We start from the raw sequence: 129,529 nt of genomic DNA on the forward strand, positions 1-129,529 counted from the left end.
GATGCCAAACATTACTTTAAATAAGTAATCTGACCTAAGTTACACATATTACAACATATGGCTAACAAGAAAATAAATTTCTAAAGCAGAAGTCTTAAACCATGTTGTATTCAGAATAAACAAGTAAAAATGACAATTTACGTAAGAGATGCAATAATCCATCCGAGGAGCACACTTCTTAAATAGGATTCCCGTTTGTTTACTTTCTATTATCTTGGTGCTTCCTTACGCAAACTTGTATCTCCAGCAATTTGACTGAATGTAGCAATTTCCAAAATTCAAAGGAATCTCCTTCTGTTAACTTCCTACTATATATTATATAGCGTCCCAATGCATAAGGCTCCCGCTACTGCAGGGTGTACGAGGGGTAAATGTACGCAGCCAACTTAACCGTTGCTCCAAGGCTCGTCCACTTTAACTTCCTACTATATAAATAAAATAAAAAAAACTACTATCAAAACGATTCCCAAAGAAAACTTAATATTTCAGCACATTTCCTCCTGTTCTGTTTTTATAGTTCCTTCTGCACTTATGAGGCTACCCTCTAACATTTGTTTGTTTAAAATATTATCCCAAAAATTAGTGTAAGGCCTAAACCTAGATAATAAATTATCAGTATTATATAGGGATTAAATTGAGGCCAAAATCTTCCATTACACTAATTTTACACAAAAATGGCATTTGGTTTATGTTGCTCATGACAATTTCAGGGAAAGATAGCTTGTATGAGAAAGGGTTGTTACCCATAGCAAGCCCCGTCACAGATACAATTGTGTTCCTACAAAAAAATATCTAACAAACAAATTAAGGCACACCATTTCTGGGCGAGATGACAAGGTGCATTAAAGTTTTTAATGTTTCACTGCATATATATATGTATGCATGGGAGAAGATTGGGCACGCCACTAGCTTTCCTGGAGGTAGAGGCTGGGATGGGTAAGGCAGGGGATCATTTTCCATAGGAAGTGGGAGAAAGAGATTCAAGCAGGGCACAGCACTGAAACTTGGCATTTAAATATATTTTTTTTTTTTGTGAATACAAGTTCATTATCAAAGAGAGAATACAAGAAGGCCCCAGAATTCAAGGGGAGAAAAGAAAAGAAGGGAACAACCTACAATACATAGAGCTAACTGGCCCCCTAGGGGGAATGGGAGAGGAGAAGAAGGAAGACCCCAGGAAGCAATAATGAGCTTGTTCCTTGGGAGTTCACATAAGGGGGACGGATTTAGAGCTGACATCCAAAGAAAAGGAATCCCAAATTTGTCTGAAAAACCTAGAGTTGGTAGTTCATCTCCTAATGTTGCGCTCCATCCAAATATGCGCAATGGTAGCCACAAAAGCCAACAAGCCAATTCTATCACAATTCAAGTTACCCCTAAAATATTGGATGATCCACTTCCACTCTCTCTGAAAAGGCAAAATCTTTCTTCCAAGCCAGCATTTGATGAGGATTCCAGACCAAATACTAGCCGAAAAGGAGTATTCGAAGAACAAATGATCAATAGTTACTAAGCCATTCCAACCGAGGCAGCAACCTGGAGAGACACTTAGATGCCAGTGAATGAGGAAAGAATGAGTTGGGAGACAATTTGTAAGAGTACACCAAACACAAAAGCCATGTCTTGGAATGTGTCCTTTGAACCAAACAACCTTGAACCAACTAGTACAAGGACCTCTGAATCTTATGAGATTCCAAGCTGATTTGGAGCTGAAAATACCTGAAGTCGATGGAGTCCAAGAAATCAAGTCTCCAGATCTCGATGCCCTTCTGATTAGAGGGAGAGAATTCCAAATAAATGCAAGTTGAGGGGAGGGAGGAGGGGCCCAAGATCCGGATGAGATGATGTCTGCAACTGAGGAAAGTCTATGGAGACCAGCCCTATAAATATCTCTTGAGCTCACTAGGGGAAGGAGGATGCCCACGGGATGCCAATGATTAATCCAAAGTCTGGTGCAGATTGCATCAACAATTTTGGTAGTAACAACCCCTATGGCTAAGTTTCTACATTTGAGGATGTTTTGCCAAACCCAAGAAGCATCCGGAGAGCTGAAAACGGTCCAAATTGGATCTCTTTGAAGGAGCCTTGAATAAATCCAATCGAGCCCGATATTGTTGTGCTTGGTAGTAATTTTACAGATGAGTTTAATAATCCCAACCATGTTGACTTCTTTGATTCTTTTTAACCTAAGCACCCCTTCTTTCTTAGGCAGGCAAACTAAAGACGAGCTGATAGAGCGAAGGAATCTAGATGATTCAATACATATCCAAAGATAGCCACATGAGAGCTTCAATAGCCTTGATGATGGAATGGGGAAGACTGAAAGTGCCAGACCAATAGATGTAAGAGCATTGCATGACTGAACGGATCAGCTCAAGGCGGTCGGGATAGGAGAGAAGTTTTCCTTTCCAAAGCTGGAGCTTTTTGCGAAGAAACTCGAGAATTGGGGAGTAGTAAGCCAAGAGCTTGGCAAGGATAAGGGGAAGACCCAAGTATTTCACAGGGAACTGCCCTAGAGGGAACTCACATTTCTCTTGTAAAAGGAGCTTATTTTGCTCAGCAATACCAACCACAAACATAAGGGGTTTTTTGTGGGTTAATCTTGACACCCAACATACTTTCAAAAAGAGATAGAGAGCCCATAGTAGTCTCAATTGAGCTCAAGTCAGCTTTGGAGAATATCATGAGATCATTGATAAAGGCAAGGTGAGTGATCTTGAGATGCTTACATTTGGATATCGGGGTACTAAGCCGCTGATCAGTTTTGCATTGCATCTCTCTTGAAATTACTTCCAAAGCAAGGGTAAAAATGAAAGAGGACAAGGGGCAGCCTTGCGTGATTCCAATTGTGGAAGAGAAGAACCCAATCGGGCTACTATTGACCGACACTGAGAAATAAGGAGTAGAGATACAATGCTAAACCCAATTAACAAATATTGAAGGGAACCCCATCATATTCATGACTTTGAGAATAAAATCCCATTTAAGAGAGTCGAAAGCTTTATGCAAGTCAATCTTCACAAGGGCAGCAAAGGGTGATTCTTTCGATCAAATCCACAAACAAACTCATTATAGAGAAGAATGTTGTCTGAGATGTTTCTACCGATAATAAAAGTTGATTGGTTGGAGCTGACAAGAGAATCAATGGTGAATGATTCTATTAGCAAGCACCTTGGCAAGAAACTTGTGGAGCAAGACGCATAATGTAATGGATCTAAAATCAAACATGGTGGAGGCCCCTTCTTTTTCAAGGATTAGATAGAGGAAAGTCTGATTGATTCTTTTCACTTGAGAAAGGTTGAAAAAGAAGCTTTGAACAGCTTTGACAAGATCATCTTTGATAATGTTCCAGCAAGTTTGATAATGTTCCAGCAAGAGGAGAGGAATCCCATATTAAACCCATCTGGACTCTGAACTTTATTTTCCTTGGGAGAACAGACAGCATCCACAATCTCTTCCTCTAATGGAATCTTTTGAAGAGCATCTACATAGGAGTCAATAAATTTGTTAAAAAGCCCATTAGGGATGGAAAGCAACAGGAGTTAGGGACTGGGGCCGAAATTACTGCTTGAAGAACCTGACTACCTTGAATTTAATGCCTTCAATTGAGGTAACGAAACTACCATCGAGGGAGCTGAGCTGCATAATAGCATTGGCATTGTGCCAAGGTTTTAAGGATTTGTGGAAGTATGCCGTGTTGGAATCTCCACGGTTCAACCATTTCTCACGGGCTTTTTGACTAAGGAAACTTTCTTCTTGGGCAATGAGGGAGGCGAGGAGAAAAGCTAAAACTTGGCAATAAGAGTCTTAGACAACATGAAATGAAAACCAAACAAGCCTGCTGGTCCTGATATCTGTATTCCTAAACCACCTTCAGTATAATCACAGCACAAAAAAGTGTTCCCGGAAAAAAAGTGATCTAACCAACCAATTCATTTCATTTCAATGTGAAAGCCACCTTTTGCATAGAGGAATAATACCAAAATGGGAAAAGGCATAACAGTAATCGGACGAGTATAAATTCCCATTGAAAAATTAGATGTAAACTAAAACAACTAAATACCAAAGGACCAGTTGTCCGACTCTGACGCAAGAGAACCTCGGGGGTGATTAGAATAATGGAGTTCTACTTATTATTTGTTATTCTTTTCAAAAGGCCTGGGTCATGTTGACAGTGCTCAACAGATTGGGCCCGTTTGTGGGCCTATATAGCCGTGAAACCTGGAAGGTTTTGAGATCCAATCATTTGGATGGAGATTTCATTAACTAGTAGAATAGTTTTCCACCTAGTCCATTCCTTGGACTGTTGCAACGAGTTCAGGGCTGGCAGTGCAGTGACAAGGAGGTCTAACAGTGTAAATTCTATATGCTAAGCTATTAACATGATGTAGAGCAACATTTTATCAGCACTAGCATTGGTTAAAATTTCATTCGTCCATAAGGCCAGATGGTTAAAGCCGACTACATTTTCCAGGATTTTGGACCAATCTTCACCTAGGAATTTCTTAACCACAAGAAAAAAGCCCAAGGATAAAATGCCATCTTATGTCCACCAGTGACTACAGACCCCACTAGATATATACGCGATAAAAATCACATGAAGTCAGGGCCAAAAAATATAATATTACCTCCATCTATCAGGCCAATGCTTCAAAAGATTACCATTCCTGTACCAATAACTAAAGAGGGTATAATGTTACTAAAAGGCCCATCCTCCCCGATAAACCAAAACGATAGAGATCGAAGCTTTATCTTAAATGACCTGAGTCGTGATATTTGATGTCGATAGCGTTCCCGAAATCCTTCCTCGTGGTTGAACCTCCATCTTACTTCGACGCTCCTGCGAGAACATTAGGAAAAATGCTCAACAAAAGGCAGGCAAGAAGTCTTTATGCAGTCTCTGGTCCATGCGAAAGAGATACATACACAAATGCCATTACTGTCAACCCCTCTGATATCAAAGATATCTGCCATACATTGAGAAGCTGGCATGATGACTATCGGGAGCAAATATTTCTTGTGGCAAGAGATCCATCAAGTCTCGCATTGGTATCAGAGACAACGCTCGGCGGGGGTGTGATATGTGGCAAAGCTGGGGAAGCTTTAGTCCCACATCGCCTGTCGAGGATAGCACTCTGTGCTTATATGTGGTTGCCACCCTTCCCCTGGTAGACGCGTTTTCCAGGTGCGCTGGTGAGATGTTCAGGCTTCATACCAGAGTGACTGGCTTTGGTAGGATTTGCATCCTCATTCTTTTTTAAAGGGAGATGGATGAAGAACTTCTGGTTCTGCCAGAGGGGATGATCACACTTGGTGAGGAAGTCTGCATGATTCTTAGCACCACAGCGGAGGAACAATTGTGCTTTAACATCTGCAATAGGAGTGATTAGTAGCAAATTAGGAACAGTTGTCCAAGGGATGAAATGCTTCTTGTGGCTGAGACCATGTATACTCCATCGGAGGTGGGGTAACTGACAAAGGATGTCAAAACCAATAAGGGCATCACGACCGGGAAGAGAGGATCCGAGGACTGTATGACATAAGGTAAGAGAGGGAAATATTTGGAAACGGATAGGGTGTTTGGAGATGAGGTTGACCGAAAAGGTTTGACCATCGGCTGCAGTGAAGAACTGCTTGTGAGGTTTCCAACAATCAGGAGGAAGGATATGGGGAGCTAATATGGTTGTGGAACAACCTGTATCAAAGTAGCCAATAACTTTGATAGGACGGTCCCATGTGGTAGGAGATATGGAGAGGCTAGCTTGAGGAAGTGGGGTCTTGGTGATGGCAAAAGCTGGTGACTTAGGAGGGTTAGGAGAAGACAAAGGAGGCAAAGGAGAGGCTATCGGGTAGATGGGGTCAAATCCATCGGACTCGGAGTCGGGTGAGGAAGAGGTATCCAAGTCTTCTTCTTCCCAATTTTCAAGGACAAACAGTAAGTCCGGGGAGAAGTCATCATCTACAGAGTAGAGGGATTCAACATCTGCATCTGGATCATCAGTGATGGAAAAGGGGGCAAGCATATGCATCAATTTGGCTTGCTTAGCTTTGTCAGGGCAATTACGAGCAAAGTGGCCGATTTTCCCACACGCATAGCATTTGGTAGAGGTCTTCTGCCAAAATTTCTTTCGTTTGAAGAACTAATAGGGCTTCTGCTGAGACCTATGCTGATGCTTACGTTTGAACCGATGAGATCTGTGATTTCCATCTTTCCTGGGGATCTTTTCTGGACGGGAACTGATCTTGGAGAAGTGGGACTTTTTCTTGGATGGACAAGAACAGTCTTTGTCTTTGCACTTGAGCTTAAGATGAGATGTGTCACAAGCATCGGTGAGCCTTTGAGTGGTCTTTTCCCATTGCTTGAAGAACACTTGCTGATCACACAACTTCTGCAGAGCACTAAGGATCTCTTGATAGAGACGACCGATAGGAGCTTGATCAATTTGGAGGCCAAAATGGTGCAAGGATTTTATGGCCTCTTTTCCCAAAGGTTCGGGGAAAGAATTGAGGAATACTTGCTTCATATTTGGGTCATCCAATCCTCCAAGGATGCAAAATCGGTCCAACATCCGTGTATAGTGCTTAGCAAGATCATTCTTCTGGAAAGAGCAACACTTCATCTGGAAGTACTCTTCTCGGGCCTTGAGTCTGTTGTTCTCAATGGGTCCAATCATCTCATTGTACAATTGTGCGATGAAGACATCAATAGGAATCTGAGTCCACTGGAGTTGCCGATAACCACCAAGGGCCATGAACCATTCTCTGAGGGTTCCATGGGTACGGGCTAAGAACTTGGTAATAACAGTACCGTCTGTGGCTCCAGCAACTAACATTTCTGCAGTAAGCCAAGCATGAAACTCCGAAATTCGCTCAGGCCATTTATGAAAAGGAAGACCATCAAAGGTGAAAAGCTGCTTAGGGTCCTGATTGGCAAAAGGACTAGGATTAGGTGCCTGAGGGGGGATATGAGGAGCTGCAGGAGCGGCTCTGGGATGGTGCTGCTGTGATGCAGTATCAACTTCACTGTCGCTGCTATAGACAATGGGTTCAGTTGGAGCCTGAGAGGCATCTGGCGCCGGGGGATGGGTTTGGTAGGTAGGTAGAGGACTCTAAGAAGTAGAAGAGTCGGTGTCCGAGAAGGAGGTAACAGAGGTAACTTTGGCTATGGACAATACAGGTATGGTCTTAGGTGGAGTCAGGGTTAACTGAGTGAGGAAAGTACTGAGGGTGTTAGTATTTTCTGGGAGAGGAATAACAGGACAAGCTGAATCAGGGATTTCCGATTTTGATCTGGGAGGAACCCAAGGAACAAAACTAGGGGGTCCTGTATGGTGGTCAGGTAAAGGTTGGAAAGTAGGTTGAACCATGGGTTTTTGCAGGGAAATAGGAGTGGGTTGAAAAACAGGTTGGGAAGAGACAGGGTAAGATGTATGGGATCGCTTCGGTTTTGGGGATCTGGCTTTGAGAGAAGCTAGATGTCTCTGTTGGTCCTGTAACTCCTTGAACATAGCAGTGGGAAAGCTATGTGGAGCTGAATACTCATGGTAAATCGGGGTTGTGAATGATTCAGGGAAGAGAGTAGGGCTGGATGGAAATGGTTGAGTCTGGGCCATCCTGAGTTGTTCTTCCAACAGTTTCTTTTCCTTTTCTCGGCCAGAGATGAGAAAGGAGGCATATGAGGAATCTTTCACCGTCATAGCTATAGTCATTAGCTCTTGGTGGAGAGATTCAATCCGTGTTTTGAGGTAACGGATGTCGGATTCATTCTGCCGGAGTGCAAGAGTATGGTGCTCTTGGTAGGAAAGAAGCTTGTTCAGATACTGGTTCTGGACCAAAGCATTTTCTGCCTGCCAGTTAAGCTGTGCTTCAACTGTGGAATTGGCAGCCATCTGTCCCATGTTGTCAAGGACATTTGGGGGAGTGACTTTCCATTTGTGGCGGCAACGATCAGCATCTTCATAGTCAGCAGTGGGAGGGAAATTCCTGCTGATCCCTTCTGAACTAGAAGCCATAAAACAAGGAATGGGCTGCTGGATCTGAGTCTGCCACAACATCAATGGGGGATCCGTTGGAGGGGAAGGCGGAGCCGGAGGTAACTCTGGTTTGCAGTAGGGCGTGACCGGTGGAGGAGATTGAGCTGGTGGCGGAGAACAGCAACCCAAAGAACAGGGTTTGTGATTGCCATAGTCCACTATAAACTGGTGTCTGCCACGATCTTCTCCAAGTGGTCCACCATTCACTATGTTAACTGTTCCCATCTCATGACAGATAATAGGTCCGGTGCATGACAGATTTCCAGTCACTCGCTGTGATGATTGTTAAACCATCTGTCTGGAATAGAAATTTTGTTAGAAAGACAATAATAATATAACAACAAGTTGACAGAGCTGGAAATATAAACTAAAATAAAATAATGAGCTAACTGAATTAAAAAATAAAAATAAAAACTAAACAGTTACGAATTATCAAGTAAAGCTGCATACTAAATTCAAGAGTTTGTTCAAACACAATTAGAGATCATCACCAGGAAACACAACCTTTTTAGTTTAAATCCCAACAAGAACAAAAGGATGAAACAAAACCGAGGGAAGAGTAACATAAATTACATCAAGCCTGATAATAAATCACCACATGAGAACCTAAACCAAATCTTACGTGGCACAAATAAAAATAGTTTTCAGCCACTGAATGCTGAAATACCAAAGACCATGGAAAAATGTGCATACAAACTATAACTGCTGGAAGAGAAGGTATCTTTCAACCTGATATGTGATGTAAAATATTAATAAGATTGTCGAGAGCACTGGTAAAACATCTAAAACAGCACAAAATTATACAGGTGAAGATTTCTTTTTAAGTATTTCATGTTCTTACAGAAGAAGCCCTTTGAGTGATGGCACCCCGTCTGTTGATAAGCTCAAGAGGCCTTTCCAGCAGTCGTAAGTGCTGCTACAAAGAAATTAATGAATAAATAAACAAACAAGTAACAACACCATTAACTCAAACAAGCAATAAGAAAACCCAAATAAGTGCACAATACAAATAGATGTCCCCCTTCACACAGTAGTTATAACCACCATTGTTCCAGTAGAAAGCTACAAGTAATGATTAGGATAACCATGATGGTGCCCACTTTAACTAATGAAAGTTGCTTGCCATGTTAAACGAGTTCAAGTACAGGTGCTTCTCGAGTAGTCAAATCCATATGCACCCCACACTGTAGAATATTGGAATGTGTGTCCAATAATGGTATGGGCACAGGGACTACGCTAAAAGAGTGGATGTTAATGTGAGAAAAAATGGTTTATTCTTCTAGTTCTCAGCCATGTCCAAGTGTCTGACTTTTAGGTTCTTATCAGAACACATATCCCATATACATACCCATGTTTTGTTGTGTTAAGGTACTCCTGGCATCAAGGTTTAAAGTATTGGTAGCAGATATCGTATCGAAAGGATGACTTAAAGAAGTATCGTATCCTATCCGAGATATGTATCGTATGCTACATATACGCATGGAAATGGTCAAGATACACATGAAAATACACTTTTAGAACAAAAAAAAAAAACAATATAAATAAGCAATACATAACATGTAACATGCATAAATACTAAAATTGAGAACAAAGTATAACAAGAGAAGTGCATTAAATTGAACTTGTTATAAAAAATGAGGTCTCTTACATGTTCTAATAGTCTATTGCCATGAAGAGCGTCATTTTTCTGTGAAAATTCGTAGAATTGAGTACAAATCCTTGCAAATGACCAAGTTTGATGCATCAACTAACTTAGTTTTACATAAATCTATTGCTCACAAAAGAAGATTAAAACCATGATTTAAACACAAAGATCAAGTTTTTGTGAAACCTACATTTTTTTGTGAAATCTCCTTCAATCTCTGATCTTAGCTTGTTGAATGGTGCAAGTAGTCAATTGGGTCTTTAATGGCCATATCTTTTTTTTTGGTAAAGTTTAATGGCCATATCAACATGTATCGGTTGGTATCGACCATATCGGTCTGTATCGAGCCTTATACGTCGATACATGCGTCAGGATCGATACTATCATAGAAACTTGTAACTTACGTATTGTACGTATTGTATTGGCCCATATCGGTCGATACAATTCGATACCAATCAAGACTTAGTATTTTTTTTATAAAAAAAAGATGTATCGGTATGTATTGTATCAGTGACCGATACAGTGCAGGCTGATACTTTAAACCATGCCGGACATACACTAAGTGCCCAAGTACGCGTGATTGTTGTTTGCATGCAATCAATTGTGCTAGCTCAACTACAATACTTCACCAGTATCAAGTATCCCATCAAGGTCATTAACTTACTGTCACAGGATAAAATAGCAAGGACTGCAGGTAAGATAGTTTCAAGAACCAGCTCACGGGTTCACAATCTTAGGAAACCGACCAATTCCATAAGTCCCAACAGTTAAGCAAAATTTTAAAATGAAAGGCGATCGGATCTACCATGCTTGTTTTAAGATTCAAACACTATATGTGAAATACTCAAACTCTGGCCCTCCAAATAACAATAAAAAAATTAGCATTTATGTCACAAACATGAAGCTGATTAGACAGTCTAACTTGGAAGGAAATTAGAGTATGATATTACAAAAATTGAGGGTATAGATCATACAGTAAATCCTAAGGTTTTATCTTGGCCCATGACACTACCAGATTTAATATGCTCAGCACAGATCAAGTCTAAAATAAAATAACAGATCACATAACTCAATCATATGACGAAGCAAAAAAAGGCGTACCCAGTGCAAAAGGCTCCCGCCACTACGCGGTCTGGGGAAGGTCTTAATGTACGTAGCCTTACCCCTGCTTTTGCAAAGAGGCTGTTTCCAGACTCGAACCCGTGACCACTTGGTCACAATGGAGCAACCTTTATGTTGCACCAAGGCCCGCCCTCTAATCATATGACAAAGCAAGAAGATTAAAATGTCATCTCACATGATCTACTATGACAAAAAAGATCAATTTCATAATGTAATAACAGATCATAAAACCTAATTGTAAAACACAAGAGAAAAATAATCACTGATCTCTTATGAGTGAAATTTGCAATAGCAACCGAAATAAATGAAAAGAACACATGACCTAACTCCATTGAACTAAACAATGAATCACTAAGGGTAAGAGACAAGCAAGACCGTGATACAGAAGCAATCCTCAAAAACTGCCTTTGCTCCATAAAAAGAAGCATACATAAAGATGCTTCTTGGAAGCATGGTTGGAGAAGTCGCAACTTTCGGTCAAAACCGACCGAAATATTTTGGTTGCGACCTATACTAGCATGAAATGTAGTGCAAACCTGCATGTATACATAATTTTGATCGAAACATTCAAGTTTCGGTCAAAATTTTGGGTGATCTCGGTTGTACTGTTTCGTTTTGTCAAAACAGTACAACCATGCATTAAAAAGTTCTAAAGTGGATTGAATCCTACAATGCTTCGATCGACTTTAGACCTCATTTCGGAAGTTTTGTGTGAAACCTAATCTGAAGGCTAAAAAAATTCAAATCTGAGTGGATTATGGCCATTCCTCTTCCACTTCTTTGTGGAACAAGCTGTTCTAACCCTGTGCAAGACATCAACAACAAAGATTTGGTGGGGATTAGAAGCACATTGGTTGAAGATTCAAACTTTGAGGTTAATGTAGTCCTAGATGGGTAGGAGACCAACAAGAAGCCAATAACCAGGATCTACTATGAACTGGTAAACTAGGGTAGGCTAAATTGGGAATTTTGGCCAAATTAGGGTTAGGGTTTGATTGAGTCTAGGGTTTGAAGTTAGGGTTGAGGTATTAAATTTACCAATTCATTGCCAAAAAGTGATTCAGTTTTATGGTAAAACCAGAAGAATAATGGGAAATAAAACATATGGGGAAACCAAGAGAACCATGGGAAGTAAAACATATGGGAAATCAAGAGAACAATGGGAACCCAAATATATTAGGGTAGGGATGGGGTAATAAATCAAAAGTACTCCTCAAATTTCTCATCTTTAAAAAGAGCATTTCCTTCTATATTGCTGCAGTTCCAATCCTTTCCTCAATAATCATGTCACTACGAGCTTTCCTTGGTTAATTAAGAAGGCCTTGGGGATGTAGAGGATTAGGAGAAGAAAATTGGGGATGGCAATAATTTTAAACTTAATTGTAATTGCAAACAGTTATTGGCAGCAGCTTGTTTATGGAGGAACTTGAATCAAAATTGAATCTTTGACTGAAACTAGAAAGTAGAACTTGAAGAGAACCATCCGGGCTTCACACCGCAAGGTGTAGATTGGATCAAACACCAATCCCACCAGCCTTGATCAAACACAAGACAAATCTTCAATGGAAAACAGCAGCAAAAAACTTTTTCATTATCAAAATTCATGTTCCATACTTGCCCCCACTTACAACCATAAAAGACTAAAAACTCCTACACTAAAATAAAAGGCCTAACCCAATCCTTAACCTATTTGGTAACCTAAACTGGCTAGGAAAGTGAAATAACAAAGGAAATAGACTCAAAACATGGGTGGACTTATAGAGTCCTAATCCAGCCCAACTTAAAAACCTAAAAGAAAACTACTAAAATCACTTAAATTGAACCATTGATTGAACCGGTTCAATTTATGAACAAAAACACCAACATTAAACCAAGTATGGAACTAAAACAAATAATCCCACATGCAACCTAATTACCCATATTTTAGGCTCATAAAAGTGGCCTATTACATAGAAAACCCATGGGATCAAAGGTCCAATATGTATGTAACCTAACCCTAGACTTATTACCATCAAAATAATCCTCTTTTGGTGATGTATCTACATCAGAGGTAATACCCGTTTCCCTTAAACTTATTTTTTGCAAAAAAACAAGGTAAATTTTTTAAGCCCGCCCGGACCTCTTTCTGGTATTGGCATAGAGTAGGAGACAAGGAGGGGCAGGGAACGTTTGTCCATTTGCATCATTGGGCTTTCATGTGAATTGTGAACTTTTTATTTGTGAAGTTAGTATTAGTGACTATACACTTGCATCTTTGATGTAATATTCTGAAATTTAATAATATAAGTAATTTTTCTCCACCTGTCACTTTCAATTGAACATTTTAATTGTTATATTTATATTTGGTATGTTAAAAGTACTAAATCATGCGATTGCACCTACGATCAACACAATAAAGATGAACAAATTGAATAACAGAAGCTGACCACTGAACCGTTCTTCTCTGCCTGACCCCTTCTTTCAATGTTCGACCACCTTGGGATAGTGCCGCCTCCACTCAGGGTCATAGTTGTTAAGGCGCCTAGGCGAACCAAGGCGGTTGGGGGTGTTAAAAAATAAGGCGACACCAACCAGGCGACAAGGCATCGTCTAGACGACAAAGGTGACACCATAATTCAACGTAAGGGTAACGCGTCTGGACGCCTAGGCGACGCCTTGACAACTAGGTTCAGGGTACCCTCTCCACCATCCCCTGATCCTAGACCTTGGTCTCCACTTTTCTCTACCCCCCAATCCCTCCTCCCGCGATGGTTTCTCCCTCCACTTTGTCCCTCCCACCATTATCAGTGGCTCAAAAACAGCCCACTACGAAGCAGATCTCCTTCTTCATGAAGTAAAGAAATGGGACAACTGCCTAGTGGGGCACTTTATGGAAACCCGTCCTCCCTTCCCTCTTGTAAAAGCTTCTCTTTCGTAGCATTGGAAAACAAAGGGTAGTTTTGAAACTTACCAGCTCGACAATGGATTCTTTATCTTTAAGTTTGCTGAAGACGAAGACAAAAACCGTATTTTGTAAGGTGGTCCATGGAATGTTGGAAGAAAACCCCTCTTTCTCCGGCAATGGAATCGCTATCTTCAACTGCATTGTCTCGATTTCAGTACTCTTCCTTTATGGATTTCACTTCCTGGTCTCCCCTTGCATTTCTGGTGTGAGGAGGGTCTTAGTGTGGTTGGCTCGATTCTGGGAAAGTCTCTCTACTCTAATGGTAGAACAAAGCTGTAGGATCGTCTCGCCTTGGCCAGAATCTGCGTGGAAGTTCAAACAGATACTCCCCTGCCTGCATCCATTCTCGTGGTTGATGACGAGGGTTCTCATTCAACCAAATTGTTCACTATTACTGGAACCCCCCCCTCAGTGTTTATCTCGTGGGGTATTTGGACACTCGACTGAAAAATGCCCGATTTCACATATCCCTTCCATCGTTGCTTCCCTAACCCTTTCCTTCCATGCGACAAACCCTCTAACCCCTACAAACATCTCCTTGGCCCCCTCCTCTTCTCATCCTCAGCCTCAAACTGTTGAACCCCAAACCAACATCATTTCCTTGTATCCTCCCCTTGACCCCTCTTCCCCTTCGCGTGGTCGCCGTCACAATTGTTTGCGCAAAAAATCCCATTGTCTTGCATCCGCCTCCTCCTCCCCTTTCGGCCATAAGAAATCCTATGTTTGCCCGTTCGTCCTCCGATCAGGAACCAACCGTCAAAATAATTTCTTGGCTTTGGGAACAACCTCTGACCAGTCTGACCTGACCCCTCCTACTGCTGGCAATTCTCCTCTCCTTCAAGAAACTCTTCTTCCCCCTCTATCCCTGTCGCTTCCACCTTTGTTCTTCGTCCAGTTTCTATTCCCAGCTTTCCTGTCGCCTCTCCCTTTTCTGTTGTGCGAAACCCAGTTCCTTCTCCAAGCAATCTCCCTCGTGTTTCGTGTCTCCCTGCTCCCCCTTCCTTCTTTTTCCTCTTCTCTTGGTGGCCCAGCAGTGTGGACCCATCCTTCCATTTAAAAAATCGCAACCATCATGGCCCTATCGCAAGACCATCAAACCCTAGTTGGAGCAGTTCTTCCTATGGGGCCATACCCATTGGACCTCTCCCCATCCGACCTGAATAACCTTTCTTCTCCACCCGCCTCGAATTCCCCTGTTTTGACAGAAACTCAATGCCCTCCACTCCTTCGATTGCCAGCTCTCGTCACCCCCTAGCCCCCGCCCGGCGAGCTTTGCCCCCTCCCCCCTCAAGACTTACCTTCGCCTTAGATCAAAATCTATCCTTCATAGGCTTAGCCATGTGAGTGTTGCAAACCCCTCATCTTCATCTCGAATTGTGGCCTTATTTGGAACGTGACAGGGTTACACTCCCCCTCAAAACAGTTGGAAGTTCGCACCCTGCTCAGGTCTCTCCATACCTCTCTTTGCTGCCTTTTGGAGACTAGAATCAAAGAGCGCCTAATGCCTCTCGAATTGTATATGCCATTTCTCCCTCTTGGTCTTCTATTTTTAACTACTCGCACCATCCAAATGGTCATCTTTGGTGCCTTCGGGACCCAACCTCCATTAAACTCCAGCACCTTGTCTCCTCCCCTCAACTTCTCCACTTCAAAATCTCGGATCCAAATGGTAACCACCCTTTCCTTTTTACAGCCAACTATGCCTTTAATATTGCAAATGATAGGCTCTTTCTTTGGAAGGATCTTAGAAGAATTGCTATCCAAGTGGGTTCTCACCCTTGGGCTATGAGTGGTGATTTCAATGTTATTAGATATGGTCATGAAAATAAAGGAGGGGACCAGCCTCTGGATTCTTCAATGGAGATTTTCAATGATTGCTTGGATGATATTGGTATGAATGATTTGAGATGGACGGGTCAAGTTAATGAATCCTGGCTCAGTACATTTCCTTCTTCTAATGCCTCTTTTGGCAACCAAGGTATCTTTGACCCAGACCCGGTCATGATGTGCACACACTTAACAAACAAACAGAAGCGATATCTCAAGCAAATGGGGAGTTTACTCTACCCAAAGAAGCAAATCATCAAGCAAATACACCCCCAGCAAGCAAAATGAACATCAGTTCCCTAAAGATAGCTAAGTCAAACACACCTTCTACACCTTAGCTTCATTCCATAATGTTGAGATGTGTTACCCGATATTATAAGGGTATTTTGGGTTTTTTATTTATGCTTTATTTATGTACTTTTGAACAAAGGTAGGATTGTAATTTGGACTGTGACACTGTTCACGTGAACAGTATCGTGAATAGTATCATGAACAGTGTTTCCCTTGTAATTTCTTTTATTATTATTATTATAAATAGAGAGCTTGACTGATCTCATTGATCATTCAAGCCATTCACGAAATTCCTGTTTTGTTAACACAACTAATAATACTCATATAATGTAACACTTCAACCAACAACAACTATTCACCAAACCATAAGTCATTTTAGATGAAACAAAGAAGCAAACCAGAATCTGACGGTACTTGTGAGGCTGTAAGAGAATGAGTTGTACTCCCAAACCATGCCATCTCACCAATTGAGTACCTAAGTGTTTGAAAGAGAACCCCTAGGCGATTCTAACAAACAAGGTCTCATTCCAAAAGATGGTGTGATCAGGGAGAATCGAATGCAAGAGTGTAGGTGCTGGCGGTAACTCTGTTGGATCTTCTAGGGCATCATTCGACCTCTACAGCTCCCAAACTCTCTTCATTAGGTCTTGTTTTGGAGAATAGAACTCCATTGAATCTTCTATGTATAGTATCTTACATAGCATAGCCTCTAGTGGAACCCTCTACCTTTCTAGGTTTCCAAAGAGAGGTGTAGAAAAAAATGAGCTTGGTTGACTCTCAAACCAGCTCTGATACCAAGATAGAAACTAGGTATGGATCGATTCTAGTAGGGAAAAAGGAGTATTAGCTAAGAAGAGAGGAAGGAGATGAGAAGAAGAAGAAGAAGAAGAGAGAAAGAAGGAAAGAGATGGAAGAAATCGTAGTGTGTAGCTGATGTGCTACTCTCACCTATTTAATTCATTAATAATATCCTTGGAATTACATAGGCCACGGAGGTAAAAGGTAAAAATGACAAAAGATAAAATTACAACTCAATATGACTTGCAATAAACTAGTAACTAAAGTACCCCTAAGACATAAACTATAATACAGGAACCCTTTTCCTCACTACTGCTGAATGAAAAAATTACCTCAATGCTAGTCTGCCCAGCCTGCAAAAAAATTAATATCTTTGTGCAACAAAACCTCTTAACTAAATAGACTGCTCATTAAGTGACTCAAAACAAAAGAAAAACATTGAGTTCTATAATAAGAACTTAAGTAGACCCCAATTCTTGGGCTTTGGGAAAGATAATCAACTGAATTCAAATCATGCAGCTAGGTTTGATGACCATCTTGGGGACTCAAATGTTTACTGGAATGCTGCGTACAAACAAAGTCCTGCAGAAGTGATTTACCTTCTCACATTTAAGCATATCAAGTATGCCCTCCAAACCTTCCGGTTCAGCAGACGACAAGATATTCTTGCCACTAGCAGTGATATAACTTCTCCACTTTGTCAACCATGAAGATGGCAATAAGTAATACTCACAGCCAGGAGAAAGTGCAATACTCTTCCTGAGAGCTAACTTCTCATGATTCTGACGCTGTTTAAGTTTGGATGCCCTGCAGCATCGACATTAAAGTCAAGGCATTGAACAGTCATATTAGCTCCACATTTCCGAAGATCTTTGAAACTACCTGAGGCTATCCTTGAAGTATGCCACCTCTGTTAGCTCCACTCTACATTGAGCACAAGTTTCTGAATCCACTGGAAAAGTTGAACAACCCACTACATCATCAGGTTTTAAAGCATTAGAACTTTCGTAGAAGAAGAGCCAGACACTCTCAGGAACCAATAGACGCTTAGCTCCAGCAGCTTGTTCCGGCAACAGTGATCCATGAGGGCATCTAATTGAAGCTGTAGGCCCCACATCTGCTTCACATGGGGAATTTACATTTTTTTTGCGTAACCACTGTAACAACCTATATAAATGAACCAAATCATACAAAAAGACGAAGAGTAGGCCAAAATTTTTCACTGGTAAAAATAAGCAAATACGAAAATGCTACCATGTTCTGGAAACATAATACAGAGTTCCATCTAGACCCTTTCCAGCAAGTGCAGCCTCTGCAAGCTCCTTCATAGATGCTCTTCGATCCCTGTAGTCCTCAGCACGAACTGTAGTGTGCGCTCCATCCATGAGGCAATCAATACAGAAGTCACAATTGGATAGTGCCGGGCCCCCACTAGACTAGGTTTTGCAAGCAGACTAGCACATTAATAGCCTCAAACAGAAGGGAAACGAGACAGAAGAATAGCACAGAACAAAATGACTGACATACAAATAGAGAAATTGGGATGGTTACACAAACGCAAACAGTAACGACGTGAAACAAATAATTGACAACTACTGATGCAGTGTAAGAACAATACAAACAGGGCCCTTAATTGTCCACATGGGTTTGGTTTTAACCAGCCCAAACCAATGCCTATTCTGGTCATCAGTTTAAGCTATGTTGATGCAGAACCCGGGTCAAAATACCCTATTGAGTTTACTTATGGGCCCACATTTATGGTAAACAAATCAAATAACAATGACAGTGGTAATTTTCCAACTATAGAGACAAATCATGCCTCAAAAGAAGATAACAACACTTTGGCTAGTATCAGGAATTATTCTAAAGAAAAGGTCAGTTCAGGAACAATTATTGAAGGAGATGATGAATGAGATAAATAAAATTTAAAGGGCATACTTGTAAATATATCAATGGGCTTTGTTACAACTTCAAGAGCTCATCTTCTTAACCCAGTGGCGAGCCTTGGGGCAACGGTTAAGTTGCGCTATTGCAACCTATTGGTTGCAGGTTCGAAACTTGGAAACAACCTCTCCTGCGAAGCAGGGGGGGTAAGGTTACAAACATTTGCCCGTCCCAGACCCTGTGGTAGTGGGAGCCTCATACACTGGTTCGCTCTATTTTATTTTCCTAACCCACTATGAACAGAAAATCAGCGTAGCAAGAATCCATTTCGATTCAGTGATCTCCTCCTTGTGAGATCTAATCGACTACTTCAAGCACCAAATCACTTCACCAAGCTCTATTGAATCCAGCCAGATTTAGTTCCAATCATCAACTTGAAAGGTGAACCCTGAAACCATGGACTGGCAGTAAACATTACCAGTGGAGATACCAGTGATGGTTTTGGGAATTGTGACTTGTGTCTAATGGGCAACAGCCCAACTTTATTTATAATGTAAAAGAGAATATTCTACAATGGTTACAGGACAGAATTACCCCGATTGACAATTCTACCCTTATACTCATATTACAATACTCCCCCCTCAACTAGGTGCATGGATATCACAAATGCCCAACTTGCACACAAAAGAGCGAAACACTTTGCTTATTAAACCCTAAATAAGAACATCAGCTAACTGCCTAACTGGTCCCCTGATTTCACAAATGGAATGCAAATCAGTCCCTATTCAAGCTTTTGTTTGATGAAATGGCAGTCAATCTCCACATGTTTTGTGCGATCATGCTGGACTGGATTGTGAGCAATACAAATAGAAGATTTGTAGTCCCAGTAAAGCATCATAGGAAGAGAAATAGACATAGCCAAGTCTTTCAACAGTCCCTAGAGAAACATTAACTCACAAAAGCCATGGCCCATAGGACAGGGTGCGGAATTCAGCTTCAGAGCTTGATCTGGCAACAACAGCCTGTTTCCTGCTTCGCCATGCAACTAAGTTACCTCCAACAAAACAAGAAGTAGACCGTCTATCATCAAGGGAGCTAGCTCAGTCAGAATCAGTAAAGGTTTCCACTCGTAGGTTGTCATGAGGTGAAAAGAGAATTCCCTTTCTAGGCGCAGATTTCAAATACCGTAATATGCGAGTAACAACCTCCCAGAGTGAAGTATAAGTCATGCATGTATTGACTGCCCATGTTGATAGCAAAGGCAATGTCTAGTCGATTAAGGGATAGGTAGACTAATTTCCCAACCAACCGTTGATACAGACCTTTATCCACAAGTTCACAAATCTGACTAGAGAGACGAACATTGCTTCAAGAGGAGTGTCTGAAGGTTTACACCGCAACATGCCAGTTTCAGATAACAAGTTCAAAGTGTATTTTCGTTTAGAGAGAAACACTCCATTGATAGAACTTGCAACCTCGATGCCAAGAAAGTACCTCATCTGACCAAGGTCCTTGATCTCAAATTCCTTATCAAGATATGACTTGAGACGGGAAATCTCCTCAGCGTCGCTGTCAGGGACAACAATGTCATCCACAAACGATAAAAATAACAATCTTAGACCCAAATCCCTTGATGAATAGGGTGACGTATGCATTACTTTGTGTGTAACCAAGGACACCATCGAACCATGAAACCTCCCAAACTAAGCTCTTGATGACTGCTTTAATCCGTACAAGGCACATTTCAGCTTGCATACTTTCCGATGAGTCTTCTGAGTAGCAAAACCCAGAGGAATATCTAGATATACCTCAACTTTCAGTTCACCATGGAGGCAGGCATTTTTCACGTCTAATTGTTACAACTCCCATCCAAGGTTAATGGCACATGACAAAATTACACGGTTAGGGTTCATCTATGCAATCGAGGCAAATGCTTATTTGCCTCCTGGTAGTCAAGTCCGTAGGTCTGCACGAACCCCTTAGCAACCAACCCGGCCTTGTACCGATCCACAGTACCATCCACATTTTGTTTGACAGCAAATACCCATTGGCAACTCACTATCTTCTTTTGAGGAGGAAGGTGAACCAAGTCCCAAGTACTATTCTTCTCCAAAGCCTGCATTTCTTCAATCATAGTTGGGGTCTTGAAGAGCCTCCAGTCAGTTCTTAGGAAGAGAGATAGAGGACAAAGAAGATACAAAAGCATGGTACGATGGGGAAAGAGACTCATACAAAACCACCTAAGAAATAGGGTGTTCCGTACAAGTTCTAACCCATTTGTGGACAGCGATGGGAAAATTTAAAGAAGGATCTGAAATAATAGGAGATTTAGGAGAGAAATTACCAGGAGATGGCAGATCCGATGTAGGAGGTTCTGGTTGACTGGGTAGGGTAGGTGCAGCTGTGGTGGTGTCTATTTTCTGCCCACGAGCACGACGGGTATAAACAAAAGGAGCTGAAACCAATGCAATAGATTGGGGTTCCCCCTGGACAGGAGAATGATCCTCACCAACAAGAGGATGCATATCAGGCACCAAACCATGGAGAATCTCCCCTTGACGAGATGCCAGAGAAAAATAGGGTGCAGCTTCACTAAAAATTACATCCGTAGTGATACATGCAGCGGGACGGAGGATGGTATCATCTGTAGCCCTTCTGCGTAGCAGAATAACCCACAAACACACATTTCAATCCATGAGATTCCAATTTACTAGGATGTTGGTGGTTCCTTGCATAGCTTGCGTGGATCCTCGAAGAACCTAGAGAGGAGATCAAAAGTACAAAACATGAGAAGGCATTTGATTGATAACATAAGCAACAGCCAAGACCACCTCACTCCAATATTGTGGTGGAACATGCATCTCAAACATGAGAGATTGGGCCACCTACAGTAAATGGCGGTTCTCGCGCTCAAACCCCATTCTGAGCAGGTTTGTCAATACAACTTGTATGGGACATAATTCCCTGAGCTGCAAGATATGCCTGGGATGCACAATCTTTATACTCCTTCCCATTATCACTACAGAGAATCTGAATTTTTGCATTGAACTGGGTACAAACAAGATTGTGAAATAACTGAAAACAAGCAAAACCTTGACTCTTATGGTGCATCGTGTAAAGCCAAGTAACTCGGGTATGACAATCAATGAAAGACGCAAACTATTTATACCTAGAAACAGAAGTACAACAAGCAAGGGCCCACACATCAGAATGGATTAACATAAACAGAGAAATACTTCTAATATTTATACTAGAACAAGAGGCTTGTGAGAGGTTCAGAACAAGCATTTTCTATACATAAATATGCCAAAATTATAAACCTTTTCCATGTTCTCTAAGGGAGCAGTTCTTTGGTTTTGATTCTAGGTAGAAAGAGTTTGCTTGGCTAAAATGCAAGCATCAGAAAAAAGTTCCTTGGGATTACATCTGGAATATAAATTTGGAAAAGTTCTAACTAAAGTGCCCACTGGAGGGTGTCCTAAACGCCTATGCCAAAGAAGCAAGTCAGGAGAAGCAGCAAGAGCTTTCCAAAACCAGCTTTCCTATAGTGTCGCAAATGGAAGATCCTAAAAAGGACTCAACTACCCAGAGCCATTCACGGTCAAAGTGGAGGGGACGCCTGTTGCGGTGCCAAATGGAAGAAAGAGCTTTTTTCCAGATGGTGGAGGTGAAGGGGCAGTTGAAGAAAAGGTGGGGGATGTCTTCAAGACCATTCCAACAAAGGGAGCAGGCAGGGGAAGCAGGGATATGGCGATGGATGAGGAAGGCTTAGGTGGGTAGGCAATAGTGAAGGGTTATCCAGGTAGTGAAGCTGTGGCGGGGGTTGTGGCCCTTGAACCAGACAAGGTTGTGCCAGGGGATAGTTGTAGAGGTGGGTCTAACAAAGTTCCAGGCTGATTTGAAACTGAAGAGGCTCTTAAGGGAGGGTAACCAAATGGTTTTATCGGCATGGGGATGGGGGAGGGGAGGGGAGGGGAGGGGGGGAGAGCAGGCCAGATCTGCGAGGTAATATAGGGGGAGAGACAAGGAGGGGGGGACCAGGAGCCAGAGGAGATGAGGCAGGACAGGGGGCATTCTTGGGAAGGCCAGAAGAGTAGATTGCCCTAGGGCCAAGAACACAGTAGAGGACTCCAAGGGGATGCCACGGGTCAAGCCAGAGAGAGGTGGGGGTTCCTCAAAAAATGGAGGTAGAGATGGCACGAAGGGCAAGAGGGCGGAGGGCGAGGATCTTTCTCCAAACCCAGGAGGCATCAGAGGGGGTGGAAACAGTCTACATAGAGTCGGACTTGAGGAGGTGGGACTTGGGAGTAGACCCAACTAACCCAGATGGAATCCTGATGGGAGGAAATTCTCCAGATTAGTTTGAGAATGCCAGCCGTGTTGGAGTCTTTGATTCTCCGTATCCCCAGGCCTCCCTCAGCTTTAGGGAGGCAGATGGACTTCCAACTAATGGGGTGGAGGAACTTGGAGACATCAGATCCTTTCCAGAGGAAGGAGTAGAGCAGGCGCTCCATTGCCTGGATGGTAGCTTTGGGAATTCCGAAGATTCCACTCCAGTAGATGTAGGTGGCTTGGAGGACGAAGCGGATGCAGACAAGGCGGCCTACATAGGAAAAGAGCTTGCTTTTCCAGAGTTGGAGTCTCTTGCGGATTTTATCCAACATGGGAGCACAATGGTGGTTGGAAAGCCTGGCCGGAATGAGAGGGAGGCCAAGGTACTTGATAGGGAGAGAGCCAATGCAAAAGCCAGTGAGGTGAAGAAGAGAGGCTTTGTCCATCTCAGAAATGCCAGAGAGGAAGATTTTGAATTTGAGGAGGTTTATGCGGAGGCCGGAAAGGGTTTCAAAGAGATGGAGGGAGTCCATAATGGCAGCGATGAAGGAATGGGAGGCTTTGGAGAAGATCATTAGATCGTCCGCAAAAGCCATGTGGGTGAGATTGATGTGTTTGCATTTGGGAATGGGAGAGATGAGGTGAAGATCGGTCTTGGATTAGATGCTGCGAGAAAGGACTTCCAGGGCAATGGAGAAAAGGTAGGGGGAGAGGGGACAGCCTTGGCGAATGCCCACCTTGGAGCGAAAAAACCCGGCCGGAGAGCCGTTGACAAGAATCGAGAAAGAGGGGGAGGAGATGCAAGCATGAATCCAATGGATGAAGGCGGGGGGAAAACCCATTTGAGATAGAACACCACAGATGAAGTCCCATCGAAGAGAGTCGAAATCTTTGTGGAGGTCTATTTTCATGAGGGTAGCAGGGGAGTGAGATTTGCGGTCGAATCCCCGCACAATCTCAGAGCAGAGAATGATGTTGTCTGCGATGCTTCTCCCCTTAATGAAAGCAGATTGATTGGGGCTGGTTAGAGAGGGGATGACCGCCTTGATTCTGTTCGCAAGAATTTTGGCAATAACTTTGTAGATGAGATTGCAGAGGGAGATGGGTCTGAAGTCAGAGAGGGAAGAGGCTCCCTCTTTTTTAGGGATGAGGCAGATGAAGGTATGGTTGATCTGGATAAGTTGGCTGGGTTTGTAGAAGAAGCTCCGGATGGCTTTAAAGAGGTCCCCTTTGATCGAATCCTAGCAAGTAAGGAAAAACCCCAAGCTGAAACCATCGGGACCGGGAGCTTTGTTGGATTTATGGGAGTGAATAGCCCTGGAAATCTCATCGTCAAAAGGAATGTTGATGAGAGATTCCCCTAGATGGGGGGGAAGGAATTTGTTGATGAGAAGGAGGAGGAGACAACAGCTTTGATGTCATGGACCGAGGTAAGAGGGGAGCCATTAGGAGAAAGGAAGAGGGTGATGGAATTTGAATTCAGCCTGGCTTTGAAGGAACAGTGAAAATAGGCTGAGTTGGAATCTCCCAGTTCAAGCCACTAGATGCGAGATTTTTGGCGCAAGAAACTTTCCTCAAGAGAGGAGAGAGAGGACAGCTCATCAGAGAGGAGTTTTTCCTCTGAAGCTAGGGAAGGGTTAAGGGGGTCAGCTTGGAGTCTGACTTGAACAGAGGAGAGATTGGATTTACAGGAGGAAAGCCTGGAGTTTATGTTGCCGAAGGTGGAGAGATTCCATCTTTTAAGGGCAGCTTTGGTATTGCAAAGCTTCCTGGAGAGAGCTATGAGGGGGGAGGGAGGAGGAATGGACTGGAATACGCCAGGCCTTAAGGACAATTGGAAGGAAGAGATGGTGGGAAGTCCACATGTCGAAGAATTTGAAAGGCTTAAGGCCGAAAGAGGAGTAGGGTTGGATGAGGATGTGACAGGGACAATGATCAGAGAAGCCCTGGGGAAGGAAATTAGCAAGAGAATGGGGGGAGGTGGATAGCCAAGCCTCATTGGAGAGGAAGCGGTCTAGCTTGCAGGCAATGCGGTCAGGGCCGACACGCCGATTGTTCCAGGTGAGGTGGGAGCCAGTCCAGCGGATGTCGTCAATGCTAAGGTCTTCGAGACACTCATTGAAGGCAAGGGCAGAGGAAGAATCTATGCGTCTACCTCCGAGCTTCTCAACTTGGGCACGCACCACATTGAAATCTCCTCCTAAACCCCAAGGGATGGAGTTTATGGAGGAGTTAAGGTGAGACAGCTCAAGCCAAAGGGAGGACCGGTTAGTAGCAGTGTTGCAGGCATAGACAATCGTAAGAAAGAAGGAGGGGAGGGAATTGGGAGAGGAGCACTTGAGGTGGAGGAGCTGGGAGTAGTGGGTGAGGGAGATGTTGAGCTTGGAGGGATCCCAGAGGAACCAGATCCTACCAAGGGGGGAGTGGGCATAATTGGTGAGGAGGGACCAAGAGGGAGCTATGGAGGCGGCTATTCGGGCTGCATTATCTTGTTGGACTCTGGTTTCAAGAAGAGCACAGAAGGAGGAATGTGAGGATTTGATGAGGGACCCGATCTCGAGGTGCTTAGCCAGGGAATTAAAGACCCTGACGTTCCAAAAAAAGCCTTCAACCATGAGCACTATAAAGGAAAAGGCAGGGTGCGCACCGGGGGGTTGCTGCGGTAGCAAAGACAAGAGAAAACAATAGCCGGATCGCAGACAAAGGGCCTGCGGGGGGGAGAGGGGGAGGGGGAGGGTGAGGGCACCCGGGAGGGATGAAATAGGGGAGGGGGGGCTAGGGGGGAATCCAAAACAGAGGGGGAGGACACAAATCCTGAAAAAGGAAATGAGACGGGAAAAAAGTAACTTTACAGTTAAGGTAAGAAGTGAGATGTAATGTAGTCCTAGATAGGTAGGAGACCTACTAGGAGCCAGGGTAATGGGGTCACACACAAAGGCTGGCCGATTGGATTAGGGTTTAGTAATTTAGGGCAAAACTAGGGTTAGTGTTGGATATTGGGAAAGGGGTTTATAGGGAATTCATGGGCAGGTCTAGAGGGCTATTATGCTATAAAAAAGTTGGGGTTTGGATGAGTATTGAAATTCTACAATTTTGGGCAGAATTGAATTTTAGGTCAAATTAGGGTTAAACTTAGGTTTAGGTCAGGGTTGTCTTATATAGTAATGATGAGCAGGTGTAGGAAAGTCTAATGGTATAGGTTTTATGATGTTTAAGTGAACGGAAGTAGGTTAGATGAGTTGGACAGCAAGATAAGATTATTTGAGACAATTCCTAATAGAGGTAGGAGAAGGAGATTCTAGGGTTTAGGGTGGTGGAGGTCTGATGAAACTTGGATCGAGTGTCAATAATGATGTAAGGGATGTATGCTGAAAGTATGGTTTGAAATTGATGGACAGATTTGAAGTTATAGAGGAATCCTAGTTAGGGTAGGAGTGAGAAGAAGAAGGTTTAAACAAAGTTCAGATTCAAACTTACTGGATTTGAAGAGATCATCAATGGCAACAGCTTTGAAGATGAACAATGGGGTCTCCCGATCTTCACGATGCAAGGAGTCGATTGGAGATCCACCAATCCCTTCCACCTTGATAAACCCACAAGGATACAACACTCTCAAGGAGCAACAGCAGCAACAAAGGCAGCAAGCATAAAGCTGAGTTTTTATTAATCAAATTCATATCCAATGCTGGCCTCCCATACAAACTTATATAGAATAGAAGACTTAAAAATAGACTTAGACACTAAAAAGGAAAGGCCTAATCCTATCCCTAACCTATTAGCTAACTTAAACTGACTAGGAAACTGAAATAGACTCAAAATAGAGTACTAATCCAGTCTAACTAAACAACTAAAAGAAAAACTAATAAAATCACTTAAATTGAACCATTGGTTGAACCGGTTCAATTTAAAACACCAAATAAAAAGCTAAGTACGGGAGCTAATACCGTATGCAACCTATTTACCCATATTTTAGGCCCATAAAAGTGGCCTATTAAATTAGAAACCCAAGGGATTAAAGGCCCAACATGAATGTAACTCAACCCTAGACTTATTCCCAATGAAACAAGCCATATTTGGTGATGAATCTGCATCAAGATGACTGATAGAAATAAGATTGGTAGCAAAATTAGGAACATGTAAAACTGAATTCAATTGCAAAGTAGGAGAAAATGTGATTGGCCCCTTCCCAGACACAAGAAAGAGAGCCATCAACAATGCAAACTTTATCTTTACCAGGACAAGGAGAATATGTGAAAAACAGGTTGGTAGTACCGTCATGTGGTCAAAGTCACCGGAGTCAATAATCCATGGACGGGAAACAACGGATGCACAATGACCAGCAAAATAAATACCTGGCGATGCAGAACCCGAAAGGACCAAACTAGAAGATGAACGGGAAGCTGGATTGGTAGAGGCAGATGAGTCCAATTTGGTTACCAAATGTCGGAGAAGCTTAGTAAGCTCATCCTGAGAAGTGGTAGGGGCAGCACCATGTGGATAGTCAACTGCAGCAATCTCAGTATAGTTGGCGGATGGTTTCCCACGACCACTGCCTTTGTTAGAATAGGCAATGGGACGACCATGAAGCTTCCAACAAAATTTCCTTAGTATGCCTCTCTTTTACACAATAATCACACCGGAAGGAGAGACTGTCAGAACGACCATTGGGACGAAGGACCCACCATTGGACTATAAGGGAGGACCAGAAAAAAGGGCTGATCGGTCCTGTGAAGGAGATAGCAACATAGCAGCCCAACGACTGTCCTCGAATTGAATGAGAGAGTAGACCTGCCGCAAAGTAGGAAAGGGATCACGGTTAAGCACCTGAGATAAAATCTGGTCATATTCCATATTAATTCCAACATGAAAATCATACACCCTGAATTTATCTTCACGTTTCTGGAATTTAATAACCTCTGTAGGAGTAGAGGCCTGGAATGTATCATAAAATCCAATTCCTACCGCAAACTTCGCAACTCAGAATAATACTGGGACAGGCTGAGTTCCTTCTGCTTGGTCTCATGAAGTTTCTTACGCAATTCATAGACTTGCATCGTTCCCAACCTATGAATAGGTTTCCTGAGCAGCTTTCCAGATCTTGTCAACAGTATCCAACAAGAGATAGCCCATAGCAAGTTGGGGTTGCATACTACTGAGAAGATAAGACATAAACATAACCAGGGAGTTAGCAAGAGTCCATTGCTCCTATTCAAGACCTTCAGTGCTAGGCTTCTTCTTCGTGCCAGTAAGATAACCCAAATACTAGCGAGAATCAATAGCAAGATAATAGGATCGAGACCACGTCAAATAATTGCTCCCATCCAAACGAACGGAGACTACAAGGAATGTAGGGAATTCGTCATGAGAATCATGAACTTGCGCTTAAGTTCCAGATGCAGCTGTAGAAAGATCTGACAACGTCGTCATTGTTACCAACAAAAAATAATCCCTTAGGATGCTATAGAAGAACCAGAACAAGCCACAAAACTGAAGAATAGATGCTAGAATATCAAACAATCTCCAAAACATCCACAAAAAGTGGAAGCAGCCCTTCAAATCATGAAAGAGGACTGGGAGGGCAAAAAGAGGAGGGAAAAAGCCCTCGGTGGTGGAGAAAAAACACCACCGAGAGTGGTGGAGGTGATACAGGCGGCACCTCTGCTCTCTATTGTGCTAGAAAGGGGAGAGAGAGAGAGAGAGGCCGAGAGGGAGGGAGGCGGTAGAACATGGCGGCAATGACTAGGTGATAGCGGCAGTGGTGGCTAGGTGTGGCAACGCTGGGGAGAAATTGAGAAAGAGAGAGAAGAGAGTAGAGAAGAAGCTCGAATAGGGTTTGGAATCCCTAGGTCGATTATACTCTGATACCATGAAGGTTTGGGGAATTGTGAGTTGTGACTAATGAGACACAACCCATCCTTATTTATAATGTAAAAGAGAATATTCTAGAATGATTACAGGACAAATACCCCTATTGACAATTTTACCCTTGTACCAATATTACAACAACCAGGCTTGGTTATCACAACAAGAAGCGTTTTAGGACATTTATCACTAGCATTGGAATCGCCTTTGATAAGTAAACATGCACCCAAGATATGGAGAGGAACAGAGAAGGGGTGAGGAAGGATCAACCAACTCATGGAGTCCGACAGTACCATGAAACAGGGTAAGCGTAAATACGTTTCAGAAGTTCAAAGGAAAAGATTGCGAGAGAATGGAAAGAAGAGGTCGTACCTTAGCAAGGAAGAAGAATAAGAGAAACAATAGAAGTGGTGGTCGATCATACTCTGATACCATGAAGGTTTGGGAAATTGTGACTTGTGTCTAATGAGAGTCATGAGACACAACCCATCCTTATTTATAATGTAAAAGAGAATATTCTAGAATGATTACAGGACAAATACCCCTATTTACAATTTTACCCTCGCACCAATATTACAACAACCAGGCTTGGTTATCACAACAAGAAGCGTTTTAGGACATTTATCACTAGCATTGGAATCGCCTTTGATGAGTAAACATGCACCCAAGATATGAAGAGGAACAGAGAAGGGGTGAGGAAGGATCAACCAACTCATGGAGTCCGACAGTACCATGAAACAGGGTAAGCGTAAATACGTTTCAGAAGTTCAAAGGAAAAGATTGCGATAGGATGGAAAGAAGAGGTCGTACCTTAGCAAGGAAGAATAAGGGAAATAATAGAAGAAGATATGCGAGAGGGGGAAGAACGATCGCACAAGGCATGCCACGTAGGCACTCCAAAAACCCAACTATTCAATTCATTGTCAATTCTAAATCCCAATAGTAGTGTGCATGCCAATAAATAAAGAAGAAACCCAACATGAAAAGAAACCTATTCTAGTTTGGAAACTCAAAACAATTAGGAAACTAAATCCTAGTTGGTATCCTACTTAACCTACACCAAATAAAGATCACATGTTAATCCCAAAGTACAAATAAATAAAATCCTAAATTACTCAACTAGACCAAAGACCTGAATTTGGACCTGGTCCAAGGTAGTGCTCCTGCATCATATGTGTTGATGTTATTTCAGCCCACTAGGCCAACTCTGTTTCTGCCCAATAATGGCCATTGATCAGCAATATTTGGAGGAGATTTTGACAGTTATGGTGGGCCCAGGGTGTTAGAGTTACTAGTAGTTATGTTCTAAGGGTAGTTTGGGAACTAGCCTGTTAACTAGTTGCCCTGTTTTGTAATTTCTATCTTTTTCCCTTTTTTACTGTTTACCTCCTTAGGGAGGTGTATGTAATTCCTTTACTTCTACTAATGAATCAATATAGCTGTGGAGAGATATCTCTCACACACACAAGTTACAACCGAAATATTATTCCTCCATTCTCTTGTTCTCTTCTTCTTCTTCATCTTCTTCTCCTTCACTTACCTATATTCCCAACCTAGAAACCAACTTGGTATCAGAGCCAAAAGGTTTGAGAGTCGTATCACCACTCTTTTCCACATTTTTTCCCTCTCTTTGAAATCCTTTGAGTTCTAGGATTTCAAAGAAGAGGTTCATATGTAAATCCTTTGCTGAAGTAATATGACATAGGTTTTCTACAACCTATTTGGTGATTGAAGATGGTCCTCGAGATAGTGTGGAGCTCCTTTGAAGTTATTTTCAAGTAAACCAATCAGCAGCCTAGGGTTCCGCCTGATCAAGGTTGCAGACCGTCTCGATCCTTCTTTCGATATCTTTTTGGAGCTTGGAATAGCTCAATAGAATCGCACAAGGGTCCCTTCTATGCTCCAAGTGTGCCTCCTTGATGAATGAAGGTATTGTTCAAGCATAGCTCGTTTCGTTGGAAGCTGTTCTCTCGCCTGATTTCCGCTGATCAAGGTTGAATCAATGGCTCACTTCATTTCAGCATGGGTTCATCGTTGGACCAGCCCATTAGGATCGTACTGGGGTCCTATTTATTGTGCTTGTGGTCCTCTTTGATGGATGAGAGCATCTTTTGAGTCCACCTCAATTTCGTGGTGATGATTTTACGCCAGGTAAGCCTGATAATCTTTGTATTGTCCTTGTTCTTGCATTTAGGGTATGTTGGGCTTCTTATGCGGTTGAGAAGTGATTATGAATATCTGTATGTGAGTATTGGAGCTTGTTTAAGCTGCTTTTTCTTAGTGGGGAGTGTGGGAGTGAAGCTTTTTCTTCTTTGGAATCTCTGTTTTGTGTGTTGGGATAATTTACGTTTTGAGTGTGCGCTCCCCCTTACTTTGGTCATTATCCGTTTATGGTGAGTGCTATTTCCCATACACTATGGTTGATACACCTACATCTGAACTTGGTTCGGCTACCTCTGACCTCTCCCCACGGCTCCTCCGTTGTACATGAGAATGTGCCTACACAGATTTCCTTTGTGAAACTTGATGGCGCTAACTATTTGGATTGGTCACACTCCGTAAGGCTTTCACTAAGAAGCAAACGGAAACTTGGCTATATTACCGGTACCATTACCGCTCCCGAGCCTACCTCACCTACTTATGAACAATGGGAAGCCGACAATTCTAGTCTGACACGGCTGATTTTCTCTATGACCCCGAGATTGGACGGAGGTTTATAAGAAAGGAGCGCAAGGCCATCTGGGACAGCGTTTCACAAACTTATGATCGGGTGGGTGACTCGCAAGGTCTACCGCTTCACCAAAAGATCAACTCCATGCGACAAGGTGATAGGACCATTTAAGTACTATAATGCCTTTCTGGCCTCTTAGAGGAATATGATCATTATAGAGATCTTCACTCAAGGACCCGAGGATGAGGCTAAGGTCTATCGGACTCTTGAAAAAGAGCGTGTCTTTACCTTATTTGGTGGTCTGAATCCTGACTATGAGCCTATCAGACTTCAGATCTTAGGCCGGTCTCCCTTCCCATCTCTTAGTGAGGTCTGTAGTTACTTACAGAGTGAGGAGACTAGACGTGTTGCAATGGAGCCAGCTTCTGTATCTTCTCTTGAGAGGTCAGCCCTCAACTCCAGTTCTTCCCGCGATACCCGTGGAGGTGGTCGTGGCCCGGGGCCTGGCAGAGAGGTAGCTAACACAGTAGAGACAGTGGGTGCCAATAGTGTTGGTAGGGACCGTTTTAAATGTGACCATTGTGGGAGAACTGGACACACCAAGGATCGGTGTTGGTCTCTTCATGGTCGTCCTCCTAGCACACGTAGTCGTGGTGGCCGTAGAGGGGGAGCCCGAGCTCACTCTGTGATGACTGAGGCAGATACTATACCGGATGACCCCACCTTTATGGAGACAGTGGTTCGACGGGTCATGTCACAGCTTAGCACATCTTCTACACCTTCTGTAGCCAGCTCCTCATCATCCTCGGCCTTACAGGTCTCTACTTCACCTCTCGCAGCCCGGTCTTGGGTGGTGACTCAGTGCTCATCGACCGTATAGACTAGTACGTCCCATAATTATGATTCCTATACCATTTGCTCCTGGTAAGGATAAGGTTAGAATAGCGATGGCTCCCTATCCTCCATCTCGGTAAGGGTAGTATTCCTGTAACCTCGTCTATTTCTCTTTCTTCTGTTCTTCATGTTCCTAACCTTACAGTTAATCTCTTATCTGTGAGTCACTTAACAAAATCTTTGAATTGCTCCGTCACATTTTTCCCTTCTCACTGTCTTTTTCAGGATTTGGTAACGAAGAGGATTATTGGTAGTGGACCTGAAGAGCAAGGCCTTTATTTTTGACCCTTTTACGCCTGGCTCGGTCTTATGTGTGTGGTCATGCGAGAGTAGTTCTGTGGAGTCCGTTATGTTATGGCATAGGCGTCTTGGCCATCCATCTTTTGTTGTAATGAGGAAACAATTGCCTCACTTATTTTCTTCTGTTTTTTCTTCTCATGTTTTTCAATGTGAACCATGCATGTTTGCCAAACATTGTCGTTCCTCTTATCCATATCATGGTAATAGAACTGTTGCTCCTTTTCATCTTGTGCACACTGATGTTTGGGGACCTTCTCCTACTACCTCTTTATTTGGTTATCGTTATTTTGTGTCCTTTATTGATGATTTCTCTCGTGCTACTTGGACTATTTTGATGAAACATAAAAGTGATGTTTGTGATGCGTTTAAAACCTTCTATCGAGATGATTCTTACTCGTTTGACACCGAATCAAAGTTGTTCGATCCGATAAAGGGGGAATACATGTTTAGTGGTCTCCAAAACTTCTTTCTGATAATGGCATTCTCCATCGGCTAGCGTGTGTTGAACTCCCCAACAAAATGGGGTTGCTGAGAGGAAGAATCGCCATTTATTGGAGGTCACCCGTAGTCTCCTGTTTGGTATGCATGTCCCCAAAACCTTTTGGTCCGCTGCTCTTCTCACTGCTTCTTTCCTCATCAATAGCATGCCTACCAAACTTCTTGACTAAAAATCTCCCTTGGACATTTTATCTCCCAAAGTTTCAGCTTTCTCTCTTCCCCCTAAGGTCTTTGGTTGTGTTTGTTATGTGCATGTAAACAAATCTGCCTGCACTAAAATTGATCCCAAAGCTCTCAAGTGTCTCTTCCTTGGGTACTCTTCTACTACCAAGGGCTACAAGTGCTATCACCCTTCTTCTCGCCGGTGTCTTATCTCAAAGGATGTTACCTTTCTTGAATCCCTTCCTTTCTTTGCCCCTTCTCAGCATCCTCTTCAGGGGGAGAAGTGTGGAAGTGAACAGACTGCTGATTTTCTTCATTCTCCTCTTCCTATCTCTCCTTTTATGTTTGACATTGGTACACACAGGACTGTGGATGTGGTTAATACTAGTGATCAATCTCAATCAGATGTGAACACAGAATTGGTGGTTGAAAGTGGTCCTAGTAAGGAGAAGGATTACCACATTACATACAGAAAGGGTGAAGGCGTACATAATCAAAGAAAGCAAACCTACCAAGAGTCCTCTTTGGATCCAGATCCACATTTTGAGCTTCATCACTCTCAGTCAGGTGACATCCCTTCTCCTCCTTGTGATTTAGACCTTCCTATTGCTGTTAGAAAAGGGAAAAGAGCTTGTACTAATCCTATAGCCCAGTTTATTTCCTATGATGCTCTTTCTCCCACAAGTATGGCCTTTATTACTGCTCTTTCTACGACTTCTATTCCCAGGAATGTCATCGATGCTATGTCGACCCAAAGTGGAGACAAGCTATATGCGAGGAAATGATGGCCCTTGAGAAGAATGATACTTGGCAATTGGTGGACCTTCTTAAGGGGCGTGTCCCGATTGGTGCAGATGGGTCTATACAATCAAATATAAATCTGATGGCAGTGTCGAAAGATACAAAGCAAGGTTGGTTGCCAAGGGATACAGTCAAGTCTATGGGATCGACTATCAGGAGACGTTTGCTCCTGTGGCCAAGCACAATTCTATAAGAGTCCTCTTATCCTTGGCTGCCAATAATGATTGGCCTTTATACCAGTTAGATGTGAAGAATGCTTTCCTTCACGGTGACTTGGAAGAAGAGGTGTACATGCAAACCCCTCCTGGCTTCAAAATGCCTTCAGCTGAAGGGAAAGTGTGCCTTCTCAAGAAAGCACTATATGGTCTCAAACAATCTCCCAAGGCATGGTTTGAGAGTTTCCGACAGGCTATTCTGAGAAATGGGTATTCCCAGAGTCAAGCTGATCACACTCTCTTTACCAAGCGGGGCAATGGAACTATCACAACCCTCATTGTTTATGTTGACGATATTGTGGTCACAGGGGATGATATAACTGAAATAAGTAAACTGAAAGACTACCTGGCACAGCAGTTTGAAATCAAAGATCTGGGTCCCTTGCGGTACTTCTTAGGGATTGAAGTATCGAGAACCAAGAAAGGAATCAACATATGTCAACGAAGTTTGTCCTTAATTTGTTGTGACAGAGACAGGGATGTCAGTCTGTAAACCAAAGCAAATTCTCCCATTGAGCGTAATCATAAACTGGGAGAAGATTGTGGTTCTCCTTTGGTTGATGCGGGAAAGTACCAACGGCTAGTGGGGAAGCTTATCTATCTTGCTATGACTCGCCCAGATATCTCCTATGCAGTGGGAGTGGTGAGCCAATTCATGCATGCTCCCAAGAGTGGCCACTTAGATGCTGTGTACCGCATTATTAGGTATTTGAAGTCTTCTCCAGGGAAAGGACTATTATATGCCAAACACAATCACTCGAGAGTGGAAGGCTTCACTGATGCTGATTGGGCTGGCTCCATTACAGACAGAAGATCTACCTCTGGCTATTGTACCTTTGTGGGAGGTAATTTGGTTACTTGGAGAAGCAAAAAACAGCATGTTGTAGCCAGATCTAGTGCAGAAGCAGAATTTCGAGCCATGGCTCATGGTGTTTGTGAACTCATATGGTTGAAAAGGCTTGTTCAGGAACTGGGATTTGCTACTGAAGGCCCTATGAGACTCTACTGTGACAACAAGGCTGCCATCAGTATTGCCCATAATCCGGTTCAACATGACCGAACCAAGCACATTGAGGTTGATAGGCACTTCATCAAGGAGAAGATTGATTCTGGCCACATTTGTACTCCGTTTGTGCAGACTGGTGATCAGCTGGCAGACATCTTCACTAAAGCTCTTGGTTTTCCTCAGTTTAGTACACTCTTAAGCAAGCTGGGAATGCATGATATATATTCTCCAGCTTGAGGGGGAGTGTTAGAGTTACTAGTAGTTATGTTCTAAGGGTAGTTTGGGAACTAGCCTGTTAACTAGTTGCCCTGTTTTGTAATTTCTATCTTTTTCCCTTTTTTACTGTTTACCTCCTTAGGGAGGTGTATGTAATTCCTTTACTTCTACTAATGAATCAATATAGCTGTGGAGAGATATCTCTCACACACACAAGTTACAACCGAAGTATTATTCCTCCATTCTCTTGTTCTCTTCTTCTTCTTCATCTTCTTCTCCTTCACTTACCTATATTCCCAACCTAGAAACCAACTCAGGGACAGCTTGCATGGATGAAGAAACTATGGAAGATTTATCAAATCTGATGGGGCCCATACTGACCATTGCATGGGAGATAATTAAAGGGATAGTGCAGCCTTACATATAGATATGTTAGATCTTTGTGGTTATTGCATGGGCCCCATCTGCACAGCTGGCATGGAAGAATGATTGCTGAGATCTTTCAACATATTAAGTTCCATTATGGTCCAGATTAATAAGTAGTAGCTTCTATTTTTCAGTTTTCAGTTTTAGAAAGTAGAGTTCTATTATTGCAAGAGAATATTAGGAAGTTTCTATTGCTGATTAATACTCTCACATGCATGGGCAGTCCTAACTTTGTATTTGAAGTATTTTATAAATAGAAAAAAGGGAGGACATCCCATCGGCTTTGACAAAAGAAAGTTTGATTCTGCTTTGGTCTACAGTGGTGGTCTACGGTGGTGAAGCCTGGTCAATCCCTTCCCCTTCTTTTCTGTTTGTTCTTCAACCAACAAGGTGCTGCAACCATCTTTACCGTCGTGGGTCTCATATCCAGGTATTAATAGTGCTGATTTTAATGTTTATTTAAGTGTCCACTACTGTGTTCACGATCCTGCTCTATTACATACCTGTGAAAATCTGTTTTGACAGCATCATGTAACAGATTTCAGTCTTTGATTTCTGGCCATCCAACCATTGGATTGGCCTCTTGTTTTGACGGTTTAATTCCCAAACTTCGACCCAACTTTGGATCCCATCTTATTTCTGAATATGAAGTTATATGCATTCGCCTATCACCTTCTTTCTGTCTCTTACATTATAAGTTCTGTTCCTACCTGTTTCTCTCGATCCAACCAGTACATGAACTTAAAATTTTACATATATAATAAACCTAGTAGACCATCCTTCAGTTATAATGTAAGCCCCATCTACAGGTTTGATCTTGAGTTATTTTACCTCCTATATTCTGCCCACAGATTCTTGTAATGGTTCACTGTTGATTCCAACCAGTGTGGTATTGTAGTCCATTAATCTGTCCTACAGGTTATTGGTTTACATCAACTAGTCAATTGTTTTGAAAGCCCCCTCCCCCCCCCCCCCCCGGCAAAAAAAAAATTGTACTCACCACATCTTTTCCCAGCCTTACCACTCAATGTATTGTTGGGAACTTGTACAGAAAACGAATAACTGATGACATTTTATCTAGTGTGCATGATGAAAAAGCCTTTGGCATAAATACACTGTACAATCTTCTTTTTCTTAAAAAATGGGAAACATAGGGAAGTCCAGATTTTCAGCAAAATGTCAACTCATTTGAACTCATTTCGTCGAAATTTTGAGCTTTTGCCATCGTTTGCCTGAGAGCTCTAAAACTCATAGCTTAAAATCTCGCGATATCACAGTATCTCGGGCTGGTCGAGATGGCCGAAATATCTGAAATATTGCCGAAATAGGGTATTTTTTCTGCCATATTTCGGCACTCCATCTCGGTGGGGTTTTGGCCATATTAAGGCCTAATACTTCATGTACACCCTTATTTAAGCTAAATAAACACATTTAAACCTTCATATTGCAAAAAAATAAACTCAAAATGGTGTTTTGGGTTTGCATCCTTGATTGACAGTATACGGTCGCCGACCCTGATGTATAAATAGTTAAATACACATTGATTAGGTACTATAAGACATATAAGAAATTTAAACAAAGTAATGAAACAAAAATAAGTCATAACTCATAACTCATAAACTCCATAATAGTCAATAGTTCAATAGTTCAATACTCAATAGTCAATACTCATTACTCAATAGTCAATATACAAAGTCACAAGTTCACAACTCACAAGAGTGCAAGACTCACAAGAAATATCACGAAATATCGAAGAAATATCCCGAAATATCCCAAAATATCCCGAAATATCACCAAAATATGAACTTTTTCCATTTAGCCTTGCCATTTCATCTCGGTACTGTCGAGATTTCTGAAATATCCCGATATATCGGCGATATTTCGCGAAATCTTGAACCATGCTAAAACTACAAGAAAACCTCAATATTTTGGCAAAATCTTTCATTTTGCTGCTGAATTAAGCTTGATGGTCAACTGTGAAGCATCCATTTCACCATTGGATGGATTTGAAGCAAGATTCGGCCAAATTTTCCCCAATTTCAAATTTCCAATATATAGCGCTGTTGTGATGCAATTTGAGAGTCTTCAGGTAGACGATGACATGGCTGTCATATGACATAAGGTGAAAAGCTGAACTGCCACTTGGATTCCCAATCCCCCCCTCACAATGTAATGATTCAAACATTTTTAAACATGCATAAATAGGAAATCCCTGAAGTATCAAGGCAAAATTCAGTTGGGATAAAAATCCCTCCGAAATTCGAAATTAGAACCTTGGCATCAACTATACATGTGAGTTAATTAGCAGACACTAGAGTTGAACAAAACAAAAGCATAAATGTTCCTGGATGATAAATAAGTGTGCTATTGTACAAGTGAGACATCACTGATGCGCATAAATTATAAGTAGATACCTAAGAGAGCAACTTGGTCCAAGCATTAGCTGACAATCGCTTCATGATGCTAACCTTTGAGACTGGAACTCTACCATGCAAGCACTGAATGGAGGTGTTGTCAAGGACACTGCAGGGGATCAGAAAGTAGTAAGCAATAATGCTCATTTCTCACCATGCCAGCAATTATGCAAGCAATAATAGAGGTGTATAATGAAAGGCTTCTGTTGATTATAGAATACATTATATGATAAATGTTATGCAAATGCTAATTGGTTTGCCATTCGAAATGAGAAAAATATATTTGAAAGAAGAACAAAATATGATAAACATTTAATGCATATAAACATTCACCACTGGAATCATGTTAAGAAGCAGCAGGCAAAATCCAAAATTCAAGCAAATAGTAATAGAACAGAGCTCAAACTCATGCTATCATCCTGGCAGTATCCTACTGCAGAGTTGCTAAAAAAGAATCCTCAGATTAGACAGCAATTTGAGGAACAGCTAGAAATCAAAGACCTTCAATAACCTAGCACCCAAATGCAACTTGAAATAATTCAGAATAGTTTCTGCATAGAAATATTGTTTTCACATGAAAGAATTCTATATAAGAAAAAACTAAGAATTGTATCTAATAAAAAATGACCACCATGACACCTTTTCTTCACTAGAAATCATTGTATCCATTAATGCTGATGAAATATTAGAATGGAGAGAATGACTTGTGTCAACGTGTAATGTAGTCCTAGGTAGGACAAGTCCCACTAGGAGCCAGTGTACGAAGATCACTTAACAAGGCTACTGGTTTGGGACAGCTTAGGCTAAATAGGTAGAAATTAGGGTTAGGACTAGGAGTTTGAGTTAGGGTTTTATGTAGTAATGATATGCAGGTTTTAGGAAGCTAATGGTATAGGTTTAATTAGGTTTAAACAAGAAATTAAAATTCCAGAAATTTAGGTTTAGGGTTTCAGGTTTTAGGTTTTAGAATCTAGGCTGAAACTAGGGTTTAGGATGGAATTTCAAGGCTGGACTTCAGGTCGAGTTTTACTGGCAGTGAGGGGGTGGTTCGACTGAAATTTGGTTGGGTTTTGATGGCTGGTTAGGTCTAGACAGGTTTTAGGGTTTTGGGGTTTTAATGGTGATGGAGGGATTTAGGGTTTTATGGATAGTTGAGGCTGCAACTGAGATCGAGCGGAAGGGTTACTGTGATGGATCTGTGGTTAAAATCTGAGTGTAAACTGATGAGGGAATAGGGCTGTAATGGCTATAGATGAAGCTAGGGTTTATGGGAATCGATTGGGGAATGGAGGTCTAGGGTAGAGGATAAGAAGAAGAAAGGTTATTTGCAGAATTCTGTAATAACTTACTTGTAATGAAAGAACTTCAATGGCAGCAACCTTGAAGAGACTTGATTGAAGAAGAAGATGGACCTCCCGATCTACAAGATGCAAGGAGTCGCCGGAGTCCACCAGCCCTCACCTTGATATTACTCACAAGGCAGCCTCGATATTACACACAAGGCAGTTCTCTGAGAAGAACAGCATCAGCAGCCAAAAACTAACAGCAGGAACGAAATTTTTAAATCATAAAACTTGTGGGTGGAGCCTCTCCCACGATTCTATTACATATAGAAGCCAAAGGCCTATTCCTAACTCTATTACAAATCAACTCTCTCGCTTAAATCGTGGAGAGGTGACCAATTTTAAAACAATTTAAAAACTTAAAAGAAAAGACTCTTCTACCCCTAATGACTTAAAAACAACTTAAACTACTTAAAATAAAGAAGATTCCCTAGTGGCCAATAGGATATAAGACCCTCTTAGCCAATAGGATCACTTCACTTAAATTAAACCAATTGAACCAATTGGATGCAACCAATTTAACCCAGTTCAATTAAAAACACAAAGTAAAAACTAAGTATGGAAATAAACTAAACTAAACTAAGGCTCCTACTAAAACCCTAGGTTTAGGGTGGCTTCTTCATTTCAAGGAGGCTAGGATCTGCATCAATGTGACAAGGCCAGCTTTATTTATAATAGAATAGAGGAACATTCCAGAATAGAGTACAAGACCAAAATACCCTTATGACAGTTCTTTCCTTGTACCCATATTACAACACTCCCCCTCAAGTTGGTGCATATATATCTGTCATACCCAACTTGCTAACAACAGAAACAAATAGCTTAGGACTCAATCCTTTGGTAAGAAGATCAGCAAGCTGGTCATCTGAAGGAACGAAAGTAATGCGCATCTTACCACTATCAAGTTTCTCCTTGATAAAGTGACGATCTATCACCACATGCTTTGTTCGACCATGATAAATAGGATTATGAGCAATGTTGATTGCGGAATTGCTATCAGAGTAAAACCACATAGGCATCTCAACCTCAATTCCAAGATCTTGCAATAAACCTTAGAGCCAAAGGGCCTCACATATACCCTGGGTCATAGCCCGAAACTCGGCCTCTGCCCTAGAACGAGCCACAACAGGTTGCTTCTTGCTCCTTCAAGTAACAAGATTCCCCCCAACATAAGTACAGTAGCCAGAAGTAGAAGGCCCGTCATCAGGTGATCCAACCCAATCTACATCAAAACTGTAGACAGCATCCAACTGTGTGAATAGGAATCATGCATGTACTGGCTTACCAGACTTACTGCAAAGGCAATGTCTAGACGAGTGTGGAACAAGTAAATCAAACGTCCTACCAATCGCTGATACTGCTCCCTATTCACAGGTTCTCCTTCCTTTAACCGAAGGTGACAATTAGGTTCAGCAGGGGTGTCTACTGACTTGCATCCCAACATACTTGTCTCAGACAATAGATCCAATGTGTACTTCCTTTGAGATAATGAGATTCCTTTGTTAGAGTAGGCAACCTCAATACCTAAAAGTACCCAAGCATCCCCAGGTCTTTGATCTCAAACTCAGTACCCAGAAATGTTTTTAAAGAATCAATCTCCTCCTGACTGCTCCCAGTGACGACTATATCATCAACATATACCATCAACATAGTCACATGTTTGGTAGTCCTCCTAATAAATAGTGTATGATCTGCATCGCTCTGCTTGAACCCAATGGAGACCATTGCTTTATGGAACCTACCAAACCATGCCCGGGGAATCAAATCCTGGTGGAATATCCATGTCGACCTCCTCAGTCAACTCACCGTGTAAGAAAGCATTTTTTACATCAAGTTGAAATAAGTTCCATCCCTGATTTACTACATAAGACAGGAGGACCCTCACAGTGTTCATCTTAGCCACTGGAGCAAACGTCCCTGATAGTCAATTCCATACATCTGGGTGAAACCTCTAGCAACCAGCCTGGCTTTATATCGTTCAATGCTCCCATCAACCTTGTGTTTAACCGCAAACACCCATTTACACCCTACAACTCTCTTTCCCGGTGGAAGCTAAACCAAATCCCACGTGTTATTTTTATTAAGGGCTCTCATCTCTTCCTTCATAGCTTCTTTCCAATCTGAGTGTGCTACTGCCTCCTGCCAAGGGTTAGGAAGAGACACACAAGACAGGGAAGCAAGAAAGGTCTGAAAAGTAGGAGTTAATGAGTCATAAGAAACAACATTTGAAATTGGGTGTTGAGTACAACTACGTATACCTTTCCTAGTAGCAATAAGAAGGTCAAGAGTAGGATCACAATCTGAAGGAGGAACAGATGGAAACTTACCAGAGGGTTCAGAGGTAGCAGAACTTGGAACCTCTATAGTCAATTTTAAAGGAATGATGGTAGTAGGCCTGTTCTAGTCGAGATTTTCCTTCCTGCCATATGTCAGTAGTACTTATCTCCCTGAACCTTTTTTCCATTACCTGCTGATTACTTGGCTGAATAATGGGTTCAGTGGGCACAGTAGAGGACACAAGAGTCTCCCCCTCAACAGAAACCTCACCTTGCTGTTCCTAACTAGTAACCCCATCCTCAAGAACATCCTCTTCTTCCCAAGACAGATCTATGGGAATTTGAAGGACCTCCCCTTGGTGAACAGACTCCCCCCAGAAGAGGGACAGGGTAAAAGGGAACATTTTCCTGAAAAATAACATCCATGGAAACAAAAATTTTCCGAGAAGAAGAATGGTAACATTTATAGCATTTTTGGGTAGCTGAGTATCCCAAAAAAATACACCGAAGACCCTTGGGGTTTAATTTCCCATGCACATGATGATTCCGAACAAAAGCAACATAGCTAAAAACCTTGGATGGAATAGGGAAAATGACACTACCTAGAAGAGTTTCAATGGAGCTCTTATTATTTAGGACACGAGATAGCATCCTATTAATAAGAAAGGTTGTCGTGGTGATGGCATCTCCCCAAAATCGAACAGGGACATTCATAGCAAACATTAAAGACCGAGCAACTTCAAGGAGATGTCGGTTCTTCCTCTCTGCCACTCCATTTTGAGGTGGAGTATCAACACAGGAAGTCTGGTGAACTATCCCCCGGGCAGAAAAATAAGACTGAAATGCCCTAACCGAATGTTCAGTGCCATTATCAGACCTTAAAATTCTGATTTTTGCATCAAACTGTGTTGAAACCATGTTGTGAAAATGCTGAAAAAAAGAAAAAACATCACTTTTCTGGTGCATTAAATAAACCCAAGTAGTTCGACTAAAACAATCAATAAAAGTCACAAACCATCGAAAACCAGAAGAAGAAACCACACGGGCAGGGCCCCACACATCAGAATGAATTTAAATTAGAAGGAATTAAACTTCGATTATCCGACACAGGGTAGGGGGATCTAGTTTTGCTTTGCAAAAATGCAAGAATCACAATGAAACTTGTTCAAATTACAATCTTTAGAAAAACTAGGAAATAAACTAGTAAGAGTTCGTAGCGGTGGATGTCCTAATCGACGATGCCACGTATGTAAATCAGCAAGTGCCTTAGATCCAATTCCTGGGAGAGAAGCCACGGTAGATAGTGCAGTAGGAGGCTGCTCTAACAGGTACAGGCCACCTTCCATCTTACCACTTCCAATTGTACTGCCCGTTTCCAAGTCCTGAAATATACAATGAGAAGGAAAGAAAGTCACTTTACAATTGAGCTCATGTGTAATGGTACTAATGGATAACAAGTTAGTAGAAAAGGTGGGACATGAAGAAAAGAAGATAAAGAAAGGGAAGGTGAACAATTTATAACTCTCTTGGCAGATATAGGAGAAAAGGATCCATTAGCAACTCGAACTTTATTATTATTTATTACCAGCTAAAGGATAATACTGGGAAAAATGTTTTGGAAAACTTATAATGTGGTCGGTAGTGCTAGAATCAATAAACCAAGAAGTGGATTTGACAGAGGAGCTCTGACCATAAAACAAAATACCTATAGAAGGACTGGCAGAGGGAGGAGCAGTAGTGGCAAAGGCAACACTAGAATTGGCCGAAGGTGCTGAAGTAGTAGATTCCAGCCTTGACATCAAACTCCGCAGGTTGGTCATCTCATCGGTAGAGAGAGGTGTATTGGTTGTACTGGAAGAATCAACCTCAGAGATGGACTAATGGGCAGTACTTCCGCCAGATTTCGGCTGACCACGCCCACGGGACTCAGGGACCATGAAGCTTTCAACAACGATCCTTGGTGTGACGCTCTTTCCCACAGTAATCACACTTAATAGGAGGACGCCCAGATGGGGCAGCAGAACCACGAGGCTGGACAGTAGGTTTAGTTGCAGAGGTAGTCAAAGCCCCTTTAGAGGGAGCCATATAAAGGGCAGCACGCTCCACAATAGGAGGGTGTACCATAGCCTCACATCGGCTTTCTTCACTAGCAACAATAGCATATGCATGGGAAAGGGTTGGAAAGGGATCCCTATTCAATACATGTGCACGAATGGGATCATACTCCATGTTCAGCCCGGCCAAAAAATCATACACCCGAAGCTTTTCTTCCCATTGGCGGTAGGCAATAGTGTCAGCCTGACACATAGCAGTAAACTTCCCATAAAAATCCAAGGTTTGCCACATACCTCTCATGCCATTGTAGTACTGGTTAAGAGTAAGATCCTTCTGTTCCATCTTATGTATCTTCCGACGGAGTTCATAGCATTGGGCAGCATTACCAACCTTAGAATAGGTTTCTTTGGCAACACTCCAGACTTCGGTAGCAGTCTCCAACAATAGATAACTCTAAGAAATAGCGGGATCAATAGAACTAAGGAGAAAAGACATCACCAGGCACTAATCAAGATCCCACTTATCCTGGGCCTTCCTTGCAGCAGTTGGATGAGCAGTGGTACCCATCAGATGGCCTTTCAAACCACGGGAACCAATGGCAAGCGAAACAAACCCCGACCACATGAGGTAATTATTGCCATCCAATTTAACAGAATTAGTCTGGAAACTAGGGAAATCCTTCTCACGATGCATAAAGTTTCCCCTTTGTCCAAAAGAGATGGCAGAATTTTCGTCGTCAGACATGGCCGTAAAGAGAAAAAAATTTCACAAAGCTTCACTCACAGAACCACATAAAATAATCTCCAAGTGTAATGGGAGATTTTACCATATAGTAGGAGATGAAAAGGGCCCTTGGTGGGATACACTCACCACCAAGGGAGGCGAAAGAAGGGAGGCAAGGAAAAAAGAACCCTATGGTGGTGGCTGTGGAGACGGAAAAACAAAGGAGGTAGAGAAAAGGAAAAAAGGAGAAAAAAAGTGGGAGAGAGGTGGCGGTAGGTTTGCGAGAAGAGAGAGAGAGAGAGAGAGGCGGAAAGAGGTGGTGCAGGCAGAAGTGGTGGTGGTGCTGCTGCGATTTTTGGAGAGATGGATGCCAGTGGTCTCTTACACATGACACGAAACCCTAGGTCGATTCATAGCTCTGATATCATAATAAAATATTAGAATGGAGAGAATGACTTGTGTAAATGTGACATAGGCCAGCTTTATTTATAATAGAATAGATGAACATTCCAGAATAGAGTACAAGATCAAAATACCCTTATGGCAGTTCTACCCTTGTACCCATATTACAACAGTGCTCATATATATATATATATGTATATATATATATATATATATATTGCTTATAATGCTAAAAAATTTGGCGGAAAGAGGTGGTGGAGGCGGAAGTGGTGGTGCTACAGTGATGGTGGTGCTGCAATTATTGGAGAGATGGATGCCAGTGGTCTCTTACACATGACACGAAACCCTAGGTCGATTCTTAGTTCTGATACCATGATGAAATATTACAATGGAGAGAATGACTTGTGTCAATGTGACACATGCCAGCTTTATTTATAATAGAATAGAGGAACATTCCAGAATAAAGAACAAGATCAAAATAACCTTATGACAGCTCTACCCTTGCACCCATATTACAACAGTGCTCATAAATAAATAAATAAATATATAATATATTGTTAGCTATATGGCCAGAATACCGTGGGGGGTATTCTGACCCTTATACCCTCTTTATTTTGTTATTTTTCTTATTTCGGTATATGTGGTTTAGTCCCACATTGCTAATGTACTAAGTGTTAATTATTCATTATGATTATAAATATAGAAGTGCTTAGGATGCATTAATCATCCAAGCATAGAGTTCTAATTCAGATCCACTTAACATGGTATCAGAGCTGGTTATGAATTAGAACCATCCACGATTCCCTGCCCTTCTCTAATTCTTGATCTCTCTCTTGTTCTCTTCTCTCCTCTTCTTTCCTTTGTTTTGCATTGTTCTTCTTTGTCCCATAGGGCAGCACTGATGAGGTGATCTATTGATCCAGCTGCTGCCCTCCTTTGTTACCTCACTCCATGATATGAAGATTTGATCGATATGAAGATTTGATCGATAAGGTGCTGCCCTCCTTTGCTGCGAATATTGAAGACTTCAGCCTTCATTGGACAGATTCACACTATATTACAAGGACTTTGTTCACTATATTGGAGCTTCAGACCTGCGGCAGATCAGTATTCCAGCACCTACATCAAGCTACATCAAGTTCCAGCCCTCAAGATCGATATCTCTTCACACTTTCAGGGTTTTTTTCAAAACCCTGACAATTGTCGATCTTGGGGTTCCACTTATCAGTTAATTCCGATTTTTTGAGGAGTGCTTCACATCTGTTCAAGTGTCCTTCGACTGCAATTTCAGCCTCATACAGTCACTTTTCAGGCCTCACATCATCTTATCGATTTCAGCAATTTCAGGGTTTTTTTCAAAACCCTGAAAATATCGATCTCAAGGTTTTCTCTGGCTGCTGTTGCTGATTCTTGGAGACACTTATTCCTTCATTATTAGAGGGCTTTCATCCTTGTTTCAACCCTTAACTTGGAGGTGTTCTTGGTTTTCTCTTCACAACAGCCCCCTTCTACGATTTGGGATTCTTTACTGTCTCCATGGGTGACTCTGTGGATTCGACTGCTACTTATGTTGGTGATGGAAACAGCAAACCAGAGTATCATACTTTCTCTCCAAATCCAATCAAGTTGGATGGCACCAATTACCTACTTTGGTCTAGGTCTGCCTCCTTTGCCATTGCTGGCCGTGGCCTTACTGGTCATATTAGGAGATCCACTGCTATGCCTACTGAGGTTGGGGCTGCTCAAGGCAAGTGGCTTGCCAACAATGGAGTTCTTATGTCCTACTTGATTGGTTCTATGGTTACAGATCTACAGCACAATTTTCTTCTCCTTGATACAGCCTCGGAAATTTGGGCTGCTTGCAAGTAGACTTATGGACAGCTTGGCAATGATGCCCAGGTATATGAAATCAGGAAGAAGGTCCTTCACACTACTCAGGGAGAATTGACAGTCTCCAAATACTATGCTACCTTGCGCAGCCTTTGGCAGCAATTGGACCATTTTTCTGATTTTCACCCAAGGACAGCTGCAGATATTACTTCTTATAAGCAACACATGAACAAGATCAGGGTTTATGATTTCTTGGCAGGATTAAATGTGGAGTATGATCAGATTCGGGTTCAAGTGTTGGGTCACAAGCCTTTTCCCACACTTGAACAGTCATATGCCCTGGTCTCCTCTGAAGAAAACCGTAGGGCTGCCATGTTGCACCCTCCTATTACTGACAGATCAGCTCTCCAGGCTGTTGCCCCTGCCACTCCTGCACCTAGTGGCATTGCTTCTCTTGGTGATTTTACTACAGGGTCTGTTGTTTGTGAGTACTGTCACAAACCTTACCACACCAAGGAGAAGTGCTGGAAACTTCATGGGAAACCAGCTGATTTTGAAGCTAAAAGGGCTGCCAAGACAAAGATAAAGACAAAGACCAAGGCCCATCAGACTGAGACTGTTACTACAGCTCCTGCTACTGACACTGGTCTATCCCAGGATGATCTACAGGCACTCCTACGTATGCTAAGGTCTTACGCTGCTGCGGCTTCTACTACATCAGCCACTGCCAATTCTTCAGCTCCTTCAGGTTCGCACTTTGCCCGGTCAGGTATTTCATTTGGAGGTCATTGTGCTTCTGTGGCTTCCCATCCTTGGATCATAGATTAGGAGCTACGAGATCATATGACCGGTTCCTCTATACATTTCACAAATATTCTCCCACTGGGAAAGATAAGGTCAAAGTGGTGATGGTTCCCTTTCTTCCATATCTGGAAAAGGAATCATCAACTGCACTTCCTCTCTTCCCTTGTCTTACGTTTTTGCACATTCCTAATTTTACTACTAACCTTCTTTCAATTAGTAGTATTACTCGTGATCTAAACTGCAAAGTCATTTTTTTCCCTTCTCATTGTGTGTTTCAAGATCTGGACTCTGGGAAGACGATTGGATTTGGTAAAGTGCACGGTGGACTGTACCTGCTTGATGACGGACGCTTCTCTCCACCACCACCTTCTTCGCTGCATCAGAACTCCTTGGTCTCTTCTGAACTCTCCCAGTGGCACTCTCGGTTAGGTCACCCCCCTTTAGGAATTTTAGCTCATTTATTTCCTCGTTTGGTCACCCTTCGTACTAAGGATGATTTTTTTTGTGAGGCTTGTGTTCTGACCAAACAGACGCGTTCAACTTATCCAATTTCAAATAAAAGGAGTTCTTTTTGTTTTCAATTAGTGCATTCTGACGTTTGGGGTCCTAGTCGTAAACCATCTATTTCTGGTCATTATTGGTTTGTCTCTTTCATTGATTGTCATTCTCGGAACACCTGGGTGTATCCTTTGCACACAAAAAACCAAGTTTTTTCATGTTTTCATCACTTTCATAAAATGGTCCAAACTCAATTCCAGGCTACTCTTAAAGTATTGAGAAGTGATAATGGAACAGAGTATACAGAATCCCAATTTCAAAAATATTTGACTGATCATGGAATCATTCATTAAACTAGTTGTGTTGATACCCTTGCCCAGAATGGTGTGGCCCAAAGAAAAAATCGCCACTTGTTAGAAATGGCTAGGGCTTTGATGTTTGAGAGGAATGTCCCGTCTCAGTATTGGGGGGATGCGGTCCTCATTGCGGCCTATCTCATCAATAGGTTACCCTCTAGGGTTCTTACCTCCCGTAGCCCCTCTGATATTTTACTAGGTAATTCCTCCTTTATTGTGCCGCCCAAGGTGTTTGGTTGTGTGTGTTATGCTAGGGATACAAGATCTCCAGGGAAACTTGAGCCTCGGGGGCTCCGTTGTGTTTTCTTGGGTTATTCACCAACCCAAAAAGGTTATAAATGCTACCATCCCCCTTCCCGCCATACCATGGTTAGTATGGATGTTATTTTCCATGAGTCCCTTTCTTATTATTCTTCGCCACCTCTTCAGAGAGAGAGTTCTAGTGAAGACGTGTCCTTTGAGATTCCTCTACCTGAGGTTCCTCTGGCGGCTGCCCAGCCTTCTTTACCACCCACGGCTGCTACCCAGCCTTTTGTGGATGCTTCCCATCCTACTTTGGCGACGCTGACAGCCTACGGCTGTTCCTCCTTCACCTAATGGGAATCCTTTACAGGGGAGACCATAGAAAATAGTGGTGTTAATGTTCCTATCCAGGGAGGCGACTCAGTCCGAGAGAACTATTGGTGAATTTCGGAAGAGAATTGACAACTCCAACATGATCACCTATACAAGGGCAGATCCACCAAAAGCGTGCATCCCATCTGTAGCACCAGTACCCATCCAATTGCCGGCTCCAGACACGGATCCTACATCTCCTGGTAATCCATCTACTTCCGACCTACCTATTGCGCCCTTGAAAGGTACTAGGACTTGCGACTTTACATCCCATATCTCATTTTGTTTCTTATAACTCTCTTTCTCCCTCTTTTCGTGCCTTTGTACCTTCTCTTTCCCTCTATCTCGATTCCTAGAAATTGGCGGGAAGCATCTACAGATGGAAAGTGGAAGGCAGCAATGTTGGAAGAAATGAGAGCACTACACAAAAATAATACGTGGGATCTTGTGGCTCTTCCTCCAGGGAAAAAACCAGTGGGATGTAGATGGGTCTTCGAGGTTAAACAGAAGGCTGATGGTTCGGTGGACAGGTATAAGGCACGTCTGGTTGCAAAGGGGTTCACTCAGACTTATGGAGTTGATTATCAGGAAACCTTTGCACCAGTGGCAAAGCTCAACACCGTCAGGGTGTTATTATCTTATGCTGCAAATCTTGGGTGGGATCTTCAGCAGTTAGATGTCAAAAATGCCTTCCTCCATGGGGAGCTTGAGGAAGAGGTATGTATGGACATTCCACCAGGTTTTTCTAATGACAGGACTAAGGGCAGGGTTTGTAAATTGAAGCGTGCCCTTTATGGTTTGAAGCAGTTACCTAGGGCCTGGTTTGGCAGATTTCATAAGGCTATGATTTCAGCAGCTTACAAGCAGAGCAATGCTGATCACACTTTGTTCATCAAACGGCTTGGTAACAAGGTTACTCTTCTCATAGTCTATGTGGATGATATTGTGGTCACTGGTAATGATGATGCTGCAATCAGGGATTCGAAAATTCTTGGCCATGAGTTTGAGGTCAAAGATCTTGGTCCTCTTAAATATTTTCTAGGGATAGAAGTTGCTCGATCTTCAAAGGGCATCATTCTTTCTCAAAGAAAATATGTCCTTGATCTATTAAGCGAGAGACAGGGCTGCTAGGTGTCATCCTTCCGATACTCCTATGGAAGCTACTACAAAACATAGGGAGAAAGAGGGTGAGCCTTTGTGACAAGGGTGCTTATCAGCGATTAGTGGGCAAACTAATCTATCTTTCTCACACACGCCCTGACATTGCAGTTGCTGTAAGTTTGGTGAGTCAGTTAAATGCATGATCCCTATTCCTCTCATATGGATGCGATCAAGTCGTATTTTGAGGTATTTAAAGTCTGCTCCAGAAAGGGAATCCTTACATCTCCCGATGGTCAAGCTTGAAGATTGAAGCCTATACGATGCCGATTGGGCTAGTTCTCCTGACAGGAAATCTATCTCGCTCTTGTTCCTTTGTGGGTGGGAACCTTGTCACGTGGCGTAGCAAAAAGAGAATGTTGTGGCGAGGTCTAGTGCGAAGCCGAGTTCTGTTCGGTTTTAGAGAGGAAGGAGAAGAAGGAAAAGAGAGGGAAAGAGAAGAGCACTGTACGGTTGTGTTTAATCTCTTATCTCGAACTAGAGACAAACTTCCTTATATTGAAAAAGAATAACTAATTACACGGGGCCCTGCCTTATACAAATAACAGAAGAAATATAAAATACATGTGGTTATATACAAGAATACCCTTAAACTCCTATTCTTAACACTCCCCCTCAAGTGGGTGGTATATGTCATACATACCCAGCTTGTTGATAACGATCAAAGTGATGAGTGCTAAGTCCTTTGGTGAAGATGTCGGCCGCTTGTTCATTCGTCTTCGCAAAAGGAAGTGCGGATGGTCTTTGACTCAATCTTTCCTTGATAAAATGTCATCAACCTCAACATGCTTGGTCTATCGTATGTTTGTTTGGGTTGTGAGGCAATACTTATGGCTGCCTTGTTGTCGCGATATAAACTTCATGGGTTTGGTGATCTCAAATCCCGATTCTGAACAAGTCTCTTCGGCACAAGACTTCACACGCTCAAGTGAGGCATAGCTCAATGCACGCCTCGGCCTGACGGCCTGCACGCACGGGGTTGCTTCTTACTTCTCAGTAACCAAATTCCCACCAACAAAATACTGAGTATCCGAAGTGGATCTTCGATGAGAAATAGATCCGGCCAGTCGGCATCGAGTGTATGCTTCGATCCTCGTTGACCATTTCAGAGAAGAGAAGACCTTTTCCAGGGCATGACTTTAAGTATCGAGGATCCTATCTACACTGCATCAAGATGTCCCATTTTGGGTGCATGCATAAAGCCGACTTACCACGCATGACGATAGGCTATGTCCGGTCGGGTAAGGGAAAGATAGATTAGCTTGCCTACTAATCTCGATATTTTTCAGCATCTGAGGGCTCACCACAATCTTCTCCTAGTTTGTGATTCGATCAATAGGAGAGAAGGTTGGTTTACACCCTAAGTACCACTGTCTCTGTAAGTAGATCGAAGGACAAACTTCCTCGACAAACACGATCCCTTGCTTGGATCTTGAAACTTCAATCCCAGAAAATACTTGATGGACCAGATCTTTGATCTCACTGCCGAGCAGTAAAGTTTAAGCTTTGTGATTTCAGTTTATTTGTTCCCATGACCTGATGTCATCAACATATACAATAAGAGCTGTAATAGTGTTGCCCTTCCTTTGTATAAACAAAGTGTGATCAGCTTGACTTTGGATGTATCCATTACGTAGAATAGCTTGCCTAAACCTCTCAAACCAAGCCTTAGGAGATTGTTTAAGGCCATAAAGCGCTTTCTGAGGCACAGCACTTTTCCATTGCAGCTAGGATGCTTGAACCCGGGGGAGAGTGCATGTAGACTTCTTCTTCTAAGTCGCCGTGAAAGCATTCTTTACATCGGCGGTATAATGGCCAATCGAGGTTTGCGGCCGTTGAGAGGAGTACCGAATGGAGTTATGCTTGGCCGCTGGAGCGAAAGGTTTCCTGATAATCAATCCATACCCTGGGTATAGCCCTTAGCGGCTTGATCTTGCCTTATATCTCTCGGTACCATCGAGACTTGAACTTATTTGTGAATACCCATCGCATCCAACAGGGGAACTCTCCCCTTTGGGAGTTCACAAGATCCCAAGTGTGGTTCTTCTCGAGGGCCACCATCTCGGTATTCATTGCTTCTCTCCATTTTGGATCAGCCGTGGCCTCTACTACATTCTTAGGAATAGAGATGGAGGAGATAGCCAGCTGTGAAAGCAATACTGTGGGGAGACGAGAATCATAGGAGACAAACTTGGCAATGGGATTAGTCTGAAGCTCGAGTTCCTTTGCGGTGAAGCGATAGGAAGATCTAAGTACGAGGGTGTAGGAGTAGAGGAAGGTATACTGTCTCGGGATGAGGAGACGAAGGAGGATTTTGGCGGTCTTACGTATAGGGAGCCGTGAAGGAGGATTTCTCTTGTCCTTTGTGTACCAAAGTAGCTCCCCACAACTCTCTGTTCGCCTCTGCGCTCGGAGACTCCCCTCGACAACTGTATCCTCGGTCCTTTTCTTTCCCTTGTCAATTTGAAATGGGGAAATAGGGACGAGAGAGGAAGGAAATGATAAACTCGGGAGCCTCTTGACCTCACTACCACGCTGCTCCCCCTGAAGAGGTGACGAAAATACGGGAGATGTTGAAAGAAAGAAACATCTTTGGAGAGAAGCCACTGAAGCCGGGTAGGAGGGTGATAACATGTGTAGCCTTTAGAGGTAGAGGAATACCCGAAAGATGCGCCGAGGACTTAGGATCAATTTAGTGTGGGCAGATTTGCTAAGATGGACATAGCGGATCGCTGACAGACCCGTGGGGAAGTGAAAAAGAAGAAGAAAGTAAGGGTAAGACCGCGAGAAGGTACTTTGAAGTTGAAGAGCTTTGGAGGGCATATGATTGATAAGAAAGACTGCATGATGGTAAGGCATCGGACAAAAGGTTTTGGAACATGCATTGTAAACAAAGAGACGGGCTACTTCCAGCGAGGTGGCGGTTTTTCTTTAGAACCCCATTTTGTTGAGGGGTATCAACACAAGCCACCTGGTGGATAATGCCACGGTCGAGAAAAAAGGACTCCCGAACCACCATACATATACTCTCCACCTTTATCAGAACGGACAATCTGAATACGAGTTTGAAGCGAGTGTAAACCGACTCATAAAAGTTTTTAAATGCAACATGGACATCGCTCTTTTGTTTGAAGATAAACCCAAGTAACTCGAGAGAAGTCATCGATAAAGGAGACAAGTAGCGGAAGCCACGTAAAGAAGTAAGGGGAAGGGCCCCGAACATCGGTATGAACAATGTGAAAAGGTGAAATAGATCTATTGCTAGAAGATGGATAAACTGTCTTACTGACTTTTTGCAAAAAGCAAGGTTCACAATGAAAAACATGATTGACAGGAAAGAGGTAAATAAATGTGGCAACATTTTTCTCATAAGAAAAGGAAGGATGTCCTGAAACGCCGGTGCCAAAGCAAAATGTCCTCCTGTATACGTCGCCGTATTTGCCCACACACATAAGATTGAGCTAGCGTCGCGGGGAAGCACAAGTGTCAAGAACATATAATCCATCGAGTCTCACGTCCACTTGCCAATCGCTCTCTTCGTCACCAAATCTGAAAAACAATGGGTAGGAAAAAATGTGCAAAGCGGTTCGAAGATTTAGTGTAATTGGCTAATGGAAAGAAGATTAGTGGCAAAGTTGGGAACATGAAAGGCAGAGACTTGAAAGGGATAAGTGGAGTAACTTGGACATCTCCTCACCGAGATGGAAGAAAGGGAACCATCGGACAATTTTTACCTTATCTTTTCGAGAACAAGCCCGAGTAGGAGTTAAAAAGTGAGACCTACCGGTCGTGTGATCCGTGGCCCTGAGTGATTACCCGAGGGTGTAGTGGCGGATGAAGTAGAGACACAGAAAGCGATGGAAGTAGTGGGTGCGATGGGGAGGATCCATCCAAGTGTGCTACAATCCGACGAAAAGCTAGCATGTCTTCTTTGGAGAGGAGGATGAATCGGACTCGCCGGAACCCCAGCATGGGCTTTAGGCCCATTCTTCTTCGGTCCTTTCTGTCCTCAGGATGCGGTAGAGGGGTGGTTTCCAGTGAAGATCCCAACAAAACTCCTTTTATGCCCGGACTTGCCCATGATAGTCGCGGGAGAATCGGCCTCTACCGGCCCCCTTAGTGAAGGGAGGACGGTCTGTGGAGTGGATGAAAGCAGAAGCAGGGCGCTCAACGGTGGGAGTGGTCTCCATAGCACTTCTACGCGTCTCCTCGCTCGTAAATAACCCACGCCTCCTCCCAGGGAGGGAAGACTTGGTCGGCCAGTATACATGCCTGCCGTATGGGTTGAGCTCGAGTTAAGACCTCGAGAAGGAACGAGGACCCTCTCCTTCTCAAATAAGCGATGCGCTTTAGGCTCATCAGACGAGGACACATTTGGAGATCTCTGTAGTGATCATACTCCTCCCAAAGTCCACAAGCAAGGCTATAGTACTCGGAGATACTTTTGTCCCCAGCGGAGCTAACAATCTGTTGAAGAAGTTGATAAACCTTTGTAGAGTCCCCGCTCTATCAAAAATACGAGCAACACTATCCCGAATATCTTGGCTGTCTCCTTGCTCGTAAACCTTCTTCGATCTCGGCTTCATTGAAAAAATGAGCCAAGTCATCAAAGGAGTTCTCGGTTTCCCATTTAGAGTAACCGGATCATCGATGGAAGGGGCCTTAAAGCTCCAGGATATATATCCCAACTTCCCCCTACTTGAAGGATAAGCTTCATTGGTAGTGACCAATCCAGTAATTGTTACTATCGAAGCTTAACAATGGGGAGGCTGAACATTTGGATTCTCATATGATAGAGGGATTGGCAAGGCTTGTAGCATGATGGGAAGTTCAGATGTCTCAACAGTTTTTCACCCATTGTGGTTTTAAAACAAACACTTGAGAAGGAGCAATCACGGCCAAGCGAGAACAATAGATTCCCAAGTGACAGCAAAAAGCAGAGGTAACCTAGACCCAAAGCTTGAAAAAACTTGTAGAGCCTCACAACAGAAAACAGCAGCGGAGTAGAAAAGAAAAGTCTTCCTTACCAAGAAACGACGAGTGGGTAGTCCAAACAGCTCCCAAACAAAGCTCTAGTGAAGAGCTATTGCCAATCACGCTCTGGTGGCGGAAAACAGGGCGGAACAGTCCTGGCCGAGATTCACTCACTGTCCCTTGGATGCTCCCAAGCGGCTTGAGATGACACAATGGGAAGAAAGGTAACCTCCAAGCGAAACTAGAGCACTTGGTTGCTCTCCATTTGGATGAGAACCAGAGAGAAAACAGATCTGTGAAGAACCGCGGGTTGGAGCTCAAACTCGGCAACAACCAAGAGAGGAAACCACCTCTTGGTCCACTAAACACCCTTCTAACACCTTCAAACTCCAGGAAGAGTACGCTCACGATACCATGTTCAGTTTTAGAGAGGAAGGAGAAGAAGGAAAAGAGAGGGAAAGAGAAGAGCACATACGGTTGTGTTTAATCTCTTCTATCTCAAACTAGAGACAAACTTCCTTATATTGAAAAAGAATAACTAATTACACGGGGCCCTGGCCTTATACAAATAATGAAGAAATATAAAATACATGTGGTTATATCGAGAATACCCTTAAACTCCTATTCTAAAGTTCCGTGCAATGGCACAAGGAATTTGTGAACTTCTGTGGCTTAGAGGATTATTGAAGGATATCGGTGTTGCTGTCCATCTTCCTATGATGCTTTATTGTGACAATAAAGCCGCCATTAGCATTGCTCATAACCCTATCTAGCATGATCGTACTAAACACGTGGAGGTTGACCGACATTTCATCAAAGAGAAGCTTGAAGCCGGCCTCATTTGTGTTCCCTTTGTGAAATCTACTGATCAACTAGCTGATGTGTTCACTAAGGGACTAAGTAGCAAGCTGTTTCATCCTATCTTAGTCAAGTTGGGCATGCATGATATATATGCTCCAACTTGAGGGGGAGTGTTAGATATATGGCCAGAATACCGTGGGGGGTATTCTGACCCTTATACCCTCTTTATTTTGTTATTTTTCTTATTTCGGTATATGTGGTTTAGTCCCACATTGCTAATGTACTAAGTGTTAATTATTCATTATGATTATAAATATAGAAGTGCTTATGATGCATTAATCATCCAAGCATAGAGTTCTAATTCAGATCCACTTAACATATATATATATATTGCTTATAATGCTAAATAATTTATTGAAAATGAAGAAAAAGAGAGTAAATTCAAAACGTGCTTCCTCATGTTTATTATAACTACGATCACAATCCCACACATTTCAAATTTATGTCCACCTCTTAGAGGGGCATTAGTTCAGGTCAGGAGAATACATCTCCTGACCTCCAAATTTTTTCAATACGACTATTTCACCCCTCTTTTTAGTACCATCAAGACTTAGTCATTCTTTAGTGAAGCTCTTTTGCTCGACTTTTCATAACGCATCAAGTGTGACCTGAAACTAAGGGTAACACAATTGATCTCTACCTCATCATGTAATGGGAGTGAGTCAAAGCTATCATAAAACCTTGCCTCGTCGGCGGCCAACACTACGGGACATGGCAAAGGCAGCAACACAAACAGAGATTGTCATGGAAGCACCAGTGAACTTTCGAAAGGGAAGAAAGAAAAGAGAGAGGAAACATGACAGAACGGACAACAAAATCAAGCAGGAAATATTAAACACCAAGGAGGCCTGCCAACCTGAAACTTTTATACATCAGAGCCCTTTCTTTGGGATCCCAAGGCTCATTGACATGAAAATGGTACTGTCCTGAAAATCACATATCATCATAGCGTTTAGCTACTCTCTTCATCCATTGAAAAGTAGCCAGTGGTTTTCTGAACATGCACATAAAGGCTCGTGATTTTTCTTCTGACTTTTATGCCAATTGCAGGTGTGTCTCCATTGTCACTTCATAATATTAGTTGCTTCGGTTGGGTACCCACCGGGTTGGTTGAGGGTTCCAACTCCCTCCCAGATCTTCTAAAAGCCAATGTTGTCAAAACAAATCATAAGCATAAGGGGGTTTTCAAGAATCAAATCGTGAATCTTATGATTCAATCCAATTTTCCAAAACGAAAGATAAGTTTAGATAATGAATTAAAAAATAATCCAACTACTTCAATGCATAAACTATGATACCGTCTAATGTTCGAAATTCCGGTCGAAATGATCAAAATTTAGCAAAATTTTTCGGTTACAACAAAGGTCAAAACGAAACTTGGGTCTAACCAAGTTTAAGCTTTGATGAAATTTCGACCATGTTCCAGTCAAACCCTATGCAAGGTTTTAAGTATCGTAATGTATCCACCGGTACTAATCGATACGTATCTTATTTTTAGAGTACCGATATGATACTAAAAAATATCAACTGTAAATAGTCGATACGTTGACCCGATATAGTTGATATTTATCGATACACTTGATACATCTCTTATAAACTATATATCTCAATCAATGACTCAAAACACTTACCAGCAGCCCTTGTAAAGCATTGTAATCAATTTTGTTTTGGCAAAATCAACAATTTTTTTGTTCAAATATAGTTTTTTAGTGTCATTTTTTGCCATGGGTCACTAGGTTAGTGAAAAACAATTGACTGATTGCATGAAACTAGGGTTTTTTTTTTCAAAGAGTTGTGTAAACCATCAATCTTCCCTAAACTGAAATTGACTTTTTTTTATATTAGTACAAGTAAGAAACTTCATCATTTATACATAATCAATTGAATGTATTTGTCTGTCATACTTCGTTCTCCTCTTTATAGATGATATATTTTACATATTACTCATAGTGTTTTATGCTTCAAAATTATATTTTGCATGTCTCTCCCATACAATACGATACGTCTCTTAAAATCACTTTTCAGAGCGACTTTGACAACATCCGTGCACACCAAATTAAGTTTGACCAGCAAAACAAATGAATATTTTACCGCATTTTTTTGTTTTTAGCAATGTTTTACCATATTAAGATTTATGGAATTACTAGATTTGAGAAAAACCCCAACATATAAAATTGAAGATTGCACCTACCGCCAAAAATCCAGTTTTTGTTCTTGAACTGGAGGGTTCACTTTTTATCCTTTTAGAATTTTATTTTTTAACTATTTCTATTGGACTCACATAAAGAGTATTTGCTTATTTATGAATAATATCTTAAGTACATGAAATAACAAATACAAAAACATTTACTTATTTATGAACAATATAAATAAATGTCTGTCTGGACAACTACGATTCTCAGTACACTGTCCGTACACTAGTCAACTTGGGTCAAAAACATCAAGTACCATGTGATTTTATTTTACTTTATTTTTTTTTGGGTGAAAATAGTTCATGCATTGTGTTTAGACTGTCAAAAATAGGCTGTATACAAAAAATCAAATAAAAAAAACCATTTTTGGGCCTTGAAACCACTAGCTCGAGTTGGCTGGGGAAAATCACAGATTTCTACCAGTTTCGACAATATCTCGATTTTTGGCTGGTTGAAACCCGAGTTTTAGAACCTTGATTATCATTGACATACACAACCAAAACCACAGTTAGAGATTCCGCATAGATCGCATGAGATCTCGGTATTTTTCTCGGATTTTCAAGCTACCGAACCAAAAATGGTTGCGAAACTTAAGGTTTACTAGGTTTCGGTCAAAATTTTGGCCGAAACCATACATTCCATGTTTCATATTTTGACGAGTTGGGTCAAAATTTCGACTGATCTCGCATGTTTTTATCCTGTTTCGCCCATCCTTCTCCAGATTTCCCGAAACAGCCCTATTTTATGCCAAATATTATTTAAGTAAATGATTTTCCATTTACTTAAGATATTATTCACAGATAAACAAATACCCCATATTTGAATCCATAAAAATAGTTAAAAAATCAAATTCCGACAGGATAAAAAGTCAACCCCCACAAATCAAGAACACAAACCGAATTTTTGGATGTAGGGGTGATTTTCCACTTAAATTGTCTAGTTTTTTCTCAAATCTGAAAATTTCATAAATCTTATTAGGATAGAACATCCCTAAAAACCAAAAGGGCGGCAAAAATAATTTTTGGTTTTGATATCTAAAAATTTATTTACATTCAAAGTGATTTTAATAGGATTCACGCACGCCAAATAAATTTTTAAATATCAAAACAAAAAATTAGTTTCATTCAAAATGACTTTAATAGCATTCACACACGCCAAATAGGGTTTGAATGGAACATAATTCTGTCAATAAAAATCAGATTTAAGCAGTGTTAGACTTGTTGGAAAGCTGGTTTTCTGCTCTACATAATACAAAGAGTATCATTCCTATTGCTTATTTAAGTTGGTTTACTTGAATTATATGTGTTCAAATACTAAAGATCATGTGGAATAAAATATCAGTGTATATATACTGTGTAGTCTAACAACCTAGGGTCCGAAGTCAACTACCATTTTGGGTCTGATTTTTTAAAATCTAGGGGTTACACTGTTTATAGTGCCTAAAATAGGCTGTCATACAAGTTTAATGACCTAATTTGGTCATATGGCCCCTAAAACCGAAGTCCAATTTTTTTTTTAAAAATAATAACTTTCGATTGAAACAACTCGGTTTCGGGCCTGACCGAAACCACGACCAAAATCAAAACCTCAAACCTTGACCAAAACGAGTTAAGACATGGTCTTGTGTAGCTTACAGACTGAACTGAACTTGTTGAACCAGGCTATGAGTGATATATTAAACCATACATGGCCTTGTGCGGCTTATAGATACTATGGGAATTCTCCCCCTAAGGAATTCTCAAACCTTGACCAAAACGAGGTTGCTCCATATACACCTCCTCAAGGAGACTAACGTATAAACATTCTTGAAATCCATATGATATAAGGGCCAATCTAAATTCACAGCTAATGACATAAGCACACAGAACGAGTTAAAACGAGCAACAGGTGAGAAGGTCTCAAAATAATACGCCCCATAAGTCTGAGTATAGCCCTTCACAACCAAAAGGGCCATAAGCCGTTCAACTGAGTCATTTGGATTGTACTTAATGGTGTACACCTAATGACAACGCACAAGATCCTTACCTAGAGGCAAATCCACAAAGATCCATGTTTGTCATGAAAGCAAGGCATCCATTTCTCTTTCCATAGCCGCTTTTCACCTAGGATTACATAAAGCATCATGGTGATTTTTCGAAATGGAATTAGTTAATAATGCAAAAGCAAACTATGTAAAGGAGGTGGTAAGTTAAATATAGAAACAAAATTTTCTATAGGATAAGTAGTCAAGGATTTCTGAGTGCAAGAACAGGTACCTTTAAGAAGAGCAACTAGTAAATCATTAGGAGACAAAACACACAAGGACAACAAAAGGAGGTGGATGACTAGTATTTGCATGAAGGTAGGCACAGGAAGAAAATAATATGAAATATTTTTAATAAAATATAACATCGGCGTTAACAAACTATCGATGAGGAAGAGGAACAAAACACTTGTACCCTTACTGAGTTCTAGAGTAACCTAGAAGAAAAATACTTGATAGCCCTGGGAGACAACTTATCAACCTAAGGGTGCAATTATGAACAAAGCACATACAACTAAAAACTCGAGGCAGCAAATTAAATAAAGCAAAATCTATACATAACATTGAAAAAGGTAAACGATTAACTAGAACAAAAGAGGGCATTCGGTTAATTAAAAAACAAGCAATATCACCCCAAATTGTTTGGGAACATGCATATGGATCTTGAGAGACTGAGCAATCTCCAATAAATGACCGATTTTCAAGTCAGCAACCCCATTTTGTTGGGGGGTATAAAAAAACTTATCTGATGAATCCTATCATGAGCCAAACAAAAGTCAAAGATTTCACAGTCAATGAATTCAAGAGCATTATCAAACCAAAGAACTTCAATGGAATCATCAAACTGGTTTTAATTTCGTTATAAAAATTTTGAAAAAAACAGGGTACGATCTTTCAACAAATACACCCATGTCGAACGGGAATGATAGTCCACAAAAGTGACAAAATAATAAAAACCTAATCTATTTTTGATAGGATATGGAGCCCAAATATCAGATTGTATTAAAGAAAATAAAGGTGGAATACTAGACACACTACGAACCGGAAAAGGCAACCGATGACGTTTTCCTAGTTGATATGTTTTACAGTTGAATATCAAAGTGATCAGAATATGTTGATGGTAGGAGGTAGCGATGGTGATACACCGGTAAATGGTTGTTAGCAGCAATCATACACGGCACGACATGTGTTGGCACATGTTTAGTCAACCATTTTTTACATGGTGAGGCTGCAGCCTCAAGGTTGGCGGTGGAGCTCTACTGGCAGCGGTGACAGAAAGAAAACTAAACAAAAAGAATTGTAGGGTTTTGGGGCTCTGATACCAAATTGAATATCAGAGTATGATCAGAATATTTATCTCGTCTCCAGAGGATAGAGGCCCACTTTATGTTTTTTTTTTTTTTTTAACCCAAACTTCTCTAGGACCCGGGCCAGCCCCTAGATTTTATTAAGCCAACAAAGAATAACGAATACAGGGGGGGACGTCCCGCCTTACCCCAACCTAAAGCTATACAGCTTACAAGAACATGCCATGTCCTAAGCTCTAAAGACCGGCAAGCCCTCTCTATCCACCCTCACTATACATCGAAAGCCGCCTAGCGGCAAGTTATCCGGCTGAAAGGTAATGGAGCATCGCGAAGCACAAGCTTGCTTGGCCAGCCAGTCAGCTGCCCAGTTGCTCTCCCTGAAAGCAAATGTCACCGTCGCCCTAGTCGCTGCCATCAGCTGGAGGATCTCATCAAACCAGTACCACCCCTACCACAGGTTACACTTCTTATGGTTTATCTGTGTAACAGTGGTCTCTGAGTCCGAGTGAACAAGCACATCTACGTATCCCTGATCGTGGCATAAGCGGAGGCCATCCCTCAAAGCCCTCAGCTCTGCAATAGCAATAGTACACATCCCATAGCTGTTAGAAAAAGCTGCCAGCACTTCTCCCTCAATATTCCGGATGACTCCCCCACCTCCCCCGACCCCTGGATTGCCCCGACAGACTCCATCAACATTTAGCTTGACAGCAACAGAAGGACGGCACCAAAAAACAGGGATAGGCCAAGAGGCCTTGGACGGCGGAACCACGAACTCGAACCACTGCTGAATCAGCCCATCCCTTGCAGATCTACGTTTGCCCACTTGTGAGGGGATTGGGAGCTCTTTCACCCACCTTCTAACACGATCAATGATAGTGGCAGCAGTACGCCTAGTTTCCCCATGCCTCCTGTTGTTTCTTTCTTTCCATAGCTCCCACACAATCAAAGCCGGCAAGAGCCCCACAATGTAATCACTGATGCACCTGTAGCTCGCCAACCCATGCCATAGCGCTAGCCGACCCCTAACATCCTGCCCTGGGTGAGGCACCAAGTCAAAAAGGCAAGAGAAGAACCTCCACACCTTAGCCGCTGTAACACCACCTATTAGGCGGTGATCGTAGTTTCCCTTTGGGGGGAGCCCAAAGAAGAATAACGAGAGGCAAGGGAATCCCAATCGACATTAAGGTAACTTCCGTAGGTATCTTGCCATTCAACAGCTGCCAAGAGAAGAAAGCCACCTTGGTTGGGAGCAAGGGGTTCCTTATCCACTTTGCATAGGCAGCAACTGACCCCACCATCCTGATCTCATACCAGACCGATTTGGTTGAAAAGCGACCATCACTAGCCGGTGCCCACACTAGAACATTAGGCCTGTCTGAGATGTGAACATTACCTTTGACGATAGCCTGCCGGATGGCCTCATCATCAATGTGATCCAAGATGTCTTGTCTCCAAGAGCCATCCCCCTCAACAGCATCTTTCACTCGCAGATCAACATCCACTAGAAGGGCATTGTCCACTGCATCAATCAAAGGACCCGCCCCAGACTAGTTATCCAGCCAAAAAGAGACATTCCCAGAGCCAACCAGCCACCGAGATCTCTCCAAGATCATTCCCCTAAACGCCAGCGCATTCCTCCAAGACCTAGAAGTCACCCCATGAGGGTCAACCAGCACCACATGGAGGCCCTTGAAGAACTTGGCCTTGAAAAAACTGCTCCATAAAGAATGCTCCGTTAGAACGCGCCAGAGACCCTTAAGCCTCAAAGAGAGCCCAACCTCGTCCAGCAACCTAACACCAAGGCCCCCTTCCACCTGCGGCCTGCACACTTTCTGCTAGCTGACCCAGTGCCTTCGTTTCCCCCATTCCGAGGTTCCCCAGAGAAAGTCAGCAAAGATGCCATACAGCCTTCGCAACATAGCTTTAGGCGGGTCCAGCATGGCCAGGACATGGATAGGGACGGAAGAGAGAACATGCTTCAGCAAGGTAACCCGGGCCTGAGAGGAGCTTACCCTTCGACTGCCACCTTACTATTGATTTTATCAATAAGAACATCAAAGAAGCAAACCTTGAGCCTACCACGGTGAAGCGGGGCTCCTAAATAAGTGATAGGGAGTGCCTTCTGAGAAAAGCCTGTAACTGCCCCCACCATCCTAGTATGGGCAGGCGTAGCCTTGTGCCCAACCACAAAACAGCTCTTCTGTTTGTTGACCAGCTGTCCAAAGAAACCTTCATACCTAGAGAGAAACCCCATGATCTGCTTAAGAGAGCCCTTGAGACCCCTGGAGAAGATGATGGTGTCATCAGCAAAAAGACTGTGAGAGATCCCCGGGCAGCCTCTCGACAACCTAAAGTAGGCGGCATGACCTTCCATAAATAACTCCTTGATTCCCCTGCTAAGCACCTCCTCTGCCAAAATGAAGAGCGTAGGCGACAGGGGGTCCCCTTGTCGCACCCCCTGGTAGATTTGAAGAATCCTGACTGCCTACCCCCAAGTACTACCGAGAACCAACAATTCTCGATCGTCCGCCTGACCAGATTGACCCAATCCCTACAGAACCCAAACTTCAAGAGCACACTCCATAGAAACCCCCATTCAAGCCGATCATAGGCCTTGGCCATGTCTAACTTAAGGATCACATTTCCCCCCCTCGCCTTCCTGTTCAACTCGTGCGAAACCTCTTGCACTAGAGAAATGTTATCATGAATGCATCTCCCCTCTGCACAAAAGCACCCTGCTCCTCCGCCACCAGGGTAGGCGGTAGACCTTGACTAGGAGGTCATGATCTTCGTGATAACCTTGTAGGAGAAGTTGCGTAGGCTAATAGGTCTCAAATCAGCCATCACCTCAGGATTGTCCTTCTTAGGGATCAGGACCAAGTTGGCAGCAGTGTAGCTCCTAGGGAGAGGCCCACCTGCAAAAAACTCCTTCACCGCAGCCCACACATCTCGCCCCTACCACCTCCCACAGTCGTCAAGAAATGGCCCGAGAACTCATCGGCCCAGCGCACCGCCCGCCGACAAGGCAAAGACAAGACCCTAACCTCCTCAAAGGAGGGGACCACCAACGAGGCAAGCATTATCGGCCTCGACACCACCTCAGGGATCACAAATAAGAAACCCTCATCCATCACACAGCCCTGTGTAGTAAAAATTCCAGAAAAATGTCGCACGACCTCTTCTTACACCCCCTCCACATCCGAGATCCACTCACCATTTGCCCCTTTGATGCGCTCCACACAAGCAATTCTCCTCCTGACATTGGCCATCGAGTGGAAAAACTTTGTATTGCGGTCCCCCTCCTTAAGCCAGTGAACCCTGGACTTTTGTCTCCAGAATATCTCCTCCTGCAACAACACCTCCTGGAGATTATCCCTAGCCCTCCCCAGAGCTGCCCTGGTCGCCTCCTCATCACGTGAGTCAAACTCAGTTTCCGCCCTACACACCGCATCCTCTGCATCCCTAACACGCTGATGTATGTTGCCAAACACCTCCTTGTTCCAGCTGCGGAGGGCCAAGCGAAGCCCTTTAAGCTTCAAGAAGAGTACATTCAAGGCAGACCCTAGCACCGGCTTATCCCACTGCTCTTTCACAAGCGAAAGAAACTCAGGGTGTCGGAGCCACATCTGTTGAAACTTGAACCCTGATGAAGGATGGTGCCCTTCCACCCCAAAGGAGAGGCCAAGAGGCGCATGGTTAGAGCAAGTCCTGCTAAAATTTGTCACTGAGCACCTGGTAAACACATTAGCCCATTCTGCATTCACCAAAAATCTGTCCAGCCGACCCATCACCCTACCAACACCATCCTGGTTGTTAGACCAAGTGTACATGTTTCCAACATATCCTGCATCTATAAGCGCCGCCCTATTAACAAAACCTCTAAAGTCCTCCAGCGAGAGAGAGCAAGCTGGTCTCCCGCCCACCTTCTCAACCGGTGCCATAACCGCATTAAAATCACCCCCCACTGCCCAAGGAGTAGATACAGTCTGGGAGAACTCCTGTAGCCTCTCCCACAAGCCCCTTCGGTCCATCCTCTCACAAAAGCCATGCACAAAAGAAATGAGAAAGGAGCCTGCACTACCCCCCATACACTCCAAAGTCACAAACTGGTCGCCTTCATCCACCACACGAGTCTGCACCGAAGCCCTCCAAAAGACCCAAATCCTGTTCGAACACAACATTGAGTCCAACCCGATCCTCCTCCTACCCACTTGCGCCTTTGAAACTTGTGCCTTTGGTTCAGCCACTGCCACCAAGTCCACTTTATTAGAGCTAACAAGAGCTTTCAACCGCCTACACGTAGGCTTATTACCAACACCTCTTGCATTCCAAAAGATGCAATTCATTGGTCAGATTGTAACGCTGCAACTGCCGATCTCATCGATCTCGTGACCCTTCTTTGCGACCCATCTCTGTTCCTCCTTCCTGCTGCAGCCTTCTTAATTTTCTTGCGTTTATAGACTAAGGCTGCCCCAAGGCTAGGTGCCCTCGGCTGCAAGTGCCTCCTACGACCACGTCCCCTCTGACCAGCCCCTGCTTGAGGCTCTGGCACTCTCGTGGGGCTAGGGTCAGCCTCCAATCGTGGGGCTAGAGGCCCACTTTATGTAAAATAGGTTATATTAGAGAAAGTATACAACAGTGAACGACATACACTACCATCCTAGGGTCCGGATCCAAATCCAAACTACCATTTGGGTTTGTATTTTTACAATCTAAAGGTTACACTATGTTTATAGGGCCTAAACTAGTATTTCCAACAAAAAAATCTTTGGGACTTAATTTGGCTACTTGGGCCTGAAATCGCAATCGAAACCTGCAAGCGAAACTTACCAGGTTTCGATCGAAATTTCGCAGTTTAACGAAATATTTTGTGATGCAGATTATCACCAAACTGGGCTTTTTTTTGCTTAGAAATAAGTCTAGGGTTGGATTATATACATGTTGGGCCTTTGATCCCACGGGTTTCCTATGTAATAGGCCACTTTTATAGGCAAAAAATATGGTTAATTAGGTTGCATACGGGATTAGATGTTTTATAACTATATACATGTTGGCCTTTGGTCCCGCAGGTTTCATATGTAATAGGCCACTTTTATGGGCCTAAAATATGGGTAATTAGGTTGCATACGGGATTAGATGTTTTATAACTATACTTAGTTCTATTTTTATGTAAATAGTGGTAGTTTTATTTTTATGTAATTAGTTATCATGTGATCACTCAAGTGATCATGTGACTTGGTTAAGTGGTAATGTGACAACTTAAGTTGTCATGCAAGTATTTAATTGTTATGTAAGTTGGGCTGGATTAGGACTCCATAAGTGCAGCAATGTTTTGAGTCTATTTCCTTCAATATTTCAGTTTCCTAGTTAGTTTAGGTTACCTAATAGGTTAAGGATTGGGTTAGGCCTTTCCTTTATAGTGCAGGAGTCTATTTTTGAATCTTTTATATAAGGTTGTAAGGGGGGCAAGCATTGAACAACGAATTTTATATTAATGAAAAGCTTTTGCTGCTCTTCTTCTCCATTGAAAATCTGTCTTGTTTTGATCAAGGCTGGTGAGATCGGTGTTTGATCCGATTGACACCTTGCAATGGGAAGCCCGGGTGGTTCGTTGGTGGAATTGGTGTTTGATCCAATCAACACCTTGCGGTGTGAAGCCCGGGTGGTTCTTTTGAAGCTCAACATCCAAGTTCTAATTCAAGAATGGATTTTTATTCAAGAATCTCATTCAAACAAGCTGCTGTCCAGGAAATTCTGCAACTATAGTAAAATTTAAATCATCTCCAACCCCTACTCTTCTTCTAACCTTCCATACATCCAAAGCCTAACTTTCCCCTTTTTGTTTTCACTTTTATCAATACCAAACCATCAAACTCTAACCCTAATTTAAAACACTAGTTTTGGCCTACCCGATTGGTGTTCATAATAGATCCTAGTTTATTGGCTTCTAGTTGGTCTCCTACCGATCTAGAACTACATTAATTTGATTTCGAGTTAAAAACCTGGCTCAAAACCAAAATTTTGAACTTTGGCTCTATTATATAGCCATGCAATGTTGAATTGATGATTGTGTGCCCATATGCTCATACCCTGTCAAGGTTAATAGTATAATCACAAAGCACTAAGATGCACACGTCACCAATGCATAAGGAAGAACTTGAATAGGATACAAAACCCAACCCTAATCAAATTGCCAGGTCCCACCATAAGAAGGGCAATTTCATACTAGCAGACCGATGATGGACCCTTTCAGAAAGGGTAAACAGAATTTCAGGCAAATAGGAGAATAACTTCATACAGAAGGATTTTTCTGAAATTAAGTTTCCAAACAGGAGTAACTTATGAACAAGATTTTGGGTGGCCTTGTGCGTGCATTCTTCAACCTATGGACAACATCCTTCTCAAACCAACCATCCATCATCCTGTTCCAGTAGCCCAACCAAGCATCCATATCCCACATTTAAAATTCCAAAAGTTGAACTAAGCGGAACTGACAGAACCAGATGAGGAACATGATTAGGTTCTCACTGTATAGAACATTTTGAAGCCAAAATATGCAAATTATGTCATACTAGAAGAACTGATACACAAAATCTCAAATTGAAATAGGAAGAATCAAGGGAGATCGACTGCTCTCTTGTAGCCCCAAATATGAATCGTTGAGTTGCATATGAATTGTCCAATTCTGCAAGCCATTAGCTGAATTGTGCGATTCATATACAATTCAAGCCCACTAGCATTTCAGAGGATTTTATGAATTCCTGGGAGGGACTCTATTTGATGAAAAGGAGACATGCACTATAACTTACAAATAAAAGGACTGACTGGTGATAACAATCATTCAATTAGTTACCAACTATTACACACAGATACTCCTACAATCCTTTGGCTGAAGCCAACTTGGGATGGATGTAAACAACCAAATATTACTCGTGATTAACACAAGCATTATTAGCTAGATTGTTTTCTGCTACATTACACTTTCTAGGAACATAAAAAAACCTGCAATAGTATCAGACATCAAGTTCTTCATACCTCACCCTTTGACTTTTAGAAATTCTCTCTTCCTCTCTCTTATATGCAGAAGTTACATTAAAAAAAAAATACTCCGCTGTTTGTGTTCTATAGGCACATGTGAATTCTAAAAGTTGAGATTTTCACTGCATAGATATTCTCAATCGCATCAAAATCAGCAGAGCATTGACTGTTAGGATTTGCATTGAGATATACTGCGCTTCAAAGCAGCAGGAGATCTGCAAAGGGTCAAATCCTGTATTGCCAGATATAGCAGTAACATCAATTGGACCAGTTAGCCCAACAACAGCTAGAGCTCCAACCTTGTACTTGGCAACCTCTTTTGATCTCATTTTTCCACAAGCAGAAGAATGAGACAGAGAAAGTGGTTTGCAGACAGCCAAATGCAAAAAAAAAAAGAACATCACAGCTTACCCCTTCCAAAATCCCGAATGGTTGCTGTCTCCAAGGGAGACATACGAAAGAAAGGACATTCACAAATAAACTAGGGGCAATCGCCACGTGAAGCTCCCTCCGGGGGCATGAAGCCATCCCCTCATACCTCCCTGTCCCCTCCACCCTCTTCACCTCCTCTGCCTCCAGCCCCATCGCCACCTCCTTCTGGATCCAATCCATCGCTACCTGTCCTCTCCTCTGGCTGGTGCTCTCTCTTCAGGTCGACTCCAAAGGCTTTTGATGGCATCCCTCTGCATTTTATTGCCCCTTCCACTGCGGGCCCTGGGAACGTTGCTCGCTGCCCTGAGGGCTTTCTAGAAGAAGAAGCAAGACTTTGGGAGAACTGCTTAGTGGGAAGCTTCCTTGGCTCTCATCCACTATTCCACACCGTGAAGGCATCTCTTTCCAAGCAATGGAGTACTCAGGGGAACCTCGACATCTCGCCGCTGGACAATGGATTTTTTATTTTCAAGTTCTCTAATGACAAAGACAAGCCTCAAGTCCTCGAAGGTGCTCCCTAGCATGTGGGAAAGAAACCTTTGTTCCTCCGGCAATGGCACCAAAAGCTTCAACTCTGGCGACTAGATATCTCGTCTCTCCCTCTCTGGGTCTCTCTACCGGGCCTTCCCCTACACTACTGGTGCTCCGAAGGTCTTAGCACAGTGGGATCAGTTCTGGGCACTCCTCTGTTTTCTGACCTTCGCACCTCTAGGAAAGATCGCCTGGCCTACGCGAGGATTTGTATCGAAGTCTCTGCCGCTGATCCTCTTCCTTCGTTCATCACAATCCATGAAAGCAACCACTATTCTTTCGAGCAGGAGATTCACTTCAACTGGAAACCCCCTCACTGCTTGACCTGCAAATCGTTTGGCCATGACTCGAAGTTTTGCGCCTCTAAAGCTGATTGCCCTTCCTCAGATGGACTCCGTGAGAATCTGCGTGGTTCCTCTCAAGCTCCTGTCTCTGTTGGACTTCGTCAACCTCTACCTCCTCCAACTCAAGCTCCTCTCTCTGAGGCCTTCTCCCTTGTGCGTGGTAGGATCCGAACCAGGACCAAGCGCCGGAATCCTCATCAAAACAACCTTGGTTCTGTCGCTGCTACTAAGAGGTCCTTACCCATTGGTAACAACAGATTCTCCCTCCTACCTGCTGACAACGAAACTGAAGCTGATGCCTGCCCCGAGGTGCTCCAGTTCCAAATCTCTGAGCGCAGTCGATCCCGCATGTCATCGATCCTGCGCACCACCCCCTCTGGTGTAAGTTCTCCTACTGGCAAGCCTGCCCCTCCCTCTGGTATCGGTCTCTCTTAATGCTTTACCTGCTGTGATGCCTTCTTCCTCGTAGTCTGCTCCTCTGCAGAACGAAACTTCAAAAAGTGAGATGCCTTCTACCCCTTGTGAGACCCTACCTTTGCCTCTCTCATCCACCTGTCCCCCTGTAGCCCCCACCTCTTCTCTTGAATCTTCACTCCTTGGCCCTGGTCCCCCTTTTAATCCCATAGGTTCTCTTTTAACCCATGTGGGTTCTCGGGTCTCTCCAACTCAAAAACTGGCCACCCATCAAACCGGCCCTTATCCATTCTTTGAAAGGCCAGTTCAACCATCCACCCCCTTCAGGCCGAGTCACCACTCACCCCCCCTTGGCAAGCTCTTCCCCTGCTGGTTCCTACCATCGCAGGCATCGTAGCTCTTCCCAGCACAGATCAGTTTTCTCTCGGCTGTGTGAGCCTTTGTTGCCTTTAGCTCCCTTGTCCAAATGAACCAAGGTCTCTTTTGGAACACTACGGGCCTAAATAACCCCTCTAAGCATGTTCCTGTTAGGTCCAAAATCAAGCTTGATCTTGCAAGCTTTTGCTGCCTTCTCGAAACTCATATCAAGGAACTCAACTCCTCCAAAATCTCAGCCTCCATTGCCCCGGGCTGGTCTCTTCTCTCTAACTACCAACACCATGCTAATGGCAGAATTTGGTTTTTATGGGACCTTGTAAATACAATATTTCCTCTCAATTCTTGCATCTTAAATTCCTTGATATCATTAGCCATTCAAGTTTCCTTCCCACTGTGGTCTATGCCTCAAACTGCCCCTCTCATAGGCTGCCTCTTTGGACTGATATTCGGTCCATTGCAACTCAAACTGGTAATGCTCCTTGGGGCCTTGGTGGTGACTTCAATGTTATAAGGTACAGCCATGAAAAGCTAGGGGGAGATCATATAGACATGGATGCTATCAACTGTTTCAATGAGTGCATCGAAGACATAGGGGTCAATGATCTAAGATGGGCTGGTCCAATCTATACTTGGAATAACAAAAGACCAGGCAGTGCTCGCATCACTTGTAAGTTGGATAGAATGCTGGTTAATGAAGAATGGCTTTCACCATTTCCTTCATCTCTTGCAACCTCAGACTTACCTGGCATCTCTGATCACAGCCCTATCACCCTCACCATCCAGCCTTGCATCTCCTTTGGCCCAAAGCCTTTCAAGTTTTTCAACATGTGGGTATCTCACCCAACTTTCTTGCCTACTGTTCAAATTGCTTGGGATAAGCCTGTAAAGGCTTTCTGCTCTCCCTTTATTCCTTTTGCCAGGAAGCTTAGAAATGTAAAGGCTGCTCTCAAAGGTTGGAACTCAACCATCTTTGGTAACATTGGTCAGCAGGTTCTGTTATGCAAAGACAAACTCTCCTCTATCCAACTGCAGCTCCAATCTGATATCCTAAACGTTGCCTTGGCTGCAGAAGAAAAAGAAGTCTCCATTGAGCTTTCCTCTCTTCTTTCTCAAGAGGAATGCTTTCTCAAGCAAAAGTCTAGGATTATATGGCCGGAATTCGGGGACTCAAATTCAGCTTATTTTCACCGATCTTTGAAGGCAAGGATAAAATGTAAACTCTATTCTGATGCTAAAGGCTCCGGATGGTTCTTCCATTACTACAGTCAAAGATATCAAAGACACGACTGTGAAGAACTTCAAGGATATTTTCAATGGTTCTAGGATGATCCTGAGCCGTTCCCTAACAACCTTCTCAACAAATTCATCCCAAATGAGCTGCTCCCCACTCTTAGAGCCATCCCTGAGGAAGCTGAAATTGAGACTGCTATTCATTCTCTCAAAGTGGAAGGAGCCCCTGGTCCGGATGGGTTTAATATGGGGTTCTTCCTGCAGCCTCGGACATTGTTAAGCATGATCTTATCAAGGCTGTTCGGAGCTTCTTCTTCAACCCCTCTCAGATCAAAGAGGTCAACCACACTTTCTTATGCCTCATCCCCAAGAAAGAAGGCGCTTCTGTTATGACAAACTTCAGGCCCATTGCTCTCTGCAATCTGATCTACAAGTTCATTGCCAAAATCCTTACCACCAGACTCAAGAGTGTTGTGGATTTGCTTGTTAGTGCTAACCAGTCAGCCTTCATCCCTGGCAAGAACATCTCGGACAACATCCTTCTATGCAATGAGATTGTTAGAGGCTTTGCCAGATCCAGTCATTCCCTTGTTGCCCTTATGAAGATTGATATTCACAAGGCATTTGACTCCATTAGATGGGACTTTATCATTAATGTGATGACCATTAATGAGATGACCAAGATGGGATTCCCCCCGGCCTTTGTCAATTGGATCCATGGTTGTATCTCCTCTACAAGGCTCTCTGTCCTAGTAAACGGCAGTCTGGCAGGCTACTTCTCAACTTCTATGGGAATCAGACAAGGGTGCCCTCTTTCTCCCTACATTTTCACCTTGGCTTTGGAAGTTCTATCCAGGGATATCCAATCTTGCACGGATCAGAACCTCATCTCTCCAATTCCGAAGTGCAAAGCTCTCAAGCTCTCCCATCTAGCTTTTGCAGACGACCTTATGATCTTCTCCAAAGCTTCCATCAGCTCTTTTGAAGCCATCATGTCTTGTCTGCTGCGCTTCCAGTTGGCCTCGGGTCTGCGCACAAACCCTTCAAAGTCTCTTCTCTTCCTTGCGAGGGTTTCTGATTTGGATAGAGAGGCTCTTATCGACAAAGTGGGCTTCTCTGCTGGCTAGCTTCCTGTCAAATACTTGGGTCTCCCTCTGATTCCTGGTAGGCTATCTGCTCATCACTGCACCCCTATGTTGGACCTCGTCAGGAAGCGCCTTCAGCTCTGGAAAGGAAAGCTTCTCTCTTATGCGGGTCGCCTTGTCCTCATCGAATCAGTGTTGGAATCCTCTTATATCTATAGGTCCGGCACCGATGGTTTACCTCACTCTACTGTCAAAGCCTTGGAATCCCTAATGGCCTCTTTCCTATGGAAGGGGACAGACTCGACCAGGGTTCTTCATCCCATCAGTTGGGCTTCAGTCTGTCGGCCAAAAAAAGAAAGTGGATTGGGTAATAGAACTTAGAAGAATCAAAGAGGTATACTTAGCTGGTACTATCAAGCTGATCTGGAACATTGTCTCTAAAAAGAGAAGTATTTGGGTTGACTGGATCTACTCGAGACACCTGCAGCATGATTCCTTCTAGACTGTTTCTCTATCCTCTGATGCCTCTTGGGAGTTGGGTCTGGCGGAAGATCTTAGCTGCTCGCTCCCTAGTCCAAGGTTCTATCTACTCCCGTATTGGCAATGGCTCATCTACCTCCTTCTAGCTTGATTATTGGCATCCTTTGGGCATCCTTCTCCACCAGGTTTCCACCAGAGATTTTTATAGATCGGGCCTCACTAGACAATCCGAGGTTGCAAATATCCTTGGCAGCAATGTTTGGACTCTGCAGCCTTCTTCTCATCAGTCACTTAACAGCATTTGGGCGGCCCTCCCCTCTATCCCTAGAAGTCCACTAGGGAGAGGCGATTCTGTTTTTTGGGTTCATTCTTCCTCCAGCTGCTTTAGTGCAAAGCTGCCTGGGATCATATCCGCTCCAAAATTGCCTGGGCTCCTTGGAGAAATCTTCTTTGGTTCAAGCACCACATCCCCCGTCACTGCTTCACGGCCTGGAGAGCACTCTCAAACTGTCTTCCAACGTAGTCCTTCCTCCGTCATCGTCACATACAAGCCCCTCCCTCATGCTGCCTTTGTTGGAACAATAATGAAGACATTGAGCATCTTTTCTTCACGTGTCCTTACTCTTTGGCTATCTGGAAGGGAGCTCTAGCAAAATGCTGGCCTTTACCTAGAAAAATTCTTCCTTTCAGTAGAGAGTGTCTCTGGATTGACAAGACCTTTGCGGGTTCCTCTGTTTGTGACACTGTTGGAAAGTTAGTTTTTTGTGCCACGATCAACCACATCTGGCTGAAGCGTAATCTAAGGAAATGGACCTCCAAATCGCGAACTCATCAGCAGATTTGGGATACCATTTCCTTCGAGATTAATGCTAAGCTATCTTTGCCTCCCCCCTCTTTTTGTAATGACACCCCAAGGAACAGGCTTATTGTTGTCTCCTGGGGCCTCTCCTCTACTAGCTCCCTCCGATCCTCCTCCTCCTGAGGATTCGGGTCCTCTCATTGTTCTTCTTTGTTCCCTAAGGGAGCTGCTGTAATTTTTTTCCTCTTTGGTAATGAATTTTTCGATTCACCCAAAAAAAAAAAAAAAAAAAAAACCAAGGCCAACTAAATAAAATACTATCATCCATACTACCATTGCTATAACATTTACGTTTTATAGACATTTGTCATAATATTTGGATTTTGGAACATGAGGGACCTCGGATGTAATTCACACAAAAAGAAATGTTCTACAAGTATAAAAAGCAATCACCATACAAGAACACTCATAGTTCAAGAATATAATTATCTGAAAAGAAGAGTAACTTAGAACTCTAAATTATCATCCTAGGCAAGTATCTTTAAACTACTAATCCCAAATTTAGCAAACCTTCTTAACCCCATGGAACTAGCTATAAATGCTCTCCCTTCTGTTTTCTTCTCTGGAGGGTGGAGTGGTGGTGAGGAGGGATGAGGAAAAGCATAATAGAAGAGAGAAAGAGGGGCAGAACATTTGTCAAACATGCCAAAAAAAACCACATCACTTGATTCAATTGAGGTGGTGGGGCCTGAAAGGTACTTGAGCATGATCAAGAAGTAGAAATTAAATAGCAGATTGGGTCCATGCAGTGTAGGGGGGAAAATGAAAAGGAGGAGTTATTCTTGAAAAATAAAATTATATTGAGCCTATATTTATCGAACTAAAATTTTGAAATATTGTACACCCACACTTTAGATAAATTTTAACCGGCCTACTTATGTACTTGATCAACACACCCACACCCATATAAAGTTTAACTAACTACTTTAACTAACACATGAACAAGTATGGAAAACAAAACAGAGAGGAAAAGGAAGAAAACATTTACAGAACCACATACTTACGGTGGGGTAATGCTATCGGCCCACTGGCGAAGCCAATCTGAGGAAATCCAGAAGTGTGGATCCTCAAGTGAATTAACAGCAGCTTCAGAAAGAATTGATCTCACTTCTAGTCTCCGTTCCGTGATCCTCTCCATCTCCTTTTCCTTCTTTAGTTTATACTGGTGGCAGGCATCAGCAATTGATGAATTTAATTTATTTATCTCTTCAGCAATATGCAAGGGAAGAGCGTTATCATTGCTTTTGGAAACCAGCTTTCCATCTATTTCAACATCATTGGTGCTATAACCTGTGCAAGTTTTGTCACTGGCCTTCTTACTATTTCTACGGTTATACATCAGCATGTATGCATCAGCTGATGAAAATGTCACTGTTTCACAAACAATATTCAAATCTGATGGTTGCATCAGATCTTCACTTGAATGATATCCACTCATGGCAGAATTGACAGATCCATAACAAGAAAGGGGCACCAACGGCTCAATTCCAAGAGGTTTAGCAGTTGAACTTGAGGATCCTTCTCCAAATGGATGACCACCTAATTTTAAGACATGCTCATCATCAAATTCCCACCACTGATCTATACGCTCATCCCTAATATGTGCAACATAATGGCCACTATTAACAGCTGTACCCTTGTGAATCAGTACCGCTGACAAGTCATACACTAGATTCAACTGAGAAGGCTCAGACAATCTCCGTCCCATATCCAGATGTTATCTTCTTCTTGGTTGTGGTCTGCAGAAGAAAATAAACGAAAATCAATTCAATGAAAGCTTAAAAGTCATACCACAAGGGAATAGCAAAAAATCTACTTCTGAATAGCAAAAATCCCCTCTCCCAATGTCTTTTTCCCGTTTCCAAATAATTATACCAACAAGACTAAAGGGAGGAAGGCATGAAAGTTAATAGAGTTCATCAATGAACTCAAATAGCCATAATAACATATGGGACGACATACCACATCATTCAACTACATTGCACCCCATGAAACAGCTTTCTAACGTCTTAAAGAATTTTTTATTTATTCTTAGGGTAAATCACAAGTAGACTTCCACAGGTTTCTGAAAACTTCAGATACCTACGAATGCAGTAGGACTATCATGGCTGAACCAGTGTCACCCTATCTAGAAATCCAACTAAGACGAACTGATCCCAGACTGGCTTTTGGTTCAGAGAGGGTTGGTAGGAAATAAGTTTGTAATTTTTTATTATTGGTTGGCTACGTAGGCGATTTGATCCCTCAAAGTTCATTCCCAACAGACCCTCCATTGCTACAAATCGAAACCCATACATACCATACCTGGTTGTTACACTATGTCAATATCGCATGGTACTGTTACAGAGGGTATTTCAGTTTTCAGACTGCTGGTTCGTGATATTGTAGACTTGAATCAAGAGGCTTTAGGATTGACTACCTAATCCCAAAACCTTGGCTTGATTGGAATTTGGTGTGAAGAACTCCATCCATCAAAATCAAGGAAGGTTGCTGCAGGGGTATTATTCCTATCATGGGAAAGAACTACTCTTCGTCTTATTACAATTAAAGTCATATTACATTTACAAGTAAGCCCCTCTCCTCTTAAGTTGTATGTAATGATTTCAATCCTTCTTCGAAATCCTCGCATCGTCGTTCCCCTTATAAGTAAATTACTATTTTGCCCTTGCTTGTTAACTTTTCTAATAGGATTCTGAACTTCAAGAAAACTAAAAATTGCCATCAACTCTATTATTTGAGTTGCTTATCGTTTGGCAAGCCCATTACGACCAATAATCAGGGTTTATTAGACCACGTGGTTACATCAATTGGTATCAGACACAAGACAAAAGTCCTCCTCCACACCCTAACCATGGTAGCCAATAGTGAGGTTATTCACATAGTTCTAAATCTCGGCAAGATATCAAAAAACTTGAGCTTGTCGAGACAAGATATAGGCCGAAATATCAAACATGCATTAACTCGAAAATCTCGATTGAAATTTCGGCGAGATTTGGATCCTCTTGTACCGTCTTGCCGAAATGGTACAAAGTGCCATATAAAAAGACAAACTCGACCAGACTTCGAAATTTCGAAGTAAACTCGAAAAGGGGGGAAAACCTAGGTTCTTGATTTTATTTTATTTTTTTTACCATATTATCACTCAGTACTACTGGAATACACTATTGGGCGTTGCCACATCACTCGGAAGAGATCGATTGCTGTACAGTGGAAGATTTGGCTACATTCAACTATTTCAGGTAAAAAGTTACTATTCCGAAAACACAAATATGACAAATACTTGTTCTATGGTTCATTGCTTTGGTTGTGAAGGTTATGAAATAAGACCACCTATTTACAACTTACTTAAACGAAAAGACCAGATTAGGAGATTTATTATAGACCAACAAAAGGGCTAGCGTTATAGACTTAAAAATTGGACTTCGAAGACTAAAAATCAGACTTTGAAGATTGAAAATCGGGCTTTAAAGCAGACTTGAAAAACTTTACTTTTCCAACAGTTGGCTCAACTTATTGGCTTTGGCCGCTCACTAGTTGTTGGGTCAGATTCCATAGATGTCTATTTAGATGTAGATTTCTTGCCTTTGGATTCAGATGCAATTTCAATCTTAGATCAGTTTCGGTTTCAGTTGTGGTTGACGATCTGACTGTGATTTATGGTTTCATACCTATAAAAAGGCTCTAGAAGAGGTTGCCTGGGGGTAGATTTTTTATATGTCAAGCACCAAAGGCCAATCTACCACCTCACGATATGGATCTTATGAAAGTGGCTCAATGGATAGTTCTTCACATTACGATGACCTATACCCTAGGATATGTTACATGCAGTATGTAGATGAGACCATTTACAGGGCAGCTGTGGAGAACTACTCTCGTTTCTTCTTGAACACTATGATGTGCATTCATATGTCACATAGACAGAGGGCAATGCACATCAGTTCCATCGAACCATGAGTAGACTCGATCCAGCACGTCATAGTTCATATTAGTAGGCACTCACATACTCATAGTATTGTATTGTTGGGACTTGGGACATGGAAAACGAGTGGACTCGATCCAGCACGTCATAGTTCATATCAGTAGACAGTCACATACTCATAGTATTGTATCGTTGGGAGTTGGGACATGGAAGACTAGGGTGTCTATGACTTATGTATAGCTCATTGTACTTGGGTTGGGTGTCTATTTAATAAGCATTGTTCAAACTTTACTGTACTTTTTAGTTTGTAGCTTCTACTCAAGTCTTTAACTATTTCTTAAATAATTATTCAATATTACGTGTTTTCATCCATTACTACATAATTTACTTGTTTTACTTGCCAATTATGTCTCATAGCACTCAAACATTGTGTAGAATAGGCAATATCACATAAGGGCTCGACATTTAATGTTGCTACCAACCAAAGATGCAAATCCAAAACACCAAATTGGGGGTTTTTTTTTTTTTTTGATAACTTGAAGACTTTTTTATGTTTGTTAAGCCTAAAACACGCTTCCCTTAAATTTTCGGAGCCAATTGTGGCCATTTGCCCACCAAAATAAAATAAATAAATAAAAATATTTACAAAAACTTGTCGAGATCTCAGTCGTCTCAACTTGGTCGAGACGTGTTTTCAAACTATGGTTATTCATCAGCTCAAGTCCCACAAGGAGGAATACCTAGCCGACCTTGCTTGTTTCACAATTCAATGTAGGGTAGAGTTGATAACTCCATACCACTGTTACTACCCTTCAGACTATCATGTCATTTCTGCAAGCTTCTATAGATCAATTGGCATAGTTGTCAAGGCATCCAGGCATCTTAGATGCCCTAGGCGTAGGCCTGTAAACAGATCAGATTCGGCTCGGATACGGATTGAATGTTATCAGATCTGGATATTCTTTGGCTGAATATAGATACCATCCAATCTAGAGATTCTTCCAATTCCGTTCCACAGGCCCTGCCTCAGACTACAACACTGCCGCCGCCGTCACATTTTACACAATCATATGGGGCTGGACAACTTTTGGCAATGCTCCCTACGGAGCTGAAAGAGAAACCGAGTTAGATGTCCTTAATTTCTATGGGGATAATATTCTAGGGTAATACTTAAAAAGGATTCACAATCTGGAGACATCCTTCCGATGGTACGGGTTGACTGAGGCCAGAAAGCATTTATTTGTTGAAGCCATACTGAAGTGTACAGCTCTCTTCTGGGGGATCAAGTACCAACAACAAAATCGGACTCTAGGCATAACTAAAATGCGAGAAGCCATGACAGGTGATTTTGCCTACAGACTACAAACAACGCATGCATCTTAAATTCGTTGAGATAGGACAATATGACCGTGGAGGAATATGTAATAAAATTTTACTTTTTAGCCACTAGCTCAGAGTTTGAGTGGGATGAAAATGTCTTAGTGGCACAGTTTCAGAATGGAATACACCCTCAGATCAGAACTGCATTAGCTTCCAGTTGACTGCCTACAATGGAGGACACTGTAAAGTTAGCATATCAGATAGAGGACTGTGTGAAAGGCCTTACAGTCGAAAGAGCTTTCTAGACACCTTCTCTTAAGTAATAGTACAAGCAAGCATCCTTCACCAGAGATCTTTCAGTAAGCCAAAGATAAGCAGTTCCTTTATGACATCTTCATGGCTACATGCCTACACTGCCCTTATTCTCCCCCTCATGGTCTAGTTCTGACAGATGATCTTCAAAATCAATGGCTAAAATACAATTTCTACTTGCAAGGTGTATGGGCATTAATCTGCTGAGTTTCCTAATCGTTCGGTTGTTTTGCAGATAAAGAACTCATGGCTACAGCTTTGGAAAAGGAACTGAATAGAATATTTGGAGGCAGAGTGTGAGCATGAACCCAATTAAGTCAACGACAGTGACAGTGACGGAGAGCAGCAACAGCCTTACTACGTTCTTCGTCTACTTTTGGCAACACACAAGGTTTCTGATGAGGATGATTAGGGTCAAAACAGTATTTCCAAACAAGAGTGAGTTGCAATAACAATTTATGAACTATGTTAATCAACAACGGTAGTTGTACCAACGCCGTTTGCAAGGTCGGGTTGACAAGAGAGCCGCATCCTTAAAGTTGCTTGGGTGAACAACACCAATCTTTTAAGTCAATTATAGGTGTTTGTTCACAGATTCTATTGGTGGGTTGATCGAGACAGTGCAATGTGATGTTTTACCTCCATGGTTTGTCACATCCCCCTTGGGCGACTGGTTACTTGACGAGGTACAACACTGTGGTCATGAGAATACTTATTCCTTCAAGCAAGGTGGCCTAGAGATGAAGCTCCTTACCTAATGCAATAGCTCTACCGTGGATGGACCGACACAACCGGATTTGAAGAAACAAATCGAGGCGAATTGAACCCAAACCCCAAAGGGAGCCGAAAGTGATTACTTGTTTATTTAGCGGAGGGTTACTTGTAATTGTTTATTAATTGTGTTGGGTAAATTACATCGGAGATAAATTAGTAGTTTCATATTTTTTTTTAGTTTCATAGACAAGTGTATTTCTAGTTTGAGTTGGATTGTTTTCTAATTTATACAATGAAACCTTCCAATGGAAAGAATATAATGGAATGAGATTGAGTTGAGTTTGCTTACGGTGGGGAGTGTTTGTGTGTTCTGCTGGTCAAGTTGCTTGTTGGTTGGAACCCTTATTTACTGATCTCTTCCTCATCTCAGGTACTATCTCTAATCTTTTTCTTTCCCCCTGTCCAATGTAATCTTCCTTATCCTCCTCCTCCTCCTCCCCTTGTTCTGTCCCAACGTCACTTTCAATCACCACTTCTTTCCTTCAATCTCCTTCACCCCCTTCATTCTCTTTATACCACTTCGGGAAATCATTGATCACCCTCGGGAGATCCTGTATGCAAGTTCCCAGTCCTGGCTACTGCTGGGACTAAGTGTCTCAAACTGAAACTCGAATCTGAATTCTGTTCTTACTTCTTGCACTAGAGATGGTTGCAGAATAAAATAATAATTTTTATTGGAGCCTAATTGGGCCTGCTATTACTTGAATTCAATACAGTTATGAGTCATGAGATTATCATAAAATCACAACTTGATTGGATCTGTTTTGGTGGAGTTCTATCGCTTGAAGCCTGAATAGGTAGTCGTTGGTTGTTCGGAAGAAGAATTGGTGACAATATAGTCATCACATCCCCTCCTTTTCCCAAAATACCCTTACCTTTTATCTTAATTTTGTTCAATTCTTATTTTTTTAATTAATGCCTGATTTACCCTTATTTTTTAATTAGTAATTCTTATCATGTCCCTTCACTACTTATCTACCTTAGTAGACCTTTAAAATCCTGTTTAATTAAAGAACTGCCATTAGCCTCTGTTTTAGTTGTTTAACACTTGGGTGGGCCCATAAGCGAACCGAACCAGGGTTTCCAAACCCCAAATTGCATCATTCCTACTAAGGACCTCCCAACAATTAAGCTCAAGCAAACATCAGGATCATTTCTCCTCCAGCGAGTTGACTCAGATGGTACCCTTGGTCCTTATCCAAACTCGACGGAGTCAAGTTCTTTTTATAGAAGAAGAGTTGATGCAGTAGTGCTATCAGGGCTGAACCGGCATGACTCGATCTGGAAACCTACACTGAAACGAACCGATCCCAAAACTGGCTTTTGGTCTAATGGGGGTTGGTAGGAAAAATGCTGTAAACTCTTATTATTAATTAGCTAAGTAGGCGATTAGATCCCTCGAAGTTCATTCTCAACAAACCCTCCCTTGCTGTAAATCAAAATCCACACAATACCTGATTGTTACAGTACCGCATGGTACTGTTCTAGAGAGGGTATTTCAGTTTTCAGGCTGCTGGTTTCCGAGATTGTAGACTATAATCAAGAGGCTCTATGGTTAACTACCTAATCCCAAAACCGTGGCTTGATTGGAATTTTTTGTTAAGAACTCCATCCATTGAAATCAAGGGAGGTTGCTGCTGGGGTGTCATGTTCCTATCATGGGGGAGAAGAAGAAGAAGAATTATTATTACCCTTAAAGTCATATTAATGTAGTCCTTGATTGGTAGAAGACCAACTAGGAGCCAGTAAACCAGGATATGTTATGAACAGGTAAATTGGCTAGGTCAAAAATAGGTTTTTTGGTGAAAATTGGGACTAGGGTTTGGATCGATTATTCCTAGTGTAGGGAATGAAATTTGATTCAGGTATGATCTGTTTCTGATGGTTGGATTGGTCTATGAAGAATTTGGGTAATGGGATGATCTCCAGAAATAGGTGGGATGTTGTGGTTTGAATGGGGGAATGGGAAAACAGCTTGGTTCGAGTATTCCAATTAGGCAGGAGAATACTCTATTCAATTATGTGAAGGTGTTGTTAGCTGAATGGTTTGTTAAGCATTTTGGGAGATAGGATGGTTTCAAGAGATGGGTCGAAAAATTAGGGTTTTGGGGTAACTTAAACTGACTAGGAAACTGAAATAGACTTAAAACAGAGTCCTAATCCAGCACCACTAAAATCACTTAAATTGAACCATTGGTTGAACCGATTCAATTTATGAACACACACCAAAATAAAACTAAGTATGGAACTAAAACAACTAATCCCGTATGCAACCTATGTACCCCTACTTTAATGTCATAAAAGTGACCTATTACGTTGAAAACCCATGGGACCAAAGGCCCAACATGTATAGAACCCAACCCTAAACTTATTCCTAATAAAACAAGCCTGTTTTGGTGATGAATCTGCATCACATATATTATTTATTTACAAATTATCCTCTCCCCTCTTGAGTTGCATTTAATTATTTCGGTCCTCCTTCGAAATCCTCACATCATCCTCCCCCCCCCCCACCATTAAGTAAATTACTATTCTGCCGCTGCTCTCTTTACCTTTCCTAGTAGGGTTCCGAACTTCAAGAAAATTACAGAATTTCCATCGACCCTATTATTTGAATTGTTTATCACTTGGGCGGGCAGATAGCGACACATAATTGAGGTTTTTAGAACAACCCATGGTTGCATCACCCACCCTGCTTTCATGAGATTTTATATACCTCCTTTCAGCCATTAAAACACAGAAGGCATTAATTATGAATCCAAGTTCACAAAAACAACTCCATCTACAGCCAAGATGAAATTTTCAATTCGATTTCACAGTCCTTATGTCCAACAACTAAGACTGAGAAAGAGATTTCATCAGCATTCTCTGGCATCAAGCTCATGTGACAGTGAACCCAATTTTGTTGGGAGATCTCTCCTGTTCTTTTTAACTTTCTCGTTCTCTTTTTCTTTGATAGAAATCTCCCCTCTTCATTTTCTTTTATCGCACTTGAGGGGCAAGCTTGCCATAAAAAAAATGCTCACAAGCTTTGTTCAACTCATCTAAACTTGTTGAGGGTTCTAAAATAAGTATAATAGAGCATGTGCCAGTTATAACCTATCTCACCATCACATAACATAAGGGGACAATTGGTCTACCTGCAATTTGTCAGAACACCAGAAGCATTTCACAAAAGTGAAAGGAGGTATCTAAAGTAAGTAGTCAGAAACCTGGAAAAGGTGTAGCTGTAATTTACTTACCCTAATTTTATTTACCCGAAGCATTTCAGAAAGGAGAAAATCATCTAGTAATCAGGCTGAATTTGGGGGAATTGCAACTCCAAAGCACATAAGCTGAGACTTGCTGAAGGCAGAGGAGGGTTACAGCCACACAAGCAACGGAAGTCAAGATGTTGCATAAGCAACAGTCCTGATTCCTAAGGCAACTACTCATCTTATGTTTAAAGGTGCCCATACCCAGATGATAAAGGAAATATACCTGTGATATGGAAAGTAGGCCTTGGATGGATGACGGCAAATGTAGCTGTAATATGGCACTTGCCTAGGACTCACTTGGCTCAAGTGGGTGCTAGGAATTTAGCATCGCCTTTGTGCCATGACAACTATCCAAGCAACTTACCTTTATTCTCCCCCCCCCCTTTCCTTTGTGAGGAGGGAGCAAGTAAATGCCATGTAGTTACTTGTTCAAGGAAGTAATTTTCTTTCTGTTAGTCTATATGCGGTTTACAAGCCATTATGTAATCTACCTTTATGTTATCTGTTCCTGCCCAGGGCCCCTTATGTTGGTTTCCCAGCCCAGGTCTGTTTATGTTGTATCATACTCATGATTAATAAAATCCCCTTTGTTATCTATCAAAGAAAAAAAGAAGCATTGATTCTTTCTCCAAGATTTTCTCACAGATATTTCTTTCCACCACGAGTAGTCAAACATTCCATTTTTTCAGGAGGTTGAGGCTATATTTAGCTAGGTGAGTTCTGCAGCAACTCTCTTCCTGCAGTCTTCAACTACATCATGCAACGAATTCCACAAAGTTAAAGAAAAACATACAGCAAATATAAACTAGGTTTGATTGAATATTACAGTGATTAGGAGAAATAACAAATGTTGCCAAAAAAAAAAAATAAAAGAATTAAAGAGAATGGTAACAGTATGGAGAATGTACACCTCAGAAATTGATGAAGTACCTTAGGGAGAAAAACACAACGTTTCAGCTGAAAATTAAGCACATCGGGTAGTGTGCGCAGCTTAATGCAACAGGTAGCATCAACTCTTGTGCCATTCGCAAAAATATTGATTGTCACCCCATAATTCTTCCACACTAAGGTAATCATCTAAACTGGCATCCAAATTTTTTAATCCCTTGATATTTAACTCAAGTTCATAAAAGTCTTCCATCTTTGACGATGCTTCAGAATCCCTTCCACAGATCGAGCACCTACAGAAAAAAATTGTGTAAACAGACAACAGTTATCGATTAAAAAGAAAAAATGACAGTTCCAAACATCAAATAAGAAACGAAACATTTGAGTGGGATGAATATATTTCTACTGGTATTTAGGTGGTTAGAGAGTGTCAATTTGAGAACTTGTGCCCCAAGGCACAGAGTAGAAGAGCCACTTAGAATCTCAAGAAGGGTTGGAGCTGAACTAATTGGCTGGCATCAGTTAAATAAACATCAATTCCACTTATTGTGTTCTCTGAGTCATACTTTCTTTTATCCCCAAACATCATTTCCATCCGGGTCTTGTTTTGGAATATCCACTGAGGTGACCAAAATTGAACCGGCCATTAAATATCTCCCACATCGCAGCTCCAATCGGGCCCAAATTTTGTGGACAGGTTGAACCGAAGGTCCTTGGCACACATGTCAAATTTCAGCCAAATCCGAGTTAACCAGTGATGCAGATCTGGAGGTGTATTCAAGGAGGAAAAACACTGCTACCCAGCAGCCACGATTTTGATTTTGTACTTGGGTTGTTTTAATTTTTGTATTATGTCTTGTTTTGGTTCAGTTAGATGAACCGGTCTGGTCAATTTATGTCTTGCTTTAGTTTAAGTTATTAATTTTTACTTTCTTGGTAATAATTTTGTAGTCAACTCCCATCAGTTAGAAACTGATAGTGCCATGTAATCCAAGCAAAGGGCTGCTCTTCTCTATTATTATCTATAAAAGCAACCCAAGGAGGCAGACTAAGCCCACGATTTACCTTAAAAATAACACTATAGCTGCTGTTGCTTGCTTGCTCTCCCATGGAGATTCCTTGGTGTGTAATCTGAAGAGGAAGGGACTGGTGTTTGATCCAGTCAACTCCTTGCAGTGGGAAACCCAGGAGGCTAATTCATGCTTGTGTTCTTCATCCTAACACTGTTCTAAAGCTGTTAGGAGACTCCCATCTTCAATCGATTATCCCTAAATAAGTTCAGACACTCAAAAACCTTGTTACTTTCTAATTATATCCTAACCTTCTAATTCTGCTCCCTTATTCCCCTGCTCAGTCTAGCCATCAACTTTCTCTTATATTTTAAGCAAACATTGCACCCTGTGAGAGGATCCTTCAATCCAAATTTCAGGTACATGGGACCATTGGATTGCTGTTTTAGGTTTTCTCCATCACCCTGTTCCTGTGTTGAGTTTTCTGCAGTTTTCATCTGTTTTATGAAATCGGTACAGGGGATTTAACTTGCTGATTGCATAGTAACCTGTGGTATTGAGTTCTAATTAGGCTCAGACCTATATCAACATACCTAAGTTTCTAAACTGCTGTTCTGTTTACATCCCTACTACTATAACCGATTGCATATTCTTACCTGTGTTGTTGTTCTAAGTTTGACTCATTCCATATTTTAAGATCCTGTTTCTGGGATTGTTTAAGGCATTCAAATCAGTCCTACATTAACCAGATGGCAATACAAACCACAAAAAACTCCAGGACTATGAAGAGTGTACACAGGACTACGAAGTGATGCATGGAGGGGGGGATATGTCATTACATGGGAGGGTAACTGACTAAGTTTGAAGCAAAATTTGATGTGTGGAAAATCGATATCTTGATCTGCCTGTCCAACGGTAGGAATTGGCAACATCAATCTAGAAGTAGGGGCATTTGCTGGCAGGTGTGATATTAGGGGTGATCCACTGTTGTTCTTTATACAGTTAAAAGATTGTCCAATTGGGCCAATCGGACCTCAGAAGACTTTATATGGGTTCTATGGACATTTAGCTTCTTATTTTTGGGTTTACTGATGTGATGGGGCTTCTTTTATAAGCCCATAGTTGAGGTCTTATTTCTCTGCACGGTTGTAAGTATTAAGATTTTGTACGTCCCATGTGCTGTTAAGCAAGTTAGATTAGTCTAGAACAAATGCTTTTTAGTTAAGTATCTTATCACTTATTGTTAGTCAGTATTTTATGTTGTTTAGAGTCTTCTACAGAAAGTATTTGATCATTTTAAATTGATTTTTGTTTAGGTAACTGAAGGTATAGTTTTTTTTTCTCTAGACGGTCAGATTGTATTAAAGAAATAAAAAAGTATTACAAAGGAGGAAGGAGGGCATATCCTGCCTATTACCAAAAAAAAAAGGAATTAAAGTCCCACCTTCGGCAATGCCATCAGCAGGAAACCTCAAACCCTAACAATTAAAAAACAAAATCTAGGTCTAGGTCTGTCAGATGCATCCAAGAATAAATCTTCCTTAACATGAGGTGGAAGATCTAAATTTGCAGAAGGTTGAAGATTTAGCTGCTGCCTTTGCCAAGAAATCAGCTGTAAAATTTGCTTCCCTGAAGCAGTGACTAACTTTCTAAGTACTTGAAGGTATAGTTTATTAGGTTTAAGAGTCCTAAAGTCAGTTTATTTGGTTTTTATAAATAGGGCAGTGAGTGACTGTCCAAGTACTTGAAGGTATAGTTTATTAGGTTAAAGAGTCCTAAAGTCAGTTTATTTGATTTTTATAAATAAGGGTTTTTTATAAATAGGGTGTTAAAAATCAGCAGGAAATCTCTCTCATCCTTGTGATTCGCTTTTCCTTGTCCTTGCGGCTCCATTGCTAGCAGTCTTTTTCCTTCTATCTTAAAAGAAAACCTACCACCAGCAGATCCTCTGATCGATCTACATTATTTGGTATAAGAGCCTAAACCAGCCATGGATGATACTTCTATTTTCAAGACTAGAGTTTGTTTTCCCAATAGAACTATTGTTCTATTCAAAGATGAAGGGTGAAGTCAGAAGTTTTTGTAAGCCTAGAGTTTGCTTTCCCAAAAGAACTATTGTTCCATTCATAGATGAAGGGTGAAGTCAGAAGTTCGTGTCGCAATCCATGGTAGAGATGTTGGCTAAAACGGATGAGATTATCATTGAATCTGATGTTGATGTTTCCATCGAATTTTCAGTTTCTTCCTACTTTGGAGCAAGATGTCATGTATTTCCTTCTTCCAAACATGTCATCATACCTGGTCAATCATGGACAAAAGAACGGAATATTGTCCTAGATTGTGAAAGGAACTCATGTATGTTAAAACCCTCCCATCCACTACACGTCTTGATAGGGTTGCAGCATAGTAGCTCTTCAAAGCCGGTTAAAGCAACACCAACAGTGCAGCCACAAGAACAGATTCTACTTGGACAGACACCACTTGGCCTTGTTTGTAAGGAGACCAATACGGTTGATTTCTTCTTCTTCCACAGATAAGAAATTGAACTGTCGCTGATTTTTTTGAGAAGCTTTTAGATCCAAAGTTTAGAACTCAGTTTCACCCCTGGTTTTGCCAGGCCACGAAACCGAGATCTCGGCAAGATCTTGCATTTTTTCCCGTCTCGACTCGATGGTGGGTTTCGATGGCTATATGGCCAAGATAGGTCCCGAAACTTGACTTCCACCCTATTTTAGGCCATTTAAACACAGTGGAAACATTAGTTTTTACAAATTCAAACCCAAAATGATACTTCGACTTTGGAGTTGATAATCTACGGCGTATGTGAGGTCTACCCTAGGCTAAGCCACACAATATTTAGAATTCATAATTAAAGTAGAGGTGTAAAACAACTTAAAAAAGCATTAAGAATTATAATACATCAAACCATAAACCATTTAAGCATTAGGCATCATATTCATATTTCATAATCATATATGGTGATGGTTCGACGGTTTGTTAATCATTATTAGAAACTTGGAAAAAAAGTAAGAGACACAGGTTAAACAAATACAAGTGTATGTGTGTAACAAGTCCTACCATTTGAGAGTAGCTAGTACTGAAACGAGTGGCTGAAGGTAAAACAGATATTTTCCACTATTTTGATCATGTTTCCAGGAAAAAAATGATCGGTGGACATTGTATCACATATAATGAGTACATAATCAACAAACAAGCATTGATCATGATTCTATAAAAACATTATTTTTTAGATGAATAGTTACGTAACAGTATTCTTGAGAAGCAAACCAACTCCCTTTCTTGATGTTGAAGCTTGAATGTTGAATCCACAGGCTTTAATCTTCAATAAGAGGTGAGATTTGCCAAAAAAATCCACCAAAGTTGGGTTTTCCCTTCACAACAACAGACCGAGATTGGAGAGAGGAGGCGAGATTTCGACTTTGGGGTTGAACCTAGCCACCACATTTTGCTTTTTACTTTGCCATGTGAAAAGGTTACCTCCGACAAAAATACAATAGCCTGAAGTGGATTTCCTGTCAGGGTTACCACCCCAGTCAGCATTTGTGTAAGCCCCAATGAGGAGATAAGAGAATCCCTTTCCCTGGTGCTGACTTCAAGTAGTGGAGAATACGAAGAACCGCAGCCATATGAGTGGAGTAGGGATCATACATGAACTGACTGACCAAACTAATGGCAAACACAATGCCTGGTCTCGTGTGAGAGAGAGAGATCAGTTTTCCCACCAACCTTTGATAGCGCCCCCTATCAACTGGATCACCATCCTTCTCTAGAAGACGAGTAGTAGCCTCCAGAGGAGTGTCACATGGGTGACACCCTAACAAACCAGTCTCTGAAAGTAAGTCTAGAACATATTTCCTTTGGGAGAGGAAGATGCCTTTGGGAGAACTTCAATCCCAAGAAAGTACTTGAGCTGTCCTAGGTCTTTGATCTCAAATTCTCGGCCCAAGAATGTCTTTAGGTGAGAGACTTTCTCTACATCATTGCCAATCACCACTATGTCATCGACATAAACTATGAGAAGAGTAACCATATCTACATGCCGCTTGATAAACAAGGTGTGATCAGCATTGCTCTGTTTGTATCCTATAGAGATCATTGCTATATGGAACCTTCCAAACGAAGCCCGACGAGATTGTTTCAACCCATACAATGCCCTCTTCAGTTTGCAGACCTTCCTATGAGTCTTGTCACAAGAAAAAACAGGAGGAACCTCCATATAGACTTCCTCCTCCAATTCTCCGTGAAGGAATGCATTTTTCACATCCAATTGCTGCAAATCCCAAAAAAGATTGACAGCATATGATAGTAGAACCCGAACAGTGTTCAACTTTGCCACTGGGGCAAATGTCTCCTGATAATCAATGTCGCAAATGTCTCCTGATAATCAATGTCCTAGGTATGGGCAAAGCCCTTGGCCAGCAGCCTGGCCTGATATCTGTCCACTGTTCCATCAAGCTTCTGCTTGACAACAAACACCCATTTGCAACCCACTGTTTTCTTGCCCAAAGGAAGAGCCACCGTTTCCATGTTTCATTTTTTAAATAAGGTCGTCATCTCTTCCATCATTGCTGTCTTCCACTTTGGATCTGATATTGCCTCCTGCCAATTTTGAGGAATAGAAACAGAGGACAGAGAGGACACAAATGCATAATTGGAAGGGGACAAAGCATTATATGAAACAACATTGGTGATGGGATGTTGGGTGCAAGATTTAATACCTTTACGGGTAGCAATAGGTAAACCAAGAGAGGGATCCTTACCAGGTAACACAGCGGAATCTGGATTTGGATCAAGTTCTGACAGTTGGAGAAGTGGTACAGTAGTGGTAATCTCAACTTGCTCTTTGTGTTTTCGGCTGAAGACTTGATCCACAGGAATTTGACTCACAGGTCTTCGTTTCCCCTGAATAGGAGGCACACTAGAGACTGAAGGAAGAGGCTCCCCCCGAATAAGAGCTAGAAGAGTAGAAGAAGACTCCCCCTGGATAGGTAGAAGAAGAAGATCAGACACATCTTTAAATACTGGATCATGCTCCCCCAGAAGAGGTGGCTGAGAATAGTATGCCAAGCATTCATGGAAGACAATATCCATGGTAACAAATCTACGCCGAGAAAGGGGATGATAACATTTGTATCTTTTTTGGGTGGCGGAGTAGCCCAAAAAAAATACAACGGATGCTCTGAGGATCGAGCTTACCATGAAAATGATGATTGCGAGCATGGCAAACACAACCAAAGATTTTTTAAGGAACCACAAAGGAGGAAGAACCTTGAAGGAGGTCAACTGAAGTACGTCCATCAAGGACAAGGGTAGGCATACGGTTATGAGGTAGGTAGCAGTGAGTATAGCATCACTCCAATATTGAGGAGGAACCTGCCGTGCAAACATAATGGCCCGAGCCACTTCCAAAAGGTGTCGATTTTTCTTTTCAGTGACTCCATTCTAGGAAGGGGTGTCCACACAGCTAGTCTGATGGATGATGCCATTCTCAGCCAAATATGTTTGGAACCCTTTCCATGAATGGGAGAAAGAGAACCATTGGCTACTCGAACAGTATCTTTTCCAAAACAGGGGAAATAATGATGAAATGCATGAGAAGAACCAGTCATGTGGTCAATGGCACCAGAGTATATTATCCAAGGAAGGGAAACAACCGATGCACACTAACTACCAACCAGAATACCTGAGGCAAAGTAAGAACCAGATGGGGCAACAAGCACAGGTGCAACAGAAGATGCAGCGGAAGATGGCTGGAGCATGCAACAGAGGGCATCTAGTAGCCCATCCCGAGTAAGACCAGTGCCAGCAGAGGGAGCTGTAGCAGGAGGAGCAGCAGCCTCAGTCAGATTTGCCCTCGGTTTGGGCTTCCCCCCAGCCTCATTTCGCCTCAAAATCAGCAGGTTTCCCATGTAACTTCCAACATTGGGCCTTGGTATGATAGGGCCTGTGACAATGCTCACATTTGACAGGCTCTTTGGAGGCAACATTACCACTGTCAGTAGTGGCAAGAGGAGCAGGGCTGGTAGTAGTCTGTAGAGCAGACCTAGTAACAGAAGGAGCATGTAGCATCACAGCCCGACAAGTCTTCTTAGTATGAATCGTGGCAAAGGCCTGCTCCAGTGTAGGAAAGGGAGACTGGTTCAGCACTTGCATCCTAATGGGGTCATACTCCGCATTTAGACCCGCCAAGAAGTTAAAAACATGGATATTGTCAATGTGTTTGCGATAGGCAACGATATCAGCAGGTGTAGAGGACTGATAGGTGGAGGAGTGATCCACTTGTTGCCACAAGCTTTTGAGGGCAGCATAGTCTGCAGAGACAGACAACTCCTTCTGAGTGAGGTCATGCGCTTTCTTGCGAATCTCATGCACTTGAGCAGCATTCCCAACACGCCCATAAGTCTCCTTGGCAGCACTCCAGATCTGATGAGCTGTCTCCAGAAGCAAGAAATTGTCAGACAGATCTGGTTGCATAGAGCTGAGCAAATAAGACATCACCATAGCATCATGTGACATCCACTTCTCTAGTGGAGAACTGGTTTTAGCCGGCTTAGTGGTAGTGCCAAAGATATGGCCAAGGAGGCCACGACCAGCAATGGTCAAGTAAGTAGTCCGAGACCACTGGAGGTAATTTGTCCCATCGAGCTTGATAGGAGCTGTAAGGGGAAGGAAGTCTGTCCGGGGCTGTCCATCAAGCCCAGAAGTTGAAGAAGAGGAGTTTGAACCTGTCATGATGATTCAAGAAACTCTCCAACAAGAGGCAGCAGCAATATCTCCAAGAAATCTCCAATTAAAGAGGCTTAAAAAATCGATCGAGTACTATTCAATGATGAGGGAAGAAGTCCTCAAAGTTTCACAGCAAATGGAGAAGGAGAACTATAAGAGACAATTCAGCAAACACTTTGTGGGCACTCTTGTATGCTGAAATCGATCCAAATAGGAAAGGAGTCCTGTTGGGGCCAATGAAGACACCTCAGAATCTAGGGCTAAGAGCAAGGTCGAGTGGCCGCCTTGAAGATTGAAAACAGCCCAGAAAAGAAACAGCAGCTGCAAGCAACTCTAAACCCAGAAATCGATGTAGGCAGGTTTTTTGGATAAAAAACTGAAATAGAAAATCAATTTGGGGTTAGGGTTAGGGTTTCAAAGAAATTGGGTAGGAATGGATAGATGCTGGAGAAGGTTGCGAATGAAGCTCCAATAGAGGGAAGATCAACTCAGAAATTAGAAGGAGCTAAATCTTTGAAAGCTTGGAGAACAGCAAAATCGCAAGGACAAAAACAGCATCTATCGGATATAGAGAAAGGGTTTATATCATGTAAAAGGAGGTAGGTGGAAGGGCAGCAACTAGATCGTAAGATCACCTCATTAGTGCTGCCCTAAGGTGAGGGGGAAGAACCAAGGGAAAAAGCAGAGAAGAGATCGAAGGAAGGAGAAGAAAAGAGGAAAAACGAAGGAAAATGGGTTTAGAAACCTTAGATCAGAATAGCTCTGATACCAAGTTAGAGAAGAGAGACAAGTGAGAATGGCTTTAAGTGAGTTGTGTCTCTCCTCAGCCCTCTATATATAGATTTCATTAATAGGAACAGAATTACAAGTATACCCTCCATAGCTGACTATAATAGCTAAGGAGAGAAATAAGAAATAAAATAACAAAGAGAAATGTCTAAAGTGCCCTTATCGGTTACATATCTTAACAGAGATATATGTCGAGATCTTGACTGAGATATTGTATGTTTTTGGTATCGCATATGGTTTCGCCTCAAGAGCTGCCGAAACCGAGAAAATTGTGAGATCTTGTACCATGTTTAGATCGCCATCAAATCAAAGTAAGAGTTCGATAATGCTAATCGAATGGAGATGATTCTCCCATTCTACAAAACTCGTGGGCGAGTTTTTTCCTTTATTGGTGTAATGAACCTCTTTAATAAGCCATTGTGGGTAGTTAATTCTGTAAACAGGACTAAGCTTATAGATAACACTGTGAGGGTCCCATGTGTTGATAAGTAAATTAGTGTAGTTTAGGAATAGTCCTTTTTAGTTAAGTATTGTATGTCCTATTGTTGGTCTGTAGATTATGTTGTCTTCTGTAGCAAGTATTTGATCATTTTCAGTTAATTTTTGTTTAGGTAACTTGAAGGGATAGTGGTTAAGTTGGTTTAATAGTCCTAAAGTTAGTTTATTTGATTTTAAAAAATAGGGTTGTTTTTACACGAATTTATGAAATATTGGAATGAAAATTATTTTGATTTAATTAATATCGAGGTTGTTGCCCCTCTTTCTATCGCTTCTCCTCACTCAATTCCCCACAGTTCTCCCTTCCGCTTATACTTGTGGCTCCATTGCTAGCAGTCTCTTCCATTCTATCTAAACAAAAAAAAAACACCAGCAAATCCTCTGATCGATCTGCATTATTTTCCATTTCCAACGCTAAAAGGATGATGTGGTGTTCATGCCAAACATTAACTTAAGAGATGTTACGCCATAAGTTGCCACTTTATAGCCATATTGCAATAGAAAAAAGAATTATCAACTAATAAAAGGACAAAAAGGCTGATGTGACAGGGAAGGGGTAATTTGTTTCCAGACAATATTTCAAAGATGACAGGATGGAAGCTTGCATCAACTTCCTAGGATGGTACAGAGGGACCAACTAGGAGGTGGTATATGATTTTGATTTCTGATACGACCACTTGTTTGAGATTCAAAAAACATAGAAAGTTCAGAACTATAAGGTTGTTGCTCCAAAAGTGAGATATTCATGCAGGCAGCTATATTAGACGAGATGTTTTATCATTGGATCATATCTAAAAGGCATATAGAATCTCTTCCTTTTTTGTGGTTTTTTTTTTTTTTTTTTTTTTTTGAGGGGGGGAGGGGGGACATGCAGATTAATAGACCCTAGGTAATTTAATAAAGAAAACATATTTCATCAAGCTCAAAGCAGGCCAAAGCTTACCGAGTCACATGAGACACGCTTCCTCGGAAAAGATCTTGAACAATCGTCTTTGCCTTGGAAACATTGGAATGGCTTAAAGACCGTTCAAGCAAAGACAGAAGTAAGGTGAGGAACTCATGGCTATCCTGCTGAACACCATTGTCCAACTCCAAGGTCTTAATGAAAGGAGCAGAATCAATAAAAGCCATTTTACTGGAATCTAATTGTGCAATTAGTCGTGCAAGTTGATCTAAGACAGGTTGTTGCTTTAAAAGATTTGGTTCAACGGAGAAAATGCCTTCTCTGAATGATGTGTTAACGTAGAGGCATTGAAGAATGCTATTAGCATAGCACGTAGCACCAAGATTTGTCAAACCAGCAGGCGAATCAGTGGAAGCACGAAGATCCTTGCATGGATCTGGACCAAGAGCAAGAATAATATCTGACATCTTCTGCCATAAACCCAATTTTCTAGTTCCATTAGAAGGTGGAATTAACCCACAAAAGCAGTTTGGGTTGTCCTTTGAGTTTACACGGGAACCTTGACAAATGGGCTTCCAGGTCATATATAGTTGACGAAGATCATATTCAGTAATCTCACCTGTTCTATGAATTTTCCTACAAGCAGGCAGCATAAAAAATTTAAAATGCAAAAGAAATTTGAAAATCTAAGCATAAAAGGAGGCAAAATGTCATCCTGCAAAAAGAAGTGGTTGGTACCTCAGAATTTCACACAAATTTCCTTCGCTGTTGTCAGGCCTGTGTCTTTTATTTTTGCTGCGGGTAGTTGGCCTACTCATTCTATCACCAATTGAACACCGCTATTACACTTGGATGCACATTTCTCATTTAAAATTGGAAAAAGGATAAATTTTTATTGGATGTCCATATATGATTGGGTGTTTGCAGCAGAGTAGAGTATTCTCAATTAAAATGAGTAACTCATGTTGTAGTGCAACTTCTGAGAGATAAAAAAACATCCATACCAGATAAGAAATTTGATCAGTAAAACAAAAAGCTACACATCCAAAAGAATTCCAATAGAATTTAAAATAGTTCCTAGGGAATATTGTATAATAGAAATTTATTTTTTTTTTTTGTGGTAAAGTTGTATAATAGAAATATAACATTAAAAAGAAGCATAATTGATTAATATGGAAGAAAAATAAATTTTTTTTTGGGGGGGGGGGGGGGGGCACTCCAAGGGAATGCACGTGTACTTCAATTCAAAGAAAAACCACATCTTAGCCTCTTTTAGACAAACAGAGATATATAATTATGAAACAAAATCAATACCACATCAGATGGCTTAACTTCCTACCACTGGAATACTAAAATCTTAGGATTGTATTAAATCATAAGAGAAGCAACTGGGGAAGAATATTTCAAGGTACAACCAGAAATGTTAAGACACGACAATTAGCACATTATGGGCAAAATAAAATTACAGCAAACATAGTAATGCCATAAGACAGGTTACATAAGAAGAGGTCACAAGAGAAATTGACACAAAGGACCGAATTCCTATTTTGGTAACAAAAGGTCTGCGCAAAACTGGAAGTCTCAATGGAATAATTCTAAGCAAAGGTTTGACTCAAAGAGTACCCTCAGAGATGCAAACTATGTTGGCCCAAACCCCTGTGATATGGATGAAAATGGGTATGTTCAAATGAATGGGTGTTTATGGGAAAGAGTTCACTCCAATTGAGCTTAGAAGCTCATTGGCGCATGTCTCTGGAATGAGCATGCTCATAGTGTACTAGAACAGAAATTCTAGCAAGTGTGGAGAAAATGGTTTTAAACACACATGTGCTTTGAATGTGCTGGCCATATCATATTATAGCTGATTGAAATGATGCACTACATTGAGCATAAGCTGATGGCATATTATGCATTGAAAAGTGGTGTTGAAAAGTGATCACTCATTCGAAATTAAGAAAAAAATAATATTTGATCACTTCACCGTTTTGGAAATTATGCCAATAGGAGTTGATGATTTATCTCCTAAAGTCAATGAGCTATATTTGAAAAAAGCCAATGATGTAGGACAAAACATGAAGAAAAAGAGGCCAAAACACTGTTCACATGAACAGTGTCACAGCCCCACATGTTGTCTTGGTGAGAATGCTACTAGAGGATCCCGTGGGGCCCAACACCAGATTGTATGAAAACTTTTTAGAAGAGTCAATTTTTTCTATGCGTGGGGATTTAGAAGTTTAATTTAGTTTCTAATTTCAGATTTAGAAAGTAGGCTTAAGTTTCTACTTTTAATTAGACCTTAGTTTCTTGTTTTGCTCCTTGCATGTTGGCTGAACTATAAAGCCTAGTTTCTATTTCAAACTCCCAAATAGCGACCACTACCATGCCTTTTTTTTACTACCTGTTGAGATCCGACCATCATCTTTCTGAAACCCTGAGAACAATCGTGGGGAAAGCTCGTTGATAGGTTAGCGAAAGAATGCCTATGCAAAGAGAGGGGTATGTACGGACAGGGGAGGGAAAGAGAAAACCATAGCGTCAAACCTAGGTCAACGTCATCGCTATCGGTGCACAAAATTTTTCAGAAACCAATATTCCAGAATAAAAAATAAAGCACCGCGCAGAAAACAAAGACTAAACCTTCAAAAAACTGATGAACACAATTAATACAGAAATGAGCCATAGAAGCATGCATGTAACTGACAACAAATGCCAAACAAATAGCATCTTGTATGTAAGAAATGATCTTCCAATGCCTAAGTAGTAGAAACTGCAGGCTTCCCAACAAGAATAAAGCATTACAAAAAAAAAATTGAACTTGCACCATATCAACACAAAGATTCAGAGAAAGTATAATATCAAAGATGTATGTACCATATAATATCTAAAATGTATATCTAATTAGTAACCATATGGCAAACCCAAACCTCTCCAAATGTCAGTTATTTTTTGTTTATATTCAGATTATGAAAACAGAAAACAAGCCACTAAGACATTGAACAACCTTCCTCAACTTCTTGAGTACGCAAGACAACGATACAGTTCTAGGCAACCATATTAAAGTTCTACAGTTCTATTGAATTCCTCTAATCAACCCCATTTATTTGAAACTATGCATACCTGAAGCCCCATCAAGCCAATAGTTGCTACAGGATTGTCCAGACTATGTTGAGTCTCAAAAAGTTCTAAGACTAAGGAGTTCCAATAGTCCAAGCAGAGCTACACAATCATATTATAAGGAGTAAACATTGAGTTATAAATACTGACAAGCAGTTAACAAATGCACATAGATGTTAATGTAATTACCTTGAAAACTTCAGTGTCTTCAATGAACGAGATGCCAATGAGATATTCAAGACCCAATAGAAGAGCAGATCTATTTTTTGGATTTGTTTCAAGTATTCAAATATGGGACTGCAAAAGAAAAGGTGCAGTTGGCACGTATTCCCACATTGCATTTAGTTCAGCAGCCAAACAGCATAAATGACAGTGCAGTACATAAACAGTTCATTCATTACAAATAATACATGACAGCTTGTAAGCTCTTCGTTGAAGGATGCTTTCTGTGCAAATAAAGCTTAACTTTGATTACTTTGATAGTATATTTGTTGCCGATTACTTGCGACTTTGAATAGTTGTACTCTTGTCGTCACACTATTTTAATTTAGACTAACCTTTATCATTTATGGGAATACTACATTACTAACTATCCCCCCCCCCCCCAAAAAAAAAGAATACTACAGTCGTTGATCAGACTATGACCTCGACCGTAAAAGACTCGGAGCAAGATAGACCGCCGTGAAGGAGAAAGAAATGAAGAACAAAGAAGAAGATCAATCGACTCTCTGGTTTCTCCGTCTCCTAACCCTAGAAGACAACGGAGGAGGGGAATAAGGGCTAGCTTAAGCTCAACGAAATGGAAAAAATCTAAACCCTAACACAAAGAAAGAGAAAAAGAAAATAAAACCGTGATCAGACGAAGACTTAGACCGTGAAAGACAAACAAATGAAGAAGAAATAACAAGATCGATCGTTTGTCTGATCTCTCCGTCTCCTAACCCTAGCTGTGTTTGAAAGATGCGAAAATAATAATAAAAAATTCCGGCGTTTGTAAGGTTGATAGGTTAGCAAAAGAATGCCTATGCAAAGAGAGGGGTGCGTACGAACAGGGGAGGGAAAGAGAAAACCAGAGCATCGAACCTAGGTCAACGTCATCGCTATCGGTGGGGTTGAGCGGAAGTTGTGGGTAGTGTGATAGAGAGAAACAGAGGGGGTTGTGCGGAAGAAAGAGACAGAGGAGGAAGGGAGAGTAAAGGGGAAGGATTTCCAGGGGGAAAGATAACCTACCTCATTGGACCACCAAATGGGACGATTCGAAAAGTCCGCAGGGAAGCGAGCTTTTCCGACGATTGTTTTCAGGTTTTCAAAAAGATGATAGTCGGATCTCAACAGGTTGTTAAAAAAATGGCTTGATAGTGGGGATTTTTATCGCCCCCAGTACCTATCCCCCATTTCTCCTCAAGTACTCCCTGGTAGCTCGACATGTGGCTTATTTCAATCCGACGATCAGTATTGAAAAACCAAATTTTAACCTCAAAACAATAAATCCCAAATTTTCCCTCCATTCTCTCCTCTCTGTGAACGACGACGACTACGAGAGTCCCTCCATTCAACAAAAATCCTCTCCGTGAACGACGGCCAAACCAGAGCTGCAATCGAACTTCTTGGGTTTGGAATCCCTAACTCCCTCCCTGCCAAACTCTGAGACGATCGTTCATCTTCCTGCAACTTCAGTTTTTCTCAGGAATACAATCGTAAGTTTTGCTGAAAGATGAACAATGGTTTCACTTGGCAAGCTTTGTATAGGAAGCCCCAGTTTTCCTTTGCCTTCCATTTTTCTTGGTTCACCGTGAAAGCTTCATACAAGCACATCTACATGTGGTCCAGACTTGAAGTGTAACCGAAGTGGAAGATGTATCAGGGGAAGACAGACTCTCGTCTATGGATTTCTGCCAGTTGATCCATGGGCACCCACCATTGATTCTGAGAGCATAACTTCACAGCTTTTTGCTGTTTCTCTCTTCCCTTACTTGGGTTTCTTGTATTTCATCACCAAAGCTCACACTCTTCGGATTCTACTTCTTACTAACCTTTGTGGGAGCTACAAGTAAGTTAACTCATAAAAATTTCTTCCTTTAGTTGGGTTTTTCTGAGTGTTTACACTGTTTATAAGTTGGGTTCACAGGGCGATTGGTATACATGTGAAAGAAATTCCATTTCTGCTTTGCTTTCTCCTTTCAATGTGGATTTATTTACTGCCTACTTTGGCTGTATATTTCTCTGATAGATTCACGGATGTTTGAGGAATTGGGTAATTGTGGTTGAATAAAAGTTCCATTTTATTTTTCAAGTCTGGGTCTCTATGCAGTTCTTAGACGGGTGTAGACATTTCCTTTTTAACTGTATTAACTTGGCGAAGAAAGAGGTGTTGGGACAATTTGCCCTTTTCCTTCTCTAATTTTTCATTTTGGAATTCAATAGCTTGTAGGCAACCTCAGAAGTGAGGTATGAAAGAAAAAATTTCCTACCTTTTCTGTTCTTTTTTCTCCCCACAAGTTGTGTTGGATGTAGAAACCATATTAGAAATTGTTTTTCTCGAAGCTCTAGGAAATTGTGGGAGTAGTACAGCTACAGCTTCATATAGTTTTTTTAGGAAGAGGTGGGCTTCTTTGATATGGAATGAAAATGCTTTTAAGGAACAAATGCTGATTTGATAACTTGTAACAAAATTTGGATCATTGCAATCTGGGATAGGAAATATGGAACTTACATCGTTAGATGTTCTTTCCTGTAAAACAAGGGAAATCTGACTAGTGAGATATTGCTGGTGAAGATGAAGCTTTCACATTTTCAGCTGATTGACGGGATACTAGGTTCAGGCAATGGTATGGAACCCAAACTGGGTTCTTACAAGAAGGCCCTGGTTGTTAAGTTATTGAATCCAAATTTGTACAAGAGAAGTTCATATATATTTCCAGTGCTGATGAATCTGGTCATTTTTTATAGACTTATAACTTTTTCCTAGGAATGGCTGACAAATTCTTTGATATGGTTACTATCATCTTGTTGGATTATGGTATGGAACACAAACTGGGTTCTTCTTACAAGAAGGCTCTGGTTGTTAAGTTATTGAATCCAAATTTGTACAAGAGAAGTTCATATATATTTCCATTGCTGATGATTCTGGTCATTGTTGATATTGACATATAATTTGTTCTTAGGAATGGGTGACAGATTCTTTGATATGGTTACTATCATCTTGTTTGTTTTGTTTTTGTTGATCTGTTATTGCAAAGTAGAGCAGTATTTTCAAATTTACTGATCCCTCTTCTTTGATATGGTTACTATCATCTTGTTTGTTTTGCTTTTGTTGATCTGTTATTGCAAAGTAGAGCAGTATTTTCAAATTTACTGATCCCTCTTCTTTTGTTCTCACTGTTTGACGTCCTCTGTCTAGTCCCCGCTGGAATATATGGTAAGTTCACCGCCGGCTTCTTTTGTTTACTGCAACTTGCTTTATTGAATACTACTCTGGGAATTCACTCCATTAGATATAATAATTGTGCTGCATTATGTGTTTGAACTTTTTACAGCCAAGGTGCATTACGGAACCTCTTTATCTAACGTAGATTGGCTTCATGGTGGGGCTGAGTTTTTGCTCACTCTCACCAACTTGTTTATTGTGATGGGATTACGTGAAGCTCTGAGAAAGACTAAGGATGAAAAGGAAAGCACACCAGGAGTTCTTCCAAGGATCAAAGAGGAGGAGAAATCCTCTGCTTAGATATAGAAGAAATTTTGGTGTTGTCCTGCTTCTGCATGACTCTATCTTGTGTTGGCTGTCTGTTTAACTAAATTATTTTAACTTTGGTTTCCCATTGCATTTCATACGCTCAAGATTTTCTCAGCTCGAGTCCTCCCGGGTTTGTTCCTTAAAATATGAAGTTATTGACAGTTGGTAATGACAGAAGATGAGCCTATGTTCTGTTAAGATGTTATGTATCCATATGCTACTAGAATCCAAAATGTAGTGGTGTCATTTCTGTAAAGAACCTGGTGTAGCATCAATGAATGAGGCCAGTGTGCTTCAGCTTCTTGCTTATGTATTTTTCCCCTATTGGTTTTGGTTGAATCTTAAATACTATAATTTCATATTGAAGCTCCCATGTCAAAACTGGTTCCATATGGCAGTGTGCTTTCACCTTGTAATTGTGCCTTTCGCTTGTGGGCTATTTCCCATCTGCCCCTTCTCCACTCTTTTGCTCAGTTACATGCTTAATTTGGCTGCTATCAATCCATTATTTCCATCTTTGATGACATCTCATTTACCTTACCTAGAGTTGATAGATGATCTTTGTGTTGGGTCTTGGCTAGATGAGAATTGTATTATCGGTATCATCCTATAGAGCATGTGAATTAGGCTAGGATCAAATAATCTAATCTTAGATCAAAGAAGGTTTAGCCAGTCGGTCAATTTTATATCTCGGTTGAATAGAACTGTATTGCATGAGACTGATGGATCGATTCATATATGGTTGCATGGAGCCTGCTCGATAAGACGAGGGTTTGGAATCGAAGCTCTAATGGTGGAGGTGAATAGATGTCGCAGACGAACTGCACATTGATCAGGACTATCACATGTATGATCAGCATTATGCACCGCTTCGGCTTCAAACAAACTCAAGCATGACTTTGATTCATGCCCCAATAAACCACAATAGGAGAAGAAAACAGGAAGTCTTTCGTAAGAGACATGCACCAAGGTTTTAACTTCTGATTTTCGCTTGATCGGAATCACTGTACGGAGTGGCCGACGAACGTCCAAACTGACCCTGCACCGGTAGAAATTGATGCATTGACCCCCTTGTAAGCCTTGGATGAACATCGCCTGTTTCGGGGTGCCAACTTTCATTGCAAGCTGCAGTGCAAAGTCTAGTGAATGAAGCTTCAGGGGAATATCTTGAAGGTGAATCCAAAAGTCAACATATTGGAAGGTCCATGCACTATCCGATCTCCAGTGTTCAAGAATTAGTAGATTGCCTCCCACGGACCAAGGTCCATCGGAATGAACGTTCTGCATATCCATGGGGTGATTGAAATAGAACAAAAAACGATCTTATGCAAGTGGTGATACCTCCACTCCATGGTTTGTATTCCACGCAGTAACCAGAACCTCAGTCACCGCTTGTTTACGGTATGGTTTCCCCATTAGAATTTGGCCTATCAAGGTATTGGCTTCCCGCTTTGCTATCTGTTCCTCCGTTTCTTCATCAATAACAAAAGCATCTTCGTCACTATACGATTGTTGAGCGTGCTCCAAGGGTGGATCTGGTAATGGAGGTTGTGGAATTTGTCTCTCCATTGCAGTAGAAAATGGTAGAAACACTTTCAAAAGGGATAGGAGTTGGACACTCTCAGAGATGAGAGGAGTGAGGCACTCTCAAAGACGACAGGAATTCCTTGTCTGGTTTACTCGCTTGGTAGAATAGTTTTGGTTGATACAAGATGAGTTTCATAGGTTTACCAAAAAAATAGTATCAGGCTACTTTGCGTGCAACTCTCAGGTCACCAACGCATAGGCCTATCTAATGTTTGGGCATTGAACTGCTTTCAAATTCTTGTTTTGAGTGATATTTATGAAGAGTTTGATGTCCAATCATTGGATGGGTATCTGTGCTGAGGTAATGACCTGAGAATTACGTGCAGCACGATCCAAGCCGCATAGGATCCACATCCAAAAATATGGGTTTATATGGATTAAATGAGGACAAAATACAAATAGTATCCAATTGCAAGAGTCAAAACATGTCAAGTCAAGAACTTGTAACCGGACTTTGTTTACCGTCGAATAGAATGTATTTTTACTTGGATTGAGGGTTATATAACGTAATTTCATATTTAAATGTTAATTTTTTTGATCCATTTTCGTTCTTTCTTCGGATACCATCACCGGCGTGAAACCCCTTACCGGTGGTATTGAGTATTCCCATATTCTTCGATTTTAAACCACATTCATCACCAAGAAAACTAAGGATTTCCTTTCGTTGCACTCGGGTCTCCTCTTCTCCTCTATTTGATGACCGGCGGTGAGATCTTGCAGGCAGATACTGCTCTCTCCTCCCCTTCAGGGGGGTTACCGTTGAGGGTTGCTGTCCAGGCTTGCACGAGCAGTGTAAGTTAAGGCAGCTCTTGCTAGAATTACTGATCGATCAAACCGACGGACCATGCAATGGATGCGCCAGAATACGATTTGTTGTATACTTCAATTGCAGCGGCAGTTGAAATGACATTCCAGAATTGGGGCATCAGGAGGAGAGGTTGCCCATCAGATGCCCTAAGTGCAATGAGAATTGATTGATTATATGCCCAATTCGATAGTGGATTGATTATATGCTCCATTTGCCTGCTGATTTCTACTACTTTCATCTCACTGTTTCTGTTTTTTTTTTTTAGATTTCTTTTTACAAATTATTTTGATTCTACAAGGCTTGGAGTTGAGAGTTGCGGTTATATTCAAACTTTACATTCACTGGTTTTTTTTATGGCTTTCAGATTCACAATTCTATAATATCTTAGAGAGTTACATTTGAAATAAATGTTACTCTTGAGGAATTCTCCGTTCAGTCTCCAGAAATTAACTGGGGCTGAAGAACATTATTAATGTGCACTTGTATATCAATTGGTCCGCCCATTCGACTTAACTTGCTACAATTTGCTATTCACTTACGGCATTCTCTACATGAGATTAACAGAAGAGAAAAGTGTACAACTGCAAACAAAAAATATTTTGAGAAGTAAGGAAGGGATAACAGGAATATAAGGCCAGCGGCTGAAGAGAAAATTCATTAATGTAAACATTTATCTGAGTTTTTGTTCTCGTGGTGTAGTAGAGAAGAAGGACAGAGGGGATGCAGTGGGAGGGGATTTTCGCTAGAGTGTGTGCTACCGAAAGAGGGAGAGATGCAGAGGACAGAGCTCGGCCAACGGCGATGGGGAAACATGCCATGGCCAGGGGCAACATGGGTAGCGAGTATCTGACCGGAAAAAACAGATCGATGCTATCTTGACAATGATAAAGCCAGCGCCAAGCGATGTTTTCTTGACGCCGACTAAGCTAGGGGCTCGGAGGAGTGAGAAGAGGGCAAGGGAGCTGGTACTGGAGATAGAGATGAAGACGACGTAGGAGACGAGAGAGAGGATGTGAGGAAATTACAAAAAACATATTATCTTTAAAAATTGAAAAATGATATAGGGTGGATAAATAAGTCCGGTTACAATATGCATTTGTAACCGACTTGGTTACAAACAGTTTTACCTTTTTCGTAAAATGATAATGGAAGTGATTTCACAATTATTTTTTTCCGATGGTTGGCTATGCCAAAAAAATAAAAATGAAAATTTATGAGTCTAATTTTTTTGTTTTTTGGTTGAAAATTTATGAGTATGAGTCTAATTACAATCTACGTTCTACTTTTTTCCGATGGCTATTATCGGTGAATATTCATTAATTAAAGATATAGAAAAAAAGGAGTGGGGGGAAACAGGGAGACAAGGAAAGCCCCTCACCAAATCCGGACGCCGACCCTGCATTGGGAAAAGGGTTTTTGGAGTGGAGCTTTTCAAGGCCAAGACAGAAAATTTAATCCATATATTCATAAGGGAGAAGGGGAGCTTTTCGAGGCATATGAATCTCCTTTGAATGCTCCTCGATTGCCTTCTGTAAACACTTTTGTACCCAATCAAAGCATCAATACAAACACAACAGACGCAAAAGAAAGAAAATTACGAAAGCAAAAGATAACCCAGCAAAATCGAATCATCGAGACAAAGTTTCAATCAGCAGAAGAAAAGAAGTGGGAGAAAAGTCTCTCAACTGTACGGCAGCCGAACATGGTGCCTTCTGATTCCGGAGTACTGTAGCCTTTCCTTCATTCGTTGCTTCACTTCTCTTCCCTGAAAAGTTCATGGCCATGGGTTTAAACTAATAAAAAGATCTCGTAATTGTTTTTTCCCCGCAAATTGATAAACAGAAAGTGGGTGAGGCCGAAATCGATCAAGGTATGATTTTTTTTTTTTTTTTTTTTTTTTGGTGGTTTCTGATGGACTTTCTGGGTGTTGGGACCTTATGTTTCCATCTTGTGGTTTCTGGTGGGTGCTGTGACTTTGTTTTTCCGCCTGCTTTGTTCCTCCACTCATCCTAGAAATTTAAGTGGTTTTTCGGATGTCTCTTGAAAGACGCGTGTGGATCTCTTCCTTGGTTTTATGCCTCAGGAAGATATGTCGGTGGTTTCGCGTTCCCGGTCTACAAACTTTTTTTTAGGAGGGGTAGAATAGTTATCTTATTATTTGTAAATTTTTAGTAGACTGCCCCATGGTAATTCACATTTTCCCCTGGTCTCTCTCTCGCTTGCTGATTCCTGCTGGTTATCCTTTCACGAGTCTGTTCCGTGGTCTCTATAATCGACTTGTGGAGGACCTCTATGTTTGGCGGGTTGTCTACTTTAGTCTTGTGAAAATGGGTTGAGGAAAACCACTGTTAATTAATGTTTGCCTCTTCTCTTGAGTTCTTTGTCACCATCTTGAATTATTTTTTTTTTTTGTTCTTCCATTCACTATGGTTTCTCGTATGCTTACTCATCTCCGAAGTCTATGGATTTACGTTTCATCCTAAACCCCTCTTCCGGGGGGCCCTTTTTTCCCCAGGTAGCTCTGTCAAATGGCGAAGGAGTACAGTGGATCTCCTAAGCTTCATCAGCTTGAATCAAAGAGGAAGCGTCTCACATGGGTGTTAGGGGTCAGTGGGCTATGCGTGCTCTTCTATGTTTTGGGAGCTTGGCAGAATACGACTTCTGCGCCGTCCAACCGATCTGAGGTTCACACCAAAGTCGGATGCGGTGTTGGTTCCCCAGCAGCAGGCAACACCCATTCGTCATCGTCATCGTCATCGTCTTCGTCTTCGTCTTCATCATCTTCCACCACCTCCCTCGACTTCATAGCCCATCACCAGGTGGGGCTCAACAATACCGGCGGCGGTACTCAGAAATTCGAAGCTTGCGACATGTCCTACAGTGAGTACACTCCCTGCCAAGATCCGAGGAGAGCAAGGAAATTCGATAGAAACATGCTGATATACAGAGAGCGGCATTGCCCCATCAAAGACGAACAACTGCTCTGCCTGATACCTGCTCCACCCAAGTATAAGAACCCTTTCAAATGGCCACAGAGTAGGGACTACGCCTGGTATGATAACATCCCCCACAGAGAGCTCAGCATTGAAAAGGCCGTCCAGAACTGGATACAAGTCGAGGGCGATCGGTTCAGGTTCCCTGGTGGGGGTACCATGTTCCCGCGAGGAGCCGATGCTTATATCGACGACTTAAACGAGCTCATCCCACTGACAACAGGAACAATCAGGACTGCCATCGATACAGGCTGTGGAGTAAGAACTCTCACACATTCTATTTCCCATCTCTCTCTCTGTCTCTATCTCTCTATCTCTCTATCTCTCTATCTCTCTGATCTTTCTGACTTGACTTTGGGTAAAATATCATATCTATCGTGAGCAGTCTAATTACCTTGGCCGCTTTATATATCCTCGTCGATATTCTTAGTCGGCTAGTGTAGCATTCCAGTGCTGAGATGTCTCCATTGTAATGTCTTTTTCTGGATTATTGAAGGTTGCAAGCTGGGGTGCTTACCTGCTTAAGAGGGACATCCTGACAATGTCGTTTGCACCAAGAGATACACATGAGGCACAGGTGCAATTTGCACTGGAACGGGGAGTTCCAGCCATGATTGGTGTCATGGCGTCCGAGCGTATCCCTTACCCTGCAAGAGCTTTTGATATGGCCCATTGTTCACGCTGCTTGATTCCCTGGCATCAATATGGTTAAGTTTTCTATTTTACCCAGTGTGATGGATGAAAATGAAATTGATCAACATACTCATCTCAATGGAGCTTAAAATCTAGTTAAGTAATCTAAGTTTGGTCATTTTATTACAGATGCGCTGTATCTAATTGAGGTGGATAGAGTTCTGAGGCCTGGTGGCTACTGGATTCTATCTGGCCCCCCTATTCGCTGGAAGAAATACTGGAGAGGTTGGGAGCGAACCCAAGAAGATCTTAAACAAGAACAAGATGCAATTGAGGACGTTGCGAAACACCTTTGTTGGAATAAAGTGATCGAGAAGGACGATCTTGCTATTTGGCAAAAACCCATCAACCATATCGAGTGTGTTAAGAGCAGGAAACTTTATAAAACACCCCACATCTGCAGATCAGATGATGCAGATGCTGCCTGGTACTCCCTTAACCACAAGCCGTCTTTTGTTAAGCAGAGCATGTTGTATTTGTAACTGGGGTCTAACTCCGTGGAGAATGTGTTCTCTCTCTCTCTCTCTCTCTCTCTGTTTGTGTGTGTCTGTGTGTCCAAAGGTACAAAAAGATGGAAACTTGCATAACACCGCTTCCGGAGGTAAGCAGCTCAGATGAGGTTGCAGGTGGAGCATTGGAGAAATGGCCGGATCGTGCTTTTGCCGTTCCTCCTAGAATAAGTAGGGGGTCGATCCCTGGCATCAATGCTGAGAAATTTCGAGAGAATAATGAGATGTGGAAGGATAGAGTAGCACACTACAAACGAATTATTAGCCCCCTACCTCAAGGAAGATACAGGAACATAATGGATATGAACGCATACCTTGGGGGATTTGCAGCAGCCCTCACAAAATATCCAGTATGGGTCATGAATGTGGTTCCTGCTAGTTCCAATCAAAATACTCTGGGTGTGATCTACGAGCGGGGTTTCATTGGAACATACCAGGATTGGTGTGAAGCCTTCTCTACATATCCAAGAACCTACGATCTCATTCATGCTGATGGCGTTTTTAGTATCTATCAGGACAGGTAATGAATCTGATAGGGACCAGCACTAACCTTCCCTTTTTTTCTTTTTTTGTTGTTGTTGTTCTTGGGGTTGGATGTGAAACGGCCTGCATTTACATTAATATTAGAGAGATGAGATACAACGTGTTCTGATGGTCAACGGTGTGTTTCTTCTGTAATTCAGGTGCAACATCATGTACATTTTGTTGGAGATGGATAGAATTCTGAGGCCCGAAGGGACAGTAATATTCAGGGATACCGTGGAGGTTCTTGTGAAGATACAGGGCATAACGGATGGAATGAGATGGAAGAGCCAGATCATGGATCATGAGAGTGGGCCGTTCAACCCGGAGAAAATTCTCGTTGCTGTTAAAAGCTACTGGACTGGTGAGGCTGCGCTGAAACCTCTCTGATACCCCGTGTATTCACTGTGACCTACGCTTATTTGGGAACAGAAACTATTTATAAAAAGGGTGAACTTTCTTCTTTGCTTTTTTTTTTTTATTCTTTTAACAGAAACTATGTATTAAAAAAAAAAAAAAAAAAAGTAAATTACAATTGAGGTACTTAACGTTTATAGGTATTACATTTTGCATACCTCACAAGGCTTACATAGTCACATTTCAAATTGGGAAAATTTGAAGGACACCCCTTGTAAGTATATCAAATATCACAAACATTTCAAACAAGAGTGGGTGGTAGCGGCGCGGCGCTAAAATTCGTTAAACTCACCCCTAAACGCGACTACTTAATCTCAACCGTTTATTTTTTGACCTTTTAATCTTATCCATTAAATAAAAAACCCATAAACCTGCTCACCGTGAGAGCAGGTTTCTTCTTTTTCCATTCTTCTTCTCCATTCACAGGTTTTTTCTTTGTTTTTCTCCGGCTTCTTCTTCGTCTCCGGAAGTGCAGGTTTCTCCAGCTTCTTCTTCGTCTCCGTTCACAAGTTTCTCGGTTTGTATTTGGAAGATCCGGATCTCGGTTTCCGTTTATTTTGGAACGGAACCCAAATTTATTGGATTTCGTTTTTGTTGAAGTTTAGTTCAAAATTAATCTGTTTCGTTTCAATTGTTCCTTTACCCTTCCCCTGTAAACCTAGACTGATGATTTTGGAAGATCCGGATCTGAGTTTCAGCAGATTTTTCAAGACCCTATAAAAATTAATGGAATTGAAGACCCCTTGAATCTCTGGGATCTTGGAACCGAACAGAAACGAAAAAAACTCCATCTTCCCTTTCATAAAAGAAAAAAAAAACAAACTTCATCTTCCCACCTCACAATACACAGGGAGGGCGGAGATGGGAGGAGAACCCAGTGGCTTCTTCTTCTTCAGTTTTTTTAAAAAATAAAAAACCTCAAGGGCGATAATCGAGGAAAAAAGACGGTTTTGAGAAGAAAAAAAACCCTCTTCTTCTCCGTTCACAGTGGCCCCATCGTTCTTCTCACCTCTGCCCTCTCTGTGTATTATTGGTAAGAAGATGGAGGGTTTTTTTTTTTTTTAAATGATTCTATATGAGTTTGCAGAAAATAGTTTTGCAGGGGAGAGAGAGGGGAAGAGAGAGCTGAGGAAGAAGAACGTGAGATGGGTTTGGGGTTGCAAGGGTGGTTTTTTTTTTTTTTTTAAATGATTACAATAGGTTTGCAGGGGAAGAAAGAGGGGAAGAGAGAGAGACGAAGAGAGAACTGTGAGATGGGAGATTCGCAGGGGAAGAGAGAGGAAGGAGGAAGAAGACGTGAGACAACCGGTAGTCAGTTGAAAATTGAACGGTTCAGATCAACTGGATAAATCTCAATGGCTGAGATTCATCCGATGAGTTTAGTGTTGCGCTTGAGGTATTTTATCAGTCACGCCGCGACTTTTTCCCCTTGTCAAAATATCAGAAACTTTATGGCTTTATTTTAACTTAATCACTTTGTTGGGTCTCTGCAGTTAATTAACTCTTTTTAAATGACGAAATTACTTTTATCACAATATGAATTTTCCATAATACCCTTAAAAGTAATATCTCAAATACAAACACCAATCTATCTTCATCATCTCTGTCCTTGTCTGAGAATTTCGTGAAGTTCTGCCGGTGAATGAGGTATGGATTGACTATTGGTTTTGGACTTCAGTTGCATACTAGTCTGGTTTCCTTCGCTTTTGAAACTAGCGGTTCATGATCGACGTCAATAAGAATTGCAAAAGCAAAGAGAACAACAAACTTTAAATGAAAACCCATACAACAACATTTATGTTTTGAACAAAGAAAACTAGTAATCTGTGAATAATTAGGTAATTTTGATGCTTATGTTCACCTCAAGAGTTACCTGGAGGTGCCAGTTGCTTTTCGAATTCCTTCTGCAATTTTTTTGCGTTTTATAATCAAAACACAGTACAAAAAATACTTGACAAAATTTCCATGACAGAGTACAAAATGATAATAATAATTATTCCAACCAAACCTTCATATACTTTCCTCCTTCCACATGCTAATAGCCTCGTAGAATGACTTCGATGATGTCCCTGATTCAGAATTAAAAATATAGACAAAAGGGTTAGAAAGATGATCTACAACAGACATGATTAGTGGGGTTGTTTAGAAGTATCCAATATTATAGTACTGAGGAAGAAGGGGAAAATTAGAGCATTAGACCTACCCAGGAAAAGAATAATGATGAGGACGGTGATGAGCCAGTAAGGGAAGACGACGCTTAGAGCAACTCCAATGGTGATGTTGATCAAAAAAAATGGTGATGTCGAGCATGAGCATGGGCTGGAAAAGAAGGGCGAGATCGTAGTCGATTATGGGCACATTCTTCGTTGGATGGGGTACCCTCAAGTTATACCAAACAGACGATGCTACTGCACCCATTATCATACCTGCAACAGTCCCCAAATCCGAAAATTTTCTTCATATAAATTAGGAGAAACCAATTGAAAGATTTATCAATACTCAAACCGTAACACACAAGGGAAGGGGGGTTGGGAGAGAACGTAAAAACATGGTTAGAGAATGATTTAACGGCCAAATGTTCCTGTTGTGCTCAACGTCAAGGGGAAGAATAAGGAAGAAGCGGGAAGAAGATGGAATGAGAGGTTAACTAATATGGGGTTAAAATAGACATTTCAACTTTGGGTGCTAACTGTGCTTAACATCAGGGAAAAGGCTGATATTTTGACATTGTTTGGGGTGTCTGTGATATTTGATATACGTACAAGGGGTGTCTGTGAAATTTTCCTTTTCAAAGTATACCTATGAGTATCTCAGGATTCACAAATATTATGTTTGGGGTTACTATACATTTCATAAATTTTATGATTTGGGAAAATTACTTGTACACCCCAGGTACTATATAGCCCGATTGCTTGTCACCAACTCACCACCAACTTTTGAAACTATTACTTGAACACCCCCTGCATTTTAAGAATTCTTATAAATAGCCCATGTTTGTTATTAGTCAATCACTGTTTAGTGATGATGTCATGGGTTAGAAAAATTTTAAATACTCAAACTACCCTTTAAGGGTATTGAAGTGACCTTTTTACCCTTTGGCCATAGTAAAGAGAACATTCCCTTTCATCGTTGAACAAGCCCTTCACTCTGCTACTGTTGTGGCGATTTGCAGACACCGTAGAAGACGAAGCAAGCACCTATGGTGATCCTACCGTCGTTAAAAAACCCCCCAAACCCCTCTCTTATTTGAAACCCTAACCTGGAACCCTCCACCGCAAGCACTATTGCCGCCCACTACTAACCGCAACCCTAACCTGCAACCCTCCCTACAAGAGAAATAAAGGAACCTCAGCAATCGTTTGTCAGACTATTGAGATCCCAAAGGAACCGATGAGTTCTCAAAAACACTAGGAATTAAAAGTTGGGATTACCTAATGTTGTCTTAAGTAGGTTGCAAGATGCAATACAATGCTGCCTTCTTGATCTATCCAACTTTGAAGGCTCTCTCCATTTTAAGCTTTTCAATCCATCCTAGCAAGGCTTTAACAGTTTCCAATTGGCCATGTTTCACGGCCAAGTGAAGAGTTGTCTCCTTTCAAATCGTCAACTTCCGAAGAGAATTGTTGTAGTTGAAGATCAATTCATCCAAGGCTTCAATACTCCTTAGCATGGTTGCACAATGAAGTGCAGTTCTCTTCTCTCTTCCCTGGAGTTGACCCAGACAAGAGTTGCTTCATACCATTTGAAATATAAAATGGAGTTATTCTGGTGACCAAGGCTTCAATGCTCCCTTCAAGAGTTCTCTTCTCTCTTCCCTGGTTTTAAAATCGGGTTCCATGGTGGTTTTGGAATTTCAGACCATAAAATCAGGTTTGGAACGCTGGGTTTATGGGAGCTTTTTTACCGGCAACAATGGCTGCCATTTGGATCGTTGGCATTACATTGTCGTTCGTCGATATTCTGGTGACCAATGGCTTCTTGATTCGGCCGCGGGCAGAGGCGATTTGAGCGGATAAAATCCTCGCGGGTATTCTGTTCGTCCATGGCTTAAGGAAGAAGATGAGGATATCCATGTCTTTTCCTATTTTATTTAAGGGCTTTGTTTAATTTAAAAACAAAAAACAAAAATGTAAGGTAAAATAGATTTTTACATTCAACCACTAAGAATAGACTAACCCCGTCAGGTTTCATGGGTTTCAAGTAATTGTTTCAAAGTTTGGGGTCAAGCAATCGATTCATAATACATGGGATGTATAAATAATTTACCCTATTATTTTTTATAATTCCAATTTTACCCATATGTTTAGTCTCTTCTTCTGTTGATTTGTACCCACTTGAGGGGGAGGGGGCATCTTCAGATCTAAATCGGTAGATACTCCGAAGACATCAGCGTCATAAACTTCATAACAAGTCAACCTTTCACCTCTTTGTAGTTTGTACCCTCCTATCTATGTCATAATATATTGAACCCTTCTAACAATATAAATATATATATATATAATATCATATTATACTATCATATTATACTATTATATAAAAACATGTTGTGGTAAATCTTCAATTATCTATTCTACCCTTCATTCTAATCTAAATACCATAATCAAAAAATTTGGTACCCTTTTTATTTATTTAATTTTTATCTTAAATTTTTTTTTACTTATTTACTTTTTTTATTCTACAATAACATTCTCTCCATCGACCAATCCCTTCTCACACCCTCAACCGTCAACCACTCCCCTCTTCGCTTCGTTCTCAGTTCTTTGCAAAACCTAACCCTTGCCCTTCCGGATCTACGGAGGATGAAACTCTTTCGTTGTTCTCCCTTCTTCGTTCCATCTTCCTTCTCTATCCACATCTACCTTTTCTCTTCACCCTAACCCCTCCACTTTGCTGCCCATTGGAATCAATTGCCGATGTTTGCTTCCCTAACTGTTGTAGTTTGTCGTAGGTGCCGCTCGCTGTTGTGTTCCTTCTATCCTAGGTCGTCTATCTCTCTCGACTCAGGTACGTACAATGGCAATACAATCTTACCATTGTTACTCCATGGGATTATCTACTTACAGGAATCAAATCTCATCAATATAGTGCTAGCGATAGTTTGCTTCTGGTCTTTAATGGCAGAATTTTGATCTGCCAATACCTTTGCACCTAGCTACCAGATTACTCGGAAGTTTTAGGGCAGTATTTCCTCTTTTGGTAAGAACCTTCGACCTCTCTTTGAGGCCGATCTAGGCCTTCAATTGACTGAAGAATATCTTTGCACCTAGCAGCAAGATAACTTTGAAGTTTATGGCATTATTTCCCCTTCTGGTAAGAACCTTCGAACTCTCTTTGAAGATGGTCTAGGCCTCCAATTGATTGAAGAATATCCATACAACTACTGGCGGTACTCCTGTTTTCCAACTTTTTTTGGTTGCTTGAGGTTTCTTTTTATTTAGGAATCAAACCGTTGGATTCCTGTGATATTTTGGGAATTGGATCTACATCAAGAAGGCGACTTCGACCTTGGTGTTGTGTCAATCCGACAATGTGATATTCTGATTTCAGAAATCACCAAAATTCTGTATGTGTGATTTGAGGATTGAGTTTGGTTACTGCTGGATAATACATCTTCATCAAATCTATTTGATATGATAGGGCTTTTTATTCCCCAGTTACCTACTATATTCTACCAGGTTTGCAGACCCATCAGAAAAGGGTATCCTAGACTTCTATATGACAATTTGTTCTCCTTTAAGCAGAATGGCAAATTTGTTGGCATTCTTTTTTTTTTTCATCCAACAGTGGCTTCTCAGACCCCCAGGCCCCAACCCTCTTCGCCAAGACTTTTTGCTTCCCTGTGGTCGTGAAAACCTATCACATGATTCCTATCCTCTCTCTCTCTCTCTCTCCTTTTTCTTCTTCTTCTTCTTCCTTCCATCTTTCTTCTCTCTCCACATCTACCTTGTCTGTCCACACTAACCCCTCCATTTTGTTGCCGATTGGAATCGATTGCCGCTGTTTGCTGCCCTAATTGTTGTATTTCTTCCTCCTATCCTGGGTTTATAATCTCTCTAGATTCAGGTAAGTCTTTATTAATGCTGTTATGGTTGTGATTATGAGGTACAATTTTGAACCTGCATTGTTGTGCAAAATCTTATTGACTATTCTAGGTATCTCGTCACATATTTGTTTCCTTTGTATTTGAGCAAATGTGGGAAAATGAGTGTCCAATGATAAAATTAAAGACCACCTTTCTAAGTAACTTCCATTGAGATGAAAAGATTTGTTGCTTTCAAAATCTAAACATAGTAAATTGGTTACAGGATTATCAGTTTCATGAATATTCCATGCATGACCTTGCCCCTGACATTGTCAAAGGCTTGAAGTAAAAAATGCTTTCTGGTGTTCATAGTCATGTTTTCATTATTTCACCACTCTGTTTATTATTGAGCTAATGTTGCGAATACCATTCAAATTTTTGCATTTAAAGGGAGTTATTTACTGCAATTTAATACCATCAAACATACTATAATTGGATGGGAATGGACACCTAAAGATGGTTATTTGCTCTTTTCTTTTTTGGTTGGGCTTTTGCCAATCCTTCCTGTGTGTTTTCCCATGTTGTCTGCCTGTCATTGACTTGCTCTTTTCTTTTTTGGGTTTTGCAGCTCTGTGATTTTGGAATAGCAAGAAGATCGAGTCAGAAATCTAACACTCCTCCTTCCCTGGTTGGTTCCTCTTTACTACTAGAGTGTATTGTCTGCTATAAATACTAATTTTTTTAGTTTCTATGTACTCTATCTTAATTTTGGTAAAGGCATCCATTTATTTCCTCCCAACTTATCTGTCTCTGTTAGCTACCTCAAGCAAAGCATGGAACACCTTGCTATATGTCAGCTGAGCTGTTTCAGGATGTAGGAGAAGGAGATCATTCTTATGCTTCATATTTCCAAGCACAAGGTTTTGTATTGTACGAGTGCTACACTAGGAGGCCTTCTTTTGTGGGGAAAGAGTTCACTCAACTGGTAAAATTTTTCCTCTGTGATACAACTCCACCCCTCCCCAGTAAACTAAAAAAAGAACGGAGCAAGTCCATGATAGGCAGACAATGTGTGAAAACACACATGAAGGATTGGAAAAAAGCCGAACCAAAAATAAAAAAGCACAAAACCCAAAAAAGAATTACCTTACATATGGATTTATCACATGTTTTCACACATTGTCTACCTATCAAAGGGCTTTTCTCTCTCTCCCCCTCTTACTCTCCTTACTCTTTCTGGATTTTATCTGTATTAGGTTCTTAACTAATTGATGTCTTATTGTGGGAACTCAATTGGGTTGCTCTGTTTTGTGTGCCAAATTCAGTCTCTTAGCAAGAAATAATGTCTTTGTATGACAGGTTTTGTCAGCTTGACCGGAATTCTAAGGGTTTCATTTGTGCTGACAAGAATTTATCCATGCCTGATTTCACCATGAATCCCCTTTCTTAGGTAAACATCTTATATTGGTTGTCAACTTTTGTTCTATATATTTAAGAGTGAATAAATTGATATTTGATGATCAGATTCGGGTCGGAATGAATTTTGCAAGGATTTAGTGTTGCATTTAATGAGTTTGATTGTTTGTCTTTCACAAAGGCTTCCTTTTTTTTCGTCTTCTAATAATTAATTTTGTTGAAAATAATTGCAGAGAGTGCTTAAGATGGTGGACGGTTTGAATTTCAAGGAATTTATCGCCTTCCTATCATCTTTCATTTCTAAAGCAAGCATTAGACAGAAAATCGAATGTATGACAGAATTGGATGGTAGAAATAGACTTGTTTAGTTGGCCCCGATGAGCTACGACTCTGGTTATGATTTTTCCAGTTCTGGGTGAAGGATAAGAATCAAGATCTTGACAAGGATTGTTGAAGCCTTGAAAGTAATGGAGTGTTATGTGGCTAAGCCTACGATGAGGCAAGAGCTGAACCAAAGTGTGGGCTATCGACAAAGATGCCTTCAAAAACATATCCAATGCCTTTAAAATGAAACCAATACTCAATTGACTTCCACAAGGTGTGTACTGAAGTGAGATAGTTCATCTATTAATATATCCTTGAATCACCACTCTAAAACCATGAATGATGATTGGACTTGTCTCATTCTGATTTCTGTTTCCACGACTTGATGTTGCATCCCATCCTTATGATTATCTATGGCTCTTACTTTTATTATCTTTGTCTCATCAAGTTCCTCTAGTCAACCGGAATTCAGACCTCCACGTTAAGTCATGTACTTTGAATTATAATGAAGCAAGGAATTTCCCATAGAAATGGAATCCAAGAGGTGAGATGGAAAACTATGTTGCTTAGAGTCAGACTGATTTGATATTTGTAGTATTTTTATATTTGTTTAAGGTGGAGATAATTATGTCATCCTTTGTTTTAATTTTGTTAACAATTACATGCCATAAAATATTAATCAGATATCTGAATTCAAGGAGGATTTGAATTTAAATACTGAAGCATTCGTTTTATTCAATCTTATGTCCATATTTATTATGTAGTTCCTCTTCTATGTAAAAACAGGTCAGCAGTTGACTGTTTAGTTTGCCCAAAAGCTGTGGTGAAGAATTTGGGGAATTCACCAACTTATGCAAAACGTAATGGACTATCTATTTAGGACATTGTTTGCAGTAATTCTGTATGGATATGTTTATCAGAGGTGTTGCTTTCTTGGTCTCCAATATCTATTTGCACAATTTAGTCTTGAACCCTCTCCCCCTAAAATAAAATTTTCGTTTGTCACTAGCCTTACAATAGATGCATCAGCCCATCTAAGGAACATTCTGGTGAGTTTCTTACTAGATCAAATTTCGTTCATCAAACATTTGATTAATTATGTTGTATCTTGATGCACCAAAATGTTATAGTCTGATGCTAACCACCATTGAGTGTCAAGCTTCTTATCTCTGTTGCCTTTTTGTTACACCATGGATGGGGAAATTAACAGAGTCTCCATGTGACAGCTTCCTTTGATACAAAATCTGCTTATATTTCTGTTATTTGATTAATTCGGTTGTATCAGCATATTTTTTTTTTGGGAGAAGTGGGGGATAAATTCTAACAGTAATTTTCTTATCAGTTTATTCTCCACTGCTTTGAGTGTTTTCATTTAGTTCATTTATCTATTAATAACCTTGTATGATTTTTCGTTGTGCTTCCTTATTTTTCTTCGTTTTTAAAAGAGATATGATCTTAATAGTTAATGTTCTATTGGTGGAAAGATGATCTGAAATTTTCTAGACTAGAATTTGGTCCTAAAACAATTTGAGGATCTGCTCTGGAAGTAGTTGAGGACCATCTTATAATTCCATATTTGCTAGATGCTACGAATGGTTGATGCAATTAAACTTTGTGCAGACCTTGTGTATTCCTTTGCTTGAGCATTTTGTGAACTCTATATTTGTGAGAATGTATTCGTTGTTATGTTTGACACTGCAATTATTTTGAGTTAAAGATAATTGAAGTCCTGTATAATTTACTAGAAAATCAAATTCAACATGAAAATTATTCTTATGATCGAGTTGAGTGACATTCTGTGGTGACTTATATGTGGTTCGCACAAAATTTTCAAATGCTAGGCAGATTCGTCCCTCTCTCTCTTTCTCCAAACAGTGTTGTTCTTCTTTACAATAATCTCTCTGTCTTTCTTTTTCTCTAAACGACGTTGCTTGATGTTTCATTTATTTGGCCAGCCCAAGCTTTAGTTTGTCATTGATATCTATACTGCATGTATTGTTTTATGCGGAATCTGTTTTAGTTGGGGGTTTGAGTTTTCGATGTGTAGTAAAAACTTTTGCTTCCCAGGCTTATTCTTGCTTGGTTTTGTTTCTACTTTTCCATCATCCCAATTGGCTTTAAATTTCATTTTTTCTCAAGGTAATTATACTTTTAAGAAGACATTGAGGGATAGTCATTGTTGCTACTCCAATATTAAAATTCCCTTTCCGTTTTCTTTTTGGTGGGAACGCTTTCCCATCCCCTTTTTAGTTCAAGCTTCGAACACCTTCATGCTGCAAGGGTTTTCTAATCTTCAAAGCTGTTTTGTATTCTTTCGATTCCTCTACCGTTGGACAGACCTTATGCTTCCTTATCTATTACAAGGTTTTTTTGTGAGAAAATAAGCCATCAAAATGTTTGGGCACCGCACTTTCTACCTCTTCTCCTGTAAGTGAATCTCTTCTCAATTCCATTTACTATGACAATTATTAATTTCTTTCCTTCAATATGTTTTAACTCTTGATGGATCGAGTAGAAAGTATGTTATTATCTAGCACAGTTTCTTGCTTTATTATTCTGACTGCTTTTTCGTGCTTGTATACTTCAGAGGATAATTCATTAATCAATAAACTTTGTACCACTGTAATTTCCTTTTCCTTTGTTGGTAAATTAATCTTGCTGGTTAGTAGCATTTTTCTTTTCCTGATTTCACAAGTATTAAATATGGGTCTTTAGCTCAATTGGCAGAGTACTTGGGGTGTGAGAAATGACTCCTACTTCAAGAGGATGGTGGTTCGAATCCACCAAGACCTTGAACTATATTTTCATTTTAACTTCAATTGTAGTGTCATGGGAATTGGTATTTCATGATGTAGAGAACCCAACTTAAATTGTGTCTCTATCTAACTTATTTAACTCTTTTTTAATGATCTTTATAAATTATTAGTCTATATCATTCCTTTAGAGTGTGCTCTCTCTCTCTCGCTCTCATGCCAATTATTGGACCTTATTTGGTTCAATTGTTGTGAAATTGTGGATTGTTATGGTGCTCCCGGTTGGTTCCCAATTGTGTGGACTTAAGGCATGAAGGGTTGTAGCGTTGTCGGGCACTCCTAGATTAGCGAGTGGAATCCCTCTTATTATGAACAAATTGCCCTGGTATTGAGCGATTGTTGGTGTAGAATTATTTTTCCTGATGGTGTTAAAATATGTAGAAAGAATTGGAGAATTATGCCATATTAGAACAATAAATATCTCAATCCATAAATAGTTCAAAAAGGATAAGTGGTGAAGGTTCTCATTTTACCTTATTTCAGAACATTTATAAAAGTTTTGAAATATAAACTTTCTCTATCAACACATAGTTTTCATTTTTAAGTTTTTTTTTATTTAGTTAATTTATCTTTCGCTAAAATACCTTGGCTCATTTTAAGAAAGCAGTCTTCAATGGATACAAAATCATGATGACCTTTTAAATGCTTTAGTCTCGTGTCAACTCAATCATCATTTTTGTCTCCTAAGTCTGTAAAATCAATTGCTACAAATTACAAAACTATCTATCATTGTTCCTTCAGTATGTATTTATTAGTATTCGTTTCTATTATACTGTCTCTCATTTTCCTATATCATAATATTTTATGATATGCATCAACATTTGTTGAAAAAAAATCAAGTACTTGATAATATTATGCACATTGAGAAAGTCTCATTACCTTATAAAACAAAAACAATTTGCTCTCTAACACTTGACAAATGCTTACACATGCATTTGCATGTGTATTTTTACTAGTATATATATATATACTATCATATTATTATTATTTTATATTATAAATGTAGAAATTCAAAAATCATGGCAAATTTTTTCATACAAAAAATATCCTTCAATAATATCAATAAGCCCAAAAAAATACCCTTCATTAATTATTAATTATTAATTATTATAATTTTTAGCTAAATTAAATTCTTCCTCCATTAATAAATCCCCCTTCAATGTTACATTAATTATTCTTTTATAAAAATTAATGGACCAATCGTTTTCCTACTCAGGTTTCTCATGTTCTTTTCAGATAAATTCAATAAGAGATAATTATTATTAATTATAAATTATAAAGAGAGAGTGAAATAATGCTAATGAAGAAACTAAATGGAATTGGGAATAACGGAGATGAGACTGCGAAATACTCTTTCTTTATTGAACATTGAATATTGCTCATTGAGTTTTTTTACATGGTAATGGATGGGATCTCGGACGATCCTTCTTGTTTCCATAGTTTCCTTTTCTGGGTGCACGGTTTTAGGAAAACTCCTATTCCTGTTGACATTCCCCCCCCCCCCGGTAAATCTTGGGATCTCCGGGATTCTTGAGGCATGTGGGACCTTCTCTTGGTGGTTACGTAACTGCCGTATTGGGGCCTAACTTCATAACCTTCAGGCGTGTAGGAGTCTCCAAGCACGCCTGCAACTTTCTTTCCTTTGTGAATCGTGGGGAGTCCACGTGTACGGTCAAGATTTGAAGTACAAATTATGGCGCATCATGTACCAATTGAAAACAGATTGTGTCATGCATGATTGTATTTGCAAACCTGAAACCAAAACCCTTGCATACAATCCAAAAATCCCAACTCAGAATTTGATTTTTGTGAAATTTTGGGTAGCTGGCAAATTGACCTATCGGCAGTCCAGAAGTGATATCTCCCTCTTTTTAACTCAGAATTGAATGATTATAATTTTTTTATAAAATAGACTCATAAGGCTTTTATTTGTATAGAAATAAAAAATTTCCAATTCCATCTTTAAATGGGCTAAAATTTCACTTCAAGATGGGGAACATGTTGTCTTCCATTCTGGCAGATTGACCCCTGCTTAATAAATATGCTATAACTCCATCATCTGAACTTCATTTGCTCTGATTCCAGATTTGTTAGAAAATAGGCTCATAATGCTTCATTTTGTTAGAAGAAACCATTGCCCAATTCGGCTCCTAAATGATCTGAATTGTTCATACAAAATCCCTCATTTTTCCTTTAAATTTCTGTAACTACCGTTAAACCGGAATTTGATTCTAAACCTATTCTAACCTAACCCTAAGGTTACCCTAAGATCCCACCAACACTCAAGCATATTCTAATACTTGTGTATGACTTAATAATCATAGGGAATGTTCGTCGAAATCTATCGGCAACTGTCTCGAGCACTATTTCAATCTCGCAAACGCAAACATAACAAGGTAAGTAAGGATAGACTTGAATTAATTTGAGAATGTTTATTTCATTTTAGATTGTTTAATAGGAATCAATGTATATGATTGAATGTTATTCTTATTTAAATATAATCTATTATTTGATTATTTATGGCTTATGATTTTAGAACTGTGGATTAATGTTAATGAAATGTGGAATGGTTGAAATATGAATCTTGTGTTAGAATAGATGCCGTAGTCGATTTGAAAATGAGAGGTATAGTGTACCGTAGTATGGGATGCAGGAACATTGTACATCTTGTACTATATCATTTAGACTGCAAATGACTAGGGATGTCATTCCTTGGTGCTACAACCCTTACCAGCAGAGGTTCAGGTGTTGGGTAATCATAGCCCCCTGTCACTGAGAAGTGTAGTATACGCCGGGATGGGGTCCAAGCTATAATTATCGGGGTCTACCCACAGGAAAGTATATAATACTAACGACTGGTGTGGGCTCCACACAACAATTGAGGATACATCTCGGGGAAGTGAAAAGGAATCAAAAATGTTTCCCGAATTGTTGGTGTAGCACAGACTTAGTGACTTAGGCATTTCTGATAGGTGGAACTAAGAATAAAATTGAATTTATGCACATAGGGCTTTACTTGTTTATGTCTCTCTGTGTGTGTGTGGTCGATCCTTTACTTGCTGGGCTCAGTGGAGCTCACCCCTGTGGAATGTTTTTTTTTTAGATGATCCTGCAGGTAGATGTGATGGCAGTGGGGAGGATTATTTCGAGGCGGAGGCTGATGGTTATAGTGACCATGTTGGTTTGGACTCAAAGGGGTGTGACCCCTCTTACATGGACGATCAGGGTGTCCCTGGAGAATAGGGACTGATGACAAGGAGTTCGTTTATCTTTTGATGTTATATAGTCTTTTTGGTGGACGTGGTCCACTATAAATATTGTTTAGTTTGGTAGTTTTTGGCTCGACGGTTGGGCATCATACCTTCTGGTAGTTTGGGTGTTTAATGACAATGTAAATAACTTGTAAATTATCTGGTAAACTCTTTACTTTTCTTGCACTCTAATCCGGGGCATATCTGTCATTTTATCATTGTGTTTAGCCTGTGAGGTTGTGACGTGTATCTACAACTTTATGATCTTAGAGGTCCTTGAATACATCGGGTATTCGGGTCAATCCACAAATCCTCCTAGGGGGTGGTTTCGGAGTGTGACAACTAATCTCCCTATTATTTCTCCTTGATATTTTATGCACATAACAATACATCTCCAGCATATGCTTTAGATCAACCCTCATGTGTTATGAAGGCAATGTGTCATGTTTGAACGAACCTGTTTTTCATAAATTTTTAGCATGTCGCTAACCCCATTGTGGAAGTGCCAATCTATTTTGGGTTTAAGGTTGCAAAGACCACATTTGTCATCAATATGTAGAATTGGTTTCAAATTGTCTACATGCCTTATTTTGTTATATTTCCTTTTATAGGGAAAAATTTTCGACATAGTATACCATATGCTTCTCAAATGGATTTTATTTTCTCTCTTTCTTTCATCATGTGGGCCCTATCTGAATAATACTATTTTGTGCACCACAATTGTGTGTTATGGGAAATCCACCATTGGCAGTGTGGAGAGCCCTCTCCCATTTTCTTATCATTATTATTGTTATTATTATTATAGGAGGGTGTTCTCTGAGCAAGCAACATAGAAAAGCACAACAACGAGATGCATCAAAATAGTATCATTCATGAGAGGGCAGCATTGTCATTTCATGCTTAGAGGAGAGATGGTCAAATGGGTGCTAATGTACCCTGCCCGATGGCTCAGAGAACCTTTTCCCTCATATTTTTATGGCAGGGAAAGTAATATATAGACATAAATCACATGATGTCTTTCTTAAGGCCTATCAACTAGCATGATTTCTCTACCCCCGTTAAAAAAAAAAAATCTACCATGATTGTTGTGTACCAAAAAACAAAAACATAATTGCTCTTTCTTTTAAAAATTATGGACTACATAACCTCTTGCTAATTTTTAATTCTTTTCTCTCTACCCAAAATATAATAACAAATATTCTTTATGATAGCTATGGGCTCTCCGGTGGCAGCTTTAAATCCATTGGGACAATGACAATTACTATCACTCCCCTATATTCACCCTATATTTTACTCAAAGTCCCTTATCAAAAAATTTCTTTTCTGATTCCCCCATAAAAGCAATGTTCTACCACTCCTTTTCCCTTGATATTATAAAATTCCCAATTATCAATGTGTCCCCCCCAGCAACTCCATCGCCTCTAACTGGCTCCCACCCTCATCCCATCCTCCTCTACCCCACCCCCTCTCTGCAACTGCCACCTCACCTCCTCTCCCATAGCTCACTCCTACCTCACATACCCCGACCCACCACCACCACCCCCTGCCCCAACTCCTCGAACCTGGAACGACTTCGTTGAAACTTTACCTTTCCTCTCCTAAACCTCAATTTGCAAGGAACCCAACCTATATAGAAACAAAAGCAACAACTCTTCATCGAGCAAAAGCGAAGAGCCAAACTCATAATTTTCAATCATTCTACAATTACTGCACTAAACACGAGCAACAAATACAAAGAACCGCTTTTTAGAAAGAACACGAAATATAGGCAGGACAGAAGAGATTTATGACAAATTTCTATTATTGCATGTATAGGTATCCATATATCATAATCTAAAGAATCGAGAAACAGCCAAACTAAAGCACCCGATATATATAAGAAACACCAAGATCTTCAACTACTTTGTCAATATATAAAGGGTAATCTTCCATTGCACTACTAAGAGTGAAGGTTTACTTCACTATGATTTTTTTACCCATGTTTTTTCAGTTATATTGTTCAATATGTTGAGGGTAGAATAAAAAATTCACAAAGTAAAAAACTTGTACCAAATCCCTACAAGTTCTTGGCACCCTATGTTGTGTCGGTGGTTGTAACGTTCGCTTGTTAAGCATTAATGGTTGCTGACACCACTCACCTCTACCTCCCTTCTCTGGTTCTCTCCCTCTACCAGTCTCCCTTCCTCTTCGTCTCCACCCCCACCCTCACTCCTGAGTCCGCTGCCCCTGCCCCTCCACACTCTTATTTCCCTCCCTTGCAACCCCACCTCCCCCCTTCCCTGAACCTTGCGTCCACCCCTGTTTGCAAGAAATAATAACCGCAAGCGTACAGGTCAATCGTAGCTACGGGTCGAACACGAGGAGATACACGCCACCCTATTTTACTCACTTTAAAGTAATACAAAGTGAACCAAATTAAAGTGTTAAATTAAACTAACAAATTAACGCGCCCTAGCTCACAAGCATCTAACGAATTAAATTGGCATGAATTAAATTGGTGTCCTAACACATATCCATCTAACCTATCAAACTAACGCAGATTGGAAGGGATAAATTGCAGCCACACACCACAACCACATATAAAAAAAACAAAAGAAGAAGAAAGAGAATGAGATAGAAGAGTTTAGAGAGTAACAACCTAGATGTGCTTGACCCGAACTGAAATTGCTTACATGAATGTAATTGAAGAGCTTGAATACTTGAACAAACCTTGCATGACTTCCTCTTCTAAATCTCCAAGTCTTGTCATCAACTTAGGAACTTAAACTAGAAAGTTTGAAACTAAACTAGAATTATTATAACCATATTGAAGACATAAAATTAAAGCATGAATCAAAAGCATTACAACCATGAAATTGAAAGCATGAAATCAAACTAGAACTTAGAAAGCCAAAAACTAGAAGAAGAGAAGAAGAAATTTCACTAATTAATTGAACAAAAAACTGAATTAAAACTAAACTAAAACTAACTTAAAAACTGAACTAGAACTAACTAAAAATTAATTAAAAACTAACTAGTTACAACCCAAAGGGCAAGGGGTATTTATAGGGGGAAGAGAGAAGAGGTAGGAGAAATATTCCCTAAGAGAAGAAAATATTCTCTTCTCCTTTCTTCTTTACATTACTTGAATCCCAAGAAAAAAGAGAAAAATATAAACTAAGAGAGATAAAAGTCCTAGCTACATAAACCTTATATTTTTCAAAAAGTAACTTTCTAATTCTAAACTTGTGCTTTCTTTTCTTTATAGGTGTCTTCTCCAAGCAATGAGATCAAGGCATCTTTGACTTTTCAACCTTCCATGGATGAGAGAATATTTTTCAAAAGAAATATATCCATAGTAAAATTCCAAAAGTGCCCTTGGAAAGTTGGAGGAGAGAGAAGGGATGACTAGGTTTCCACTCAACAAATAAAATACCCATTCTGTCCTTAAAAAAACGTGGACTATGGGGTGCTTGTATAGGCCTCATTATTGCATTCCTTGCCAAAAATTACCCAAAATTTCGTCCAATTTAGAGTTCGGGGGCCCAAGGTATCTCAAGTTGAAGTTGGACTGCTCCAGAGCCTTCCAAATGGAATGTTTTGGCTAACAGGAAAGATAACTTTTGATAATTACATTAAAACCCTTCAAATCAGAACTTCCGCTTTATTTTGTCTCCTACTAATTTTTTATAATTATAAACAAACCCCTATCATAAAAATTGAAACAGTGGCATGCCATTTTCGCACGTCGTTACGAAAATGGCCATAATTTCTTCGTTTCAACTCGAAATTAGGTGTCGTTTGAACCGTTGCGAAGCTGATTCGTTGGGCTACGCATCCATAATATTAACACCTCAAAATTATGCTAAGGGGCCCACTATAATCACATTCAAATTTGACTTATTGGCATGATTCTTTCAGTGCTCAATCCAAACTTGATTTTCTCGACTCCTGGGCGCTTCCGGCTACTGCCAAACACCACTACACAGCTTAAAAAGGGCTCCTTAGCATCATTTGCTCTATCTTCACAAGAATTCACTTAAAACCTGAAAATACAAACAAAAACCTCGAGTAGCTCCGTTCCAAGTATAAAAATGCATGCTTTATAGCCCTAAGATTTCACACATAAATGTGTTCATCAACCCCCTCTGTTTACTGCTTGCCCAAAGGGAATGTAGTTTCTAGGAAAGAAAAGCATTTTCCTTCAAATCTGAAACAAGGATCAATAGCTATTGACGAACATTATAGGTAGTGGGAAAATATTTTCCAGAAGTTAAAATCTTTCGTCCAAAATAAGAAAAAGAGAGAATTAATAGGAAGAATAAGAGAGAAAATAGGGCAGGGTTTTGCTTTACAGACAAGCAATAGTGTTTGAGTTGGGTGAAGAAACCTACCTCATTTCTAAGAGATAAAATAGGGGATTCAATTATCTGTCCTCCATTTCATATTAGGCTATTAAATAGGTAAACCAGAAGAATTAGTTAAAGCACCCAAAAAATATAAGAAACACAAAGATCTTCAACTGTTGTGTCTATATTTAAAGGGTAATAATCTTCCATAGCAATACTGAGAGTGAAGTGGATTACTTCACTATGATTTTTTTTACCCATGTTTTTCAGCTATATTGTCAATATTTTGAGGGTAGAATAACAAATTCACAGAGTAAAAAACCTGTACCAAATCCCTACAAGTTCTTGGCACCCTATGTTGTGCTGGCGGTTGTAACGTTCCCTTGTTAAGCGTTAATGGCTGCTGACACCACTCACCCCTACCTCCCCTCTCTGATTCTCTCCCTCTTCCAATCTCCCTTCCTCTCTGTCTCCGCCCCCACCCTCACTCCTGAGTCCGCTGCCCCCCTTCCTCTCCGCACTCTTATTTCCCTCCCCTGCAACCCCACCTCCCCCTACCCTGAACCTTGCGTCCACCCCCTCTGTTTGCTGCTTGCCCACAAGGAATGTAATTTCCAGGAAAGAAGAGCATTTTCCTTCAAAATCTGTATCAACGACCTATGGCTAGTGACAAACATTATAGATAGTGGGAAAATATTTTCTAGAAGTTAAAATCTTTCGTCCAGTCCCATTCTGACCTACAAATGGAATCTAACAAATGCACCTAAACTAAACCCAAAGAAACATTAACTGATCAGAAAACCAAAATCCGCTGAATCTGGCATCAGTGATCATGAAACTTGGCGGAAAATTTATAGAAGGGGAAAAACATCAATAAGGAGAATTTATCTTATGCAACACTTCCATGGCCTACCTTTGTTGCTCCTCTAGTCCGTAGGTTGTTGTTATGTGAAGGATAATATAATAAGAAAATAAGAAAAGAGAGAATTAATAGGGAGAGAAAGAGAGAAAATAGGATAGGGTATTGTTTTACAGACAAGCAATGACGTCTGAATTGGGTGAGGAAGCCTACCTCAATTCTAAGAGATAAATTAGGGGATTCAATTCTCTATCTTCTATTTTATATTAGGCTATTAAAGAGGCAAAGCCGAAGAATTAGTTACTAACTCTTAATATTTCTCCCACATCTCCCACTCCTCACATACAACTCAAAATTTTTTTTTGGTAAGAACTCATGTACAACTCAATAACTACAACAAATAATCCCAATAACTTATAACTACCTAAATAACTATACTAATGTACATAACATATTACAAATAAAATAAATTAATTAGTCATGTTTTCTTTGATAAAATTTGATTTTTTGTATTTTTACATTTTTACCCCTGTTCGTGTCATCCCAACGATATAGAATCAATCAGAAATCAGTGTCCATATTCATTAATACCGATACGAATAGGTCGACCGATTCCTCAAACCATGCTCAGGACTCAGGATCCGGTTCCTCTACTTCCAAAGCTTGTACTTCCATCATACCTCCTAGGGCTGCTACAGGGTTGGGTTGGGCCGGGCTGTATAGAATCCTAGCCCAACCCTAAGTCCCCTTAGTTGGGCCTAGGCCTGACCCCAACCCGACCCTGACTCAGGGCCAGAAAAATCCAACCTGACCCGCCCTTAGGGTCGGGCCGGGCTGACCCTGATTAGCCCTGATCATGGGGAGGGGAAAATAAATACATAGGCTGGAATGGGCCGGGGAGAACATTATTAATTTTACATAAAACAACACTATAATAAAATGGATTATATCACGTATTGTTTTCATATATAATATATTATATAAAAAAATGTGGGTGACGTTTAAAGTTTATAATGTATATATTATATCAATATATATTTTATAGTTTTAACTTCGATCAGGGTCGGGTCGGGCCGGGCCAAGCTTAGCCCGAGGCCTCAACCCTAACCCGACCTGACCCTAACTCAGGGCCAAAAATTTCTAGCCCTGACCTGCCCTTAGGGCCAA

The 129,529-nt window shown here is 41.1% G+C and overlaps 1 protein-coding gene and 2 pseudogenes across 3 annotated transcripts; 2 read left to right on the plus strand and 1 right to left on the minus strand.

Moving 5' to 3' along the window:
- Positions 1 to 8,259: 8,259 nt before the first annotated feature.
- On the minus strand, positions 8,260 to 99,421 carry LOC122647313 (annotated as a pseudogene).
- Positions 96,662 to 102,020, plus strand: LOC122647314 (annotated as a pseudogene).
- A 3,593-nt stretch (positions 102,021 to 105,613) lies between these two features.
- Positions 105,614 to 109,338, plus strand: LOC122647306 (probable methyltransferase PMT18). Of its 3 annotated transcripts, none has more exons than XM_043840725.1 (6): positions 105,614 to 106,027; positions 106,736 to 107,466; positions 107,705 to 107,915; positions 108,031 to 108,328; positions 108,463 to 108,930; positions 109,094 to 109,338. In XM_043840725.1, exons 2-6 carry the CDS (start codon positions 106,744 to 106,746, stop codon positions 109,320 to 109,322), a joined length of 1,929 nt encoding a protein of 642 aa, XP_043696660.1. In that variant the 5' UTR covers positions 105,614 to 106,027; positions 106,736 to 106,743; the 3' UTR covers positions 109,323 to 109,338. The 3 variants fall into 3 exon arrangements, with proteins under 3 accessions (XP_043696660.1, XP_043696662.1, XP_043696663.1); XM_043840727.1 differs by lacking the exon at positions 105,614 to 106,027 and adding an exon at positions 106,039 to 106,085 and having other exon boundaries at positions 106,735 to 107,466; XM_043840728.1 differs by lacking the exon at positions 105,614 to 106,027 and adding an exon at positions 106,433 to 106,450 and having other exon boundaries at positions 106,735 to 107,466.
- Positions 109,339 to 129,529: the final 20,191 nt, after the last annotated feature.

Source organism: Telopea speciosissima, unplaced genomic scaffold (genome assembly GCF_018873765.1).
Source record: "Telopea speciosissima isolate NSW1024214 ecotype Mountain lineage unplaced genomic scaffold, Tspe_v1 Tspe_v1.0021, whole genome shotgun sequence".
NCBI classification, from domain to species: domain Eukaryota; kingdom Viridiplantae; phylum Streptophyta; class Magnoliopsida; order Proteales; family Proteaceae; genus Telopea; species Telopea speciosissima.

Excerpts from the sequence above, each read along its gene's own strand:
- LOC122647306 (XM_043840725.1), top strand. The coding sequence starts at position 106,744 with ATGGCGAAGGAGTACAGTGGATCTCCTAAGCTTCATCAGCTTGAATCA. Across the intron at positions 107,916-108,030 it reads GATTCCCTGGCATCAATATG|ATGCGCTGTATCTAATTGAG; the intron begins GTTAAGTTTTCT and ends ATTTTATTACAG. Across the intron at positions 108,329-108,462 it reads GATGATGCAGATGCTGCCTG|GTACAAAAAGATGGAAACTT; the intron begins GTACTCCCTTAA and ends GTGTGTCCAAAG.